We start from the raw sequence: 144,179 nt of genomic DNA, 5'->3' as shown, positions 1-144,179 counted from the left end.
TGCTTCATAAGATGTCGCCGCCGATCGGGAAGACGCTGAGCAGAGGGCACCGTCGCGTAAAACAACGTGAGACCGCGGACACGGCCGGACGGTGCTTCAGGCCGGATTTGAACCGGCGATGCCATTCTTAGAGTGCTATGTAGCACAGCGCTGCCTTTCCCATGTGTGCTACGGAGACGCTGATTAATGCAGTGCTCATTATACATTATTAGAGTCTCGTGACTGCCGGCTACTGCGTGCGTGCGTAGGTCAAAGTCCGCCGATCTTCCCCTATTTTGTAAAATTATTTTTTACTCCTCTGGGTGTTGCAATGGATATCAATGATTCATATGATTGCCCTCAGTAAAAAAACACAAGAAACAGGAATGCAATCAGTTACAAACACTCAGGTTCTCTGCTTCATAAGATGTCGCCGGCGATCGGGAAGACGCTGAGCAGAGGGCACCGTCGCGTAAAACAACGTGAGTCCGCGGAAACTGCCGGACGGTGCTTCAGGCCGGATTCGAACCGGCGATGCCATTCTTAAAGAGCTATGTAGCACAGCGCTGCCTTTCCCATATGTGCTACGGAGACACCGATTAATGCAGTGCTCATTATACATGATTAGAGTCTCGTGACTGCCGGCTACTGCTTGCGTGCGTGCGTGTGTAGGTCAAAGTCCGCCGATTGCAGCATTCCCCTATTTTGTAAAATTATTTTTTACTCTCCTGGGTGTTGCAATGGATATCAATGATTCATATGATTGCCCTCAGTAAAAAAACACAAGAAACAGGAATGCAATCAGTTACAAACACTCAGGTTCTCTGCTTCATAAGATGTCGCCGGCGATGGGGAAGACGCTGAGCAGAGGGCACCGTCGCGTAAAACAACGTGAGACCGCGGACACGGCCGGACGGTGCTTCAGGCCGGATTCGAACCGGCGATGCCATTCTTAGAGTGCTATGTAGCACAGCGCTGCCTTTCCCATGTGTGCTACGGAGACGCTGATTAATGCAGTGCGAATTATACATGATTAGAGTCTCGTGACTGCCGGCTACTGCGTGCGTGCGTGCGTAGGTCAAAGTCCGCTGATCGCGGCATTCCCCTATTTTGTAAAATTATTTTTTACTCTCCTGGGTGTTGCAATGGATATCAATGATTCATATGATTGCCCTCAGTAAAAAAACACAAGAAACAGGAATGCAATCAGTTACAAACACTCAGGTTCTCTGCTTCATAAGATGTCGCCGGCGATCGGGAAGACGCTGAGCAGAGGGCACCGTCGCGTAAAACAACGTGAGTCCGCGGAAACTGCCGGACGGTGCTTCAGGCCGGATTCGAACCGGCGATGCCATTCTTAAAGTGCTATGTAGCACAGCGCTGCCTTTCCCATGTGTGCTACGGAGACGCTGATTAATGCAGTGCTCATTATACATGATTAGAGTCTCGTGACTGCCGGCTACTGCGTGCGTGCGTGCGTAAGTCAAAGTCCGCTGATCGCGGCATTCCCCTATTTTGTAAAATAATTTTTTACTCCTCTGGGTGTTGCAATGGATATCAATGATTCATATGATTGCCCTCAGTAAAAAAGCACAAGAAACAGGACGCAAACAGTTACAAACTCTGCTTCATAAGATGTCGCGGGCGATCGGGGAGACGCTGAGCAGAGGGCGCCGTCGCGTAAAACAACGTGAGACCGCGGAAACGGCCAGACAGTGTTTCAGGCCGGATTAGAACCTGCGATGACATTCTTAAAGTGCTATGTAGCACAGCGCTGCCTTTCCCATGTGTGCTACGGAGATGCTGATTACTGCAGTGCTCATTATAGCCTTCATGATTAGAGTCTCGTGACTGCCGGCTACTGCGTGCGTGCGTAGGTCAAAGTCCGCCGATCGGGGCATTCCCCTATTTTGTAAAATTATTTTTTACTCCTCTGGGTGTTGCAATGGATATCAATGATTCATATGATTGCCCTCAGTAAAAAAACACAAGAAACAGGACGCAAACAGTTACAAACACTCAGGTTCTCTACTTCATAAGATGTCGCGGGTGATCGGGAAGACGCTGAGCAGAGGGCACCGTCGGTAAAACAACGTGAGTCCGCGGAAACTGCCGGACGGTGCTTCAGGCCGGATTCGAACCTGCGATGACATTCTTAAAGTGCTATGTAGCACAGCGCTGCCTTTCCCATGTGTGCTACGGAGACGCCGATTAATGCAGTGCTCATTATACATGATTAGAGTCTCGTGACTGCCGGCTACTGCTTGCGTGCGTGCGTGTGTAGGTCAAAGTCCGCCGATCGCAGCATTCCCCTATTTTGTAAAATTATTTTTTACTCTCCTGGGTGTTGCAATGGATATCAATGATTCATATGATTGCCCTCAGTAAAAAAACACAAGAAACAGGAATGCAATCAGTTACAAACACTCAGGTTCTCTGCTTCATAAGATGTCGCCGGCGATCGGGAAGACGCTGAGCAGAGGGCACCGTCGCGTAAAACAACGCGAGACCGCGGAAACTGCCAGACGGTGCTTCAGGCCGGATTCGAACCGGCGATGCCATTCTTAAAGTGCTATGTAGCACAGCGCTGCCTTTCCCATGTGTGCTACGGAGACGCTGATTAATGCAGTGCGAATTATACATGATTAGAGTCTCGTGACTGCCGGCTACTGCGTGCGTGCGTGCGTAGGTCAAAGTCCGCTGATCGCGGCATTCCCCTATTTTGTAAAATTATTTTTTACTCCTCTGGGTGTTGCAATGGATATCAATGATTCATATGATTGCCCTCAGTAAAAAAACACAAGAAACAGGAATGCAATCAGTTACAAACACTCAGGTTCTCTGCTTCATAAGATGTCGCCGGCGATCGGGAAGACGCTGAGCAGAGGGCACCGTCGCGTAAAACAACGCGAGACCGCGGAAATGGGCGGACGGTGCTTCAGGCCTTATTCGAACCTGCAATGCCATTCTTAAAGTGCTATGTAGCACAGCGCTGCCTTTCCCATGTGTGCTACGGGGACGCTGATTAACGCAGTGCTCATTATACATGATTAGAGTCTCGTGACTGCCGGCTACTGCGTGCGTGCGTGCGTAGGTCAAAGTCCGCTGATCGCGGCTTTCCCCTATTTTGTAAAATTATTTTTTACTCCTCTGGGTGTTGCAATGGATATCAATGATTCATATGATTGCCCTCAGTAAAAAAACACAAGAAACAGGACGCAAACAGTTACAAACTCTGCTTCATAAGATGTCGCGGGCGATCGGGAAGACGCTGAGCAGAGGGCACCGTCGCGTAAAACATCGTGAGACCGCGGAAACAGCCGGACTGTGCTTCAGGCCGGATTCGAACCGGCGATGCCATTCTTCAAGTGCTATGTAGCACAGCGCTGCCTTTCCCATGTGTGCTACGGAGACGCTGATTAATGCAGTGCGAATTATACATGATTAGAGTCTCGTGACTGCCGGCTACTGCGTGCGTGCGTGCGTAGGTCAAAGTCCGCTGATCGCGGCATTCCCCTATTTTGTAAAATTATTTTTTACTCCTCTGGGTGTTGCAATGGATATCAATGATTCATATGATTGCCCTCAGTAAAAAAACACAAGAAACAGGACGCAAACAGTTACAAACACTCAGGTTCTCTACTTCATAAGATGTCGCGGGTGATCGGGAAGACGCTGAGCAGAGGGCACCGTCGGTAAAACAACGTGAGTCCGCGGAAACTGCCGGACGGTGCTTCAGGCCGGATTCGAACCTGCGATGACATTCTTAAAGTGCTATGTAGCACAGCGCTGCCTTTCCCATGTGTGCTACGGAGACGCCGATTAATGCAGTGCTCATTATACATGATTAGAGTCTCGTGACTGCCGGCTACTGCTTGCGTGCGTGCGTGTGTAGGTCAAAGTCCGCCGATCGCAGCATTCCCCTATTTTGTAAAATTATTTTTTACTCTCCTGGGTGTTGCAATGGATATCAATGATTCATATGATTGCCCTCAGTAAAAAAACACAAGAAACAGGAATGCAATCAGTTACAAACACTCAGGTTCTCTGCTTCATAAGATGTCGCCGGCGATCGGGAAGACGCTGAGCAGAGGGCACGTCGCGTAAAACAACGCGAGACCGCGGAAATGGCCGGACGGTGCTTCAGGCCTTATTCGAACCTGCAATGCCATTCTTAAAGTGCTATGTAGCACAGCGCTGCCTTTCCCATATGTGCTACGGAGACACCGATTAATGCAGTGCTCATTATACATGATTAGAGTCTCGTGACTGCCGGCTACTGCTTGCGTGCGTGCGTGTGTAGGTCAAAGTCCGCCGATCGCAGCATTCCCCTATTTTGTAAAATTATTTTTTACTCTCCTGGGTGTTGCAATGGATATCAATGATTCATATGATTGCCCTCAGTAAAAAAACACAAGAAACAGGAATGCAATCAGTTACAAACACTCAGGTTCTCTGCTTCATAAGATGTCGCCGCCGATCGGGAAGACGCTGAGCAGAGGGCACCGTCGCGTAAAACAACGTGAGACCGCGGACACGGCCGGACGGTGCTTCAGGCCGGATTTGAACCGGCGATGCCATTCTTAGAGTGCTATGTAGCACAGCGCTGCCTTTCCCATGTGTGCTACGGAGACGCTGATTAATGCAGTGCTCATTATACATTATTAGAGTCTCGTGACTGCCGGCTACTGCGTGCGTGCGTAGGTCAAAGTCCGCCGATCTTCCCCTATTTTGTAAAATTATTTTTTACTCCTCTGGGTGTTGCAATGGATATCAATGATTCATATGATTGCCCTCAGTAAAAAAACACAAGAAACAGGAATGCAATCAGTTACAAACACTCAGGTTCTCTGCTTCATAAGATGTCGCCGGCGATCGGGAAGACGCTGAGCAGAGGGCACCGTCGCGTAAAACAACGTGAGTCCGCGGAAACTGCCGGACGGTGCTTCAGGCCGGATTTGAACCGGCGATGCCATTCTTAAAGAGCTATGTAGCACAGCGCTGCCTTTCCCATATGTGCTACGGAGACACCGATTAATGCAGTGCTCATTATACATGATTAGAGTCTCGTGACTGCCGGCTACTGCTTGCGTGCGTGCGTGTGTAGGTCAAAGTCCGCCGATCGCAGCATTCCCCTATTTTGTAAAATTATTTTTTACTCTCCTGGGTGTTGCAATGGATATCAATGATTCATATGATTGCCCTCAGTAAAAAAACACAAGAAACAGGAATGCAATCAGTTACAAACACTCAGGTTCTCTGCTTCATAAGATGTCGCCGGCGATGGGGAAGACGCTGAGCAGAGGGCACCGTCGCGTAAAACAACGTGAGACCGCGGACACGGCCGGACGGTGCTTCAGGCCGGATTCGAACCGGCGATGCCATTCTTAGAGTGCTATGTAGCACAGCGCTGCCTTTCCCATGTGTGCTACGGAGACGCTGATTAATGCAGTGCGAATTATACATGATTAGAGTCTCGTGACTGCCGGCTACTGCGTGCGTGCGTGCGTAGGTCAAAGTCCGCTGATCGCGGCATTCCCCTATTTTGTAAAATTATTTTTTACTCTCCTGGGTGTTGCAATGGATATCAATGATTCATATGATTGCCCTCAGTAAAAAAACACAAGAAACAGGAATGCAATCAGTTACAAACACTCAGGTTCTCTGCTTCATAAGATGTCGCCGGCGATTGGGAAGACGCTGAGCAGAGGGCACCGTCGCGTAAAACAACGTGAGTCCGCGGAAACTGCCGGACGGTGCTTCAGGCCGGATTCGAACCAGCGATGCCATTCTTAAAGTGCTATGTAGCACAGCGCTGCCTTTCCCATGTGTGCTACGGAGACGCTGATTAATGCAGTGCTCATTATACATGATTAGAGTCTCGTGACTGCCGGCTACTGCGTGCGTGCGTGCGTAAGTCAAAGTCCGCTGATCGCGGCATTCCCCTATTTTGTAAAATAATTTTTTACTCCTCTGGGTGTTGCAATGGATATCAATGATTCATATGATTGCCCTCAGTAAAAAAGCACAAGAAACAGGCCGCAAACAGTTACAAACTCTGCTTCATAAGATGTCGCGGGCGATCGGGGAGACGCTGAGCAGAGGGCGCCGTCGCGTAAAACAACGTGAGACCGCGGAAACGGCCAGACAGTGTTTCAGGCCGGATTAGAACCTGCGATGACATTCTTAAAGTGCTATGTAGCACAGCGCTGCCTTTCCCATGTGTGCTACGGAGATGCTGATTAGTGCAGTGCTCATTATAGCCTTCATGATTAGAGTCTCGTGACTGCCGGCTACTGCGTGCGTGCGTAGGTCAAAGTCTGCCGATCGGGGCATTCCCCTATTTTGTAAAATTATTTTTTACTCCTCTGGGTGTTGCAATGGATATCAATGATTCATATGATTGCCCTCAGTAAAAAAACACAAGAAACAGGACGCAATCAGTTACAAACACTCAGGTTCTCTGCTTCATAAGATGTCGCGGGCGATCGGGAAGACGCTGAGCAGAGGGCACCGTCGCGTAAAACAACGTGAGTCCGCGGAAACTGCCGGACGGTGCTTCAGGCCGGATTCGAACCTGCGATGACATTCTTAAAGTGCTATGTAGCACAGCGCTGCCTTTCCCATGTGTGCTACGCAGACACCGATTAATGCAGTGCTCATTATACATGATTAGAGTCTCGTGACTGCCGGCTACTGCTTGCGTGCGTGCGTGTGTAGGTCAAAGTCCGCCGATCGCAGCATTCCCCTATTTTGTAAAATTATTTTTTACTCTCCTGGGTGTTGCAATGGATATCAATGATTCATATGATTGCCCTCAGTAAAAAAACACAAGAAACAGGAATGCAATCAGTTACAAACACTCAGGTTCTCTGCTTCATAAGATGTCGCCGGCGATCGGGAAGACGCTGAGCAGAGGGCACCGTCGCGTAAAACAACGTGAGACCGCGGACACGGCCGGACGGTGCTTCAGGCCGGATTCGAACCGGCGATGCCATTCTTAGAGTGCTATGTAGCACAGCGCTGCCTTTCCCATGTGTGCTACGGAGACGCTGATTAATGCAGTGCGAATTATACATGATTAGAGTCTCGTGACTGCCGGCTACTGCGTGCGTGCGTGCGTAGGTCAAAGTCCGCTGATCGCGGCATTCCCCTATTTTGTAAAATTATTTTTTACTCTCCTGGGTGTTGCAATGGATATCAATGATTCATATGATTGCCCTCAGTAAAAAAACACAAGAAACAGGAATGCAATCAGTTACAAACACTCAGGTTCTCTGCTTCATAAGATGTCGCCGGCGATCGGGAAGACGCTGAGCAGAGGGCACCGTCGCGTAAAACAACGTGAGTCCGCGGAAACTGCCGGACGGTGCTTCAGGCCGGATTCGAACCGGCGATGCCATTCTTAAAGTGCTATGTAGCACAGCGCTGCCTTTCCCATGTGTGCTACGGAGACGCTGATTAATGCAGTGCTCATTATACATGATTAGAGTCTCGTGACTGCCGGCTACTGCGTGCGTGCGTGCGTAAGTCAAAGTCCGCTGATCGCGGCATTCCCCTATTTTGTAAAATTATTTTTTACTCCTCTGGGTGTTGCAATGGATATCAATGATTCATATGATTGCCCTCAGTAAAAAAGCACAAGAAACAGGACGCAAACAGTTACAAACTCTGCTTCATAAGATGTCGCGGGCGATCGGGGAGACGCTGAGCAGAGGGCGCCGTCGCGTAAAACAACGTGAGACCGCGGAAACGGCCAGACAGTGTTTCAGGCCGGATTAGAACCTGCGATGACATTCTTAAAGTGCTATGTAGCACAGCGCTGCCTTTCCCATGTGTGCTACGGAGATGCTGATTACTGCAGTGCTCATTATAGCCTTCATGATTAGAGTCTCGTGACTGCCGGCTACTGCGTGCGTGCGTAGGTCAAAGTCCGCCGATCGGGGCATTCCCCTATTTTGTAAAATTATTTTTTACTCCTCTGGGTGTTGCAATGGATATCAATGATTCATATGATTGCCCTCAGTAAAAAAACACAAGAAACAGGACGCAAACAGTTACAAACACTCAGGTTCTCTACTTCATAAGATGTCGCGGGTGATCGGGAAGACGCTGAGCAGAGGGCACCGTCGGTAAAACAACGTGAGTCCGCGGAAACTGCCGGACGGTGCTTCAGGCCGGATTCGAACCTGCGATGACATTCTTAAAGTGCTATGTAGCACAGCGCTGCCTTTCCCATGTGTGCTACGGAGACGCCGATTAATGCAGTGCTCATTATACACGATTAGAGTCTCGTGACTGCCGGCTACTGCTTGCGTGCGTGCGTGTGTAGGTCAAAGTCCGCCGATCGCAGCATTCCCCTATTTTGTAAAATTATTTTTTACTCTCCTGGGTGTTGCAATGGATATCAATGATTCATATGATTGCCCTCAGTAAAAAAACACAAGAAACAGGAATGCAATCAGTTACAAACACTCAGGTTCTCTGCTTCATAAGATGTCGCCGGCGATCGGGAAGACGCTGAGCAGAGGGCACCGTCGCGTAAAACAACGTGAGTCCGCGGAAACTGCCAGACGGTGCTTCAGGCCGGATTCGAACCGGCGATGCCATTCTTAAAGTGCTATGTAGCACAGCGCTGCCTTTCCCATGTGTGCTACGGAGACGCTGATTAATGCAGTGCGAATTATACATGATTAGAGTCTCGTGACTGCCGGCTACTGCGTGCGTGCGTGCGTAGGTCAAAGTCCGCTGATCGCGGCATTCCCCTATTTTGTAAAATTATTTTTTACTCCTCTGGGTGTTGCAATGGATATCAATGATTCATATGATTGCCCTCAGTAAAAAAACACAAGAAACAGGACGCAAACAGTTACAAACACTCAGGTTCTCTACTTCATAAGATGTCGCGGGCGATCAGGAAGACGCTGAGCAGAGGGCACCGTCGCGTAAAACAACGTGAGTCCGCGGAAACTGCCAGACGGTGCTTCAGGCCGGAGTCGAACCTGCGATGACATTCTTAAAGTGCTATGTAGCAAAGCGCTGCCTTTCCCATGTGTGCTACGGAGACACCGATTAATGCAGTGCTCATTATACATGATTAGAGTCTCGTGACTGCCGGCTACTGCGTGCGTGCGTGCGTAGGTCAAAGTCCGCTGATCGCGGCATTCCCCTATTTTGTAAAATTATTTTTTACTCCTCTGGGTGTTGCAATGGATATCAATGATTCATATGATTGCCCTCAGTAAAAAAGCACAAGAAACAGGACGCAAAGAGTTACAAACTCTGCTTCATAAGATGTCGCGGGCGATCGGGGAGACGCTGAGCAGAGGGCGCCGTCGCGTAAAACAACGTGAGACCGCGGAAACGGCCAGACAGTGTTTCAGGCCGGATTAGAACCTGCGATGACATTCTTAAAGTGCTATGTAGCACAGCGCTGCCTTTCCCATGTGTGCTACGGAGATGCTGATAAATGCAGTGCTCATTATACATGATTAGAGTCTCGTGACTGCCGGCTACTGCGTGCGTGCGTGCGTAGGTCAAAGTCCGCTGATCGCGGCATTCCCCTATTTTGTAAAATTATTTTTTACTCCTCTGGGTGTTGCAATGGATATCAATGATTCATATGATTGCCCTCAGTAAAAAAACACAAGAAACAGGACGCAAACAGTTACAAACACTCAGGTTCTCTACTTCATAAGATGTCGCGGGCGATCGGGAAGACGCTGAGCAGAGGGCACCGTCGCGTAAAACAACGTGAGTCCGCGGAAACTGCCGGACGGTGCTTCAGGCCGGATTCGAACCTGCGATGACATTCTTAAAGTGCTATGTAGCACAGCGCTGCCTTTCCCATGTGTGCTACGGAGACACCGATTAATGCAGTGCTCATTATACATGATTAGAGTCTCGTGACTGCCGGCTACTGCGTGCGTGCGTGCGTAGGTCAAAGTCCGCTGATCGCGGCATTCCCCTATTTTGTAAAATTATTTTTTACTCCTCTGGGTGTTGCAATGGATATCAATGATTCATATGATTGCCCTCAGTAAAAAAACACAAGAAACAGGACGCAAACAGTTACAAACACTCAGGTTCTCTACTTCATAAGATGTCGCGGGCGATCGGGAAGACGCTGAGCAGAGGGCACCGTCGCGTAAAACAACGTGAGTCCGCGGAAACTGCCGGACGGTGCTTCAGGCCGGATTTGAACCTGCGATGACATTCTTAAAGTGCTATGTAGCACAGCGCTGCCTTTCCCATGTGTGCTACGGAGACACCGATTAATGCAGTGCTCATTATACATGATTAGAGTCTCGTGACTGCCGGCTACTGCTTGCGTGCGTGCGTGTGTAGGTCAAAGTCCGCCGATCGCAGCATTCCCCTATTTTGTAAAATTATTTTTTACTCTCCTGGGTGTTGCAATGGATATCAATGATTCATATGATTGCCCTCAGTAAAAAAACACAAGAAACAGGAATGCAATCAGTTACAAACACTCAGGTTCTCTGCTTCATAAGATGTCGCCGGCGATCGGGAAGACGCTGAGCAGATGGCACCGTCGCGTAAAACAACGTGAGTCAGCGGAAACTGCCGGACGGTGCTTCAGGCCGGATTCGAACCGGCGATGCCATTCTTAAAGTGCTATGTAGCACAGCGCTGCCTTTCCCATGTGTGCTACGGAGACGCTGATTAATGCAGTGCGAATTATACATGATTAGAGTCTCGTGACTGCCGGCTACTGCGTGCGTGCGTGCGTAGGTCAAAGTCCGCTGATCGCGGCATTCCCCTATTTTGTAAAATTATTTTTTACTCCTCTGGGTGTTGCAATGGATATCAATGATTCATATGATTGCCCTCAGTAAAAAAACACAAGAAACAGGAATGCAATCAGTTACAAACACTCAGGTTCTCTGCTTCATAAGATGTCGCCGGCGATCGGGAAGACGCTGAGCAGAGGGCACCGTCGCGTAAAACAACGTGAGTCCGCGGAAACTGCCGGACGGTGCTTCAGGCCGGATTCGAACCGGCGATGCCATTCTTAAAGTGCTATGTAGCACAGCGCTGCCTTTCCCATGTGTGCTACGGAGACGCTGATTAATGCAGTGCGAATTATACATGATTAGAGTCTCGTGACTGCCGGCTACTGCGTGCGTGCGTGCGTAGGTCAAAGTCCGCTGATCGCGGCATTCCCCTATTTTGTAAAATTATTTTTTACTCCTCTGGGTGTTGCAATGGATATCAATGATTCATATGATTGCCCTCAGTAAAAAAACACAAGAAACAGGAATGCAATCAGTTACAAACACTCAGGTTCTCTGCTTCATAAGATGTCGCCGGCGATCGGGAAGACGCTGAGCAGAGGGCACCGTCGCGTAAAACAACGTGAGTCCGCGGAAACTGCCGGACGGTGCTTCAGGCCGGATTCGAACCGGCGATGCCATTCTTAAAGTGCTATGTAGCACAGCGCTGCCTTTCCCATGTGTGCTACGGAGACGCTGATTAATGCAGTGCGAATTATACATGATTAGAGTCTCGTGACTGCCGGCTACTGCGTGCGTGCGTGCGTAGGTCAAAGTCCGCTGATCGCGGCATTCCCCTATTTTGTAAAATTATTTTTTACTCCTCTGGGTGTTGCAATGGATATCAATGATTCATATGATTGCCCTCAGTAAAAAAGCACAAGAAACAGGACGCAAACAGTTACAAACTCTGCTTCATAAGATGTCGCGGGCGATCGGGAAGACGCTGAGCAGAGGGCACCGTCGTGTAAAACATCGTGAGACCGCGGAAACAGCCGGACTGTGCTTCAGGCTGGATTCGAACCTGCGATGACATTCTTAAAGTGCTATGTAGCACAGCGCTGCCTTTCCCATGTGTGCTACGGAGACACCATTAATGCAGTGCTCATTATACATGATTAGAGTCTCGTGACTGCCGGCTACTGCGTGCGTGCGTGCGTGTGTAGGTCAAAGTCCGCCGATCACAGCATTCCCCTATTTTGTAAAATTATTTTTTACTCTCCTGGGTGTTGCAATGGATATCAATGATTCATATGATTGCCCTCAGTAAAAAAACACAAGAAACAGGAATGCAATCAGTTACAAACACTCAGGTTCTCTGCTTCATAAGATTTCGCCGGCGATCGGGAAGACGCTGAGCAGAGGGCACCGTCGCGTAAAACAACGCGAGACCGCGGAAATGGCCGGACGGTGCTTCAGGCTGGATTCGAACCTGCGATGACATTCTTAAAGTGCTATGTAGCACAGCGCTGCCTTTCCCATGTGTGCTACGGAGACGCCGATTAATGCAGTGCTCATTATACATGATTAGAGTCTCGTGACTGCCGGCTACTGCTTGCGTGCGTGCGTGTGTAGGTCAAAGTCCGCCGATCGCAGCATTCCCCTATTTTGTAAAATTATTTTTTACTCTCCTGGGTGTTGCAATGGATATCAATGATTCATATGATTGCCCTCAGTAAAAAAACACAAGAAACAGGAATGCAATCAGTTACAAACACTCAGGTTCTCTGCTTCATAAGATGTCGCCGGCGATCGGGAAGACGCTGAGCAGAGGGCACCGTCGCGTAAAACAACGTGAGTCCGCGGAAACTGCCGGACGGTGCTTCAGGCCGGATTCGAACCGGCGATGCCATTCTTAAAGTGCTATGTAGCACAGCGCTGCCTTTCCCATGTGTGCTACGGAGACGCTGATTAATACAGTGCGAATTATACATGATTAGAGTCTCGTGACTGCCGGCTACTGCGTGCGTGCGTGCGTAGGTCAAAGTCCGCTGATCGCGGCATTCCCCTATTTTGTAAAATTATTTTTTACTCCTCTGGGTGTTGCAATGGATATCAATGATTCATATGATTGCCCTCAGTAAAAAAACACAAGAAACAGGAATGCAATCAGTTACAAACACTCAGGTTCTCTGCTTCATAAGATGTCGCCGGCGATCGGGAAGACGCTGAGCAGAGGGCACCGTCGCGTAAAACAACGTGAGTCCGCGGAAACTGCCGGACGGTGCTTCAGGCCGGATTCGAACCGGCGATGCCATTCTTAAAGTGCTATGTAGCACAGCGCTGCCTTTCCCATGTGTGCTACGGAGACGCTGATTAATGCAGTGCTCATTATACATGATTAGAGTCTCGTGACTGCCGGCTACTGCGTGCGTGCGTGCGTGCGTAGGTCAAAGTCCGCTGATCGCGGCATTCCCCTATTTTGTAAAATTATTTTTTACTCCTCTGGGTGTTGCAATGGATATCAATGATTCATATGATTGCCCTCAGTAAAAAAACACAAGAAACAGGACGCAAACAGTTACAAACACTCAGGTTCTCTACTTCATAAGATGTCGCGGGCGATCGGGAAGACGCTGAGCAGAGGGCACCGTCGCGTAAAACAACGTGAGTCCGCGGAAACTGCCGGACGGTGCTTCAGGCCGGATTCGAACCTGCGATGACATTCTTAAAGTGCTATGTAGCACAGCGCTGCCTTTCCCATGTGTGCTATGGAGACACCGATTAATGCAGTGCTCATTATACATGATTAGAGTCTCGTGACTGCCGGCTACTGCTTGCATGCGTGCATGTGTAGGTCAAAGTCCGCTGATCGCGGCATTCCCCTATTTTGTAAAATTATTTTTTACTCCTCTGGGTGTTGCAATGGATATCAATGATTCATATGATTGCCCTCAGTAAAAAAGCACAAGAAACAGGACGCAAACAGTTACAAACTCTGCTTCATAAGATGTCGCCGGCGATCGGGAAGACGCTGAGCAGAGGGCACCGTCGCGTAAAACAACGCGAGACCGCGGAAATGGCCGGACGGTGCTTCAGGCTGGATTCGAACCTGCGATGACATTCTTAAAGTGCTATGTAGCACAGCGCTGCCTTTCCCATATGTGCTACGGAGATGCTGATTAGTGCAGTGCTCATTATACATGATTAGAGTCTCGTGACTGCCGGCTACTGCGTGCGTGCGTGCGTAGGTCAAAGTCCGCTGATCGCGGCATTCCCCTATTTTGTAAAATTATTTTTTACTCCTCTGGGTGTTGCAATGGATATCAATGATTCATATGATTGCCCTCAGTAAAAAAACACAAGAAACAGGAATGCAATCAGTTACAAACACTCAGGTTCTCTGCTTCATAAGATGTCGCCGGCGATCGGGAAGACGCTGAGCAGAGGGCACCGTCGCGTAAAACAACGTGAGTCCGCGGAAACTGCCTGACGGTGCTTCAGGCCGGATTCGAACCGGCGATGCCATTCTTAAAGTGCTATGTAGCACAGCGCTGCCTTTCCCATGTGTGCTACGGAGACGCTGATTAATGCAGTGCTCATTATACATGATTAGAGTCTCGTGACTGCCGGCTACTGCGTGCGTGCGTGCGTAGGTCAAAGTCCGCTGATCGCGGCATTCCCCTATTTTGTAAAATTATTTTTTACTCCTCTGGGTGTTGCAATGGATATCAATGATTCATATGATTGCCCTCAGTAAAAAAACACAAGAAACAGGAATGCAATCAGTTACAAACACTCAGGTTCTCTGCTTCATAAGATGTCGCCGGAGATCGGGAAGACGCTGAGCAGAGGGCACGTCGCGTAAAACAACGCGAGACCGCGGAAATGGCCGGACGGTGCTTCAGGCCTTATTCGAACCTGCAATGCCATTCTTAAAGTGCTATGTAGCACAGCGCTGCCTTTCCCATATGTGCTACGGAGATGCTGATTAGTGCAGTGCTCATTATACATGATTAGAGTCTCGTGACTGCCGGCTACTGCGTGCGTGCGTGCGTAGGTCAAAGTCCGCTGATCGCGGCATTGCCCTATTTTGTAAAATTATTTTTTACTCCTCTGGGTGTTGCAATGGATATCAATGATTCATATGATTGCCCTCAGTAAAAAAACACAAGAAACAGGACGCAAACAGTTACAAACACTCAGGTTCTCTACTTCATAAGATGTCGCTGGCGATCGGGAAGACGCTGAGCAGAGGGCACCGTCGGTAAAACAACGTGAGTCCGCGGAAACTGCCGGACGGTGCTTCAGGCCGGATTCGAACCTGCGATGACATTCTTAAAGTGCTATGTAGCACAGCGCTGCCTTTCCCATGTGTGCTACGGAGACACCGATTAATGCAGTGCTCATTATACATGATTAGAGTCTCGTGACTGCCGGCTACTGCGTGCGTGCGTGCGTAGGTCAAAGTCCGCTGATCGCGGCATTCCCCTATTTTGTAAAATTATTTTTTACTCCTCTGGGTGTTGCAATGGATATCAATGATTCATATGATTGCCCTCAGTAAAAAAAAAACAAGAAACAGGACGCAAACAGTTACAAACACTCAGGTTCTCTACTTCATAAGATGTCGCGGGCGATCGGGAAGACGCTGAGCAGAGGGCACCGTCGCGTAAAACAACGTGAGTCCGCGGAAACTGCCGGACGGTGCTTCAGGCCGGATTCGAACCTGCGATGACATTCTTAAAGTGCTATGTAGCACAGCGCTGCCTTTCCCATGTGTGCTACGGAGACGCCGATTAATGCAGTGCTCATTATACATGATTAGAGTCTCGTGACTGCCGGCTACTGCTTGCGTGCGTGCGTGTGTAGGTCAAAGTCCGCCGATCGCAGCATTCCCCTATTTTGTAAAATTATTTTTTACTCTCCTGGGTGTTGCAATGGATATCAATGATTCATATGATTGCCCTCAGTAAAAAAACACAAGAAACAGGAATGCAATCAGTTACAAACACTCAGGTTCTCTGCTTCATAAGATGTCGCCGGCGATCGGGAAGACGCTGAGCAGAGGGCACCGTCGCGTAAAACAACGTGAGTCCGCGGAAACTGCCGGACGGTGCTTCAGGCCGGATTCGAACCGGCGATGCCATTCTTAAAGTGCTATGTAGCACAGCGCTGCCTTTCCCATGTGTGCTACGGAGACGCTGATTAATGCAGTGCGAATTATACATGATTAGAGTAGTCTCGTGACTGCCGGCTACTGCGTGCGTGCGTAGGTCAAAGTCCGCTGATCGCGGCATTCCCCTATTTTGTAAAATTATTTTTTACTCCTCTGGGTGTTGCAATGGATATCAATGATTCATATGATTGCCCTCAGTAAAAAAGCACAAGAAACAGGACGCAAACAGTTACAAACTCTGCTTCATAAGATGTCGCGGGCGATCGGGAAGACGCTGAGCAGAGGGCACCGTCGCGTAAAACATCGTGAGACCGCGGAAACAGCCGGACTGTGCTTCAGGCTGGATTCGAACCTGCGATGACATTCTTAAAGTGCTATGTAGCACAGCGCTGCCTTTCCCATGTGTGCTACGGAGACACCATTAATGCAGTGCTCATTATACATGATTAGAGTCTCGTGACTGCCGGCTACTGCGTGCGTGCGTGCGTGTGTAGGTCAAAGTCCGCCGATCGCAGCATTCCCCTATTTTGTAAAATTATTTTTTACTCTCCTGGGTGTTGCAATGGATATCAATGATTCATATGATTGCCCTCAGTAAAAAAACACAAGAAACAGGAATGCAATCAGTTACAAACACTCAGGTTCTCTGCTTCATAAGATGTCGCCGGCGATCGGGAAGACGCTGAGCAGAGGGCACCGTCGCGTAAAACAACGCGAGACCGCGGAAATGGCCGGACGGTGCTTCAGGCTGGATTCGAACCTGCGATGACATTCTTAAAGTGCTATGTAGCACAGCGCTGCCTTTCCCATGTGTGCTACGGAGACGCCGATTAATGCAGTGCTCATTATACATGATTAGAGTCTCGTGACTGCCGGCTACTGCTTGCGTGCGTGCGTGTGTAGGTCAAAGTCCGCCGATCGCAGCATTCCCCTATTTTGTAAAATTATTTTTTACTCTCCTGGGTGTTGCAATGGATATCAATGATTCATATGATTGCCCTCAGTAAAAAAACACAAGAAACAGGACGCAAACAGTTACAATCACTCAGGTTCTCTACTTCATAAGATGTCGCGGGCGATCGGGAAGACGCTGAGCAGAGGGCACCGTCGCGTAAAACAACGTGAGTCCGCGGAAACTGCCGGACTGTGCTTCAGGCCGGATTCGAACCTGCGATGACATTCTTAAAGTGCTATGTAGCACAGCGCTGCCTTTCCCATGTGTGCTACGGAGACGCCGATTAATGCAGTGCTCATTATACATGATTAGAGTCTCGTGACTGCCGGCTACTGCTTGCGTGCGTGCGTGTGTAGGTCAAAGTCCGCCGATCGCAGCATTCCCCTATTTTGTAAAATTATTTTTTACTCTCCTGGGTGTTGCAATGGATATCAATGATTCATATGATTGCCCTCAGTAAAAAAACACAAGAAACAGGAATGCAATCAGTTACAAACACTCAGGTTCTCTGCTTCATAAGATGTCGCCGGCGATCGGGAAGACGCTGAGCAGAGGGCACCGTCGCGTAAAACAACGTGAGTCCGCGGAAACTGCCGGACGGTGTTTCAGGCCGGATTCGAACCGGCGATGCCATTCTTAAAGTGCTATGTAGCACAGCGCTGCCTTTCCCATGTGTGCTACGGAGACGCTGATTAATGCAGTGCGAATTATACATGATTAGAGTCTCGTGACTGCCGGCTACTGCGTGCGTGCGTGCGTAGGTCAAAGTCCGCTGATCGCGGCATTCCCCTATTTTGTAAAATTATTTTTTACTCCTCTGGGTGTTGCAATGGATATCAATGATTCATATGATTGCCCTCAGTAAAAAAACACAAGAAACAGGAATGCAATCAGTTACAAACACTCAGGTTCTCTGCTTCATAAGATGTCGCCGGCGATCGGGAAGACGCTGAGCAGAGGGCACCGTCGCGTAAAACAACGTGAGTCCGCGGAAACTGCCGGACGGTGCTTCAGGCCGGATTCGAACCGGCGATGCCATTCTTAAAGTGCTATGTAGCACAGCGCTGCCTTTCCCATGTGTGCTACGGAGACGCTGATTAATGCAGTGCGAATTATACATGATTAGAGTCTCGTGACTGCCGGCTACTGCGTGCGTGCGTGCGTAGGTCAAAGTCCGCTGATCGCGGCATTCCCCTATTTTGTAAAATTATTTTTTACTCCTCTGGGTGTTGCAATGGATATCAATGATTCATATGATTGCCCTCAGTAAAAAAGCACAAGAAACAGGACGCAAACAGTTACAAACTCTGCTTCATAAGATGTCGCGGGCGATCGGGAAGACGCTGAGCAGAGGGCACCGTCGTGTAAAACATCGTGAGACCGCGGAAACAGCCGGACTGTGCTTCAGGCTGGATTCGAACCTGCGATGACATTCTTAAAGTGCTATGTAGCACAGCGCTGCCTTTCCCATGTGTGCTACGGAGACACCATTAATGCAGTGCTCATTATACATGATTAGAGTCTCGTGACTGCCGGCTACTGCGTGCGTGCGTGCGTGTGTAGGTCAAAGTCCGCCGATCGCAGCATTCCCCTATTTTGTAAAATTATTTTTTACTCTCCTGGGTGTTGCAATGGATATCAATGATTCATATGATTGCCCTCAGTAAAAAAACACAAGAAACAGGAATGCAATCAGTTACAAACACTCAGGTTCTCTGCTTCATAAGATGTCGCCGGCGATCGGGAAGACGCTGAGCAGAGGGCACCGTCGCGTAAAACAACATGAGTCCGCGGAAACTGCCGGACGGTGCTTCAGGCCGGATTCGAACCGGCGATGCCATTCTTAAAGTGCTATGTAGCACAGCGCTGCCTTTCCCATGTGTGCTACGGAGACGCTGATTAATGCAGTGCGAATTATACATGATTAGAGTCTCGTGACTGCCGGCTACTGCGTGCGTGCGTGCGTAGGTCAAAGTCCGCTGATCGCGGCATTCCCCTATTTTGTAAAATTATTTTTTACTCCTCTGGGTGTTGCAATGGATATCAATGATTCATATGATTGCCCTCAGTAAAAAAACACAAGAAACAGGAATGCAATCAGTTACAAACACTCAGGTTCTCTGCTTCATAAGATGTCGCCGGCGATCGGGAAGACGCTGAGCAGAGGGCACCGTCGCGTAAAACAACGTGAGTCCGCGGAAACTGCCGGACGGTGCTTCAGGCCGGATTCGAACCGGCGATGCCATTCTTAAAGTGCTATGTAGCACAGCGCTGCCTTTCCCATGTGTGCTACGGAGACGCTGATTAATGCAGTGCGAATTATACATGATTAGAGTCTCGTGACTGCCGGCTACTGCGTGCGTGCGTAGGTCAAAGTCCGCTGATCGCGGCATTCCCCTATTTTGTAAAATTATTTTTTACTCCTCTGGGTGTTGCAATGGATATCAATGATTCATATGATTGCCCTCAGTAAAAAAGCACAAGAAACAGGACGCAAACAGTTACAAACTCTGCTTCATAAGATGTCGCGGGCGATCGGGAAGACGCTGAGCAGAGGGCACCGTCGTGTAAAACATCGTGAGACCGCGGAAACAGCCGGACTGTGCTTCAGGCTGGATTCGAACCTGCGATGACATTCTTAAAGTGCTATGTAGCACAGCGCTGCCTTTCCCATGTGTGCTACGGAGACACCATTAATGCAGTGCTCATTATACATGATTAGAGTCTCGTGACTGCCGGCTACTGCGTGCGTGCGTGCGTGTGTAGGTCAAAGTCCGCCGATCACAGCATTCCCCTATTTTGTAAAATTATTTTTTACTCTCCTGGGTGTTGCAATGGATATCAATGATTCATATGATTGCCCTCAGTAAAAAAACACAAGAAACAGGAATGCAATCAGTTACAAACACTCAGGTTCTCTGCTTCATAAGATTTCGCCGGCGATCGGGAAGACGCTGAGCAGAGGGCACCGTCGCGTAAAACAACGCGAGACCGCGGAAATGGCCGGACGGTGCTTCAGGCTGGATTCGAACCTGCGATGACATTCTTAAAGTGCTATGTAGCACAGCGCTGCCTTTCCCATGTGTGCTACGGAGACGCCGATTAATGCAGTGCTCATTATACATGATTAGAGTCTCGTGACTGCCGGCTACTGCTTGCGTGCGTGCGTGTGTAGGTCAAAGTCCGCCCAGCATTCCCCTATTTTGTAAAATTATTTTTTACTCTCCTGGGTGTTGCAATGGATATCAATGATTCATATGATTGCCCTCAGTAAAAAAACACAAGAAACAGGAATGCAATCAGTTACAAACACTCAGGTTCTCTGCTTCATAAGATGTCGCCGGCGATCGGGAAGACGCTGAGCAGAGGGCACCGTCGCGTAAAACAACGTGAGTCCGCGGAAACTGCCGGACGGTGCTTCAGGCCGGATTCGAACCGGCGATGCCATTCTTAGAGTGCTATGTAGCACAGCGCTGCCTTTCCCATGTGTGCTACGGAGACGCTGATTAATCCAGTGCGAATTATACATGATTAGAGTCTCGTGACTGCCGGCTACTGCGTGCGTGCGTGCGTAGGTCAAAGTCCGCTGATCGCGGCATTCCCCTATTTTGTAAAATTATTTTTTACTCCTCTGGGTGTTGCAATGGATATCAATGATTCATATGATTGCCCTCAGTAAAAAAACACAAGAAACAGGACGCAAACAGTTACAAACACTCAGGTTCTCTACTTCATAAGATGTCGCGGGCGATCGGGAAGACGCTGAGCAGAGGGCACCGTCGCGTAAAACAACGTGAGTCCGCGGAAACTGCCGGACGGTGCTTCAGGCCGGATTCGAACCGGCGATGCCATTCTTAAAGTGCTATGTAGCACAGCGCTGCCTTTCCCATGTGTGCTACGGAGACGCTGATTAATGCAGTGCGAATTATACATGATTAGAGTCTCGTGACTGCCGGCTACTGCGTGCGTGCGTGCGTAGGTCAAAGTCCGCTGATCGCGGCATTCCCCTATTTTGTAAAATTATTTTTTACTCCTCTGGGTGTTGCAATGGATATCAATGATTCATATGATTGCCCTCAGTAAAAAAGCACAAGAAACAGGACGCAAACAGTTACAAACTCTGCTTCATAAGATGTCGCGGGCGATCGGGAAGACGCTGAGCAGAGGGCACCGTCGCGTAAAACATCGTGAGACCGCGGAAACAGCCGGACTGTGCTTCAGGCTGGATTCGAACCTGCGATGACATTCTTAAAGTGCTATGTAGCACAGCGCTGCCTTTCCCATGTGTGCTACGGAGACACCATTAATGCAGTGCTCATTATACATGATTAGAGTCTCGTGACTGCCGGCTACTGCGTGCGTGCGTGCGTGTGTAGGTCAAAGTCCGCCGATCGCAGCATTCCCCTATTTTGTAAAATTATTTTTTACTCTCCTGGGTGTTGCAATGGATATCAATGATTCATATGATTGCCCTCAGTAAAAAAACACAAGAAACAGGAATGCAATCAGTTACAAACACTCAGGTTCTCTGCTTCATAAGATGTCGCCGGCGATCGGGAAGACGCTGAGCAGAGGGCACCGTCGCGTAAAACAACGCGAGACCGCGGAAATGGCCGGACGGTGCTTCAGGCTGGATTCGAACCTGCGATGACATTCTTAAAGTGCTATGTAGCACAGCGCTGCCTTTCCCATGTGTGCTACGGAGACGCCGATTAATGCAGTGCTCATTATACATGATTAGAGTCTCGTGACTGCCGGCTACTGCTTGCGTGCGTGCGTGTGTAGGTCAAAGTCCGCCGATCGCAGCATTCCCCTATTTTGTAAAATTATTTTTTACTCTCCTGGGTGTTGCAATGGATATCAATGATTCATATGATTGCCCTCAGTAAAAAAACACAAGAAACAGGAATGCAATCAGTTACAAACACTCAGGTTCTCTGCTTCATAAGATGTCGCCGGCGATCGGGAAGACGCTGAGCAGAGGGCACCGTCGCGTAAAACAACGTGAGTCCGCGGAAACTGCCGGACGGTGCTTCAGGCCGGATTCGAACCGGCGATGCCATTCTTAAAGTGCTATGTAGCACAGCGCTGCCTTTCCCATGTGTGCTACGGAGACGCTGATTAATGCAGTGCTCATTATACATGATTAGAGTCTCGTGACTGCCGGCTACTGCGTGCGTGCGTGCGTAGGTCAAAGTCCGCTGATCGCGGCATTCCCCTATTTTGTAAAATTATTTTTTACTCCTCTGGGTGTTGCAATGGATATCAATGATTCATATGATTGCCCTCAGTAAAAAAACACAAGAAACAGGAATGCAATCAGTTACAAACACTCAGGTTCTCTGCTTCATAAGATGTCGCCGGCGATCGGGAAGACGCTGAGCAGAGGGCACCGTCGCGTAAAACAACGTGAGTCCGCGGAAACTGCCGGACGGTGCTTCAGGCCGGATTCGAACCGGCGATGCCATTCTTAAAGTGCTATGTAGCACAGCGCTGCCTTTCCCATGTGTGCTACGGAGACGCTGATTAATGCAGTGCGAATTATACATGATTAGAGTCTCGTGACTGCCGGCTACTGCGTGCGTGCGTGCGTAGGTCAAAGTCCGCTGATCGCGGCATTCCCCTATTTTGTAAAATTATTTTTTACTCCTCTGGGTGTTGCAATGGATATCAATGATTCATATGATTGCCCTCAGTAAAAAAGCACAAGAAACAGGACGCAAACAGTTACAAACTCTGCTTCATAAGATGTCGCGGGCGATCGGGAAGACGCTGAGCAGAGGGCACCGTCGCGTAAAACATCGTGAGACCGCGGAAACAGCCGGACTGTGCTTCAGGCTGGATTCGAACCTGCGATGACATTCTTAAAGTGCTATGTAGCACAGCGCTGCCTTTCCCATGTGTGCTACGGAGACACCATTAATGCAGTGCTCATTATACATGATTAGAGTCTCGTGACTGCCGGCTACTGCGTGCGTGCGTGCGTGTGTAGGTCAAAGTCCGCCGATCGCAGCATTCCCCTATTTTGTAAAATTATTTTTTACTCTCCTGGGTGTTGCAATGGATATCAATGATTCATATGATTGCCCTCAGTAAAAAAGCACAAGAAACAGGACGCAAACAGTTACAAACTCTGCTTCATAAGATGTCGCGGGCGATCGGGAAGACGCTGAGCAGAGGGCACCGTCGCGTAAAACATCGTGAGACCGCGGAAACAGCCGGACTGTGCTTCAGGCTGGATTCGAACCTGCGATGACATTCTTAAAGTGCTATGTAGCACAGCGCTGCCTTTCCCATGTGTGCTACGGAGACACCATTAATGCAGTGCTCATTATACATGATTAGAGTCTCGTGACTGCCGGCTACTGCGTGCGTGCGTGCGTGTGTAGGTCAAAGTCCGCCGATCGCAGCATTCCCCTATTTTGTAAAATTATTTTTTACTCTCCTGGGTGTTGCAATGGATATCAATGATTCATATGATTGCCCTCAGTAAAAAAACACAAGAAACAGGAATGCAATCAGTTACAAACACTCAGGTTCTCTGCTTCATAAGATGTCGCCGGCGATCGGGAAGACGCTGAGCAGAGGGCACCGTCGCGTAAAACAACGCGAGACCGCGGAAATGGCCGGACGGTGCTTCAGGCTCGATTCGAACCTGCGATGACATTCTTAAAGTGCTATGTAGCACAGCGCTGCCTTTCCCATGTGTGCTACGGAGACGCCGATTAATGCAGTGCTCATTATACATGATTAGAGTCTCGTGACTGCCGGCTACTGCTTGCGTGCGTGCGTGTGTAGGTCAAAGTCCGCCGATCGCAGCATTCCCCTATTTTGTAAAATTATTTTTTACTCTCCTGGGTGTTGCAATGGATATCAATGATTCATATGATTGCCCTCAGTAAAAAAACACAAGAAACAGGAATGCAATCAGTTACAAACACTCAGGTTCTCTGCTTCATAAGATGTCGCCGGCGATCGGGAAGACGCTGAGCAGAGGGCACCGTCGCGTAAAACAACGTGAGTCCGCGGAAACTGCCGGACGGTGCTTCAGGCCGGATTCGAACCGGCGATGCCATTCTTAAAGTGCTATGTAGCACAGCGCTGCCTTTCCCATGTGTGCTACGGAGACGCTGATTAATGCAGTGCTCATTATACATGATTAGAGTCTCGTGACTGCCGGCTACTGCGTGCGTGCGTGCGTAGGTCAAAGTCCGCTGATCGCGGCATTCCCCTATTTTGTAAAATTATTTTTTACTCCTCTGGGTGTTGCAATGGATATCAATGATTCATATGATTGCCCTCAGTAAAAAAACACAAGAAACAGGAATGCAATCAGTTACAAACACTCAGGTTCTCTGCTTCATAAGATGTCGCCGGCGATCGGGAAGACGCTGAGCAGAGGGCACCGTCGCGTAAAACAACGTGAGTCCGCGGAAACTGCCGGACGGTGCTTCAGGCCGGATTCGAACCGGCGATGCCATTCTTAAAGTGCTATGTAGCACAGCGCTGCCTTTCCCATGTGTGCTACGGAGACGCTGATTAATGCAGTGCGAATTATACATGATTAGAGTCTCGTGACTGCCGGCTACTGCGTGCGTGCGTGCGTAGGTCAAAGTCCGCTGATCGCGGCATTCCCCTATTTTGTAAAATTATTTTTTACTCCTCTGGGTGTTGCAATGGATATCAATGATTCATATGATTGCCCTCAGTAAAAAAGCACAAGAAACAGGACGCAAACAGTTACAAACTCTGCTTCATAAGATGTCGCGGGCGATCGGGAAGACGCTGAGCAGAGGGCACCGTCGTGTAAAACATCGTGAGACCGCGGAAACAGCCGGACTGTGCTTCAGGCTGGATTCGAACCTGCGATGACATTCTTAAAGTGCTATGTAGCACAGCGCTGCCTTTCCCATGTGTGCTACGGAGACACCATTAATGCAGTGCTCATTATACATGATTAGAGTCTCGTGACTGCCGGCTACTGCGTGCGTGCGTGCGTGTGTAGGTCAAAGTCCGCCGATCGCAGCATTCCCCTATTTTGTAAAATTATTTTTTACTCTCCTGGGTGTTGCAATGGATATCAATGATTCATATGATTGCCCTCAGTAAAAAAACACAAGAAACAGGAATGCAATCAGTTACAAACACTCAGGTTCTCTGCTTCATAAGATTTCGCCGGCGATCGGGAAGACGCTGAGCAGAGGGCACCGTCGCGTAAAACAACGCGAGACCGCGGAAATGGCCGGACGGTGCTTCAGGCTGGATTCGAACCTGCGATGACATTCTTAAAGTGCTATGTAGCACAGCGCTGCCTTTCCCATGTGTGCTACGGAGACGCCGATTAATGCAGTGCTCATTATACATGATTAGAGTCTCGTGACTGCCGGCTACTGCTTGCGTGCGTGCGTGTGTAGGTCAAAGTCCGCCGATCGCAGCATTCCCCTATTTTGTAAAATTATTTTTTACTCTCCTGGGTGTTGCAATGGATATCAATGATTCATATGATTGCCCTCAGTAAAAAAACACAAGAAACAGGAATGCAATCAGTTACAAACACTCAGGTTCTCTGCTTCATAAGATGTCGCCGGCGATCGGGAAGACGCTGAGCAGAGGGCACCGTCGCGTAAAACAACGTGAGTCCGCGGAAACTGCCGGACGGTGCTTCAGGCCGGATTCGAACCGGCGATGCCATTCTTAAAGTGCTATGTAGCACAGCGCGACCTTTCCCATGTGTGCTACGGAGACGCTGATTAATCCAGTGCGAATTATACATGATTAGAGTCTCGTGACTGCCGGCTACTGCGTGCGTGCGTGCGTAGGTCAAAGTCCGCTGATCGCGGCATTCCCCTATTTTGTAAAATTATTTTTTACTCCTCTGGGTGTTGCAATGGATATCAATGATTCATATGATTGCCCTCAGTAAAAAAACACAAGAAACAGGAATGCAATCAGTTACAAACACTCAGGTTCTCTGCTTCATAAGATGTCGCCGGCGATCGGGAAGACGCTGAGCAGAGGGCACCGTCGCGTAAAACAACGTGAGTCCGCGGAAACTGCCGGACGGTGCTTCAGGCCGGATTCGAACCGGCGATGCCATTCTTAAAGTGCTATGTAGCACAGCGCTGCCTTTCCCATGTGTGCTACGGAGACGCTGATTAATGCAGTGCGAATTATACATGATTAGAGTCTCGTGACTGCCGGCTACTGCGTGCGTGCGTGCGTAGGTCAAAGTCCGCTGATCGCGGCATTCCCCTATTTTGTAAAATTATTTTTTACTCCTCTGGGTGTTGCAATGGATATCAATGATTCATATGATTGCCCTCAGTAAAAAAGCACAAGAAACAGGACGCAAACAGTTACAAACTCTGCTTCATAAGATGTCGCGGGCGATCGGGAAGACGCTGAGCAGAGGGCACCGTCGTGTAAAACATCGTGAGACCGCGGAAACAGCCGGACTGTGCTTCAGGCTGGATTCGAACCTGCGATGACATTCTTAAAGTGCTATGTAGCACAGCGCTGCCTTTCCCATGTGTGCTACGGAGACACCATTAATGCAGTGCTCATTATACATGATTAGAGTCTCGTGACTGCCGGCTACTGCGTGCGTGCGTGCGTGTGTAGGTCAAAGTCCGCCGATCGCAGCATTCCCCTATTTTGTAAAATTATTTTTTACTCTCCTGGGTGTTGCAATGGATATCAATGATTCATATGATTGCCCTCAGTAAAAAAACACAAGAAACATGAATGCAATCAGTTACAAACACTCAGGTTCTCTGCTTCATAAGATTTCGCCGGCGATCGGGAAGACGCTGAGCAGAGGGCACCGTCGCGTAAAACAACGCGAGACCGCGGAAATGGCCGGACGGTGCTTCAGGCTGGATTCGAACCTGCGATGACATTCTTAAAGTGCTATGTAGCACAGCGCTGCCTTTCCCATGTGTGCTACGGAGACGCCGATTAATGCAGTGCTCATTATACATGATTAGAGTCTCGTGACTGCCGGCTACTGCTTGCGTGCGTGCGTGTGTAGGTCAAAGTCCGCCGATCGCAGCATTCCCCTATTTTGTAAAATTATTTTTTACTCTCCTGGGTGTTGCAATGGATATCAATGATTCATATGATTGCCCTCAGTAAAAAAACACAAGAAACAGGAATGCAATCAGTTACAAACACTCAGGTTCTCTGCTTCATAAGATGTCGCCGGCGATCGGGAAGACGCTGAGCAGAGGGCACCGTCGCGTAAAACAACATGAGTCCGCGGAAACTGCCGGACGGTGCTTCAGGCCGGATTCGAATCGGCGATGCCATTCTTAAAGTGCTATGTAGCACAGCGCTGCCTTTTCCATGTGTGCTACGGAGACGCTAATTAATGCAGTGCGAATTATACATGATTAGAGTCTCGTGACTGCCGGCTACTGCGTGCGTGCGTGCGTAGGTCAAAGTCCGCTGATCGCGGCATTCCCCTATTTTGTAAAATTATTTTTTACTCCTCTGGGTGTTGCAATGGATATCAATGATTCATATGATTGCCCTCAGTAAAAAAACACAAGAAACAGGAATGCAATCAGTTACAAACACTCAGGTTCTCTGCTTCATAAGATGTCGCCGGCGATCGGGAAGACGCTGAGCAGAGGGCACCGTCGCGTAAAACAACGTGAGTCCGCGGAAACTGCCGGACGGTGCTTCAGGCCGGATTCGAACCGGCGATGCCATTCTTAAAGTGCTATGTAGCACAGCGCTGCCTTTCCCATGTGTGCTACGGAGACGCTGATTAATGCAGTGCGAATTATACATGATTAGAGTCTCGTGACTGCCGGCTACTGCGTGCGTGCGTGCGTAGGTCAAAGTCCGCTGATCGCGGCATTCCCCTATTTTGTAAAATTATTTTTTACTCCTCTGGGTGTTGCAATGGATATCAATGATTCATATGATTGCCCTCAGTAAAAAAGCACAAGAAACAGGACGCAAACAGTTACAAACTCTGCTTCATAAGATGTCGCGGGCGATCGGGAAGACGCTGAGCAGAGGGCACCGTCGTGTAAAACATCGTGAGACCGCGGAAACAGCCGGACTGTGCTTCAGGCTGGATTCGAACCTGCGATGACATTCTTAAAGTGCTATGTAGCACAGCGCTGCCTTTCCCATGTGTGCTACGGAGACACCATTAATGCAGTGCTCATTATACATGATTAGAGTCTCGTGACTGCCGGCTACTGCGTGCGTGCGTGCGTGTGTAGGTCAAAGTCCGCCGATCGCAGCATTCCCCTATTTTGTAAAATTATTTTTTACTCTCCTGGGTGTTGCAATGGATATCAATGATTCATATGATTGCCCTCAGTAAAAAAACACAAGAAACAGGAATGCAATCAGTTACAAACACTCAGGTTCTCTGCTTCATAAGATTTCGCCGGCGATCGGGAAGACGCTGAGCAGAGGGCACCGTCGCGTAAAACAACGCGAGACCGCGGAAATGGCCGGACGGTGCTTCAGGCTGGATTCGAACCTGCGATGACATTCTTAAAGTGCTATGTAGCACAGCGCTGCCTTTCCCATGTGTGCTACGGAGACGCCGATTAATGCAGTGCTCATTATACATGATTAGAGTCTCGTGACTGCCGGCTACTGCTTGCGTGCGTGCGTGTGTAGGTCAAAGTCCGCCGATCGCAGCATTCCCCTATTTTGTAAAATTATTTTTTACTCTCCTGGGTGTTGCAATGGATATCAATGATTCATATGATTGCCCTCAGTAAAAAAACACAAGAAACAGGAATGCAATCAGTTACAAACACTCAGGTTCTCTGCTTCATAAGATGTCGCCGGCGATCGGGAAGACGCTGAGCAGAGGGCACCGTCGCGTAAAACAACGTGAGTCCGCGGAAACTGCCGGACGGTGCTTCAGGCCGGATTCGAGCCGGCGATGCCATTCTTAAAGTGCTATGTAGCACAGCGCTGCCTTTCCCATGTGTGCTACGGAGACGCTGATTAATCCAGTGCGAATTATACATGATTAGAGTCTCGTGACTGCCGGCTACTGCGTGCGTGCGTGCGTAGGTCAAAGTCCGCTGATCGCGGCATTCCCCTATTTTGTAAAATTATTTTTTACTCCTCTGGGTGTTGCAATGGATATCAATGATTCATATGATTGCCCTCAGTAAAAAAACACAAGAAACAGGAATGCAATCAGTTACAAACACTCAGGTTCTCTGCTTCATAAGATGTCGCCGGCGATCGGGAAGACGCTGAGCAGAGGGCACCGTCGCGTAAAACAACGTGAGTCCGCGGAAACTGCCGGACGGTGCTTCAGGCCGGATTCGAACCGGCGATGCCATTCTTAAAGTGCTATGTAGCACAGCGCTGCCTTTCCCATGTGTGCTACGGAGACGCTGATTAATGCAGTGCTCATTATACATGATTAGAGTCTCGTGACTGCCGGCTACTGCGTGCGTGCGTGCGTAGGTCAAAGTCCGCTGATCGCGGCATTCCCCTATTTTGTAAAATTATTTTTTACTCCTCTGGGTGTTGCAATGGATATCAATGATTCATATGATTGCCCTCAGTAAAAAAACACAAGAAACAGGACGCAAACAGTTACAAACACTCAGGTTCTCTACTTCATAAGATGTCGCGGGCGATCGGGAAGACGCTGAGCAGAGGGCACCATCGCGTAAAACAACGTGAGTCCGCGGAAACTGCCGGACGGTGCTTCAGGCCGGATTCGAACCTGCGATGACATTCTTAAAGTGCTATGTAGCACAGCGCTGCCTTTCCCATGTGTGCTACGGAGACACCGATTAATGCAGTGCTCATTATACATGATTAGAGTCTCGTGACTGCCGGCTACTGCTTGCGTGCGTGCGTGTGTAGGTCAAAGTCCGCCGATCGCAGCATTCCCCTATTTTGTAAAATTATTTTTTACTCTCCTGGGTGTTGCAATGGATATCAATGATTCATATGATTGCCCTCAGTAAAAAAACACAAGAAACAGGAATGCAATCAGTTACAAACACTCAGGTTCTCTGCTTCATAAGATGTCGCCGGCGATCGGGAAGACGCTGAGCAGAGGGCACCGTCGCGTAAAACAACGTGAGTCCGCGGAAACTGCCGGACGGTGCTTCAGGCCGGATTCGAACCGGCGATGCCATTCTTAAAGTGCTATGTAGCACAGCGCTGCCTTTCCCATGTGTGCTACGGAGACGCTGATTAATGCAGTGCGAATTATACATGATTAGAGTCTCGTGACTGCCGGCTACTGCGTGCGTGCGTGCGTAGGTCAAAGTCCGCTGATCGCGGCATTCCCCTATTTTGTAAAATTATTTTTTACTCCTCTGGGTGTTGCAATGGATATCAATGATTCATATGATTGCCCTCAGTAAAAAAGCACAAGAAACAGGACGCAAACAGTTACAAACTCTGCTTCATAAGATGTCGCGGGCGATCGGGAAGACGCTGAGCAGAGGGCACCGTCGCGTAAAACATCGTGAGACCGCGGAAACAGCCGGACTGTGCTTCAGGCTGGATTCGAACCTGCGATGACATTCTTAAAGTGCTATGTAGCACAGCGCTGCCTTTCCCATGTGTGCTACGGAGACACCATTAATGCAGTGCTCATTATACATGATTAGAGTCTCGTGACTGCCGGCTACTGCGTGCGTGCGTGCGTGTGTAGGTCAAAGTCCGCCGATCGCAGCATTCCCCTATTTTGTAAAATTATTTTTTACTCTCCTGGGTGTTGCAATGGATATCAATGATTCATATGATTGCCCTCAGTAAAAAAACACAAGAAACAGGAATGCAATCAGTTACAAACACTCAGGTTCTCTGCTTCATAAGATGTCGCCGGCGATCGGGAAGACGCTGAGCAGAGGGCACCGTCGCGTAAAACAACGCGAGACCGCGGAAATGGCCGGACGGTGCTTCAGGCTGGATTCGAACCTGCGATGACATTCTTAAAGTGCTATGTAGCACAGCGCTGCCTTTCCCATGTGTGCTACGGAGACGCCGATTAATGCAGTGCTCATTATACATGATTAGAGTCTCGTGACTGCCGGCTACTGCTTGCGTGCGTGCGTGTGTAGGTCAAAGTCCGCCGATCGCAGCATTCCCCTATTTTGTAAAATTATTTTTTACTCTCCTGGGTGTTGCAATGGATATCAATGATTCATATGATTGCCCTCAGTAAAAAAACACAAGAAACAGGAATGCAATCAGTTACAAACACTCAGGTTCTCTGCTTCATAAGATGTCGCCGGCGATCGGGAAGACGCTGAGCAGAGGGCACCGTCGCGTAAAACAACATGAGTCCGCGGAAACTGCCGGACGGTGCTTCAGGCCGGATTCGAACCGGCGATGCCATTCTTAAAGTGCTATGTAGCACAGCGCTGCCTTTTCCATGTGTGCTACGGAGACGCTGATTAATGCAGTGCGAATTATACATGATTAGAGTCTCGTGACTGCCGGCTACTGCGTGCGTGCGTGCGTAGGTCAAAGTCCGCTGATCGCGGCATTCCCCTATTTTGTAAAATTATTTTTTACTCCTCTGGGTGTTGCAATGGATATCAATGATTCATATGATTGCCCTCAGTAAAAAAACACAAGAAACAGGAATGCAATCAGTTACAAACACTCAGGTTCTCTGCTTCATAAGATGTCGCCGGCGATCGGGAAGACGCTGAGCAGAGGGCACCGTCGCGTAAAACAACGTGAGTCCGCGGAAACTGCCGGACGGTGCTTCAGGCCGGATTCGAACCGGAGATGCCATTCTTAAAGTGCTATGTAGCACAGCGCTGCCTTTCCCATGTGTGCTACGGAGACGCTGATTAATGCAGTGCGAATTATACATGATTAGAGTCTCGTGACTGCCGGCTACTGCGTGCGTGCGTGCGTAGGTCAAAGTCCGCTGATCGCGGCATTCCCCTATTTTGTAAAATTATTTTTTACTCCTCTGGGTGTTGCAATGGATATCAATGATTCATATGATTGCCCTCAGTAAAAAAGCACAAGAAACAGGACGCAAACAGTTACAAACTCTGCTTCATAAGATGTCGCGGGCGATCGGGAAGACGCTGAGCAGAGGGCACCGTCGCGTAAAACATCGTGAGACCGCGGAAACAGCCGGACTGTGCTTCAGGCTGGATTCGAACCTGCGATGACATTCTTAAAGTGCTATGTAGCACAGCGCTGCCTTTCCCATGTGTGCTACGGAGACACCATTAATGCAGTGCTCATTATACATGATTAGAGTCTCGTGACTGCCGGCTACTGCGTGCGTGCGTGCGTGTGTAGGTCAAAGTCCGCCGATCGCAGCATTCCCCTATTTTGTAAAATTATTTTTTACTCTCCTGGGTGTTGCAATGGATATCAATGATTCATATGATTGCCCTCAGTAAAAAAACACAAGAAACAGGAATGCAATCAGTTACAAACACTCAGGTTCTCTGCTTCATAAGATGTCGCCGGCGATCGGGAAGACGCTGAGCAGAGGGCACCGTCGCGTAAAACAACGCGAGACCGCGGAAATGGCCGGACGGTGCTTCAGGCTCGATTCGAACCTGCGATGACATTCTTAAAGTGCTATGTAGCACAGCGCTGCCTTTCCCATGTGTGCTACGGAGACGCCGATTAATGCAGTGCTCATTATACATGATTAGAGTCTCGTGACTGCCGGCTACTGCTTGCGTGCGTGCGTGTGTAGGTCAAAGTCCGCCGATCGCAGCATTCCCCTATTTTGTAAAATTATTTTTTACTCTCCTGGGTGTTGCAATGGATATCAATGATTCATATGATTGCCCTCAGTAAAAAAACACAAGAAACAGGAATGCAATCAGTTACAAACACTCAGGTTCTCTGCTTCATAAGATGTCGCCGGCGATCGGGAAGACGCTGAGCAGAGGGCACCGTCGCGTAAAACAACGTGAGTCCGCGGAAACTGCCGGACGGTGCTTCAGGCCGGATTCGAACCGGCGATGCCATTCTTAAAGTGCTATGTAGCACAGCGCTGCCTTTCCCATGTGTGCTACGGAGACGCTGATTAATGCAGTGCTCATTATACATGATTAGAGTCTCGTGACTGCCGGCTACTGCTTGCGTGCGTGCGTAGGTCAAAGTCCGCTGATCGCAGCATTCCCCTATTTTGTAAAATAATTTTTTACTCCTCTGGGTGTTGCAATGGATATCAATGATTCATATGATTGCCCTCAGTAAAAAAACACAAGAAACAGGAATGCAATCAGTTACAAACACTCAGGTTCTCTGCTTCATAAGATGTCGCCGGCGATCAGTCCGCGGAAACTGCCGGACGGTGCTTCAGGCCGGATTCGAACCGGCGATGACATTCTTAAAGTGCTATGTAGCACAGCGCTGCCTTTCCCATGTGTGCTACGGAGACGCTGATTAATGCAGTGCGAATTATACATGATTAGAGTCTCGTGACTGCCGGCTACTGCGTGCGTGCGTGCGTAGGTCAAAGTCCGCTGATCGCGGCATTCCCCTATTTTGTAAAATTATTTTTTACTCCTCTGGGTGTTGCAATGGATATCAATGATTCATATGATTGCCCTCAGTAAAAAAGCACAAGAAACAGGACGCAAACAGTTACAAACTCTGCTTCATAAGATGTCGCGGGCGATCGGGAAGACGCTGAGCAGAGGGCACCGTCGTGTAAAACATCGTGAGACCGCGGAAACAGCCGGACTGTGCTTCAGGCTGGATTCGAACCTGCGATGACATTCTTAAAGTGCTATGTAGCACAGCGCTGCCTTTCCCATGTGTGCTACGGAGACACCATTAATGCAGTGCTCATTATACATGATTAGAGTCTCGTGACTGCCGGCTACTGCGTGCGTGCGTGCGTGTGTAGGTCAAAGTCCGCCGATCGCAGCATTCCCCTATTTTGTAAAATTATTTTTTACTCTCCTGGGTGTTGCAATGGATATCAATGATTCATATGATTGCCCTCAGTAAAAAAACACAAGAAACAGGAATGCAATCAGTTACAAACACTCAGGTTCTCTGCTTCATAAGATTTCGCCGGCGATCGGGAAGACGCTGAGCAGAGGGCACCGTCGCGTAAAACAACGCGAGACCGCGGAAATGGCCGGACGGTGCTTCAGGCTGGATTCGAACCTGCGATGACATTCTTAAAGTGCTATGTAGCACAGCGCTGCCTTTCCCATGTGTGCTACGGAGACGCCGATTAATGCAGTGCTCATTATACATGATTAGAGTCTCGTGACTGCCGGCTACTGCTTGCGTGCGTGCGTGTGTAGGTCAAAGTCCGCCGATCGCAGCATTCCCCTATTTTGTAAAATTATTTTTTACTCTCCTGGGTGTTGCAATGGATATCAATGATTCATATGATTGCCCTCAGTAAAAAAACACAAGAAACAGGAATGCAATCAGTTACAAACACTCAGGTTCTCTGCTTCATAAGATGTCGCCGGCGATCGGGAAGACGCTGAGCAGAGGGCACCGTCGCGTAAAACAACGTGAGTCCGCGGAAACTGCCGGACGGTGCTTCAGGCCGGATTCGAACCGGCGATGCCATTCTTAAAGTGCTATGTAGCACAGCGCGACCTTTCCCATGTGTGCTACGGAGACGCTGATTAATCCAGTGCGAATTATACATGATTAGAGTCTCGTGACTGCCGGCTACTGCGTGCGTGCGTGCGTAGGTCAAAGTCCGCTGATCGCGGCATTCCCCTATTTTGTAAAATTATTTTTTACTCCTCTGGGTGTTGCAATGGATATCAATGATTCATATGATTGCCCTCAGTAAAAAAACACAAGAAACAGGAATGCAATCAGTTACAAACACTCAGGTTCTCTGCTTCATAAGATGTCGCCGGCGATCGGGAAGACGCTGAGCAGAGGGCACCGTCGCGTAAAACAACGTGAGTCCGCGGAAACTGCCGGACGGTGCTTCAGGCCGGATTCGAACCGGCGATGCCATTCTTAAAGTGCTATGTAGCACAGCGCTGCCTTTCCCATGTGTGCTACGGAGACGCTGATTAATGCAGTGCGAATTATACATGATTAGAGTCTCGTGACTGCCGGCTACTGCGTGCGTGCGTGCGTAGGTCAAAGTCCGCTGATCGCGGCATTCCCCTATTTTGTAAAATTATTTTTTACTCCTCTGGGTGTTGCAATGGATATCAATGATTCATATGATTGCCCTCAGTAAAAAAGCACAAGAAACAGGACGCAAACAGTTACAAACTCTGCTTCATAAGATGTCGCGGGCGATCGGGAAGACGCTGAGCAGAGGGCACCGTCGTGTAAAACATCGTGAGACCGCGGAAACAGCCGGACTGTGCTTCAGGCTGGATTCGAACCTGCGATGACATTCTTAAAGTGCTATGTAGCACAGCGCTGCCTTTCCCATGTGTGCTACGGAGACACCATTAATGCAGTGCTCATTATACATGATTAGAGTCTCGTGACTGCCGGCTACTGCGTGCGTGCGTGCGTGTGTAGGTCAAAGTCCGCCGATCGCAGCATTCCCCTATTTTGTAAAATTATTTTTTACTCTCCTGGGTGTTGCAATGGATATCAATGATTCATATGATTGCCCTCAGTAAAAAAACACAAGAAACATGAATGCAATCAGTTACAAACACTCAGGTTCTCTGCTTCATAAGATTTCGCCGGCGATCGGGAAGACGCTGAGCAGAGGGCACCGTCGCGTAAAACAACGCGAGACCGCGGAAATGGCCGGACGGTGCTTCAGGCTGGATTCGAACCTGCGATGACATTCTTAAAGTGCTATGTAGCACAGCGCTGCCTTTCCCATGTGTGCTACGGAGACGCCGATTAATGCAGTGCTCATTATACATGATTAGAGTCTCGTGACTGCCGGCTACTGCTTGCGTGCGTGCGTGTGTAGGTCAAAGTCCGCCGATCGCAGCATTCCCCTATTTTGTAAAATTATTTTTTACTCTCCTGGGTGTTGCAATGGATATCAATGATTCATATGATTGCCCTCAGTAAAAAAACACAAGAAACAGGAATGCAATCAGTTACAAACACTCAGGTTCTCTGCTTCATAAGATGTCGCCGGCGATCGGGAAGACGCTGAGCAGAGGGCACCGTCGCGTAAAACAACATGAGTCCGCGGAAACTGCCGGACGGTGCTTCAGGCCGGATTCGAATCGGCGATGCCATTCTTAAAGTGCTATGTAGCACAGCGCTGCCTTTTCCATGTGTGCTACGGAGACGCTAATTAATGCAGTGCGAATTATACATGATTAGAGTCTCGTGACTGCCGGCTACTGCGTGCGTGCGTGCGTAGGTCAAAGTCCGCTGATCGCGGCATTCCCCTATTTTGTAAAATTATTTTTTACTCCTCTGGGTGTTGCAATGGATATCAATGATTCATATGATTGCCCTCAGTAAAAAAACACAAGAAACAGGAATGCAATCAGTTACAAACACTCAGGTTCTCTGCTTCATAAGATGTCGCCGGCGATCGGGAAGACGCTGAGCAGAGGGCACCGTCGCGTAAAACAACGTGAGTCCGCGGAAACTGCCGGACGGTGCTTCAGGCCGGATTCGAACCGGCGATGCCATTCTTAAAGTGCTATGTAGCACAGCGCTGCCTTTCCCATGTGTGCTACGGAGACGCTGATTAATGCAGTGCGAATTATACATGATTAGAGTCTCGTGACTGCCGGCTACTGCGTGCGTGCGTGCGTAGGTCAAAGTCCGCTGATCGCGGCATTCCCCTATTTTGTAAAATTATTTTTTACTCCTCTGGGTGTTGCAATGGATATCAATGATTCATATGATTGCCCTCAGTAAAAAAGCACAAGAAACAGGACGCAAACAGTTACAAACTCTGCTTCATAAGATGTCGCGGGCGATCGGGAAGACGCTGAGCAGAGGGCACCGTCGTGTAAAACATCGTGAGACCGCGGAAACAGCCGGACTGTGCTTCAGGCTGGATTCGAACCTGCGATGACATTCTTAAAGTGCTATGTAGCACAGCGCTGCCTTTCCCATGTGTGCTACGGAGACACCATTAATGCAGTGCTCATTATACATGATTAGAGTCTCGTGACTGCCGGCTACTGCGTGCGTGCGTGCGTGTGTAGGTCAAAGTCCGCCGATCGCAGCATTCCCCTATTTTGTAAAATTATTTTTTACTCTCCTGGGTGTTGCAATGGATATCAATGATTCATATGATTGCCCTCAGTAAAAAAACACAAGAAACAGGAATGCAATCAGTTACAAACACTCAGGTTCTCTGCTTCATAAGATTTCGCCGGCGATCGGGAAGACGCTGAGCAGAGGGCACCGTCGCGTAAAACAACGCGAGACCGCGGAAATGGCCGGACGGTGCTTCAGGCTGGATTCGAACCTGCGATGACATTCTTAAAGTGCTATGTAGCACAGCGCTGCCTTTCCCATGTGTGCTACGGAGACGCCGATTAATGCAGTGCTCATTATACATGATTAGAGTCTCGTGACTGCCGGCTACTGCTTGCGTGCGTGCGTGTGTAGGTCAAAGTCCGCCGATCGCAGCATTCCCCTATTTTGTAAAATTATTTTTTACTCTCCTGGGTGTTGCAATGGATATCAATGATTCATATGATTGCCCTCAGTAAAAAAACACAAGAAACAGGAATGCAATCAGTTACAAACACTCAGGTTCTCTGCTTCATAAGATGTCGCCGGCGATCGGGAAGACGCTGAGCAGAGGGCACCGTCGCGTAAAACAACGTGAGTCCGCGGAAACTGCCGGACGGTGCTTCAGGCCGGATTCGAGCCGGCGATGCCATTCTTAAAGTGCTATGTAGCACAGCGCTGCCTTTCCCATGTGTGCTACGGAGACGCTGATTAATCCAGTGCGAATTATACATGATTAGAGTCTCGTGACTGCCGGCTACTGCGTGCGTGCGTGCGTAGGTCAAAGTCCGCTGATCGCGGCATTCCCCTATTTTGTAAAATTATTTTTTACTCCTCTGGGTGTTGCAATGGATATCAATGATTCATATGATTGCCCTCAGTAAAAAAACACAAGAAACAGGAATGCAATCAGTTACAAACACTCAGGTTCTCTGCTTCATAAGATGTCGCCGGCGATCGGGAAGACGCTGAGCAGAGGGCACCGTCGCGTAAAACAACGTGAGTCCGCGGAAACTGCCGGACGGTGCTTCAGGCCGGATTCGAACCGGCGATGCCATTCTTAAAGTGCTATGTAGCACAGCGCTGCCTTTCCCATGTGTGCTACGGAGACGCTGATTAATGCAGTGCTCATTATACATGATTAGAGTCTCGTGACTGCCGGCTACTGCGTGCGTGCGTGCGTAGGTCAAAGTCCGCTGATCGCGGCATTCCCCTATTTTGTAAAATTATTTTTTACTCCTCTGGGTGTTGCAATGGATATCAATGATTCATATGATTGCCCTCAGTAAAAAAACACAAGAAACAGGAATGCAATCAGTTACAAACACTCAGGTTCTCTGCTTCATAAGATGTCGCCGGCGATCGGGAAGACGCTGAGCAGAGGGCACCGTCGCGTAAAACAACGTGAGTCCGCGGAAACTGCCGGACGGTGCTTCAGGCCGGATTCGAACAGGCGATGCCATTCTTAAAGTGCTATGTAGCACAGCGCTGCCTTTCCCATGTGTGCTATGGAGACGCTGATTAATGCAGTGCTCATTATACATGATTAGAGTCTCGTGACTGCCGGCTACTGCGTGCGTGCGTGCGTAGGTCAAAGTCCGCTGATCGCGGCATTCCCCTATTTTGTAAAATTATTTTTTACTCCTCTGGGTGTTGCAATGGATATCATTGATTCATATGATTGCCCTCAGTAAAAAAACACAAGAAACAGGACGCAAACAGTTACAAACACTCAGGTTCTCTACTTCATAAGATGTCGCGGGCGATCGGGAAGACGCTGAGCAGAGGGCACCATCGCGTAAAACAACGTGAGTCCGCGGAAACTGCCGGACGGTGCTTCAGGCCGGATTCGAACCTGCGATGACATTCTTAAAGTGCTATGTAGCACAGCGCTGCCTTTCCCATGTGTGCTACGGAGACACCGATTAATGCAGTGCTCATTATACATGATTAGAGTCTCGTGACTGCCGGCTACTGCTTGCGTGCGTGCGTGTGTAGGTCAAAGTCCGCCGATCGCAGCATTCCCCTATTTTGTAAAATTATTTTTTACTCTCCTGGGTGTTGCAATGGATATCAATGATTCATATGATTGCCCTCAGTAAAAAAACACAAGAAACAGGAATGCAATCAGTTACAAACACTCAGGTTCTCTGCTTCATAAGATGTCGCCGGCGATCGGGAAGACGCTGAGCAGAGGGCACCGTCGCGTAAAACAACGTGAGTCCGCGGAAACTGCCGGACGGTGCTTCAGGCCGGATTCGAACCGGCGATGCCATTCTTAAAGTGCTATGTAGCACAGCGCTGCCTTTCCCATGTGTGCTACGGAGACGCTGATTAATGCAGTGCGAATTATACATGATTAGAGTCTCGTGACTGCCGGCTACTGCGTGCGTGCGTGCGTAGGTCAAAGTCCGCTGATCGCGGCATTCCCCTATTTTGTAAAATTATTTTTTACTCCTCTGGGTGTTGCAATGGATATCAATGATTCATATGATTGCCCTCAGTAAAAAAGCACAAGAAACAGGACGCAAACAGTTACAAACTCTGCTTCATAAGATGTCGCGGGCGATCGGGAAGACGCTGAGCAGAGGGCACCGTCGCGTAAAACATCGTGAGACCGCGGAAACAGCCGGACTGTGCTTCAGGCTGGATTCGAACCTGCGATGACATTCTTAAAGTGCTATGTAGCACAGCGCTGCCTTTCCCATGTGTGCTACGGAGACACCATTAATGCAGTGCTCATTATACATGATTAGAGTCTCGTGACTGCCGGCTACTGCGTGCGTGCGTGCGTGTGTAGGTCAAAGTCCGCCGATCGCAGCATTCCCCTATTTTGTAAAATTATTTTTTACTCTCCTGGGTGTTGCAATGGATATCAATGATTCATATGATTGCCCTCAGTAAAAAAACACAAGAAACAGGAATGCAATCAGTTACAAACACTCAGGTTCTCTGCTTCATAAGATGTCGCCGGCGATCGGGAAGACGCTGAGCAGAGGGCACCGTCGCGTAAAACAACGCGAGACCGCGGAAATGGCCGGACGGTGCTTCAGGCTGGATTCGAACCTGCGATGACATTCTTAAAGTGCTATGTAGCACAGCGCTGCCTTTCCCATGTGTGCTACGGAGACGCCGATTAATGCAGTGCTCATTATACATGATTAGAGTCTCGTGACTGCCGGCTACTGCTTGCGTGCGTGCGTGTGTAGGTCAAAGTCCGCCGATCGCAGCATTCCCCTATTTTGTAAAATTATTTTTTACTCTCCTGGGTGTTGCAATGGATATCAATGATTCATATGATTGCCCTCAGTAAAAAAACACAAGAAACAGGAATGCAATCAGTTACAAACACTCAGGTTCTCTGCTTCATAAGATGTCGCCGGCGATCGGGAAGACGCTGAGCAGAGGGCACCGTCGCGTAAAACAACATGAGTCCGCGGAAACTGCCGGACGGTGCTTCAGGCCGGATTCGAACCGGCGATGCCATTCTTAAAGTGCTATGTAGCACAGCGCTGCCTTTTCCATGTGTGCTACGGAGACGCTGATTAATGCAGTGCGAATTATACATGATTAGAGTCTCGTGACTGCCGGCTACTGCGTGCGTGCGTGCGTAGGTCAAAGTCCGCTGATCGCGGCATTCCCCTATTTTGTAAAATTATTTTTTACTCCTCTGGGTGTTGCAATGGATATCAATGATTCATATGATTGCCCTCAGTAAAAAAACACAAGAAACAGGAATGCAATCAGTTACAAACACTCAGGTTCTCTGCTTCATAAGATGTCGCCGGCGATCGGGAAGACGCTGAGCAGAGGGCACCGTCGCGTAAAACAACGTGAGTCCGCGGAAACTGCCGGACGGTGCTTCAGGCCGGATTCGAACCGGAGATGCCATTCTTAAAGTGCTATGTAGCACAGCGCTGCCTTTCCCATGTGTGCTACGGAGACGCTGATTAATGCAGTGCGAATTATACATGATTAGAGTCTCGTGACTGCCGGCTACTGCGTGCGTGCGTGCGTAGGTCAAAGTCCGCTGATCGCGGCATTCCCCTATTTTGTAAAATTATTTTTTACTCCTCTGGGTGTTGCAATGGATATCAATGATTCATATGATTGCCCTCAGTAAAAAAGCACAAGAAACAGGACGCAAACAGTTACAAACTCTGCTTCATAAGATGTCGCGGGCGATCGGGAAGACGCTGAGCAGAGGGCACCGTCGCGTAAAACATCGTGAGACCGCGGAAACAGCCGGACTGTGCTTCAGGCTGGATTCGAACCTGCGATGACATTCTTAAAGTGCTATGTAGCACAGCGCTGCCTTTCCCATGTGTGCTACGGAGACACCATTAATGCAGTGCTCATTATACATGATTAGAGTCTCGTGACTGCCGGCTACTGCGTGCGTGCGTGCGTGTGTAGGTCAAAGTCCGCCGATCGCAGCATTCCCCTATTTTGTAAAATTATTTTTTACTCTCCTGGGTGTTGCAATGGATATCAATGATTCATATGATTGCCCTCAGTAAAAAAACACAAGAAACAGGAATGCAATCAGTTACAAACACTCAGGTTCTCTGCTTCATAAGATGTCGCCGGCGATCGGGAAGACGCTGAGCAGAGGGCACCGTCGCGTAAAACAACGCGAGACCGCGGAAATGGCCGGACGGTGCTTCAGGCTGGATTCGAACCTGCGATGACATTCTTAAAGTGCTATGTAGCACGGCGCTGCCTTTCCCATGTGTGCTACGGAGACGCCGATTAATGCAGTGCGAATTATACATGATTAGAGTCTCGTGACTGCCGGCTACTGCGTGCGTGCGTGCGTAGGTCAAAGTCCGCTGATCGCGGCATTCCCCTATTTTGTAAAATTATTTTTTACTCCTCTGGGTGTTGCAATGGATATCAATGATTCATATGATTGCCCTCAGTAAAAAAACACAAGAAACAGGAATGCAATCAGTTACAAACACTCAGGTTCTCTGCTTCATAAGATGTCGCCGGCGATCGGGAAGACGCTGAGCAGAGGGCACCGTCGCGTAAAACAACGTGAGTCCGCGGAAACTGCCGGACGGTGCTTCAGGCCGGATTCGAACCGGCGATGCCATTCTTAAAGTGCTATGTAGCACAGCGCTGCCTTTCCCATGTGTGCTACGGAGACGCTGATTAATGCAGTGCGAATTATACATGATTAGAGTCTCGTGACTGCCGGCTACTGCGTGCGTGCGTGCGTAGGTCAAAGTCCGCTGATCGCGGCATTCCCCTATTTTGTAAAATTATTTTTTACTCCTCTGGGTGTTGCAATGGATATCAATGATTCATATGATTGCCCTCAGTAAAAAAGCACAAGAAACAGGACGCAAACAGTTACAAACTCTGCTTCATAAGATGTCGCGGGCGATCGGGAAGACGCTGAGCAGAGGGCACCGTCGTGTAAAACATCGTGAGACCGCGGAAACAGCCGGACTGTGCTTCAGGCTGGATTCGAACCTGCGATGACATTCTTAAAGTGCTATGTAGCACAGCGCTGCCTTTCCCATGTGTGCTACGGAGACACCATTAATGCAGTGCTCATTATACATGATTAGAGTCTCGTGACTGCCGGCTACTGCGTGCGTGCGTGCGTGTGTAGGTCAAAGTCCGCCGATCGCAGCATTCCCCTATTTTGTAAAATTATTTTTTACTCTCCTGGGTGTTGCAATGGATATCAATGATTCATATGATTGCCCTCAGTAAAAAAACACAAGAAACAGGAATGCAATCAGTTACAAACACTCAGGTTCTCTGCTTCATAAGATTTCGCCGGCGATCGGGAAGACGCTGAGCAGAGGGCACCGTCGCGTAAAACAACGCGAGACCGCGGAAATGGCCGGACGGTGCTTCAGGCTGGATTCGAACCTGCGATGACATTCTTAAAGTGCTATGTAGCACAGCGCTGCCTTTCCCATGTGTGCTACGGAGACGCCGATTAATGCAGTGCTCATTATACATGATTAGAGTCTCGTGACTGCCGGCTACTGCTTGCGTGCGTGCGTGTGTAGGTCAAAGTCCGCCGATCGCAGCATTCCCCTATTTTGTAAAATTATTTTTTACTCTCCTGGGTGTTGCAATGGATATCAATGATTCATATGATTGCCCTCAGTAAAAAAACACAAGAAACAGGAATGCAATCAGTTACAAACACTCAGGTTCTCTGCTTCATAAGATGTCGCCGGCGATCGGGAAGACGCTGAGCAGAGGGCACCGTCGCGTAAAACAACGTGAGTCCGCGGAAACTGCCGGACGGTGCTTCAGGCCGGATTCGAACCGGCGATGCCATTCTTAAAGTGCTATGTAGCACAGCGCGACCTTTCCCATGTGTGCTACGGAGACGCTGATTAATCCAGTGCGAATTATACATGATTAGAGTCTCGTGACTGCCGGCTACTGCGTGCGTGCGTGCGTAGGTCAAAGTCCGCTGATCGCGGCATTCCCCTATTTTGTAAAATTATTTTTTACTCCTCTGGGTGTTGCAATGGATATCAATGATTCATATGATTGCCCTCAGTAAAAAAACACAAGAAACAGGAATGCAATCAGTTACAAACACTCAGGTTCTCTGCTTCATAAGATGTCGCCGGCGATCGGGAAGACGCTGAGCAGAGGGCACCGTCGCGTAAAACAACGTGAGTCCGCGGAAACTGCCGGACGGTGCTTCAGGCCGGATTCGAACCGGCGATGCCATTCTTAAAGTGCTATGTAGCACAGCGCTGCCTTTCCCATGTGTGCTACGGAGACGCTGATTAATGCAGTGCGAATTATACATGATTAGAGTCTCGTGACTGCCGGCTACTGCGTGCGTGCGTGCGTAGGTCAAAGTCCGCTGATCGCGGCATTCCCCTATTTTGTAAAATTATTTTTTACTCCTCTGGGTGTTGCAATGGATATCAATGATTCATATGATTGCCCTCAGTAAAAAAGCACAAGAAACAGGACGCAAACAGTTACAAACTCTGCTTCATAAGATGTCGCGGGCGATCGGGAAGACGCTGAGCAGAGGGCACCGTCGTGTAAAACATCGTGAGACCGCGGAAACAGCCGGACTGTGCTTCAGGCTGGATTCGAACCTGCGATGACATTCTTAAAGTGCTATGTAGCACAGCGCTGCCTTTCCCATGTGTGCTACGGAGACACCATTAATGCAGTGCTCATTATACATGATTAGAGTCTCGTGACTGCCGGCTACTGCGTGCGTGCGTGCGTGTGTAGGTCAAAGTCCGCCGATCGCAGCATTCCCCTATTTTGTAAAATTATTTTTTACTCTCCTGGGTGTTGCAATGGATATCAATGATTCATATGATTGCCCTCAGTAAAAAAACACAAGAAACATGAATGCAATCAGTTACAAACACTCAGGTTCTCTGCTTCATAAGATTTCGCCGGCGATCGGGAAGACGCTGAGCAGAGGGCACCGTCGCGTAAAACAACGCGAGACCGCGGAAATGGCCGGACGGTGCTTCAGGCTGGATTCGAACCTGCGATGACATTCTTAAAGTGCTATGTAGCACAGCGCTGCCTTTCCCATGTGTGCTACGGAGACGCCGATTAATGCAGTGCTCATTATACATGATTAGAGTCTCGTGACTGCCGGCTACTGCTTGCGTGCGTGCGTGTGTAGGTCAAAGTCCGCCGATCGCAGCATTCCCCTATTTTGTAAAATTATTTTTTACTCTCCTGGGTGTTGCAATGGATATCAATGATTCATATGATTGCCCTCAGTAAAAAAACACAAGAAACAGGAATGCAATCAGTTACAAACACTCAGGTTCTCTGCTTCATAAGATGTCGCCGGCGATCGGGAAGACGCTGAGCAGAGGGCACCGTCGCGTAAAACAACATGAGTCCGCGGAAACTGCCGGACGGTGCTTCAGGCCGGATTCGAACCGGCGATGCCATTCTTAAAGTGCTATGTAGCACAGCGCTGCCTTTTCCATGTGTGCTACGGAGACGCTGATTAATGCAGTGCGAATTATACATGATTAGAGTCTCGTGACTGCCGGCTACTGCGTGCGTGCGTGCGTAGGTCAAAGTCCGCTGATCGCGGCATTCCCCTATTTTGTAAAATTATTTTTTACTCCTCTGGGTGTTGCAATGGATATCAATGATTCATATGATTGCCCTCAGTAAAAAAACACAAGAAACAGGAATGCAATCAGTTACAAACACTCAGGTTCTCTGCTTCATAAGATGTCGCCGGCGATCGGGAAGACGCTGAGCAGAGGGCACCGTCGCGTAAAACAACGTGAGTCCGCGGAAACTGCCGGACGGTGCTTCAGGCCGGATTCGAACCGGCGATGCCATTCTTAAAGTGCTATGTAGCACAGCGCTGCCTTTCCCATGTGTGCTACGGAGACGCTGATTAATGCAGTGCGAATTATACATGATTAGAGTCTCGTGACTGCCGGCTACTGCGTGCGTGCGTGCGTAGGTCAAAGTCCGCTGATCGCGGCATTCCCCTATTTTGTAAAATTATTTTTTACTCCTCTGGGTGTTGCAATGGATATCAATGATTCATATGATTGCCCTCAGTAAAAAAGCACAAGAAACAGGACGCAAACAGTTACAAACTCTGCTTCATAAGATGTCGCGGGCGATCGGGAAGACGCTGAGCAGAGGGCACCGTCGTGTAAAACATCGTGAGACCGCGGAAACAGCCGGACTGTGCTTCAGGCTGGATTCGAACCTGCGATGACATTCTTAAAGTGCTATGTAGCACAGCGCTGCCTTTCCCATGTGTGCTACGGAGACACCATTAATGCAGTGCTCATTATACATGATTAGAGTCTCGTGACTGCCGGCTACTGCGTGCGTGCGTGCGTGTGTAGGTCAAAGTCCGCCGATCGCAGCATTCCCCTATTTTGTAAAATTATTTTTTACTCTCCTGGGTGTTGCAATGGATATCAATGATTCATATGATTGCCCTCAGTAAAAAAACACAAGAAACAGGAATGCAATCAGTTACAAACACTCAGGTTCTCTGCTTCATAAGATTTCGCCGGCGATCGGGAAGACGCTGAGCAGAGGGCACCGTCGCGTAAAACAACGCGAGACCGCGGAAATGGCCGGACGGTGCTTCAGGCTGGATTCGAACCTGCGATGACATTTGAAAGTAATTGTAGGTGAATAATTACTTAATATTAATCTTAGACTGGCGAACTTCAGGAAAAACTCAGGAATCAGGTTTATTCTGTTACAAGCAGAGAGAGTACAAAAAAAGGTCTATGTAGGCCTAGCCCAGGCCAGGCCTAGGTTGGCCTGAAGCCAACTATTCTCTTCCGCTCTACATCCTTAGTCCAAGTCTAGAAAATCTGATCTCACAAACATTGCAGTTTAGTTACTTTTAAATGGTTTAAACAAAGAACAAAGTGGCGCCAAGAACAAGCCCACTTGATTGGTTCTACAGTTGGTATCAGACACACCTACTCACACCCACTTCACACCTATGAATTCTTGTCAGAATAGCATGAGGAGAGATATCTTATATATCAGAAATATCACTTATAGAATGTTCCAAACATTCTCACAATCACATCATTACAATCCTTGTAATGAGACTATCAAAATGATACCAGACATGAATACATTTACATTTCATGATACATGGATACATTATATCAAGGAAGCATCCTTTGTCTTGTGTAAGTGATAGGCCTTAAACCAGCACATTAGCATTCCATTGGGGGAGGGGATAGTGTCTTTGTTTAAAACCAAGATGGGTTACATGGCTAACTAAAAGTAGTCTTGAAGTTAAATTATTATCCATAAATTTTATTGCTATCAATTCCCCCTTTTCAAGTCTGAATGACTTGAAGTTTAAAATAAGATTCCATAACATGAGCCTTCTTGAACAATTTTACAAAATTTTTTTTTTTTTTTTTTTTTTTTATAAAGTCCATAATCAGTCCATAATCAATGTAAGTGTGTGCGTGAGCAAGGAAAGCAGCGTTCAGCATACATCCTTTCTTGCGTTTCTCTTCCGTTGAAGAAGGGTCCTCTTATGAAACTTGAATGTGTCTGCATTGTTTCAGTGTAAGTGTATGCGAGTGCAAAGGGTGTGCATGCAGGCCGCGTTCGGCGTGCACCCTTGTGTCAGTCCAAATATGTCCACATGAACAATGGGCCATGAGTGTCTTTGATGATGCGGAGTGCGATGCTGCTTTCGGCACCCCCTTTCGTTGCTTTCAGTCAGTCCAGTTTTGTTGCTTCCAGAGTCATGGCAGTTGCTTCTGCCACAGGTTCCGTTGGACCTGTGGTTCCTGAGTCTCGTCCAGTCTCGTCTCATGACTGGCCTGGCCCCCACCGCTGCTGCTGGCTGTACCTGAGCCCAGGGCAGAGTTGTCTGGTCCATCAAGCTCGTCCAGTGGCATGGCCTGGTCTCCACGGCTGCTGCTCTGGCGTGGTAGCTGAGCCTGGTTGGTGGAGCCATTCGCCATCTTGAAAGGATCTTCTGATATGTTTGCTTAGTGGTAGTCGAAGACAAAGGCATGTCACACCTCCCTTTGTCCCTTCTGGCATGAAAGAGATTCTGGAGAGTGGATTCACAACAACTTTGAGAGACATTAGCATGAGTGTAAACAGAGTCAAACAGTGTCTCGTGAATGCAGATTCACAAGTCAACAACAGTATGCTAATGTATTCAGTTTCTCAATTGGAGACAGTCACACCTACAGCATGGGTCTTCTAACATAGCAGGGCTATTTATCTCCAAACAGAGACTACACATTTGCATCTATTGGCAAAAGGCCAATATAAAGAAAATAAATAAACTTTGGTTAAGTTTAGATGTTTAAAAGAAAAATAATCCACAGACTCACGTGGGTAGGGTACCCCTGCATGTCTTTTAAAGAGATTTTGCATTAGAAGTGAGGGTCAGTAAAACAAAACAGTAGGCATTTAAAAAAATGACCATTTGAGCAATAAAACCAATAAACTTAGATGGTATTTCAAGTCAATACCATCTATCTCCCCCTTTTTATAGTTTCTTAACTATAACAAAAAAATACAAACTAAAAGGTAATTTCAAACAGAAAGAAACTCAAGTTGTGGGTATGAATCCATTCAATTGAACATTTGCCCACATCAAACAAGGCGTAAACATGTAGCAAACATTTCCCATTGGCATACAAGCAAAAATAAAAAATATGTCTTAACATGTTAACCCCAAAAGATGTCCCTCAAATGAAAGAAAGAAAATGGTTGAAATCAACAATGGTTTCCCATTATCACTCCTCTTAGGTTCATATCTCCCCAGTGAAGTTCCTTTTGTGTCCATGGGGGAGAAGCTGGGGGGTTGGTTATAGAATACAGTGCTGCTAGAACAAAGGCAGTGAGATAAGATAGCAAAAGGTGTGAAAACTTTTGACCCAAGAAAACAAAGAAGGACTTGAAACAAAAAAAATGGAAACAAACACATATAATGAAATAAACAAATTTCACACACACAGGGCCGGCCCACACGCGCATTCATTCATACTGGACACACAGACACACACAGCTCCATGGAGCTGGAGGACAACTTTAAACGGGCTGCAGGAAGAATTTCCTGCTTAAGAAAACAAAAGAAGTTTAGTCAAGCCTTTTCAGTTAGCTCATATTAGCTCACAAAGACATCTAGACGCCCCTAGCGGCAGCTAGTTAGCTCAGGCGTACTTAAAAGAGGCCTAACCATGCTCTCTTGAGCTTAGGCCTATGCTGTTTGAGCTTATGCTGTTTTCACACTTGAAAAAGATTACGACATGAAATCCTGGATTCAGATGTAAAACAAAACACCACATCTACTCAAAAACAAAACAAGACTAGTGTTAGCTTGGATTCTAGCCGCTCATACGCTCTTGGTGATAAAAACAAAAAGGGCAGCACCAAGTTCTGTCTAATATTCTGTTTTGGTAGTGAAGGAATAAAATGTTCTGTAAACACAAAGGGGCATAAGCTACGTAGCTTGTTAGGACATGATGTCCCTAAAACCCGCGAAAAATAGATTGCACACGAACCACCGTGTTTAATACTGAGCTGCCTAGCACACTCGCTAATCTATTTACTCCTTATATCCAATAAAGAGGCACCATTGGACTTCAATCCAACACATATATAGACGCTTTACAAAATATGGATTAATTCGTCTTGTGCGACGTTTTGCCAAAATCGGGGAAGCACAAATTTATGTCCACTATTAAATTACGGTTTTGCCAAAATATTGCCAAAATCGGGGAAGCACAATTTTGTGTCCACTATTAAGTTACGGTTTTGCCAAAATGTCTACTCACTCAGAATGCCTTTTCCGATATCTTACCGCCCATTCCAAACTGTGGTTAGTAGGAACCGCCCGGATTTACAGATCCACCTTCGTTCATCACCAAAGAAGAAATGCAGATAAAAAGCGTCCTTAACTTGGGAGCTGTCACCAGAGCGATGAGAAAAAGAAAAAAAAAAAAAAAACTGCGGCGTCTTAGAATCAGCGACAAAAGTATATTATCTCTGCGGTTGGAACCTCCATGAAAGTAATTGTAGGTGAATAATTACTTAATATTAATCTTAGACTGGCGAACTTCAGGAAAAACTCAGGAATCAGGTTTATTCTGTTACAAGCAGAGAGAGTACAAAAAAAGGTCTATGTAGGCCTAGCCCAGGCCAGGCCTAGGTTGGCCTGAAGCCAACTATTCTCTTCCGCTCTACATCCTTAGTCCAAGTCTAGAAAATCTGATCTCACAAACATTGCAGTTTAGTTACTTTTAAATGGTTTAAACAAAGAACAAAGTGGCGCCAAGAACAAGCCCACTTGATTGGTTCTACAGTTGGTATCAGACACACCTACTCACACCCACTTCACACCTATGAATTCTTGTCAGAATAGCATGAGGAGAGATATCTTATATATCAGAAATATCACTTATAGAATGTTCCAAACATTCTCACAATCACATCATTACAATCCTTGTAATGAGACTATCAAAATGATACCAGACATGAATACATTTACATTTCATGATACATGGATACATTATATCAAGGAAGCATCCTTTGTCTTGTGTAAGTGATAGGCCTTAAACCAGCACATTAGCATTCCATTGGGGGAGGGGATAGTGTCTTTGTTTAAAACCAAGATGGGTTACATGGCTAACTAAAAGTAGTGTTGAAGTTAAATTATTATCCATAAATTTTATTGCTATCACATTCTTAAAGTGCTATGTAGCACAGCGCTGCCTTTCCCATGTGTGCTACGGAGACGCCGATTAATGCAGTGCTCATTATACATGATTAGAGTCTCGTGACTGCCGGCTACTGCTTGCGTGCGTGCGTGTGTAGGTCAAAGTCCGCCGATCGCAGCATTCCCCTATTTTGTAAAATTATTTTTTACTCTCCTGGGTGTTGCAATGGATATCAATGATTCATATGATTGCCCTCAGTAAAAAAACACAAGAAACAGGAATGCAATCAGTTACAAACACTCAGGTTCTCTGCTTCATAAGATGTCGCCGGCGATCGGGAAGACGCTGAGCAGAGGGCACCGTCGCGTAAAACAACGTGAGTCCGCGGAAACTGCCGGACGGTGCTTCAGGCCGGATTCGAACCGGCGATGCCATTCTTAAAGTGCTATGTAGCACAGCGCTGCCTTTCCCATGTGTGCTACGGAGACGCTGATTAATCCAGTGCGAATTATACATGATTAGAGTCTCGTGACTGCCGGCTACTGCGTGCGTGCGTGCGTAGGTCAAAGTCCGCTGATCGCGGCATTCCCCTATTTTGTAAAATTATTTTTTACTCCTCTGGGTGTTGCAATGGATATCAATGATTCATATGATTGCCCTCAGTAAAAAAACACAAGAAACAGGAATGCAATCAGTTACAAACACTCAGGTTCTCTGCTTCATAAGATGTCGCCGGCGATCGGGAAGACGCTGAGCAGAGGGCACCGTCGCGTAAAACAACGTGAGTCCGCGGAAACTGCCGGACGGTGCTTCAGGCCGGATTCGAACCGGCGATGCCATTCTTAAAGTGCTATGTAGCACAGCGCTGCCTTTCCCATGTGTGCTACGGAGACGCTGATTAATGCAGTGCTCATTATACATGATTAGAGTCTCGTGACTGCCGGCTACTGCGTGCGTGCGTGCGTAGGTCAAAGTCCGCTGATCGCGGCATTCCCCTATTTTGTAAAATTATTTTTTACTCCTCTGGGTGTTGCAATGGATATCAATGATTCATATGATTGCCCTCAGTAAAAAAACACAAGAAACAGGAATGCAATCAGTTACAAACACTCAGGTTCTCTGCTTCATAAGATGTCGCCGGCGATCGGGAAGACGCTGAGCAGAGGGCACCGTCGCGTAAAACAACGTGAGTCCGCAGAAACTGCCGGACGGTGCTTCAGGCCGGATTCGAACCGGCGATGCCATTCTTAAAGTGCTATGTAGCACAGCGCTGCCTTTCCCATGTGTGCTACGGAGACGCTGATTAATGCAGTGCTCATTATACATGATTAGAGTCTCGTGACTGCCGGCTACTGCGTGCGTGCATGCGTAGGTCAAAGTCCGCTGATCGCGGCATTCCCCTATTTTGTAAAATTATTTTTTACTCCTCTGGGTGTTGCAATGGATATCAATGATTCATATGATTGCCCTCAGTAAAAAAACACAAGAAACAGGACGCAAACAGTTACAAACACTCAGGTTCTCTACTTCATAAGATGTCGCGGGCGATCGGGAAGACGCTGAGCAGAGGGCACCATCGCGTAAAACAACGTGAGTCCGCGGAAACTGCCGGACGGTGCTTCAGGCCGGATTCGAACCTGCGATGACATTCTTAAAGTGCTATGTAGCACAGCGCTGCCTTTCCCATGTGTGCTACGGAGACACCGATTAATGCAGTGCTCATTATACATGATTAGAGTCTCGTGACTGCCGGCTACTGCTTGCGTGCGTGCGTGTGTAGGTCAAAGTCCGCCGATCGCAGCATTCCCCTATTTTGTAAAATTATTTTTTACTCTCCTGGGTGTTGCAATGGATATCAATGATTCATATGATTGCCCTCAGTAAAAAAACACAAGAAACAGGAATGCAATCAGTTACAAACACTCAGGTTCTCTGCTTCATAAGATGTCGCCGGCGATCGGGAAGACGCTGAGCAGAGGGCACCGTCGCGTAAAACAACGTGAGTCCGCGGAAACTGCCGGACGGTGCTTCAGGCCGGATTCGAACCGGCGATGCCATTCTTAAAGTGCTATGTAGCACAGCGCTGCCTTTCCCATGTGTGCTACGGAGACGCTGATTAATGCAGTGCGAATTATACATGATTAGAGTCTCGTGACTGCCGGCTACTGCGTGCGTGCGTGCGTAGGTCAAAGTCCGCTGATCGCGGCATTCCCCTATTTTGTAAAATTATTTTTTACTCCTCTGGGTGTTGCAATGGATATCAATGATTCATATGATTGCCCTCAGTAAAAAAGCACAAGAAACAGGACGCAAACAGTTACAAACTCTGCTTCATAAGATGTCGCGGGCGATCGGGAAGACGCTGAGCAGAGGGCACCGTCGCGTAAAACATCGTGAGACCGCGGAAACAGCCGGACTGTGCTTCAGGCTGGATTCGAACCTGCGATGACATTCTTAAAGTGCTATGTAGCACAGCGCTGCCTTTCCCATGTGTGCTACGGAGACACCATTAATGCAGTGCTCATTATACATGATTAGAGTCTCGTGACTGCCGGCTACTGCGTGCGTGCGTGCGTGTGTAGGTCAAAGTCCGCCGATCGCAGCATTCCCCTATTTTGTAAAATTATTTTTTACTCTCCTGGGTGTTGCAATGGATATCAATGATTCATATGATTGCCCTCAGTAAAAAAACACAAGAAACAGGAATGCAATCAGTTACAAACACTCAGGTTCTCTGCTTCATAAGATGTCGCCGGCGATCGGGAAGACGCTGAGCAGAGGGCACCGTCGCGTAAAACAACGCGAGACCGCGGAAATGGCCGGACGGTGCTTCAGGCTGGATTCGAACCTGCGATGACATTCTTAAAGTGCTATGTAGCACAGCGCTGCCTTTCCCATGTGTGCTACGGAGACGCCGATTAATGCAGTGCTCATTATACATGATTAGAGTCTCGTGACTGCCGGCTACTGCTTGCGTGCGTGCGTGTGTAGGTCAAAGTCCGCCGATCGCAGCATTCCCCTATTTTGTAAAATTATTTTTTACTCTCCTGGGTGTTGCAATGGATATCAATGATTCATATGATTGCCCTCAGTAAAAAAACACAAGAAACAGGAATGCAATCAGTTACAAACACTCAGGTTCTCTGCTTCATAAGATGTCGCCGGCGATCGGGAAGACGCTGAGCAGAGGGCACCGTCGCGTAAAACAACGTGAGTCCGCGGAAACTGCCGGACGGTGCTTCAGGCCGGATTCGAACCGGCGATGCCATTCTTAAAGTGCTATGTAGCACAGCGCTGCCTTTCCCATGTGTGCTACGGAGACGCTGATTAATGCAGTGCGAATTATACATGATTAGAGTCTCGTGACTGCCGGCTACTGCGTGCGTGCGTGCGTAGGTCAAAGTCCGCTGATCGCGGCATTCCCCTATTTTGTAAAATTATTTTTTACTCCTCTGGGTGTTGCAATGGATATCAATGATTCATATGATTGCCCTCAGTAAAAAAACACAAGAAACAGGAATGCAATCAGTTACAAACACTCAGGTTCTCTGCTTCATAAGATGTCGCCGGCGATCGGGAAGACGCTGAGCAGAGGGCACCGTCGCGTAAAACAACGTGAGTCCGCGGAAACTGCCGGACGGTGCTTCAGGCCGGATTCGAACCGGCGATGCCATTCTTAAAGTGCTATGTAGCACAGCGCTGCCTTTCCCATGTGTGCTACGGAGACGCTGATTAATGCAGTGCGAATTATACATGATTAGAGTCTCATGACTGCCGGCTACTGCGTGCGTGCGTGCGTAGGTCAAAGTCCGCTGATCGCGGCATTCCCCTATTTTGTAAAATTATTTTTTACTCCTCTGGGTGTTGCAATGGATATCAATGATTCATATGATTGCCCTCAGTAAAAAAACACAAGAAACAGGACGCAAACAGTTACAAACACTCAGGTTCTCTACTTCATAAGATGTCGCGGGCGATTGGGAAGACGCTGAGCAGAGGGCACCGTCGCGTAAAACAACGTGAGTCCGCGGAAACTGCCGGACGGTGCTTCAGGCCGGAATCGAACCTGCGATGACATTCTTAAAGTGCTATGTAGCACAGCGCTGCCTTTCCCATGTGTGCTACGGAGACACCGATTAATGCAGTGCTCATTATACATGATTAGAGTCTCGTGACTGCCGGCTACTGCTTGCATGCGTGCGTGTGTAGGTCAAAGTCCGCTGATCGCGGCATTCCCCTATTTTGTAAAATTATTTTTTACTCCTCTGGGTGTTGCAATGGATATCAATGATTCATATGATTGCCCTCAGTAAAAAAGCACAAGAAACAGGACGCAAACAGTTACAAACTCTGCTTCATAAGATGTCGCGGGCGATCGGGAAGACGCTGAGCAGAGGGCACCGTCGCGTAAAACATCGTGAGACCGCGGAAACAGCCGGACTGTGCTTCAGGCTGGATTCGAACCTGCGATGACATTCTTAAAGTGCTATGTAGCACAGCGCTGCCTTTCCCATGTGTGCTACGGAGACACCATTAATGCAGTGCTCATTATACATGATTAGAGTCTCGTGACTGCCGGCTACTGCGTGCGTGCGTGCGTGTGTAGGTCAAAGTCCGCCGATCGCAGCATTCCCCTATTTTGTAAAATTATTTTTTACTCTCCTGGGTGTTGCAATGGATATCAATGATTCATATGATTGCCCTCAGTAAAAAAACACAAGAAACAGGAATGCAATCAGTTACAAACACTCAGGTTCTCTGCTTCATAAGATGTCGCCGGCGATCGGGAAGACGCTGAGCAGAGGGCACCGTCGCGTAAAACAACGCGAGACCGCGGAAATGGCCGGACGGTGCTTCAGGCTGGATTCGAACCTGCGATGACATTCTTAAAGTGCTATGTAGCACAGCGCTGCCTTTCCCATGTGTGCTACGGAGACGCCGATTAATGCAGTGCTCATTATACATGATTAGAGTCTCGTGACTGCCGGCTACTGCTTGCGTGCGTGCGTGTGTAGGTCAAAGTCCGCCGATCGCAGCATTCCCCTATTTTGTAAAATTATTTTTTACTCTCCTGGGTGTTGCAATGGATATCAATGATTCATATGATTGCCCTCAGTAAAAAAACACAAGAAACAGGAATGCAATCAGTTACAAACACTCAGGTTCTCTGCTTCATAAGATGTCGCCGGCGATCGGGAAGACGCTGAGCAGAGGGCACCGTCGCGTAAAACAACGTGAGTCCGCGGAAACTGCCGGACGGTGCTTCAGGCCGGATTCGAACCGGCGATGCCATTCTTAAAGTGCTATGTAGCACAGCGCTGCCTTTCCCATGTGTGCTACGGAGACGCTGATTAATGCAGTGCGAATTATACATGATTAGAGTCTCGTGACTGCCGGCTACTGCGTGCGTGCGTGCGTAGGTCAAAGTCCGCTGATCGCGGCATTCCCCTATTTTGTAAAATTATTTTTTACTCCTCTGGGTGTTGCAATGGATATCAATGATTCATATGATTGCCCTCAGTAAAAAAACACAAGAAACAGGAATGCAATCAGTTACAAACACTCAGGTTCTCTGCTTCATAAGATGTCGCCGGCGATCGGGAAGACGCTGAGCAGAGGGCACCGTCGCGTAAAACAACGTGAGTCCGCGGAAACTGCCGGACGGTGCTTCAGGCCGGATTCGAACCGGCGATGCCATTCTTAAAGTGCTATGTAGCACAGCGCTGCCTTTCCCATGTGTGCTACGGAGACGCTGATTAATGCAGTGCGAATTATACATGATTAGAGTCTCATGACTGCCGGCTACTGCGTGCGTGCGTGCGTAGGTCAAAGTCCGCTGATCGCGGCATTCCCCTATTTTGTAAAATTATTTTTTACTCCTCTGGGTGTTGCAATGGATATCAATGATTCATATGATTGCCCTCAGTAAAAAAACACAAGAAACAGGACGCAAACAGTTACAAACACTCAGGTTCTCTACTTCATAAGATGTCGCGGGCGATTGGGAAGACGCTGAGCAGAGGGCACCGTCGCGTAAAACAACGTGAGTCCGCGGAAACTGCCGGACGGTGCTTCAGGCCGGAATCGAACCTGCGATGACATTCTTAAAGTGCTATGTAGCACAGCGCTGCCTTTCCCATGTGTGCTACGGAGACACCGATTAATGCAGTGCTCATTATACATGATTAGAGTCTCGTGACTGCCGGCTACTGCGTGCGTGCGTGCGTAGGTCAAAGTCCGCTGATCGCGGCATTCCCCTATTTTGTAAAATTATTTTTTACTCCTCTGGGTGTTGCAATGGATATCAATGATTCATATGATTGCCCTCAGTAAAAAAACACAAGAAACAGGACGCAAACAGTTACAAACACTCAGGTTCTCTACTTCATAAGATGTCGCGGGCGATCGGGAAGACGCTGAGCAGAGGGCACCGTGGCGTAAAACAACGTGAGTCCGCGGAAACTGCCGGACGGTGCTTCAGGCCGGATTCGAACCTGCGATGACATTCTTAAAGTGCTATGTAGCACAGCGCTGCCTTTCCCATGTGTGCTACGGAGACACCGATTAATGCAGTGCTCATTATACATGATTAGAGTCTCGTGACTGCCGGCTACTGCTTGCGTGCGTGCGTGTGTAGGTCAAAGTCCGCCGATCGCAGCATTCCCCTATTTTGTAAAATTATTTTTTACTCTCCTGGGTGTTGCAATGGATATCAATGATTCATATGATTGCCCTCAGTAAAAAAACACAAGAAACAGGAATGCAATCAGTTACAAACACTCAGGTTCTCTGCTTCATAAGATGTCGCCGGAGATCGGGAAGACGCTGAGCAGAGGGCACGTCGCGTAAAACAACGCGAGACCGCGGAAATGGCCGGACGGTGCTTCAGGCCTTATTCGAACCTGCAATGCCATTCTTAAAGTGCTATGTAGCACAGCGCTGCCTTTCCCATATGTGCTACGGAGATGCTGATTAGTGCAGTGCTCATTATACATGATTAGAGTCTCGTGACTGCCGGCTACTGCGTGGGTGCGTGCGTAGGTGAAAGTCCGCCGATTGCAGCATTCCCCTATTTTGTAAAATTATTTTTTACTCCTCTGGGTGTTGCAATGGATATCAATGATTCATATGATTGCCCTCAGTAAAAAAGCACAAGAAACAGGACGCAAACAGTTACAAACTCTGCTTCATAAGATGTCGCGGGCGATCGGGAAGACGCTGAGCAGAGGGCACCGTCGCGTAAAACATCGTGAGACCGCGGAAACAGCCGGACTGTGCTTCAGGCTGGATTCGAACCTGCGATGACATTCTTAAAGTGCTATGTAGCACAGCGCTGCCTTTCCCATATGTGCTACGGAGACACCATTAATGCAGTGCTCATTATACATGATTAGAGTCTCGTGACTGCCGGCTACTGCGTGCGTGCGTGCGTGTGTAGGTCAAAGTCCGCCAATCGCAGCATTCCCCTATTTTGTAAAATTATTTTTTACTCTCCTGGGTGTTGCAATGGATATCAATGATTCATATGATTGCCCTCAGTAAAAAAACACAAGAAACAGGAATGCAATCAGTTACAAACACTCAGGTTCTCTGCTTCATAAGATGTCGCCGGCGATCGGGAAGACGCTGAGCAGAGGGCACCGTCGCGTAAAACAACGTGAGTCCGTGGAAACTGCCGGACGGTGCTTCAGGCCGGATTCGAACCGGCGATGCCATTCTTAAAGTGCTATGTAGCACAGCGCTGCCTTTCCCATGTGTGCTACGGAGACGCTGATTAATGCAGTGCGAATTATACATGATTAGAGTCTCGTGACTGCCGGCTACTGCGTGCGTGCGTGCGTGTGTAGGTCAAAGTCCGCCGATCGCAGCATTCCCCTATTTTGTAAAATTATTTTTTACTCCTCTGGGTGTTGCAATGGATATCAATGATTCATATGATTGCCCTCAGTAAAAAAACACAAGAAACAGGACGCAAACAGTTACAAACACTCAGGTTCTCTACTTCATAAGATGTCGCAGGCGATCGGGAAGACGCTGAGCAGAGGGCACCGTCGCGTAAAACAACGTGAGTCCGCGGAAACTGCCGGACGGTGCTTCAGGCCGGATTCGAACCTGCGATGACATTCTTAAAGTGCTATGTAGCACAGCGCTGCCTTTCCCATGTGTGCTATGGAGACACCGATTAATGCAGTGCTCATTATACATGATTAGAGTCTCGTGACTGCCGGCTACTGCTTGCATGCGTGCGTGTGTAGGTCAAAGTCCGCTGATCGCGGCATTCCCCTATTTTGTAAAATTATTTTTTACTCCTCTGGGTGTTGCAATGGATATCAATGATTCATATGATTGCCCTCAGTAAAAAAGCACAAGAAACAGGACGCAAACAGTTACAAACTCTGCTTCATAAGATGTCGCCGGCGATCGGGAAGACGCTGAGCAGAGGGCACCGTCGCGTAAAACAACACGAGACCGCGGAAATGGCCGGACGGTGCTTCAGGCTGGATTCGAACCTGCGATGACATTCTTAAAGTGCTATGTAGCACAGCGCTGCCTTTCCCATGTGTGCTACGGAGACGCCGATTAATGCAGTGCTCATTATACATGATTAGAGTCTCGTGACTGCCGGCTACTGCTTGCGTGCGTGCGTGTGTAGGTCAAAGTCCGCCGATCGCAGCATTCCCCTATTTTGTAAAATTATTTTTTACTCTCCTGGGTGTTGCAATGGATATCAATGATTCATATGATTGCCCTCAGTAAAAAAACACAAGAAACAGGAATGCAATCAGTTACAAACACTCAGGTTCTCTGCTTCATAAGATGTCGCGGGCGATCAGGAAGACGCTGAGCAGAGGGCACCGTCGCGTAAAACAACGTGAGTCCGCGGAAACTGCCGGACGGTGCTTCAGGCCGGATTCGAACCTGCGATGACATTCTTAAAGTGCTATGTAGCACAGCGCTGCCTTTCCCATGTGTGCTACGGAGACACCGATTAATGCAGTGCTCATTATACATGATTAGAGTCTCGTGACTGCCGGCTACTGCGTGCGTGCGTGCGTAGGTCAAAGTCCGCTGATCGCGGCATTCCCCTATTTTGTAAAATTATTTTTTACTCCTCTGGGTGTTGCAATGGATATCAATGATTCATATGATTGCCCTCAGTAAAAAAGCACAAGAAACAGGACGCAAACAGTTACAAACTCTGCTTCATAAGATGTCGCGGGCGATCGGGAAGACGCTGAGCAGAGGGCACCGTCGCGTAAAACATCGTGAGACCGCGGAAACAGCCGGACTGTGCTTCAGGCTGGATTCGAACCTGCGATGACATTCTTAAAGTGCTATGTAGCACAGCGCTGCCTTTCCCATATGTGCTACGGAGACACCATTAATGCAGTGCTCATTATACATGATTAGAGTCTCGTGACTGCCGGCTACTGCGTGAGCGTGCGTGTGTAGGTCAAAGTCCGCCGATCGCAGCATTCCCCTATTTTGTAAAATTATTTTTTACTCTCCTGGGTGTTGCAATGGATATCAATGATTCATATGATTGCCCTCAGTAAAAAAACACAAGAAACAGGAATGCAATCAGTTACAAACACTCAGGTTCTCTGCTTCATAAGATGTCGCCGGCGATCGGGAAGACGCTGAGCAGAGGGCACCGTCGCGTAAAACAACGTGAGTCCGTGGAAACTGCCGGACGGTGCTTCAGGCCGGATTCGAACCGGCGATGCCATTCTTAAAGTGCTATGTAGCACAGCGCTGCCTTTCCCATGTGTGCTACGGAGACGCTGATTAATGCAGTGCGAATTATACATGATTAGAGTCTCGTGACTGCCGGCTACTGCGTGCGTGCGTGCGTGTGTAGGTCAAAGTCCGCCGATCGCAGCATTCCCCTATTTTGTAAAATTATTTTTTACTCCTCTGGGTGTTGCAATGGATATCAATGATTCATATGATTGCCCTCAGTAAAAAAACACAAGAAACAGGACGCAAACAGTTACAAACACTCAGGTTCTCTACTTCATAAGATGTCGCGGGCGATCGGGAAGACGCTGAGCAGAGGGCACCGTCGCGTAAAACAACGTGAGTCCGCGGAAACTGCCGGACGGTGCTTCAGGCCGGATTCGAACCTGCGATGACATTCTTAAAGTGCTATGTAGCACAGCGCTGCCTTTCCCATGTGTGCTATGGAGACACCGATTAATGCAGTGCTCATTATACATGATTAGAGTCTCGTGACTGCCGGCTACTGCTTGCATGCGTGCGTGTGTAGGTCAAAGTCCGCTGATCGCGGCATTCCCCTATTTTGTAAAATTATTTTTTACTCCTCTGGGTGTTGCAATGGATATCAATGATTCATATGATTGCCCTCAGTAAAAAAGCACAAGAAACAGGACGCAAACAGTTACAAACTCTGCTTCATAAGATGTCGCCGGCGATCGGGAAGACGCTGAGCAGAGGGCACCGTCGCGTAAAACAACACGAGACCGCGGAAATGGCCGGACGGTGCTTCAGGCTGGATTCGAACCTGCGATGACATTCTTAAAGTGCTATGTAGCACAGCGCTGCCTTTCCCATGTGTGCTACGGAGACGCCGATTAATGCAGTGCTCATTATACATGATTAGAGTCTCGTGACTGCCGGCTACTGCTTGCGTGCGTGCGTGTGTAGGTCAAAGTCCGCCGATCGCAGCATTCCCCTATTTTGTAAAATTATTTTTTACTCTCCTGGGTGTTGCAATGGATATCAATGATTCATATGATTGCCCTCAGTAAAAAAACACAAGAAACAGGAATGCAATCAGTTACAAACACTCAGGTTCTCTGCTTCATAAGATGTCGCGGGCGATCAGGAAGACGCTGAGCAGAGGGCACCGTCGCGTAAAACAACGTGAGTCCGCGGAAACTGCCGGACGGTGCTTCAGGCCGGATTCGAACCTGCGATGACATTCTTAAAGTGCTATGTAGCACAGCGCTGCCTTTCCCATGTGTGCTACGGAGACACCGATTAATGCAGTGCTCATTATACATGATTAGAGTCTCGTGACTGCCGGCTACTGCGTGCGTGCGTGCGTAGGTCAAAGTCCGCTGATCGCGGCATTCCCCTATTTTGTAAAATTATTTTTTACTCCTCTGGGTGTTGCAATGGATATCAATGATTCATATGATTGCCCTCAGTAAAAAAACACAAGAAACAGGAATGCAATCAGTTACAAACACTCAGGTTCTCTGCTTCATAAGATGTCGCCGGCGATCGGGAAGACGCTGAGCAGAGGGCACCGTCGCGTAAAACAACGCGAGACCGCGGAAATGGCCGGAAGGTGCTTCAGGCTGGATTCGAACCTGCGATGACATTCTTAAAGTGCTATGTAGCACAGCGCTGCCTTTCCCATGTGTGCTACGGAGACACCATTAATGCAGTGCTCATTATACATGATTAGAGTCTCGTGACTGCCGGCTACTGCGTGCGTGCGTGCGTGTGTAGGTCAAAGTCCGCCGATCGCAGCATTCCCCTATTTTGTAAAATTATTTTTTACTCTCCTGGGTGTTGCAATGGATATCAATGATTCATATGATTGCCCTCAGTAAAAAAACACAAGAAACAGGAATGCAATCAGTTACAAACACTCAGGTTCTCTGCTTCATAAGATGTCGCCGGAGATCGGGAAGACGCTGAGCATAGGGCACGTCGCGTAAAACAACGTGAGACCGCGGAAATGGCCGGACGGTGCTTCAGGCCTTATTCGAACCGGCGATGCCATTCTTAAAGTGCTATGTAGCACAGCGCTGCCTTTCCCATATGTGCTACGGAGATGCTGATTAGTGCAGTGCTCATTATACATGATTAGAGTCTCGTGACTGCCGGCTACTGCGTGCGTGCGTAGGTCAAAGTCCGCTGATCGCGGCATTCCCCTATTTTGTAAAATTATTTTTTACTCCTCTGGGTGTTGCAATGGATATCAATGATTCATATGATTGCCCTCAGTAAAAAAACACAAGAAACAGGACGCAAACAGTTACAAACACTCAGGTTCTCTACTTCATAAGATGTCGCGGGCGATCAGGAAGACGCTGAGCAGAGGGCACCGTCGCGTAAAACAACTTGAGTCCGCGGAAACTGCCGGACGGTGCTTCAGGCCGGATTCGAACCTGCGATGACATTCTTAAAGTGCTATGTAGCACAGCGCTGCCTTTCCCATGTGTGCTACGGAGACACCGATTAATGCAGTGCTCATTATACATGATTAGAGTCTCGTGACTGCCGGCTACTGCGTGCGTGCGTGCGTAGGTCAAAGTCCGCTGATCGCGGCATTCCCCTATTTTGTAAAATTATTTTTTACTCCTCTGGGTGTTGCAATGGATATCAATGATTCATATGATTGCCCTCAGTAAAAAAACACAAGAAACAGGAATGCAATCAGTTACAAACACTCAGGTTCTCTGCTTCATAAGATGTCGCCGGCGATCGGGAAGACGCTGAGCAGAGGGCACCGTCGCGTAAAACAACGCGAGACCGCGGAAATGGCCGGAAGGTGCTTCAGGCTGGATTCGAACCTGCGATGACATTCTTAAAGTGCTATGTAGCACAGCGCTGCCTTTCCCATGTGTGCTACGGAGACACCATTAATGCAGTGCTCATTATACATGATTAGAGTCTCGTGACTGCCGGCTACTGCGTGCGTGCGTGCGTGTGTAGGTCAAAGTCCGCCGATCGCAGCATTCCCCTATTTTGTAAAATTATTTTTTACTCTCCTGGGTGTTGCAATGGATATCAATGATTCATATGATTGCCCTCAGTAAAAAAACACAAGAAACAGGAATGCAATCAGTTACAAACACTCAGGTTCTCTGCTTCATAAGATGTCGCCGGAGATCGGGAAGACGCTGAGCAGAGGGCACGTCGCGTAAAACAACGCGAGACCGCGGAAATGGCCGGACGGTGCTTCAGGCCTTATTCGAACCTGCAATGCCATTCTTAAAGTGCTATGTAGCACAGCGCTGCCTTTCCCATATGTGCTACGGAGATGCTGATTAGTGCAGTGCTCATTATACATGATTAGAGTCTCGTGACTGCCGGCTACTGCGTGCGTGCGTGCGTAGGTCAAAGTCCGCTGATCGCGGCATTGCCCTATTTTGTAAAATTATTTTTTACTCCTCTGGGTGTTGCAATGGATATCAATGATTCATATGATTGCCCTCAGTAAAAAAACACAAGAAACAGGACGCAAACAGTTACAAACACTCAGGTTCTCTACTTCATAAGATGTCGCGGGCGATCGGGAAGACGCTGAGCAGAGGGCACCGTCGGTAAAACAACGTGAGTCCGCGGAAACTGCCGGACGGTGCTTCAGGCCGGATTCGAACCTGCGATGACATTCTTAAAGTGCTATGTAGCACAGCGCTGCCTTTCCCATGTGTGCTACGGAGACACCGATTAATGCAGTGCTCATTATACATGATTAGAGTCTCGTGACTGCCGGCTACTGCGTGCGTGCGTGCGTAGGTCAAAGTCCGCTGATCGCGGCATTCCCCTATTTTGTAAAATTATTTTTTACTCCTCTGGGTGTTGCAATGGATATCAATGATTCATATGATTGCCCTCAGTAAAAAAACACAAGAAACAGGACGCAAACAGTTACAAACACTCAGGTTCTCTACTTCATAAGATGTCGCGGGCGATCGGGAAGACGCTGAGCAGAGGGCACCGTCGCGTAAAACAACGTGAGTCCGCGGAAACTGCCGGACTGTGCTTCAGGCCGGATTCGAACCTGCGATGACATTCTTAAAGTGCTATGTAGCACAGCGCTGCCTTTCCCATGTGTGCTACGGAGACGCCGATTAATGCAGTGCTCATTATACATGATTAGAGTCTCGTGACTGCCGGCTACTGCTTGCGTGCGTGCGTGTGTAGGTCAAAGTCCGCCGATCGCAGCATTCCCCTATTTTGTAAAATTATTTTTTACTCTCCTGGGTGTTGCAATGGATATCAATGATTCATATGATTGCCCTCAGTAAAAAAACACAAGAAACAGGAATGCAATCAGTTACAAACACTCAGGTTCTCTGCTTCATAAGATGTCGCCGGCGATCGGGAAGACGCTGAGCAGAGGGCACCGTCGCGTAAAACAACGTGAGTCCGCGGAAACTGCCGGACGGTGCTTCAGGCCGGATTCGAACCGGCGATGCCATTCTTAAAGTGCTATGTAGCACAGCGCTGCCTTTCCCATGTGTGCTACGGAGACGCTGATTAATGCAGTGCGAATTATACATGATTAGAGTCTCGTGACTGCCGGCTACTGCGTGCGTGCGTGCGTAGGTCAAAGTCCGCTGATCGCGGCATTCCCCTATTTTGTAAAATTATTTTTTACTCCTCTGGGTGTTGCAATGGATATCAATGATTCATATGATTGCCCTCAGTAAAAAAGCACAAGAAACAGGACGCAAACAGTTACAAACTCTGCTTCATAAGATGTCGCGGGCGATCGGGAAGACGCTGAGCAGAGGGCACCGTCGCGTAAAACATCGTGAGACCGCGGAAACAGCCGGACTGTGCTTCAGGCTGGATTCGAACCTGCGATGACATTCTTAAAGTGCTATGTAGCACAGCGCTGCCTTTCCCATGTGTGCTACGGAGACACCATTAATGCAGTGCTCATTATACATGATTAGAGTCTCGTGACTGCCGGCTACTGCGTGCGTGCGTGCGTGTGTAGGTCAAAGTCCGCCGATCGCAGCATTCCCCTATTTTGTAAAATTATTTTTTACTCTCCTGGGTGTTGCAATGGATATCAATGATTCATATGATTGCCCTCAGTAAAAAAACACAAGAAACAGGAATGCAATCAGTTACAAACACTCAGGTTCTCTGCTTCATAAGATGTCGCCGGCGATCGGGAAGACGCTGAGCAGAGGGCACCGTCGCGTAAAACAACGCGAGACCGCGGAAATGGCCGGACGGTGCTTCAGGCTGGATTCGAACCTGCGATGACATTCTTAAAGTGCTATGTAGCACAGCGCTGCCTTTCCCATGTGTGCTACGGAGACGCCGATTAATGCAGTGCTCATTATACATGATTAGAGTCTCGTGACTGCCGGCTACTGCTTCGTGCGTGCGTGTGTAGGTCAAAGTCCGCTGATCGCGGCATTCCCCTATTTTGTAAAATTATTTTTTACTCCTCTGGGTGTTGCAATGGATAGAACACAGAGCACTACATTAAACAGCGCTCCCGTAGCACAATGGACTAGACGTCGCTGAAGCATTGTGCCAGCGTCGCAGGTTGTAATCCTGCTTCATGACGTGACCACCGCGGTCTCCCGTTAATTTTACCGGTGTCCGGTAGCCTAGTCAATGCAATCGCGAATCGCGAGTGCAGGCGATCTCTTAAGAAGCCAATTGCGTGAATGTTTCTAATTGTTTGCTGTCTGTTTGTTGCCCTGTTTACTGAGGGCACTCGTATTAACCACTGATATCAATTGCAACAGCCAGAGAAATAAAAATCATTTTTTACTGAGAAGGAGGGCCTTTGGCCTGCACACGCTACAGCGTCACGAGACTGTCATAATGGATAGACAGCGTCGGCGTCAAGGGCGGGCCATAGGGGGCCAGGCCCGTCCAAACAGGCCAGTGTGCCCCCCCAACTGAGTTCTCTCCCTCACATAAAAAAATCTAAATATTATTATGCATGATTGAAATTAAATCCATATTGAACACTGATGTTGAACACTTACTACTCAAAATGAAACATGACATGTGTCAACTATGCTACTGTTGATTATGTGCGCAAACTGCGCGATGAAAAGGGATTCTGCACACTCGGACAACGTTGCAATGAGTGCCACCGATATATTTACCACGACTCCTGCAACGCCAAATGAGCATAAATCTCGATCAGTAGGGTTTTTAGACACTGCTGCATAAGAAATCCAGTAAAATGTCTCAAGATAGATCTGGGAATATAGGCCTAATGGAAAATACAAGGTTTTTCGTATGACCGCAGGATGACCCAAGCTGAATGCATGATCTGTTAATCTAAATTGCAGAAACCATAAAGGGCCAAACTGACATGTCGCATTTCCTATATTTTCCGATATTGTCCAGTGCTAATGATAAACTCGAGCAACGGAGATAGTGCTTTGGATCATGTAGGCTAGGACTACTTTAAGAATCGCCCTTTAGTGAGCGCAACACAGCACGGGTCTTAACCTGCTTTATCCAGAGGGAGACATTTTTGGAAGCAGTGACAAAAAGCCTATCATGGACCTGGCTGGGAAATGCGACAGTGGAGTCGGCATTCGTAGGCTATAGCCTGTCGCTGCAAGTACTTCTCCAAACTCAAAAACAGTAGACTTAAAAGTGGCAATAAAAGTGGACTGTCAGAGCAGCACAAAATACTAAGTCATGCCGAGTGTCCTGTTTCCTTTTAAACTTTCCATCACAGTTGGTGCATTTACCACTTCGTAAATGTGTTAGAATTTGTTCTGTAGGCTACTTTAAAGAACGTTTTGAGGGATCACATAGCCTATGTGCAATGTTGTGATATTATCAGTAGCCCTATGTGTAATTTGCTTTTGAGCAGGATCTTACAAGAACATTTCGAAATGAATGGAAAGACACAGTGAAGCCTATAGCCTAGGCTTGTTAGTGGTGAGTCTGTTATAGCCTATTTACTTGTATTGTAGCCTATGCAACGCTATTCTATTAAAATTCTATTATTCTAAACGTTGTGTGCTAGTTTATTCAACGGCTATGACCGCTATGTTCTTGCACTATTTCCCCCTTGATCATATTGATTCATGTATCCAAAAGGCTCGAAGGATGCTCTTTATTATATGGCAAAATAACGAATAAAAGTGAGGTGAGGTGCCCCCCCTGTCAGTGCTCATAGCCCCCCCACCAGTTGCTTTCTGGCGCCGACGCTGTGGATAGAACACCGAGCACTACATTAAACAGCGCTCCCGTAGCACAATGGACTAGACGTCGCTGAAGCATTGTGCCAGCGTCGCAGGTTGTAATCCTGCTTCATGACGTGACCACCGCGGTCTCCCGTTAATTTTACCGGTGTCCGGTAGCCTAGTCAATGCAATCGCGAATCGTGAGCGAGTGCAGGCCGGACAGGCGACCTCTTAAGAAGCCAATTGCGTGAATGTCTCTAATTGTTTGCTGTCTGTTTGTTGCCCTGTTTACTGAGGGCACTCATATTAACCACTGATATCAATTGCAACAGCCAGAGAAATAAAAATCATTTTTTACGAGAAGGAGGCCCTTTGGCCTACACACGCTACAGCGTCACAAGACTGTCATAATGGATAGAACACAGAGCACTACATTAAACAGCGCTCCCGTAGCACAATGGACTAGACGTCGCTGAAGCATTGTGCCAGCGTCGCAGGTTGTAATCCTGCTTCATGACGTGACCACCGCGGTCTCCCGTTAATTTTACCGGTGTCCGGTAGCCTAGTCAATGCAATCGCGAATCGCAAGCGAGTGCAGGCGATCTCTTAAGAAGCCAATTGCGTGAATGTTTCTAATTGTTTGCTGTCTGTTTGTTGCCCTGTTTACTGAGGGCACTCATATTAACCACTGATATCAATTGCAACAGCCAGAGAAATAAAAATCATTTTTTACTGAGAAGGAGGGCCTTTGGCCTGCACACGCTACAGCGTCACGAGACTGTCATAATGGATAGACAGCGTCGGCGTCAAGGGCGGGCCATAGGGGGCCAGGCCCGTCCAAACAGGCCAGTGTGCCCCCCCAACTGAGTTCTCTCCCTCACATAAAAAAATCTAAATATTATTATGCATGATTGAAATTAAATCCATATTGAACACTGATGTTGAACACTTACTACTCAAAATGAAACATGACATGTGTCAACTATGCTACTGTTGATTATGTGCGCAAACTGCGCGATGAAAAGGGATTCTGCACACTCGGACACCGTTGCAATGAGTGCCACCGATATATTTACCACGACTCCTGCAACGCCAAATGAGCATAAATCTCGATCAGTAGGGTTTTTAGACACTGCTGCATAAGAAATCCAGTAAAATGTCTCAAGATAGATCTGGGAATATAGGCCTAATGGAAAATACAAGGTTTTTCGTATGACCGCAGGATGACCCAAGCTGAATGCATGATCTGTTAATCTAAATTGCAGAAACCATAAAGGGCCAAACTGACATGTCGCATTTCCTATATTTTCCGATATTGTCCAGTGCTAATGATAAACTCGAGCAACGGAGATAGTGCTTTGGATCATGTAGGCTAGGACTACTTTAAGAATCGCCCTTTAGTGAGCGCAACACAGCACGGGTATTAAACTGCTTTATCAAGAGGGAGACATTTTTGGAAGCAGTGACAAAAAGCCTATCATGGACCTGGCTGGGAAATGCGACAGTGGAGTCGGCATTCTTAGAACACCGAGCACGACATTAAACAGCGCTCCCGTAGCACAATGGACTGGTCGTCGCTGTGCAAAGCACTTGAAGCATTGTGCCAGCGTAGCAGGTTTTAATCCTGCTTCATGACGTGACCACCGCTGTCACGCCGTCTCCCGTTAATTTTACCGGTGTCCGGTAGCCTAGTCAGTGCAATCGCGATCTCTTAAGAAGCCAATTGCGTGACTGTTTGCTGTCTGTAGTGCTGTTTACTGAGGGCACTCATATTAACCACTGATATCAATTGCAACAGCCGAAAAATAAAAATACTTTTTTTTATGAGAACGAGGGCCTTTGACCGACGCACGCTATGGGCACCGTCACGAGACTGTCATAATGGATAGAACACCGAGCACGACATTAAACAGCGCTCCCGTAGCACAATGGACTGGTCGTCGCTGTGCAAAGCATTTGAAGCATTGTGCCAGCGTAGCAGGTTTTAATCCTGCTTCATGACGTGACCACCGCTGTCACGCCGTCTCCCGTTAATTTTACCGGTGTCCGGTAGCCTAGTCAGTGCAATCGCGATCTCTTAAGAAGCCAATTGCGTGACTGTTTGCTCTGTCTGTAGTGCTGTTTACTGAGGGCACTCATATTAACCACTGATATCAATTGCAACAGCCGGAAAAAAAAAAAAAAAAAAAATTACGAGAACGAGGGCCTTTGACCGACGCACGCTACGGGCACCGTCACGAGACTGTCATAATGGATAGAACACCGAGCACGACATTAAACAGCGCTCCCGTAGCACAATGGACTGGTCGTCGATATGCAAAGCACTTGAAGCATTGTGCCAGCGTAGCAGGTTTTAATCCTGCTTCATGACGTGACCACCGCTGTCACGCCGTCTCCCGTTAATTTTACCGGTGTCCGGTAGCCTAGTCAGTGCAATCGCGATCTCTTAAGAAGCCAATTGCGTGACTGTTTGCTGTCTGTAGTGCTGTTTACTGAGGGCACTCATATTAACCACTGATATCAATTGCAACAGCCGAAAAATAAAAATACTTTTTTTACGAGAACGAGGGCCTTTGACCGACGCACGCTATGGGCACCGTCACGAGACTGTCATAATGGATAGAACACCGAGCACGACATTAAACAGCGCTCCCGTAGCACAATGGACTGGTCGTCGCTGTGCAAAGCATTTGAAGCATTGTGCCAGCGTAGCAGGTTTTAATCCTGCTTCATGACGTGACCACCGCTGTCACGCCGTCTCCCGTTAATTTTACCGGTGTCCGGTAGCCTAGTCAGTGCAATCGCGATCTCTTAAGAAGCCAATTGCGTGACTGTTTGCTCTGTCTGTAGTGCTGTTTACTGAGGGCACTCATATTAACCACTGATATCAATTGCAACAGCCGGAAAAAAAAAAAAAAAAATTTTTACGAGAACGAGGGCCTTTGACCGACGCACGCTACGGGCACCGTCACGAGACTGTCATAATGGATAGAACACCGAGCACGACATTAAACAGCGCTCCCGTAGCACAATGGACTGGTCGTCGATATGCAAAGCACTTGAAGCATTGTGCCAGCGTAGCAGGTTTTAATCCTGCTTCATGACGTGACCACCGCTGTCACGCCGTCTCCCGTTAATTTTACCGGTGTCCGGTAGCCTAGTCAGTGCAATCGCGATCGATCTCTTAAGAAGCCAATTGCGTGACTGTTTGCTGTCTGTCTGTAGTGCTGTTTACTGAGGGCACTCATATTAACCACTGATATCAATTGCAACAGCCGGAAAAATAAAAATCTTTTTTTTTACGAGAAGGAGGGCCTTTGACCGACGCACGCTACGGGCACCGTCACGAGACTGTCATAATGGATATAACACCGAGCACGGCATTAAACAGCGCTCCCGTAGCACAATGGACTGGTCGTCGCTGTGCAAAGCACTTGAAGCATTGTGCCAGCGTAGCAGGTTTTAATCCTGCTTCATGACGTGACCACCGCTGTCACGCCGTCTCCCGTTAATTTTACCGGTGTCCGGTAGCCTAGTCAGTGCAATCGCGATCTCTTAAGAAGCCAATTGCGTGACTGTTTGCTGTCTGTCTGTAGTGCTGTTTACTGAGGGGCACTCATATTAACCACTGATATCAATTGCAACAGCCGGAAAAATAAAAAACATTTTTTTTACGAGAACGAGGGCCTTTGACCGACGCACGCTACGGGCACCGTCACGAGACTGTCATAATGGATAGAACACCGAGCACGACATTAAACAGCGCTCCCGTAGCACAATGGACTGGTCGTCGCTGTGCAAAGCACTTGAAGCATTGTGCCAGCGTAGCAGGTTTTAATCCTGCTTCATGACGTGACCACCGCTGTCACGCCGTCTCCCGTTAATTTTACCGGTGTCCGGTAGCCTAGTCAGTGCAATCGCGATCTCTTAAGAAGCCAATTGCGTGACTGTTTGCTGTCTGTCTGTAGTGCTGTTTACTGAGGGCACTCATATTAACCACTGATATCAATTGCAACAGCCGGAAAAATAAAAAACATTTTTTTTTACGAGAACGAGGGCCTTTGACCGACGCACGCTACGGGCACCGTCACGAGACTGTCATAATGTATATAACACCGAGCACGGCATTAAACAGCGCTCCCGTAGCACAATGGACTGGTCGTCGCTGTGCAAAGCACTTGAAGCATTGTGCCAGCGTAGCAGGTTTTAATCCTGCTTCATGACGTGACCACCGCTGTCATGCCGTCTCCCGTTAATTTTACCGGTGTCCGGTAGCCTAGTCAGTGCAATCGCGATCTCTTAAGAAGCCAATTGCGTGACTGTTTGCTGTCTGTCTGTAGTGCTGTTTACTGAGGGGCACTCATATTAACCACTGATATCAATTGCAATAGCCAGAAAAATAAAAATCATTTTTTTTACGAGAACGAGGGCCTTTGACCGACGCACGCTACGGGCACCGTCACGGGACTGTCATAATGGATAGAACACCGAGCACGACATTAAACAGCGCTCCCGTAGCACAATGGACTGGTCGTCGCTGTGCAAAGCACTTGAAGCATTGTGCCAGCGTAGCAGGTTTTAATCCTGCTTCATGACGTGACCACCGCTGTCACGCCGTCTCCCGTTAATTTTACCGGTGTCCGGTAGCCTAGTCAGTGCAATCGCGATCTCTTAAGAAGCCAATTGCGTGACTGTTTGCTGTCTGTCTGTAGTGCTGTTTACTGAGGGGCACTCATATTAACCACTGATATCAATTGCAATAGCCAGAAAAATAAAAATCATTTTTTTTACGAGAACGAGGGCCTTTGACCGACGCACGCTACGGGCACCGTCACGGGACTGTCATAATGGATAGAACACCGAGCACGACATTAAACAGCGCTCCCGTAGCACAATGGACTGGTCGTCGCTGTGCAAAGCACTTGAAGCATTGTGCCAGCGTAGCAGGTTTTAATCCTGCTTCATGACGTGACCACCGCTGTCACGCCGTCTCCCGTTAATTTTACCGGTGTCCGGTAGCCTAGTCAGTGCAATCGCGATCTCTTAAGAAGCCAATTGCGTGACTGTTTGCTGTCTGTCTGTAGTGCTGTTTACTGAGGGCACTCATATTAACCACTGATATCAATTGCAACAGCCGGAAAAATAAAAAACATTTTTTTTTACGAGAACGAGGGCCTTTGACCGACGCACGCTACGGGCACCGTCACGAGACTGTCATAATGGATAGAACACCGAGCACGACATTAAACAGCGCTCCCGTAGCACAATGGACTGGTCGTCGCTGTGCAAAGCACTTGAAGCATTGTGCCAGCGTAGCAGGTTTTAATCCTGCTTCATGACGTGACCACCGCTGTCACACGAGGCTGAACTTGGCACCACTTTCGTTTCCGCGGGGGAAGACCACTTTCAGATCGCGGGGGAGTTAAGTTTCTGTTCCACCTTAAATAATGCAATTTTCTACCTCGTCCACAAGGGGCCAGTGTTGACCGCAAATCCGCGATAACACAGGCATGTGCCTGTTGCAGATGAACAGGCATTGTTCACAGACATTCAAAAGCCTGTATATCTTTTTTCTGTTGACTCCACTGCCGAATGTTTTGAGAAATGTTGCCTTTTGTGTTCTATTAAATAATTTGGTAATTTAGAGGGGGGGGGGGGGGGGGGTTATGTAGAGGGTGGCAGATTATGTAGTTTTTTTTTTTTTTCCTGTGCTGGATCTTTTGATACATGTTGTGTTATGTTTTTTTCTATTCAATAATTTTGTTCATTTTACACTGGGGGGGGGGGGGGGGGGGCAATTCTATGGTGGAAAATGCCCTTTTTTTCCCCTCTGAAAATATAATATGTATTTGTGAAATTGCAGAATTTCAACACTTGAACAGGGACAGATATCCCATGTAGGATTTTGCAAGGGATCTTTCACCACATTCTGAAACTACACTTCCTCCCCTTTCCAATGACACCCCACTTGTGAAATTCTATGGTGGAAAATTGGATATTTAGCCCCTCTAAAAACAGTATATATTTTGTGAAATTGCAGAATTTCAACACTTGAACAGGGACAGATAGCCCATGAAGGATTTTGCAAGGGATCTTTCACCACATTCTGAAACTACACTTCCTCCCCTTTCCAATGACACCCCACTTGTGAAATTCTATGGTGGAAAATGCCCTTTTTTGCCCCTCTGAAAATATAATATGTATTTGTGAAATTGCAGAATTTCAACACTTGAACAGGGACAAATATCCCATGAAGGATTTTGCAAGGGATCTTTCACCACATTCTGAAACTACACTTCCTCCCCTTTCCAATGACACCCCACTTGTGAAATTCTATAGTGGAAAATGCCCTTTTTTGCCCCTCTGAAAACGTTTCATTTTCGCTATCATTGCGAGAATAGGCTACAATATGGAAAATGTTCCCTTTCAGTCTGATCGCTCCAAACATGTATGGGATTTCCTTACCTTTCCAAGAAGTTTTGTGAAAATTGTTCCGGTAGCTTTTGCGATATTGTTGACAGCCCTACCTCACCGCAGTAGGGTGCAGTAAATGGAAGCTTTTGATAGCGCACGCCACTAACGAAAAACGGAAAATCACCAGGACAAACCACTCAGGGGTGTAGGCTACTCTGGAACCATAGGTCACTAATTTGTGCGTTATTTACGTTTGATTACATTTCAGATACGTGTTGGTTTCCTGTAGGCCTAGTATAGCGCTTTATTCTTTCTGTATTTTTCTATGTCCGAATATTGGGGGGGACATTTTGGTCATATTTGAATATTGGGGGGGGGACACGTCCCCCTCAATGTCTATGGTGACTACGGCCCTGTGTCATACTATGTTTGAGTAGATAAACTTGCAGTAGCTTGTAACACTAGCGAGTAGCCATAGTTTTTATTTTCCTCATACTGTCTTTCTGTGGTATGTGCTGTAGTGGCAGGGGAACAGAGAGGCGCTAGAGTCCAGTGGGGAGAGAGCACTAGAGGCCCTCAGGAAGGGAACCACCATTGCAGCTAATGAAGGTCCCTCAGGCCCTGATGTTGCCAACAGATGTTTCCAACAGTTGGCTCATTCCTATGATGAAGACTATGAAGGATTTAGAGAAGCACCTAAGTTCCCTTCACCAGGTAACCAAGTTATTAAAAATAGCTACATTATATCAGCATGTTTTATTTGTTCAGTCCCAGATAGTGACAATTTGAAGGAAACTGAGCAGACGTTTGACTGCAGGCACTGATGGCACATGAATTCTCCTACTTCACAGTGAATCTGATGTTCCTGATGTCATTCTGGGCGGAGAACCGCACTACCTCTGAGGGCGTGGAGGCCTTGGAGATGGCCTTGCACACTCTTCGTATGATGGCACTCGGGGGCGTCCATGACCACGTGGCACAGGTAATCAAAACATCACATGGATCACAACATGTACAGTTCACTAATCTGAAATGTAAGGTGAAGTATTACAACAACTACAAAAAAGACAGCAAATTTAAACTCAGGGCAGACGTACCATCAGACACTCATACATACAGTCAAAGCATAAAAGTCCATTTTAAAATGAGAAGGGTGTGACATTTTTGCCTTTTCATACTTAATGAGTTTACCCACAGTTTGATTATTTGTCATTTTTGTCAATTTAGGAAACCAAAACTAACTTGCCAGCAGATGGGGCAAGAGTAGCACTTGCAAAATCTAAAAAGCACCCACCAAGTGATAGAAGAGAGAACCAGCACAAGTATGGTATTGCAATGATTTAGGCAATGACATAATGCGTAAGTCTTATTGGACTGGATCATCTTTATTTGTTTCAAGATTATGCCCCACTCTTCTGCTCTCCACTCTCCACCTTTTTAAAAGGCATCCTTTATATCTTACACGTTTGTCACCATAATATGATCTGTGGTACTAGTGGATAAAATGAAAACTATGTGCAGTCTTAATCTTCTAGATACTGTTTCATAATGAACACAACACAATTTTTTTGAGCCACACTACTGAGATTTGCTGAGATGATGCTATGCATATTACCTCACCTTATGCTACTGTTCAAATGTTTGGGGTCACTTTATAATCTCCTTGTTTTGAAGAAAAAGCCACATTTTCTGGCCATTAAAATAGCACCTGATCAATCAGTAGTATGGTGTAGACATGAATGTTGCAAGTGACCATTGTAACAGGAATGGTTGATTCTTAATGCAATATATGTACAGTAGGTGTAAGTGTACAGAGGCCTTTTATTAGCTACCATCCATCCTATGTTCCAAAGGCGCACTCTGTCTGCTAATACAAAGCCTCACTCAGAAAAGAAAAGAGAAAAAAATCATCATTTTTTTGCGTTCTCACACGCTCCCCCGTAATGATAAAGTAACAGGTCTCAGGTGACAGTTGTCACACGAAGGCATTTAACGGGTTCACGTCTCTGCAATCTTTCAAGAGTAAACATGCAAGGTCAGGTGTATTATCTTTGCTACAAACTATTCTAGCTATTATTGCCAAGGGTAGACCGTTCAGAAAGGATACCACTAATGGTAGGGTCTGAGGTTGATAAATGACCACTTACAGTTAGCATTCCATTGACCCCATTCATTTGGACGTCACTTTGACATCTAATAATTTTACATCTAACGCGTTTTAAGCCTTTATGTGACCACAGTTTATTTCCAAAGAAATAAAACATCGTACGACTGATACCTTACCTTGTATCTCACTCTATGACCCCGTAATAAATGGTTTTCTAAATTGTATTTATTACGGGCTTTTTCATTTAAAGCTATAGAGAATTAGAAAGTATTCGGAAAAAAAAAAAATATTAAGTGATGTTTTGTTGGATTAGCACTATGTTGGAACAAATTACCTTCCAAAAGCTGCACTTTAACTCAAAGCACGTTCTTAATATTCTGGGTGTGGGCTAGATGAGTGACTGTGTGACAGTCTGTTGTTCAATGTCACGTCTATGTCACCAAACTGAGCTTGTGATATAAACGATGCCCAGGAAACTGGTTCAAATAGGCTTCACTTCTCTCCATTGAAGTTGTATGACTGCGAGATTTAATCTTTGCTATGTATCTCCAATCTTTGCTAGCTACTGTATTTCTTAACCAGTGGCAGTTACTAGTGTGCTTATGAACTGACCAAGCAGCAGAGCTGCACAAGCATCCTTTTAACCCTTTCCCTTATAATAATAGTAATAATAATGCATTTTATATACAGTATAAAGTGCCTTTCAAGACACCTAAGATTGCTTATGCTGTGATTGAAGCACTGTGGCTCTACTGTAAGCTCTAATTTTAAAGATGTATTCAAGAGTGTTTTAAACTAAGTAGCATCTGCTAGATATTGTGAACAATGCAAGCTAACAAAAGCACAGTTTAGCAACTAACATTAATTTGCAACCAAGAAACATGCCACGAACATTGCCTGAAGCAAGGCTGAATGTCTCAAAAAAATGTCTCATATTAGTATAGCGGGTAAATCCCCCCCCCCCCCCCCTTGCCCTTCTCAAACCCGCTTACCAATTGGCTTGTTTTCACACAGAAGAAAAGTGTGTATCGCACTACATTGCAGGTGCAGTGTTTGCTGATTCAACTTTAGCGTTTATCTTGTGTGTAAATGGGGCTCAAGTTTAGAATTTTAAAAGGCTAACTAACTGTTCATTAGATAAGCCTTTTGTAATTATGTTTGCACAGCTGAAACTGTTGCCCTCATTAAAGAAGCAATACGACTGTCCTTCTTTAGATGAATTGAGTATCTGGAGCATAATTTGTTGTGGGTTCGATTAAAAGCACAAAATGGCCAGAAACAAAGAACTTTCTTCTTTCTTCTGAAACTTTCTTTTTGCTCTGAGAAATGAAGGACGTTCCATGTGAGAAAGAGCCTAGAAACGGAACATCTCATACATCGCTGTGTGCTACTCCCTCCACAGAAAAGCATAAACTGGAAAGGATTTGGGAGGCCCCAGTGAACAAATGCTTGACATTAGTCTGTCCAGTGAAAAACAGACATATCACAGGTCCTCAACTGGCAGCTTTGGTAAATAGTACCAAAACACCAGTGTTAACAGAAGAGGTGACTTCAGGATGCCAATCTTCTAGACAGAGAAAAAAAACCCTATATCTCAGACTAGCCAAAAAGAGAAAAGTAAAGAAAAGATGAAGATTGGTAAAAGAAGACAGGAACATTTTTTTATACACGGACAAAGCTCTGCTGTTCTGATCACAAAGAAGAACATTAGTGACCAACCAGATGCTGGAGAAGTGTCAAGCATGGTGGAGGGAATGGTCTGGTTGTGCTATGGTGGCAGTAAAATGGAAACTATACTGAGTAAAAGGAATCTTGAAGAAAGAAGGCTTTCACTCTGATTTGCAGTGCCATGCCTCACCCTGTGGACGTGTTTGATTGGAGACAATTTCATCCAAAAAGTGGTCAAAACATAGCTCAAAACTATGCAGGAAACATGTAGGGAAGAAGCAGTCAGCTGCTATTCTGTCTATAGTAGAGTGGTATAGACATTTTTAAGTGACCCCAAACTTTTGAACGGCAGTACAATTTGATGTTCTAGTAGTCACTTAGCTGGAGCTCCTATTCATGTTTTGCGGATGCACTTGGGCACATCTTCAGTGATGCTCATTGGGTGTCTCGGGTCCTGCAACATCATACCCAGTCAGGGACCATCACTCTCCAAATTGCATTACAGTAGCAGTGATCCACAGATCAATCCTCTTGATCCAGAAGCAACTGGACCCTCTCTTTGCGGCCTCAGAGGTGGATGTGATGACTCCTCTTTTTTCTATCTCTGTGATGCCAAGCAGTACAAATGCTCTGCAGAGCGAGCGACTCACAAAGACTCTGCAACCCACTCATACAGGCTTGCAGCTAGCTCGCCATCCCTGTCTCCACCATTGGCCCAGAAGATTCTGCTACTTTGTATGCTTTCTCTTGAATGCTTCCTCCATGTGGTCCTCTCAGGTTCTGTCAGTTTCCTGTCAGTTTCACCATAACCAGTTGTTTTGAAGCATTGCTCTCAGAGGATGAGATGTTGTCGGGGCTAGGAATATGGATAGAGCTAGCAATGCACCAATACCACTATTTTTAGACCGAGTATGAGTAATACTTACTGTACATATGGGTACTTTGCGATATGAGTTATCAATAAGGCAGTATTTCTATCATATATGAGTATGAGTATATTCACACCGATACAATATTCGATACCAGTATTGGTGCAACCCTAGATAGGGCTTTTCTACCACTCTGCTGCTGGGATCATGCTGGGATCATGATAGCAACCCTCTCCCTGGGCTTTCAGGCAGCTCCTCTGCAGTGCTGGTGAATGGAAGCTTCAGAATGTTGCTGCATTGTTACTGCATTGTTAAGACTCTACGACAAGCTGAGCCACCTGCGAAGGTAGATGGTGATTTTTCTTTCCAAGGTCTTTCACTGCTCTAATATCTGTACTTGATACAGCATCATGATACAGAGACCAGAGAATGTGAGGCTGTATGCCATGTTGCTAAATCCAGGATTTGAATCTTTCAGGCAGGTTTGACTTATTCACCTGAACAAGCCAAGCTTTGAGCTCCTTGGTTGATGTCGGAATGAATCTCAGAGGCTGCAGTTGAAGACTGTACTCAGCATCTTCACTGGCTTCCTAGATCTAGGTGGGATTTAAGGGCCATCCAGGGTGAAGTGAGCTTTAAAGGTTGTATCAGCGATGGCGGGGTAACGTCACTTCTGTTGACGTTCAAACAAACAAAAAAAGCTCGCTACTCCCTCCCCCTCCCTCCCGTGCAATTGAAACTCTCCTGAACACGCATCTCGTTGGTTATTGGTTGGAACACTTTATTTTGGCAACACTTGTTGTTAGCAATTGTTTTTGTGTGCAGATCTCAGAGCCTAGGCTGCCTACAGAGACACATTTTTTTAACGGCCTGCTTATGGGGCAGGCAGCTAGCGGATCGTTAGGAAAGATTAGATGAATGTGATCATTTATGTTTGGTCCTTTTTTGGGCCTGCAATCACTGATACAACCTTTAAAGATGGCTAGAGAACTTATGACTTATGATTGCATAGAAGTGTGGAGTGTGTGGATAGTACTATTTTTTAAGTAAACACAGATGAGAACAAGGAACATATTTTTAATGGCTTTGATGATTGTTTTTCAGGCTCATAAGTATTATGCATTAAATAGCTTGAAGACAATTACACTTGAATTGTTTGAACTGTGATGAGATCTTATCAATTTAACATATTTAATCATTTCACAATGATAGAATGTGAAATATTGTCCTTGTTACCCCCAATGCAAGGGTATTATATTATAGTATTACAGTACTATACACCATCTATAAAAGTTCTAGATTTTTTAAACTTTGACTGATGTTTTCTCCTATTTTACTTTCATTTTGTACTTTCAATAAGACTCTCCCTCCATCTCTTGTGCTTTCTCTCTCCCTCCCCTTCCTTCTCTGTTTTCTCAGGGTTTTCACCGTTACTCCACAGATTCCTCTTGGCATGTGCCCCACTTTGAGAAGATGTTGTACGACCAGGCCCAGCTGGCGGTGGCCTACATCACAGCTTACCAGGTGTGTTTGTTTATGTGCATCTGTATGTGTCTTCATTCTGGATAGTCATAGATCACAACCTAGACTAACACACTTATTCAGCATAAAGCTTGAAGGTTCATTTTATTGGGTGGGAAGGGAATGCCCCAGTTTGTTTGTTTTCCAAGCATTCATTCTCCGCTATACACTTTTTAAAAATAATGTATTGTATTCTTTGGTAAGAAGTAGGGTTTTCTAAGGGCATATCATATTAGCTTATAACATTTGACTTGAAAGGTGAAAGTAATTGTGGTGAATAATTACTTAATATTAATCTTAGACTGGCAAACTTCAGGAAATACTCAGGAATCAGGTTTATTCTGTTTACAAGCTGAGAGGGTACAAAAAAAAGGTCTATGGTCTATGTAGGCCTAGCCCAGGCCTGAAAGGCCTAGGTTGGCCTGTAGCCAACTCCTCCTCTCTTCCGCTACATCCTTAGTCTGACAATCCAAAATCTAAAATCTGACAAACCTTGCAGTTTAGTTACTTTTTAAATGCTTTAAACAAAGAAGAAAATGGCGCCAAAAACAATCCCACATGATTGGTTCTCCAGTTGGCATCAGACACACCTACTCACACCCACTTCACACCTATCAATTCTTATCAGAATAGCATGAGGAGAGATATCATATATATCAGAAATATCACTTATAGAATGTTCCAAACATTCTCACAATCAAATCATTACAATCCTTGTAAGGAGACTATCAGAATGATACCAAACATGAATACATTTACATTTCATGACACATGGATACATTATATCAAGGTAATATCCTTTGTCCTGTGTAAGTAACCAGCACATTAGCATTCCATTGGGGGAGGGGATGGTGTCTTTGTTTAAAACCATGAAGGGTTACATGGCTAACTAAAAGTAGTCTTGAAGTTAAATTATTATCCATTTTAACCATACATTTATTGCTATCAAAGGCTACATTAAGACATATGTCTCTTTGGTTGGGTTGGCCACAGGTGTCCAAGGAACAGTGTTTTGCAGATGTGGCTCGTGACGTGCTGCTCTATGTCTCTCGGGATCTGAGTGACAAGGTGAGCCATCTTCCCCCTCATTAGTGCAGGCGTCTGTTAGCCCCTGCTGACTCGGCACCGTACCACTGGCGACAGATTGCTGAACATCTCCCACATAGCCAAAGCCCCTCGTTTTGAGGTCAACTCATTTCTGTACTGTAGAAGGAACACAATGGCCAAACCATAGTGTGGTGATGAATTGGCCTACCCTTACACGTAGAGGTCACAATTAGACTAACTATATTGGTTATGATTATGTTTTCCATGATTTATAGAGTAATTCTACATTAAGAAAACATGGTAATATAAGGCACATTCACCAGTGATGGTCATTTTTGTTCACTGGAATAATTAATGTCTTATTTTTTATATAGTATAATTGTCATACCAGGTAATCCAGTGGGGAAGGATTATGATTAGAGGCAAGTGTTCTTTTGCTTTTTACGACATAATATGGAAGGACGATAGGAGATTGTCTCTGGTTTTTATTTAGTTCTGAATATTTTTTTGTACTGAAGTAAAGATATTCTTTTATAGAGTATATTCTCTATTTACAAAGTGGATTAATACTGTAACATAAGCAATTTAGCACAAAGTAGGTACAGTATTAATGTACTGTAATATAAACAGTGATATGTTAGATATTGTAATGATAAAAAATAAGAGGGTTCCAGGAGCTCCACATATTTGGCCCATGATTTTGCACTTAAGAGAGGCAGTGGGGAGCTGATGGCTTAATATTGCAGATAATATGTATATGAATATTCCTAAAATTAGAGTAGCTTGCTCACTGCCACCCCCAAAGACATGCCTGTGATGATGAATATTGCTCCTTTTTAAATTTCTTAGTTTCTCTTATTAATCTTCTGGTGTCATCTTGGCAACTACAACATGGAAACCATCAAAGATGCCACATTTAGATCAGTATTTTACAAAGCTTTTTGAATAAGGTTGCCATATGCCATTTAAGATGTTTTACTCATTGTCTCTGTAGTTTTGTTCAGTTCTGATCATCTGCCAGTGGAAAAAGCAGACATTTCGCCAAACTGCTTCAAAACCTCAGTGAGAAACATATTAACATAAAAATAACACTTCTAGTATATCATTGTATATGATTAGCTGATTACATCATTTTCAGTTTGGATCAACATTCATTTACTGTGTCTAAGTCCAATTTGAATTCACTGGAATGGTTCCTGACCACAGTGAACACAAGGAATGTGTATTGGTAGAACAAGGCTGATGTGTTGTATGCAGACATTATTCGTTCTAATCTTTGAGTTTGAGCTTTTATCCCTTTGGGTCTTTGCTAGTATTCATATACCTGGTTGTGAACACACCGCACCACTACATTATCACAGTCATTCTATGGTCTAGGACAAACTGTCAAACCCTGCAGTACAGTATACTATAGGGCAGCCGAACTGTCTCTGCATGCATGTATGCTCAGGTCAAATGCATACAGTGTATGTGTGTACTCTTGATTCCACATGACCTATCACACGTATAATCCGGGCGACAAAATCAATAAAATTGATGTCAAAAAGACTATATTTGATTTCATAATGGGCAGAGTGGGCCTAATAGGTCTGCCTGCATGTGAACACACATGTTCCAGAACACGGCCACGTGTCTGCTCTAGTACTTGTTAGTCCACTGCCTGTTGCCCTCCACTTGCTCCCTGTGGCTGCTCACATCCACATTCTATATAGTCTGGCGTACAAGATGAAAAGCATGTTCTTACCATGACCATAACATGACAGAAAATGTCAACTCCATAATTGAACCGACATATTGATACAAATAACAAGAAAATCCCTTGGCAGTTATATTTTAATGATATGGCATCACACTATAGGCCTACTGGTCTAGGGATGAAATCCCCTTGAAAAAGTCAAACATCTTTTCCACTACATTGTCCCCAAATATTCTTCCAAATTTCATCAGTCAGCTGTTTTATGGTTGATATGTGTATGGCAAGTGTGCTGTAGTTATTAGCTCACTAGTTTAGTCAAAAGCATCCATAAATGGCGTTTTACAAACGGAAGTTCGGGAGGAGCGTGACGGAATTTGCCACGCCTCCTTCTTCAATCGGTCAGGTTATTTATTCGCAGTCTACCCGCGGGGGCCAGCCGTGAATAGGTGTAACGGAGAAACAGCCAATCAAATCGAAGCCTTAATCTGACGTGCGCATATCATTATCGTGTCAATTTTCCACCGAAATCGCGGGTTCGAATCGCGACAGAAGCATTCAAAATATATGACGAATATGTAAAAACGAGTAAAAACGAGTATGTAGAAATGTAGAAATGAGTGTAAATGTTGTAAAAACTCTTGAAATACCTTTTAAAATGTGAACAATTCTAAAAGACCTGATTGCTGAGTGTTTGTATTGAGACTGTCTTCTCTCTACCCCTCCCTTTCTCTCCATTTGTCTTACAGATGCAGGGTAAACAAATTGGTCCCCTCTCCATACTGGAAGAGCTTTCCTCCAATATTTTAATGTCCTGTATTTTTTATTTCCCTTAACATGAACTTTGTATTATATTATAAAATAAAGTCTTATAATGTAAAATAAAGTCTTATAATGTATAGTCATATAATGTATATTATAATGTCATCCTTCCTTTATCCATGATTGAGACAGTGTTTAATAGTATATTTTATCTTGTTGATAGGTACTGATGGTGAGATCATTTCAATGTAAAAGTCACAGGCAGAATTTTCATGAAATAAACTTTATTTATGAATAATCATGTACATTAGTTATGGGGTGCTGGTAGCACTCCACCACAGATGGTAACAAGTACAAACAATTCAAGTGAGAATAAAGCAATACTGCTATGAAACTATTTTGGCCCACCACCACCCCCCCTCTATGGAGGACAACTTTATTAGTTTAAACTTACAATTTCACATAAGTGCTTGAATGATTAATGTGGATCATAACAGTAGGCCATTCAAACATTGTATTGCAAGAAAAATCCTGTTATCACTGAAAATGTGTACATAACATTCTAAATAAAAGTGTTTTAAAGTCAATATAAGGTGTTAGAAAAAGGTGCAAGGGCATGCGTGTGTGTGTGTGTGTGTGTGTCTAGTGTAATGTGTGGATGATTCAGTGGATTTAGGGAGATCTGATGGATAAAGTGTGTGTATGTTTCAAGGTGTGTCTGACTGTGTGTGGCTTTGTTGTTGCAGTGTATAGGGAGATCTGAATGAATGTCTGAGTTGATGGATGATGAAGTGTGTGTGTGTTTGAGGAGTGAGTGATGAATACCTATGACCATCAGAATGTGTGAGGAAGTCTGGTGCATGTACAGTAAGTGTGTAGTGTGGAGGATGCAGTGAGAATGTGAAATACAGGGTTTCTATGGCATAGTAACACTGCAAAAAAAGACTGTAAAACAAAACAATTAAAAGGTGTGTGTGAGAGTGAGAGTTCAAGGCGTGTTTGATTCAGTGTGTACAGAGCAGTAGTGGTGTGGTATGAGAGTGGATGGGTGTGTGTGTGTGTGTGTGTGTGTGTGTGTGTGTGTGTTTGTGTATGCCGTAGTGTGTTCGAGGAGTTAGCTGGGTAGCTAGTATCATGAGTAAAAGATGACAAAAAACAACCAAACAAAATCAAAAGGTGTGTGTGTGAGAGAGGGAGAGTAGAGTGCTGATGTGTTTGTGTGCGCATTGTGTAGCCGTGGCAGCGCGTGTGTGTGCTGTCCCTGGGTCCGCTGTTGCTGGGCGATACATTGACACTGCTGCTGGCCCTGGGTCTGCTTCTGCTGGACGATACAGCGCCATTGCTGCTGGGCCCTGGGTCTGCTTCTGCTGGACGATACACTGTCGATGCTGCTGGGCCCTGGGTCGGCTGCTGTCAGACGATACACCGCCACTGCAGAACCGGCCGCTGCTGTCAGACGCTACACCGCCACTGCTGCTGGGCTGTGGGTCCACTGCTGCTGGACGATACGTTGCCGATGCTGCTGGGTTCTGGGTCGACCCTGCTGAGCCCGTCTGCATTGCCTGGTCAAGGTGCCACCACAGTCCTTTCTGTCTCCCTCTGTGTTCTCACGGACCTGTACAAATAATTAAATGTCACCATTTATGTACAGTCCTTAAAGCGGGTAACTGAATATGACCACAGCGTTGTGCTAAAACATTTGTTCCTTTTAAGAAGTCTCCTCAGATTTTTTATGAAGGGAAGGCAGCTGGTGGACTCCTCCTGAGGAACCAGGCACTCCTGGGTGGTGGTGGGGGCTGTCCGCTTTGTGCAGCTGAACCTCCACCTGAACTTTCCCTAGGTGGGCTTGGAGGGCTCCTGGATGCTTCCCAGGGAAATAAAGGTCTCAGGTGCAGTGGGGGTGCCAGGTGTGTCGGGGGCCTCAAAATGTAATGACAGTGTCTCCTCATGCACTGTCTGGTCTTATTGTAAATAACAGGGACTGAGCAGCTAAAACATTTGACCTACCATTGAGAGAGTATCCTTTGATTTAGCTCACACAGCTGTATCAGCGCCCGACCCATCATCCTACGCACATCACGCTCTGGGGTCACCTCCTTTCAGTGCCACTGTGTCCCTTGCCTCCATGTACACCCTGTCCACCCTCTTGATCTTCTAGGTAGTGGTCCCCTTCTGGCGGTACTCAAGGGCCAGTTCTGCTGCAGCGGAGGGCCACGGGGTCAGTTGGGAGGACGAGGGCTCAAACCTAAAGGGGGGCAGGGCACAGATGCAACTTTCTACGAGGAAAAGACAAACAATTTAAATCACACCATACAGAATCCATTTTGAAGACACACACAGATCCCTGGAGTTGTAATAATAGCCCATCACTATTAGTTTGATAGTGGTGTACTCATTAACACACGTTAAAAAATCAGGTGTTCTGTTTACATATCTAAAGCATACTTAGACCTCGAATTTGGACTCCACACTGTAGTAAATACATCTAGAGGGTCTAAACATGCTAGCCAGATGATCTGATGAGGGCTTAAATACATTTACAGAGACCCTCAGCCCTCGTAAAAGTAGTAAACAAAAATAGTTCATTCATCACTCTGTTTTTAGCATGGAATTCCCGGTTGACATGTTTACACTTCTAAAGCATATCTACACCTCAAATTCCAACTCCAAACTGTTGTAACACCATCTCTATGCTCTTAAGAAGTGAGCTAGGGTGTCTGGTCACGTTTTTAAAGTATTTCCAGTGATCGTCAGGTCATTACAGTGGCGATTGGTAGCTCATTCATTTTCAATGCATTTAGCATTCTAATCGCGGTTGATATTCTAACGCATCTAAAACATATTTAACCTTTACATTTCGAGTCCACACAGTAGTAGTACATTCCCCAAGGTCTCAATGTGTAAAATCAATAGTCTGATCGCATTTTAAACGCATTTCAGAGAGATCGAACCTAGCTATTTTAATGTAAACAAGCGGTGCTAGCCTAGCCAATTCGTCGCAGAAAATTTGTGTCAGTACGGCGCTAACAAGATATTATCACGTAAAATCATGAATATCAGACAAATGATCCAAAAATATATCGAGTTTCATTCATTGGATAGCGCATAATTAGACCAAACTTACCTGAGAGTAAAAAGTAAGTCCGATATCTGTCATCGGTAACGCCCATAGATATATACACTAGATGTCGCCTTCTGCTTCTCAGCATGCGTCAACACCGCCGCCATCTTTGTACAGGGATCTGAATCGCTAAACTAGTTCTCCTGTATTGTCAGCGTTACCTATTTAGCGACGTTTGGCCATCCCCAGCGATAGAAAACCTTTTTAGCGATTAGCGACAAATTTGGGAACTTCTCACAATGATGGCAGATCGGCTTCTTTGTTGTTGAAACGTAAGAAAATCACCTTTCTCATGGCTTTGTCATTTATGAATTCAGCTACATCTCGTTTGCCCATGGCACTGACCCATGATTATAAAAGTAACGACTGGCGTAGCCTATGTAGTAGCAGAGGTAAATGTTCTACAGATCTACAGCAACTTCTGGTGAGATTACAACTTACATGAGTAAACGAGACGAGGGGTATGTGGCCTCAACCAGAGCCTGTCTACGAAGAGCCTGTTTACTTTCATTGTATCGAACCTGGTTGCAGTTTACTCATTGTTCCTCTAGGGGCCGCCGCTAGCTAGTGCAGAATGAATGGGAGTCTATGGGGCTAGACGGGTAAAATGTATCTTTATTATCGTCTTAAGCTTAGTTTTCTGTAGACTCAACCATAAATACATGCCTGTCAGTTGGAACAACCCAAAAAATTAGATAATTGCTTGAGATTTTGACGATTTATGGTGATTTTATTTTCGCTAGATCTTTGCCCAGATTGACGCTAATGCATTATAGAGGAGTGGATCACTGAAGCAAGATGGCGTCTCGATTGACGCATTCGTTCCAATGAACAGCAGTAGTCAAGGCGACATCTAGTGTATATATCTATGGGTAACGCCCATAGATATATACACTAGATGTCGCCTTCTGCTTCTCAGCATGCGTCAACACCGCCGCCATCTTTGTACAGGGATCTGAAGCGCTAAACTAGTTCTCCTGTATTGTCAGCGTTACCTATTTAGCGACGTTTGGCCATCCCCAGCGATAGAAAACCTTTTTAGCGATTAGCGACACATTTGGGAACTTCTCACAATGATGGCAGATCGGCTTCTTTGTTGTTGAAACGTAAGAAAATCACCTTTCTCATGGCTTTGTCATTTATGAATTCAGCTACATCTCGTTTGCCCATGGCACTGACCCATGATTATAAAAGTAACGACTGGCGTAGCCTATGTAGTAGCAGAGGTAAATGTTCTACAGATCTACAGCAACTTCTGGTGAGATTACAACTTACATGAGTAAACGAGACGAGGGGTATGTGGCCTCAACCAGAGCAGAGCCTGTTTACTTTCATTGTATCGAACCTGGTTGCAGTTTACTCATTGTTCCTCTAGGGGCCGCCGCTAGCTAGTGCAGAATGAATAGGAGTCTATGGGGCTAGACGGGTAAAATGTATCTTTATTATCGTCTTAAGCTTAGTTTTCTCTAGACTCAACCATAAAAACATGCCTGTCAGTTGGAACAACCCAAAAAACTAGATAATTGCTTGAGATTTCGACGATTTATAGTGATTTTATTTTCGCTAGATCTTTGCCCAGATTGACGCTAATGCATTATAGAGGAGTGGATCACTGAAGCAAGATGGCGTCTCGATTGACGCATTCGTTCCAATGAACAGCAGTAGTCAAGGCGACATCTAGTGTATATATCTATGGGTAACGCCGACCACAACAAATGAATCAAAGATGGCCGCCAATCCGTAGTGATTTTAGGAGACCGGAAATGGCCTAAAAAAACCCGCAAAACAGCGCCAAAAAGGAAGTGGCGGCCAAAATAATATTACATCCGTAGTGGTTTAGGACTACCATTGGAAATGCATGGGAAACGGTTTAGGGCCGTTTAGCTAAAGAATCCCCGCCGCCGGCGCGGGGAGTTGCACCATCGGTTTTACTCCGCTCGCAGTGGCTACCGGTTTGCTCGCTTGTGTCAAGCAGAACTTGCTGCCCATTATCTGTTACAGACGATCATGGTCTAGGTTGCATGGGAAACTACTGGAGGGAGGTAGTTCTTATCTTGTTGCTTTGTATTAGAGCTGGTTGTAAAGCCCACTCGTTCCTGCTGAATGTTGAGATACATGTCACAAACATGTATAGCCTACTAGATGAAGACACTTGTTTTGCTATTTGCCTGTTTTTAGCTAACAACTTTTCGGTCACATTGGCTGTGTTAATAGTTACAGGCTCATGGAGTAGCCACTAGGCTACTGCTTGTCTGGAGGCATAGGGTGAACTGAAGTCAGTGTAGGCTAAATATCCCGTGAATCACACTTGAGCATTGCAAGCGGCCATGTTATATAGACGTGACATTTCTGATAAATCAGGCTTCCAGTCCTTCGTGGTTCTTTGGTAAAGTTTGCTTGGAATTGTGTTAACCAACGTGTTGTCTATCCTAAGTTGTTTGTCACTCAAATTTGCTTCAGTAGCCAATGTGCCTGTATTCCGTGATTTGCGTGGGTCCCAGCTTGTAACTTCTAACACGTTAACGTTACATACATCTCTTGCCACTTTGTTTGTTTTAGCAAGCAACTAGCTTTCCCTCATTGCAGATGGCTAATGGTTAGCCTACACATGAAGTTGGTACTAGGCTACAAACTGCTGCCGTTTGCCAAGGGTAATTGTATAACGTTAGCTAAAATTACCTAGCCTACTGTTTTGATTTTAGTAGGCTATTGACTATAGCCTACTCCTGCTAGTCAGTGTGTGTGTCACCGTGGGCTATGCAGTGGGTTCTAGCTTAGCTTGTAGGCCATTTCCTGCTACATGATTTTAATAATAACTTTACGAGTTTCTATCTCATTAAAGATAAGTAGTAGACCTACATAACAAACAGCTAACCAACTCAGCTGCGTTCTACAGCTAACGCATCTACATGTTGCTGACTGCTTACCACTTTGCCTGTTTGAAGAATATCGGCGTTTGATTTGTGATGAGAACAGTTTAATATGCATTGCGCTGCGGTGTTCATGATGCTAACCTTTAATGTACACCAAGCTGAACTGTCATTCGGCCAGATTCTGTGCCGCAACAATCTGGTATCATTCTGATCCAGACATGCACAAATATGGAGTCCCAGTGTGTGTGAGATGCGGAGTTGAGGTCAGTTACCCCCACCTCAATGCCGGCTTTGGCTGTAAGGCAGCTGATGCACAGGAGCTGTTGCTCTGTCGCTCATTGCTAAGAGGGCAAGGAAGGAATTTTTTCTCCTTTAAAGTGTTTGGGAGTTTTTTTTTTTTCCGCCTTCCTCTGTGTTGAGTGCCAGCATATTAAAGCCTTCCCTAGCTGACCATGGGAGCACAGGTAGGGGAGAGTGGGGTGATTGGTGCCAGTGGGGAAGTTGTGCCACCCCCTATTTCTAGGAAACTATAGAAAAAATTGGGTCATGTGACCACACATTTTTGAAGACACAGCCATTTCACTCATCCTGCAAAGAAGAGAGCCTCATTGCATGACAGGTAAGCACATTTAAGTTGAAAAAACTGTTTTTTGCCTTTCAAAGTAAAATTTCTATGATCATGTTTTTTTGATTGTTGTGTCAAAACAGTTATAGACAAGTTTGAAAAGATTTCACACATGTTTTAGTGCTTTGGTAAGCTACATTATGAGTCTATACAGCTAGCATGATGTTAGCTCAAATCTGATGGATGATGCATTTTTTCCAAAATGGTGGGGTTGGGGTGATTTGTGCCAAAGGGCCTGGGTTAAGTTGTGCCAGTGACACAACTCACCCCCACTTATAAATGTTTTAAACATTATTTTATTGTAATTGTGCATTTTATCCTTACATTTTATCACTAAAACTATGTGACAGTCTTAATTTTAGACCAAAAATAGAAATATACCATCATGCTACAGAGTTATAAGAAGACAGGCAGGGCATACTGTTTGGAGAAGGAGCTGGCAGAACATATTAAGGCACTAGCAGTAATGTTTCACGGTCTAAGTCCCATGAAATGCTGTGAACTTGCTCTTGAGTACGCAAAAAGAAATGACATCGATATCCCTGCCAGCTGGATCAGAGAGGAAAAAGCAGGTTTGGTTATGTGCATTTATTAATAAAAAGGGAAAGAAGTAAAAGGGAAGTTTATCAATTATTTCCCAGGAATGCTCATGCAGATAAGAGAAGCAAAATTGGGTACTTATTTAGAGCGTATAGCTTCAACTTATCTAAACACAAGGGACTCAAGGGCTCAATAAGGGACAATTTAAGAGATATGCTAATAATACTAATAAACTTTTAATATTTTCTAGGATGTGATTGGTTTGGAGCCTTTAAAGCACGCCGTCATTTGTCATGCCGCACTTCTGAAGCAACCTCTGTTGGTAGAGCTACTGCCATTAATAGGCACAACGTGGGGGAGTTATTTGATAACCTAAAGTGATGGACAGGTAATCATATGGCTTTGACATGTCAGCCCCAGAAAGACACTCCTGTGTACAGGACTCTCTCTCTCTCTCTCACACACACATGCTCTCTCTCTCTCTCTCACACACACATGCTCTCTCTCCCTCTCTCTCTCACACACACACACTGACCAGGAAGCCTGGGAAGGAGAGGGGGAACATCATCTCTAGGTAGTAGCAGAGTTGACATCTACACAACCACATCCAACCACCTAAATCTGCTGTAAACTTCTCTGATCAACAAAACTTTAATCTCATTTCAGGTATGACTTCCCTCCACACAAGATCTACAACATGGATGAAATGGTGTGGCAACGGAAAATGACCTTTGATGTGCTCATGTGGCGCAATAGGCTTGTAGAAAACTGGCCTTTGATGTTGTAAAATAACTTTAAATAAGTAATTTTGTATTGAATTTGTCTAGCTTTTATAAAGCATTACTGTGTCTGAGATCAAAATATACTGTTTTACTTCAATAATCTATGGCACAATTTACCCCAATGGATTCTCTTCAAAGGCACAACTTACCCCGCACCGGGGGCAAGTTGTGCCACAAGACCACTTTTTTTCAGAAAGCTATATCTCTTAAATACTATATTTCAGATCGAAAGTGATTGTTCCCAGAGATGCACCACATCCTGAAATATATGTTCATATTGTAGTTGGAAGCATTGCTATCATGGCCTCCCTTTAGTCACTTTAAGTCACTTTAAGTAAAAACTGGCACAACTCACCCCACTCTCCCCTACACCAGCGTGTAGCGTGAACCGCGTTCGTGCCCGTGTCTCTTCCCCAGCCAGGGACCGCGTCCTGGTTCTCCCTCACCCCTCTTTCCCTGGATTGGTGCCACCACCCATGGGGTCACCCAGTGTTTCCCATACATTGACTTATTTGTAGCGGCCTACCACAATATCAACATTGACCACCACACAATGATTTTCCAGGTTGTATTAAATTGCAAACCAACCACCACAATTGGAATTCAATTCTGTGGGAAACACTGGTCACCGCATCCTTCTAACAATGTTTTCCAGATCACACCCAGGTCAATCTTCTCTTTCCGCTCTTCATGTTTTGCTCTTTACAAACCCGTTTGCGTCATTTTTTAAGGTGTCTTAGTTGCCCTCATCTTTGGGCTGTATACACGGATCCTGCTGACTCCTGCCTGCACAGTGTCTCCTGCACGATCCCCCCCCAGAGTAATTTGGCTGAGCATCACAGTCCCGCCCACAGGAGTTTCTGGAAGTAAGAATTCAATGCAATTTCTCCATTGACAATTCGGGTATAAGCCATAAAAACTTAACTGCACATGGTAGACTCAAAACCAGCTACGGCTGTACTAAGCGATTGTGTATGCTCATATAGACTCCAAAAGTTCACGGGGCACTAACCTTGTTTTGAGATAAATGTCTTTTATTCAGGATGTCTTGGATAAGTACTTCATTACCCACAATCCCACAGTGATGCCTCTGATTGGTGGAAAGGCCGTTAAGGTCATAGTTTGAAACTTTATCAGCGAAAATTATTGACAAAGATGGCGGAGTCTTTTACTGCCTATGGCGAAATTCTTAATGTGATTAAAAACTTTCTTGACGAATATTGGTACTTGTATCAACAAGGATTGTGGTTTATATATAACACGAACTTAGTCAGGGCCAATACACCATCAAATAGAACACTGGAAATGCTAGTTTGAACACTTAACTTTTCAGTTAGCCGACAGGCTAATAATTAGCCTTTTAGACATTAGAATGTCATTATAATGCTGCTAACATTAGCCTACATGCTGCAACACAGGTATGAAATATATTATGTTTTAGTGACCTTGTTGTTTCTATGAATATGAATTGTTGTTTATATGAAACATCAACTTAGTCGAGGCTTGAAAAGCCCGGTATATCCCCATTAAGTACTTAAACCTTTGAACTAGCTAGCTAGCTGATAGCACAGGCTGGATGCTACGACACTGCAGTAAAATGGTTAGAACTAGCAAACCGTCCATGCCCCCGTGAATCTTTCACTGTTTCAAGGACGACATCAAGAGTGTCCAAAGGGGTGAAAACCACTTTAAATCGGGTCACATTATTGACTGTTGTGTGTCGAGGGTCAGCTTGTGGGTTTTGTAAGGGCCAGCATGAGGGACAAGACCTATCAAACCTACGAAGTTGTGTGGTGAGTTTTGCAGGGAGGTTGGTAATGCTAGTTAACATTAGCTAGGCTACTGTAGCCTTCATACTGTACGAGCCATATCATCAATCATTAACCTAGAAATACTTCTTCGTACATTTAATGAACATTTTGTGTAATAATTCACAGCAAGTTAATAAACTGAATATGGTGGTCCAAGAGCAGACCATGCACCGGTCCATGCATCAGGATGGCAGTCAGATATGAAGCACTGCACAATGTTGCTAACGTTAACGTTAACCGGTTTCACACACACGATATAAAATACACGATGGTAAATATAACATTCAATACCAAAACACTATTATTTACACGATTACTCCTGAAATAACTGCTATTAACTATATAAAAAACATTGTTTGGAGGAAAGGGTTCGCGTGTTGTCCCCGGTTGGAAACATGGTTGGAAATGATTTCGCGCTGGTCCAGTGTTGCCAACTCTTGCGAGACAAATAAGCAACTCTCACCTCAAAAAGAAGCCCAAAAGAAGCCCAATGCCGCTTTAACCTGCCACAGCCTTAACAGCGCCTATTTGTATAATGAGTGAAACAATTACTTTCCAAAGCCAAAACTATCATTTATTTTACTTTGTATTTAAACATTTGCCCCCCAAAAATTAGGCTAAATTAAACTCATTGCAAATGTAACAACATAGGCTACACATTCGCACACGTGTGTGTGAGAGAGAGGTGTGTAGGCCTATTCCTTCCTGTGTGGTTTATTACGAATATGAATCAAACCGTAACAATAAAAAAAAAATCAACAATAAAAAAAGTGGACCAATAGGCCTAGCCCACATGGCAATTATTACCCTGGCCTTTATTTGTTCGAATAAACAATGCCCCTGGCTATTATCAGAGGCCCGGCTATAGAGAATATAATCTCGGCCATAATTTGAGGATTTACTGTATGGCCATAGGATCTGAGTATTCAGGGTATAACCTACATTGAAGACAGGTATTTTCTACTCCTGCATTTGTGAAAATAATTCCGTTCACACCTGATGATGAAAACAGCCATAGACCTGAACTCATTGATCAGACAGGTGACCAAATTCCAAACCAACAAGGGAACAGCGTCAAGCAATGCAAAACGCCGCAAAAGCCTTGGACAGCTGTAGCGATAGTCTGGAAAAAGAATCCCCATCCCTAAGCCCAGTCCCCTATGTCAGTTGGTCTCAGATTTAACTAACCCAATAACCCCTAACCCACAAATTGTCCAGACCAGTACTGCTTCCCAACCACCAATCAGAATCAACCAAATTAACAAGAACAACAAGAATTCTTATTTGGAACACTGGAAGAAAGAAACAAAATTATAACACAAACTAGAATGTTACATTGGCATACGAAAAGACTATCAATTGGCAGAGTATCTCCACACTGTCAGAGATACGAAGCAGACAGATCCTCACCAAGTACAGGCTGAGTGACCACAGTCTAGCCATAGAGAAAGGCAGGCACAAGAAGTCATGGCTGTCCAAAGAGCAAAGGACATGTGGTCACTGTATGACAGGGGAGGTAGAGTCAGAGGTGCACTTTCTGCTACACTGTGACAAATATCGGTCCCAAAGAGACAAATATTTCACCATTTTGAACAACATCATTCCCAACTTCACAAAACTGGAGGAACAGAAAAAACTTGCTGTAGTTTTGGGTGTGGACACCAGCACATGCATACTGGCAGCCAGTTATGTGTCCTCACTCCATAACCTGAGAGAAGGCATTACTTAAGATAATCACCCCACTACCTCCACCCTTCAACATAACACTGCTCCCCAGCCCCAGTCTATTACACCATGTCTCCTGTTTGTTTTGTTTTGTCCTGTCTTGGTTTTCCTATGGACGTGTACAGACAATGGTCTTGTATGGTTGTGACGTGCTGTGTGTGTGTGTGTGTGTGTGTGTGTGTGTGTGTGACGGAAGTGTAACAATGTTTGTAATGTTTGTACATGTTTATATCATTTTGTATTTGTATTTTCTTTAATTATTATTATTACTGTGAACGCTTTGGCAATGCATCATATGGTGTGTCGTGCCAATAAAGCATATTTGAATTTATGTAGGTCAAGAGTGGCGTCACTGACTCACTCACTCTACTCTACTCTACTCTACCTCTCTACTCTACTCTACTCTACCTCTCTACTCTACTCTACCTCTCTACTCTACCTCACTCACTCTCTCACTCTACTCTACTCTACCTCTCTACTCTACCTCTCTACTCTACCTCTCTACTCTACTCTACCTCTCTACTCTACCTCTCTCACTCACTCACTCACTCACTCTACTCTACCTCTCTACTCTACTCTACCTCTCTCACTCACTCACTCTACTCTACTCTACTCTACCTCTCTACTCTACCACTCTACTCTACTCTACCTCTCTACTCTACCTCTCTACTCTACCTCTCTACTCTACCTCTCTACTCTACTCTACCTCTCTACTCTACCTCTCTACTCTACCTCTCTACTCTAACTTTTCTAATTTCACTCTCTCTGCCTCTCTCATTGTCATTCTGCCGGGGCCCCATTGGATGGCTTGGGAGACTCGGTCCTGGTGGGTCGCTGTGTGGGTTTGGCATTGGTTGGGTCCTGTGGGTTATCCATTGGCCCTGGGCCCCCGTTGTGCACCCCCCTCATATGCTCATGCACATGCCTTGTCCTGGAAGCACACAGCACGCTTAATCTCTTTTAATTGCACTACATATTAGGTGACATTCATAAAACACAAACAAAACTACAAAACAGGCTAGGGTAAGGGTGGGGTGCAGGTAGATACCTCATCAGGTGTCTATCTGCATGCCTCACTTATTTTAATGCACACATTACAGAGGAGGCATACATCTTACACAGGGTAAGTGTGGTGTGCATGGGGAAATCCTGACATATATTCACCATGCATGCCCACTTCTTTTAATGCTACACACTAGATAGAGCTCTCAACCTAGCCATTCACATACATATTTAGGTCAAGAGTGGCGTCACTCACTCACTCACTCACTCACTCACTCTACTCTACTCTACTCTACTCTACTCTACTCTACCTCTCTACTCTACTCTACCTCTCTACTCTACTCTACCTCTCTACTCTACCTCTCTACTCTACTCTACTCTACCTCTCTACTCTACCTCACTCACTCTACTCTACTCTACCTCTCTACTCTACTCTACCTCTCTACTCTACCTCACTCACTCTACTCTACTCTACCTCTCTACTCTACTCTACCTCTCTACTCTACCTCTCTCACTCACTCACTCACTCTACTCTACCTCTCTACTCTACTCTACCTCTCTACTCTACCTCACTCACTCACTCACTCAAATTCAAATATGCTTTATTGGCACGACAAACCATATGATGCATTGCCAAAGCGTTCACAGGAATAATAATAATTAAAGAAAATACAAATACAAAATGATATAAACATGTACAAACATTACAAACATTGTTACACTTCCGTCACACACACACACACACACACATACACACACACACAGCACGTCACAACCATACAAGACCATTGTCTGTACACGTGCATAGGAAAACCAAGACAGGACAAAACAAAAACAAACAGGAGACATGGTGTAACAGACTGGGGCTGGGGAGCAGTGTTATGTTGAAGGGTGGAGGTAGTGGGGTGGTTATCTTAAGTAATGCCTTCTCTCAGGTTATGGAGTGAGGACACATAACTGGCTGCCAGTATGCATGTGCTGGTGTCCTCACCCAAAACTACAGCAAGTCTTTTCTGTTCCTCCAGTTTTGTAAAGTTGGGAATGATGTTGTTCAAAATGGTGAAATATTTGTCTCTTTGGGATCGATATTTGTCACAGTGTAGCAGAAAGTGCACCTCTGACTCTACCTCCCCTGACAGTGACCACATGTCCTTTGCTCTTTGGGCAGCCATGACTTCTTGTGCCTGCCTTTCTCTATGGCTAGACTGTGGTCACTCAGCCTGTACTTGGTGAGGATCTGTCTCTGCTTCGTATCTCTGACAGTGTGGAGATACTCTGCCAATTGATAGTCTTTTCGTATGCCAATGTAACATTCTAGTTTGTGTTGTAATTTTGTTTCTTTCTTCCAGTGTTCCAAATAAGAATTCTTGTTGTTCTTGTTAATTTGGTTGATTCTGATTGGTTGTTGGGAAGCAGTGCTGGTCTGGACAATTTGTGGGTTATTGGGTTAGTTAAATCCGAGACCAACTGACATAGGGGACTGGGCTTAGGGCTGAGCTCTTGGGATTTAAGTGCTTACAGCACGCTTACTCTCTTTTAATTGCACTACATATTAGGTGACATTCATAAAACACAAACAAAACTACAAAACAGGCTAGGGTAAGGGTGGAGTGCAGGTAGATACCTCATCAGGTGTCTATCTGCATGCCTCACTTATTTTAATGCACACATTACAGAGGAGGCATACATCTTACACAGGGTAAGTGTGGTGTGCATGGGGAAATCCTGACAGATATTCACCATGCATGCCCACTTCTTTGAATGCTACACACTAGATAGAGCTCTCAACCTAGCCATTCACATACATATTTAGTGAATGCACTAAAAGAAAAAGCACGACGAGCATTTTATGCAATAAAAAGAAATTTTCATCAAATAGATATACCAATTAAAATCTGGTCCAAAATATTTGACAGTCATTTTGCCAATTGCACTTTATGGAAGTGAAATATGGGGTCCACTCAGTAAGCACGACTACTCAAGATGGGACAAACACCCAATCGAAGCCCTGCATGCTGAATTCTGTAGAAATTTGTTACATATCCAAAGAAAAGTACCCACAAATGCTAGCAGGGCAGAATTAGGCCGATTTCCACTATTGATTAATATCCAAAAACGATCACTAAAATTCTGGATTCATCTAAAATTAAGCCCTCAAAATTCACTACATTTTAAAGCACTTAAATCCCAAGAGCTCATCCCTACTGTGACAAATATCGGTCCCAAAGAGACAAATATTTCACCATTTTGAACAACATCATTCCCAACTTCACAAAACTGGAGGAACAGAAAAAACTTGCTGTAGTTTTGGGTGAGGACACCAGCACATGCATACTGGCAGCCAGTTATGTGTCCTCACTCCATAACCTGAGAGAAGGCATTACTTAAGATAATCACCCCACTACCTCCACCCTTCAACATAACACTGCTCCCCAGCCCCAGTCTATTACACCATGTCTCCTGTTTGTTTTGTTTTGTCCTGTCTTGGTTTTCCTGTGGACGTGTACAGACAATGGTCTTGTATGGTTGTGACGTGCTGTGTGTGTGTGTGTGTGTGTGTGTGTGTGTGTGTGTGTGTGTGTGTGTGTGTGTGTGTGTGTGTGTGTGTGTGTGTGTGTGTGTGTGTGTGTGTGTGTGACGGAAGTGTAACAATGTTTGTAATGTTTGTACATGTTTATATCATTTTGTATTTGTATTTTCTTTAATTATTATTATTACTGTGAACGCTTTGGCAATGCATCATATGGTGTGTCGTGCCAATAAAGCATATTTGAATTTATGTAGGTCAAGAGTGGCGTCACTGACTCACTCACTCTACTCTACTCTACTCTACCTCTCTACTCTACTCTACCTCTCTACTCTACCTCACTCACTCTCTCACTCTACTCTACTCTACTCTAAAAAATATCCGTTTAGTGATAGCTTGATTTCAATTTATTTTATATTAATAAGCTACATTATTATTGCAAATATCGTATTATTAATAATGATATATTGAGTTATTGTTAATGATTATAATGTTGATTGTAGGCCTTTACATAGCCATATACACAACGCCTATGCATATTACATAGGTTGATTAACTATTGAACTATAAATGATGTTCTATTGATTAACAGTTAGTTAGAAAACAATTACAATATTTGTTTTTCAGATGGCTATGATAAAGTTGGGTCGTAGTCTTTTATTTGGTAGTAAATCATTTGTAAACTATCTAAAAATGTACTTTTTATAATTAATTGATGATAAATGATTGCATCAAACCTTTTTTTTAATGGCTATTATGAAGTTGCATCTTAGTCTTTTATATGTTAATAAACAATTTGTAAATTATCTAAAAATGTCAATCTTATAATCAATTGATGGAAAATGACTGCATGAAACAAAATTTTGGGTGGCTATTATGAAGTTACATCTTAGTCTTATATTTTAATGAACAATTTGTAAATGATCCAAAAATGCTGTATTTCAAACTGATGGGATATACCTGGAGCAAACAATGTATAAACACATTGAAGTTGTAACTGGTGTTCATAGTTCTGTACTTAACTTATGACTTTGCCGATTAAAGTCAAATATTGTTAAATGACAATAGTGATAATGAAAACAATAACACTTTACATACACTGCAATTACAGATGCTTAACACATTGTAAAGCATTGTCACACATCACAATTGGCTTTAATATCAAGAGATATTTATTGAAATCAAAACTTCTGATCCATCAGAGGAGGGCAATAAGCAAATAAAAATTAAACAAAAAACATAATAGCTTAAAAGGCTATCAATCCTTCATTGCAACACCACAGCATAAACAAAACAGGGTGGTGGGGCGAGGGGCACTTACTTCTGCTGCCTCTTCAGACAATCAGACAGTAAACATGAACACAACATGAATGAACACTGCTTAAACATAAGAGGGTTGTTGGCGGGGGGCTTACTTCGGCTCCCTCTTAATGTAGGGTATGAGATTGCCCTCATGTTTGAGTTTTGCTATCTCAGCTCTGACCTGTGTATCATTCTCAATAAGGTCTTCACATTTACTTAGAAAATCAGAAATTTTTCCTCTTTTGTTGTAGCCTGCCAAAAGCTCCTCAAATTTTTCTGGTGAAGCTATAGCCAACTCTGGGATAGCTGCTTTTGATCGAACGGTCACCTCTGTAACACCAGCAATGGTACACGCTTCCCCAAGTTTTTTTCCACGGTTGTAAGCCCGCAGAACCTTCTTGTACCTTGCAACGATGTCTTTTGGACTGGAAGCTGCATCAGTAAGAAATAAAACAAATAGAGATTAACTGGACTGTGAGATGAGACAAAATATTGTTGACATTAACATGCATCACCCATAACTTGACCATGCCTAAGCTGGTTAAGAGTATTTTGGGTATTGGATATTTCAAAGTGGTAATATGGTGGCAGCATGGAGGGGAGTGTCTCCAGGACGCTGGTTTCACTGTTAAGCCTTCATGAGGTGTCGTGGGCCTAACTTAACGAAACATCGGTGAATGAGGGTGCCCACTTGATAACCCCAATGACATGCCACATACTATATACTGCTGTTGGATGGGCCATTTGTCTTGTGTTTGTGACCATTTGTTGGTGGATTTGTGGGTAGCGTGCTTTTTAAAGTTAATTTTGAGTAGGGGCTTCTGAATGTGTTTTTACCTTGGATTTTGGCACAAGGGATTTTAACTTTAATCCTGTGTATTAATGTAATTGTTTTTGTAAACAGGAGCCCTCCCTTATGACTCACCTCTTTGTCCACATTCAGGTTTTGCGGACTTCTGTTCCTTCTTGTGCTTTTTGCGATGCCTTGCTTTTGCCGACTTCTTTTCCTTCCGATGCCTTTTGTCTTTCCTTGTATGCTTTTTTTTGTAACGCCTTTTCTTATGACTTTCATCGTCTGATGACAATGAAGAATTGGAGGAAGAAGAGGAAGATGAATTACTGGTGGAAGAGGACTCAGATGATGACTCAGATGAAGTGGTGTGGTCAGAAGTTGTGGTATGGCATATCTTGTCTGAAAAGAAACAATAAGGAAAGGGGACGGGAAAGTTTAATCAAGTGAAGTTTAAGTGAGAAGCTTCAGTACTCACATACTGTACATTTTGTCAGGTACAAAGGTGTATCCCAGCTAACACAGTTACGTCGCCGTTACGTGGCGGTTACGTAACTTTATTACCAAACATACGTTGCCGCCACGTAAGTTCTAACGTTGCCGACACGTGCGGGTGAAAGACGCGATTACGTTGACGCAACATATTTTGGCAACGTTTCTCGCACGTAACCTCCACGTAACCGCCACGTCGCGGCAATCAAAAGACATACTGGCGACATTGTAGCAACCTTCCTGAGAAAGGTTGCCATAATGTCGCCAGCACGTTAGGGCGGATCTGCATGTGCAGTCCTCATTTGCCCTTTATAGAATCCACAAAATCTAGTTGTCTGAAAATAGACAAGCCACATTCATATACCTGCATTTGGCTATAGTGGCTGTTGCTAATGTTGACTCCAAGCCTATTCAAGACAACTGTACTAACAAATATCAATTTATTATGACTGCCACGCAGCGAAGCAGGTGCGGTCAGAGTTATGAGAGTTCTCATTTGCCTTTAATAGAACCCACAAAATCTAGTTGAGAGCCTAGACAAGCCACATTCATGTTTTACCTGCATTTTGACTGATGGCTGTTGCTAATGTTGAGCCTATTCAAAAGAAAAGACAGCTGTACACTAACAAATATCAATTTATTATATTTTATTTAAAAAAATCAATTTTGCGGATGGTCTTCCACCTGCCGTTCCATCCGACCCTGTGAAGAACAAATAAAAGAGAACAACAGGTAAGTGCATTTATATTAATTTTACATTCAGTCAAAAGTCATTTTACATTTAGTCAAAACTTAAATAGGATATGCCAATAGCTGGTTATGCTAGACTTTTTGCTGCTGCTGGGTCATTACTTCGCCCTTGCGCTTGTAGCCTACACTGAAAAAAATGGAAATAGGGGGTCTTTGATTTGACACAAATTAATTTGATATATGCAACATGATTGTTTTATATTCCGCTTGCAAACGTGTTTTAATTAAGTAGATTTCAAGAGATAATTTTGAATGCTGGATGTAGACATTTTTCTTGTGTTGATCGAAAGTGAAAATGTTAAGTTCAGACATACTCCAGAGCAGCAGGTGGCTGTAATGTGTCATTAAAAAAAATACATAGTAGTAGAAGAAGAAGTTTTTGAAGCATGGTTTGACCGTTAAAGTTTGGATATCTATCATCAGTGACTGAAGTGGAAGAGAGAATGGCAAATCGAATTAGCCTACTGAAGGGTAAGTTTATCAACCTTATGATCATGTTATATTAGACGATAAATCTCCTAGCTGTTTTCTTACAGTATTACAGCGTTGCAAAGTTGACCCTTGATGTCTTTGTATTATTTTTTGGTCCGTTTCTTTCTACCAAGTTAACGTTAGCCTAACCAACCAGTTAGCTGCATCTGTTGGGCGGTTGGAAAAATACATAAATCATAGTAAAGCTAAATTGGGGTTGGTTTGGTACAGTCCATTAATTTGATCACGTTTGAAGCATAATAAGTTGTATGTGAGTGAAAAGCCTGTTAGCCTGTGTGCGCCAAGTGTGTTGCCAGCAAATGGCTGCCTAAAAGCAAGCTAGCATAGCCATGTGGACAAAAAGCCATTTGCAAAGTTACATTATAGCATCCAAAAACGTTTAGCCCTAGGAAGTTGTCTCCCCATATGATGAAAATATGAAATATAAATATTTTGATTTGTTTGTGCAGGCAAAAAAACAGGCAGTACAGTGTACGCATACAACTTTTTTGTTACTGAGTCTAAGATGTAGTGATGTTACTGTTTGAAGTCACTGAAGTTTGATCTTTTATTTATTTATGAATTTACTGTTGATAAAATGAATGTCTTATACACCAATAAATGCCTGTTATGCCAGATGTGTGGTGCAGTATGCGTATGTTTTGTCTGGCACTGTCGTATGAAACTAATTTTCTTCCTGCTAATCTTATTTCAGATCAACACGGAATTTCAAAAGAATCACAATTGTCCCACTTCAATCCAAGTTCCTGTCTCCAAGCAATGATTAAGCAAATTACTGATGTGAGTAATGCAGAGTTTTAATCATGCAAACCTTACAGAGGCTAATATTTTTGATCATGTTGATATTGATACTTCTTCACATATTGTTCTATTATTATTCTATTATTCATCACATCCTAAAATTTGTGATGATCTCGGGAAGAATAAAGTATCTATCTATTGTATTCGTCTAACTTTTTGTTTCTTTTTATCATATGGTCGTTTACAACAGTGGCTGACTTAAATGAAACTTGGATTAACGTGCTAATCAATAATGTTTTTATTTCAGTGTGATATAGATGCTGGCCGAGTGTCTCCTGAAGGGACTCTGTATCTACACGGGGGAAGATCCTGAAAACTTTGTGCAGGAATATGTGGTATGTACATGAACATGTCTATTTTTCACATTCATTTCTCAATAGGGCTTTGTTAGAGGGTCTCATTTTCTTACTGTTATGTGCATTTGTCTGCCTAATTCAGGTCATGGATGAAGTTGAAGACAACTGTTGAGGTTTATGTCCTGAGAGAACATGAGGACATTGGGGTCGTACTCCAAGGAATAAAGTTTTTGACAGATCTACATGGCCGTTAGCTGTCACTGATGATGTCGGAGTTGATAACCTCATGTACCTGCCCGTGCTTAGATACACCTTTGAGGCATTGTAAAAAATCTTCATGGAGCTGGATGAAGGCAAACTCCAAAGGTTGGTTAAAGAACAACCTGTTTCAGTGAATGACTTTCCATTTTTATTTTTTGAAAAAGAAATACTGTTTTTACTATGTTGAAACCTGAAAGGACTATCAATGGCTGAGTGACCACGGGTCATGAAATCTTTTTGTGGATGTTTTTTATTATTATTAATTATTAATTATCTTTATTTTAGGAACTAGAAATGTCACCTTTTGGTCAGTCATCTTTGAATCTGGTCCATCAGTCTTCAGGCCTGATCTCTCACTTTCTTTCTCTTCTCTCCCTCTCTCTCTTCCCCCTTCTCTCTCCCTCTCTCCCCTTCTCCCTCTCTCACTTCTCTCTCTCCTCTTCCTCTCTCACTCCTCTATCTTTCTCCTTTCCCTGTGATGTTTGCTGCACTTTTTTCCATTTGTCAATTGCTGGATAAAAAACAATACTGTGTATTTCATGTTGCTTTCAATAAAAATTGACTACTAAACTGACTTGACTCTTTTCAGTAAAAAGATATATAACAGATGTCTGCAATTCTAGAAAGAAAGAAAAAACAGTTAAAACACACTGTTCTGTTACTATAGGGACATAAAACTTTAAGAGTTTATTTTTTTAGCATTAATAAATGAAGTTAGAAGTACCTTTTACAATCTATTACTATTGACATGATAAAATTACTTTTGCATTACACAATACATTGGTATTACATAAATATGAAGGTATTATCTTCATTCAACATGATTTTTTTATGTAATACGATGTGATTTCAATGTGTAGGTTTTACAAGAAACGATTAACTAGAACAAAAGTGTAAAAATTGTGTCAGCTGGACACATTCTGATTATGTGGGACCGATGTACACATTAAAATCATGTAAATTCAAGGAACTTTTTTTTTCAGTGTAGATCAGAGTGTGAGGATGCGCCGACGGCTATCAAGTCGCGGAAATAGTAGGCGAGATGCGGATGGTGTTTCTGTCTTAAATATTATAATTTTGTGTGTTCAGATAGCCCACCCGTAAGTATTGATACTGCTCCTTTGTAAAGTTTAGTTCGTTATCAGTCTGTGTTTTTTTTAGAAGCATTATTGAGGATTGTAAATGCGTTGATAGAACGCGAGAGTGAAAAATGGTCGCGGTATGATCCAGTAGCCTATGCACATTTAATAGGCTATATGACGTCTCACAGTTAGCCTACTTTATTAACATGGAGATATCATCTTGTGTTGATCCACCAGCATGTTGCTGCTAAAACTGTAGGCCTACAGTATATTGCTGCTATAGCTGTAATGCTAGTGAAACATGATTTGTTTTTGGCTAGGCTATCAGCTTCATTGTTGCGAGTGTTGTAGCTTGTTGCACAAAGATGTCTCGCTTAGAAGGTTAGCCTTGTTTGGCTTGAAGACGAAGACGAGTAACTGCACGTCTTGTGAACAAGCTTAAAAAGTAGGGCATGGATCCGCATATCATTTTGAGGTGGTGTACAAAAATATGATAATGGACTTGCACAAAAGGCTCAGTGCATTCGTTTGTTTCAGGTGGAGCGTAACTGTCTTGTAACGGCATCTTACACTCCTACACTGAATATCTTGTTTGCCCATTAATATAAATTTGAACACACGCATAAATCCTTAATCGTAACATGCTGATTTACTAGGTGCAACACCCAACCGGGTCCGTAGACGCTAATTGCATTAACAATAGCGGCAGGTTCAAACACACCTGGCTCCACCGGAAAAGAAACGTAGGCTATTAGAGCAATTTCGTGCAAGTATAGCCAGTTCCCTAATAGTCGGCATGTTCTTTTAATTGATTTGGAGGGATATTTATGCCTCTCTCGTTTCAACTCACCTTTAAACTTTTGGAGTGGGCTGCAGGGGCATGTTTTAGGACCTCCGCTATCAGCAGCTCCACGTCCTTCTCTCCCAGCCCTGGCTTCCATTTCATGATCGCCTCTGTAATAAGATTGGATTCGTGATGACATTTCAGACAAATTAGTCACTTTATTTTTCTGAAAGCATATTACTCCATGAACCACAGCACAGGCCAAAAAATGGGCGTGTCACCAACACTCGGGTAGCAAATTCTCACTACACCCCACCCAAGCTATTTATCTCTGGAGTATATTTTTGTGTGATAGTAAGTTGGAACTTGTTGCTTTGTGATTTCAACAGCCTCTCAAGTAGCCTTCTCATTAAAAATGAAAGGGATTGTATGGATTCAGATAAAGTGCACAGCTAACACATTTTGGTTTGTAGAAAGAAAACTGAATAAACTCACCAAAACTGTGTTTCCTGAAAGCATACCCTCTAGATGTAAGTCAAACCCCCTACATTGTTGCCAAAATGCAAAAGCCGTCGGCCATAGTAAACAAACTGTTAAATGACATCTAGAGGGTATATGCTTTAAGAAAATATATAGTGGTTTTATCAGTTTTTCTTTAATGATATAAACCAAAACATATGTATATTAGTTATCTTTCATCTGAATCCAGACAATTTAATATAGTATGAATGAGAGTGGTAATGGTTGGTAATCCACGGTGTTGTTCTGCTGTAGCCACAAGGACTTAAAAATCTGTTAAAATCACATAGCTATAAGATCGAATTTGTTATCATACAAAAATATACTCCAGAAAAACATAGCCTTTAGCTATACATGAGATACATGTGTACAGATGTGTGATGTCAACATGTCTTGCACTAGGCTATTTAATTCCCTATCAGGTCTAATTCAAATTCAGTGTTGTTGCATTTCAGCAAAAGCACAAGAGTGAAAGTCTTTGGTCCCCTTCAACTCCTGAGCAGCAACAACGGCAGGTAATAAATTCAAAATATAGTAAAGATAAAGTGCCTCTGTTAAAGAGAGCAGTCAATATATTAGTAAATAGATGTGATGCATTGAAAGCATTCCATAACAAACATCCTCCAATACAAAGACAAAAAAGCAGCCAGGGACACTGAAAGAGATTTGTTTGCACATATTTGAACTTACGTTTAATGGTACTGCCCACTGCTGTGCCAAGCAGTGGCATCTTCCCCTTTTTCCCCCTAAGGCTGTAGCTGCTCCACACATAGTTGGAGGCCACAGAGCACAACACCCTCCTCACACACTCCCCAGGATTGGACCCACCAACGAGGCTCAGATGGGAAATCTAAGGAAAGGACACAACCATGGTTAAGGCAAGTATTTGCGTTGTATTTTACACATGGTGGTGGTGGTTTTTTTTGGGGGGGTGGTAACCAAATTAATAGGTCTTTGAAAATGGACTGCTCATCTCTCTAACAACTTAACTACTAGCGTGACCCACTAACAGGGAACTCATGAAAAAAAGTTTATGTGTACACTATAGCCTAACGTCACTTCACTATTATTTGTACATTTACCATTTTTTTTGTGAAATCCCTATTTTTAAGGTGCTCTTCGAGTTTATTAAGTTCGGCCTGAGTTTGGGCTTGCTCTAACTCCACAGTAGCTTCCCCAGGGTCCCCATGTTGTTTTGCCTGAAGCAAACGTAGAGCCTCTCTTTGGTTCTGCTCCATAGTTTCCACTTTGCGAAGCAGAACCTCCAATGTCGCTGTAAAAAAATATAAGTTGAGAAGAGAGGAGTGTATTTAGTAGAAGTTGTTGTCATTTGCATACACTGTGTTTCTACAAGACGTCACAATTTTTAACTACATAATGTATTACCGTTTATATTCTTTGCCCAGATGGGCATGGTTTCTCTTCGGTCACCTGAGTAGTGTGTAAAAAGCAGTGTTAGTATAGACAGATAACTGATATAACCTGTGGATAAGAGTTACTAGTTTGCTTTTGACCACCCTCTCCACCCGCCACTTTACCGTCACCAGTGTAGATTGGCGATGGTGGTTTGATTGAAGAGGGAATTGAATCATCTACAGAAAGTACAAAACAATAATTCAATGTTATGTTTTTTTGTTACAAACTCTTTGTTGTCTTGGCTCATAGAATTACTGTTAAATGTCATCATTCATCATCATTACCATACATAACTTTACCATCATTGTCTGTATAATGTCTCGCCGGTGAAGATGGAAGCGAGTCATCTACAGAAAGTACAAGATAAGAATTTAGGTTATTTGTTTTTGTTTCGAACCTTAGTCTTCTTGACTTCTATACAATTATTGGTATTTGTTTTTCACCATCACTCCCTTGCATAACTTTACCGTCATCAGTCGCAGGTCGTGAAGCGTATTGTTGAGGGGGGTGCTGTGGGCTAGGCTGTGGACTTAGATATGAACTACTAGGCCGTGGAGTGGATAGTCCTGTCTGGGGTGCTGGAGGAAGGGAAGTCTTTGAATGTTGGACTTGTTTCTTCTCTTTTTTTTTCTGTGTTTTTTTTTCAACTGAACAGAATCATATTAGAATGTAAATAACAGTGTTACATGTTTACAAATTGTTTAGAATTGCTGCATGCACTTTTAACACTAAAGGCACACAAAGACTGGGTCACTAATTAATAGACTTGTCAGTGTCACAAGGTCAAGACTAGGAAAAGACAATCTTAAAACTGGTCAGATAGCCACAACTGCTACCTTACACTGTACAACCGCTACCTTACACTGTACAACTGCAAAAAGGCTGAAACATGCAGTGACTCCAGTAAGACTCCCAAGATTTCAGTATGACTATATATGGAAATTAGTGTCAGACTGCGAAAGTAATATAGTGTATGGAGGCCCTAAGTTACTCCAGGTCACAAGGATGTGTAGATATACCGTTGTGAGTAAACTTTTTGGGTTTAACAATGATGCGCTTTCCTTTGTCCTCCTTTCCTGTCTCTACACAGGACTTTGTCTCCGCCCTCTTGTTCCTCCTGACGGCCTGATCCCAGTCATCTGAACAAAGTAAGGTTGACCAAAACAATTTGTGCAAATTATCAGCTAGAAATTGCACTCTTTTAAATTTGTTGCTTTTGTGTACGTCACCATGTTTTTGCCGCCCATTAACACACCTGACGAGGAAAATATTCGCACTGGCCTTTTAAGCCATGTCTTGGGGTCATGTAGGACTCTTTCCTTTGCCCTCTGTGTGGGGTTATTTAGTGGCCAGTAGCTGTATGTCTTCTGAAATGGAAAAAACAAAACAAAAAATCTCACAACAGCATTGGTGTTTTGCAGAACTTGCATAGAATTTGTGACATGATTGACATAAAGGTTTTTAGAATGTACTTACATCTCCCTCTTTTCTAATCCAGTTACTGGCCACAATGCCAACTGTCTTTTCCCCCAAAAACTCCACAATGCTATACATTCTGTAATAAAGAACAGAGAAGTTAATTTGATACAGTAAAGAATTATTGTGTCTGTATAAAAGAATTGCAATGATAATACACTGATGAGAGCACAAATGACAACATACTGCAATGTCATGAAGAATGGCCATGAAGATTATTTTTTCCCTAACAGGAATCTTGATTGCACTTTGTTTTAGGTTGTCTTCTGGGATCCACCTCAAAACAGTGTCATTGATCTTGAATTTCAGTGCTCCAATTAATGTCGAGTCACAAGGGACACTGAAAAGTGGTTCTGGGTGCTGGAATACACGGCACAGCTTGCTTCCATCCCTCTCCTCTATGACCTCACAACATTCGCGGCGATTCAATATAAAAGAAGAATTGGACCTCTGCCTACCATACTCCATTGGCTGTCCAGCACATTCCTCAAGCCTTTTCACCACTTGTGACAGGGGGCATCTTCCACTCCTTACCATCCTCTTTATGTTCTTCAGACAATTCTCAAATTTAAAAGCGCTACAATTGTCCAATCCTGCAAAAGTCACGGCATCCTCCGCAATGTGCAACATTGAGTGCACGTTGTAGACAAGAAACTGGTTGCCATAAAGTTCTCGGCCTCTCTCAACAAAAAATCTGAGGAGATCAGCAGCATATCTCCAGTGTTGCTCGACCAATGCTGGACTTACGAGAATGTTCATAGCCACACTGAATGTCATGAAGTGGCTGAAAAAATCATCTTTAAGGACCCCCTTCAGCACAATCTTTCCTGTATACAACATAAACTGCCTATATTCCGTTGCCTTCCATCTCTCCAGCTCTTTAAGATCTCTCGGTCTGCGAGCGAAGCTGGAAGGGATGTGTGGACGGAGGTTGGTGAGCCTGCTGCTGACTTCCTCTATTTGGGTTGCTGACATCTTGAGGCCCTTCACTCCTCTGCACCACATGAAGAGAAGCCTCTTCATTACACCCAAGCATGCCTGGTGCATGTAATCAATGGGAAATGCTCTGATCATGTTTATGGGCAAATCCAAAAGCGGGGTGCTCCCGTGATGATGCTCGCCCTGTGTCTGTTGGCGGAAGGAGTCATCGCTACGAGCCACCACCTCTGTGTCTTGGTAAGTTACTTTATTATACCACTCACCCCTCTGAACACACTGGTCACACCCATAATAGCCTGTGCAAAGCTTAACATTCTTCACAAAGGCCTTCGCAGGAGCATCGCACACAAAACATAGAATGTTGAATTTAATTGTTTTGTTCCTGTGTTGCAGGCCACTGGACAGGAGGTTGTTGACATCCATCACCATGTCTTCCAGGAATTCTAGATTCTTTGGCTTCGCACCTCCACAAGTCAGGGTGATGGGGAAGACTGACACTGGCTTTAAATGGACAGCACAAAGGATGGGCCACATTGTTCTTCCTGAGCTCTTAAACAGAGGTAGCCCATCTACGTTGAAGGAAAGATCAACACAGTCAGGGACCTGGTCTGCTGGGTATCTCAATAGAGTCTGGTGCAATTTGTCCTTGATGGGAAAATGGACATACTCCATACCAGACTTTGATGTGATCCTGACCTCCCTGGGTGTCTTCAGGAGTGTCCTGGTGGTGGATGGCAGGTCAGTGTGTCCGTGACCTCTCAAAACTTTCAAAAGGTCATCAACAGCATTGTGTTTCACCTGAAACTGGCAAGCCCAGCTAGCGAGGTCAGCCGCTAGGGATGCCGGACACTGGTCGGATGCCTCCAGGTCATCCTCTAAAGCCTCTTCCTCCTCATCATCAGAGGGATCAACATCCATCCAGTCATCCTCAGAAGCAGAATTATCCTGAAATGACTCATCCAAGTCCAAGGAGTTGCCAACAGGCGCAAGAACACTGGATGGACTGCTGGCCAAGCTGACATCAGCCACATGGTGTTCTGTGACACAATCACTGGCAGTGCGATCAGCTATCTTACTCATAACTTGTTTAGCTGATCTCCATGAACGGAGGTACTGCCTTGCCCTTAACTGTTTTTCCTCACTCATCCTGTGGAATAAAATGTTTCGAATTGTCATGTGCGATTGAGGTTTCAATACCGTCTAACCAATCTAAGATTCAGACCAAAGATTCACGATGAAAATGGAACACTGATTCCAAAATTCAGCAGGGTTCACACACCCATGCAACCTCTATCAACAGCACCACTGTTTCCATAACAATAATCTTTGTTCTGAATTGGCTTTAAGGCTGACACTGAATACATACCTGACAAAAATGAGGTCAACAGGGACTGAAGGGAATGATCTATAATGCAAAAAGAAATGTATAGGGAATGAATGTAATTGTGTTCATTAAGCTTTTAAACAGTACAGTTCATGATGCATACAGTTTGTGAAACAGTACAGGACTAGGCCTAGGTTTTGTGCAGGTAAAGAAGAATGTGGGAATGTGTAAATTCATCTTAAATCAAAACTGAAAGGTGATTTAATTTGCTCAAAGGTAATACATTCAAACTGGGAAGAGTCTTAAGATATGAAAATATGGCTGTTTATTTCATCTTTTGAGGGGTATGTTGCCTGGTAAGCCAAACTCATTCATGAGTGAATAGTCTGGTTACTCATGATTGGGAAAATTGGCTATAAATGCTGTGCTTTCATTATACATTGATGTTCCTTGGGGTCAGTTTGACCCCAGCTGTATGAAACTTTACATGAATATTTGACACATTATGGATATTATTATTCTAAAAGCATGAGACCATATTGTTATTATCATTACATACACAAGTACATATTACATATAAGTGGGGCTGTCAAAATAACTGATTAATAAAAAAAATTGCGCAGATTAATCGAATCCACATGACCTTTGACCCCGAGCCATTCTAGTCAGTAACCATTAGACTGTAAAATGAAGGAAAGAGAAGAAGAATGTGCTGCCTAGATCGTTGATTGGAACATTTACTTTTTAAAAACAGCGTGATGGTGTTGATAAAAAATAGTGTTGATTAAAATAAAGTCCTCTGCAATGTCTGCAGCAAGGAATTTGCATATAACCGGAGTTCGTCAACTCTAAAGTCGCACATCAATGCAAAGAAATAGTGTTGACATTGAGGGGAGTATTCATTTATTTTCATTGTGTCCTCTAGGTTATATCTGTGGCCTGAAATGCCTTGTATGTGAAAAAAAAACTCCTTCCCGAAGCAGTTTTGAATTTATTTCCTCAGCATATTAGGTCATATCATAGATTATTATGCCCATTATTTGAACAGTGAAAATAATAATGAAAGAGTTTTTTTAACTTTAATGTCACTAATGCTGATTATTCAATGATTAATTTGAATTTAAATATTTAAAATCCTTTTACAAAAAAAAATTATATATGCAATCAATTTAGATTAATTAATCACAGAGTATGTAATTAATTCAATGACATTTTTGACAGCCGATTGACAGCCCTTATAAGTCATTTTGGCAGGACTGTATAAGTCAAAAGGGCTTTGGGCTGCTGACATTGGATGGGCAATATTGCCGGCCAGGGTTCCAAGGTTCATAAAAGGGGGGTAACTCTTGTTAAGTACCTGTCACAAAAAAAACTGGGTAACAATATGAATTCTAATCATTTTCTGAGGGTTTATTTAGCTGGGGTCAAGGAGGATAAAGCATGTCGGTAAGATTTGAGGGTAACACAAGCGTTAACAGACGTTTGGGGCAATGATTTCAATGGGAATACATGTGATTGGTAGTTTTTTTAAATGACGTCACATAAACGTCAATTGAGTACATCGTTCGGATATCCTCTCATTCCCGCGAAAGCTTCATGGCGGATAGCAGACCTACTGAGCCGTGGTCGATTTTGCTGGAAATCCTCAACAATGTAAGTTTAAACTACCGTTGATGGCATAACGTTATAGTCTGTAGACAGAGGAACACATAACTAACCAAATGCTTTTAAATTCTTGCAGTTTGGTAGAACCGACAGAGTCCAAGAAGATATGGTGAGGAACTGAAGCTAAGGTATGTGCAAAGCTAACGTTATTCACTGCTAATGTAGCATTACGTTCGATAGCATGGACCGACATGTCCTGTGACCAAGTCCGATAGCCAATTGGTCACTTGATCGCCGTTACTATGCTAGCTCTGAAATTATCATAGGGCTAGGCTACTGCTAGCTGCTTTACAGGGTCTCGGCAACTTTTATTTTATTTTACTGTGTCCATTGTTGGTGTTATCAGAGCCCGTCTTATTAGACATTCTCTGGTGTTATTAATGTTAGGTTAGCATTATTGTTTTTCGCGCCACCACTTTAACCTCGTATAAGTTAACGTTAGCAGCTAGGTTCCAAGCACATGCGACAACCTTAGAAAGAGTGACAGAGACAGGATCTTCGTTTAAGTTGCCAGTTTAACAGTAATTTGAAATGCCAAAGCTTAGTCAATTGTTCAATGTAATGTCAGGATAGCCAATTGCTATAGTCTATGTGACTTTACAGGGTCTCGGGAACTTTTATTTATTGGCGTTATTAATGTTAAATTGGCATCATTGTTTTGCGTTGGGCACTGCGTAGTCAAAGTTTTTCGCGCCACCACTTTAACCTCATGTAAGTTAACGTTAGCACTAGGTTCCAAGCACATGCGACAACGTTAGAAAGAGTGTGACAGAGACGGGATCTTCGGTTTAAGTTGCCAGTTTAACAGTAATTTGAAATGCCAAAGCTTAGTCAATTGTTCAATGTTATTTCACCATTAATGTCAGGATAGCCAATTGCTATAGTCTATCTATGTGACTTTACAGGGTCTCGGCAACTTTTATTTATTGGTGTTATTAACTTAATGTTAAATTGGCATTATTGTTTTGCGTTGGGCACTGCGTTGGTCACCGTTTTTCGCGCCACCACTTAAGCTCGTGTACCATTAGCACTAGATCCCAGTCAAGAGCATGCGACAAGACCGTTAGAAAGTGTGCATGCGACAGAAACTGGAACCTTCATTTTGCAAGTTGTTTAACGGTCATTTGACATGTCGAAGCTTACTCAGTTTTTAACGTTAGCTGCTAGATGTTATTCACCATCACCATGTGACTTACAGGGTATCCGCAACTTTTACTTTATTTTTAATCTGTCTTATTGGTTGGAGATTCCTAAAGAAACACAAGCACCCACCCCTTAAGTGTATCTAAAATAGCCTTCGTGCCGTTTGAAAGGGTGGATATAGGCGCCCAGCACTAAACTCCGAGCTTGGTAAACAAAATCGGATATTTCAGGCAGTAAAAGCCCCTGTAAGAACCAAAGCAGATTTGGTTCAAATATAAACACCTATGGCTACTGGAAAATGTAAGGTTAATTTATCAAATGTTATTTTGAAGTATTAAAAACATCGTTGTTTTAGAATTTTCGAACGAAAGGGGCGGTAGTTGGAGGCGTTACGATAACGTTAGCTACCCGTGCCGAGTGAGTGGTCAGGGCACCCAGCTGCCCGGCACCAAACTCAGAGATAAACAAAATCAGATAGCTCTATTTCAGGCAGTAAAAGCCCCTGTAAGAACCAAAGGTTCAAATCTACACACCTGTGGCTACTGGAAATGTCAAGGTTCATTTATCAAATGTTATTTTGAAGTATTAAAAAAACATCGTTGTTTTAGAATTTTCGAACGAAAGGGGCGGTAGTTGGAGGCGTTACGATAACGTTAGCTAGTTCTACCCGTGCCGAGTGAGTGGTCAGGGCACCCAGCTGCCCGGCACCAAACTCAGAGCTTGATAAACAAAATCGGATGTTTCAGGCAGTAAAAGCCCCTGTAAGAATCAAAGGTTCAAATCTACACACCTGTGGCTACTGGAAATGTCAAGGTTCATTTATCAAATGTTATTTTGAAGTATTAAAAAAACATCGTTTTATAATTTTCAAGAAAGGGGCTAGCATAGCGGCTAACGTTAACGTTAATTTAAGAATTTGCGAACATTGTCCTTATCTTACAGAACTACAACTTATAAACGCTAACATTGAAACTAAATAGCTCAACTTAACTTACCTTAGATGACGATGTCAATATAAACACAAAATAAACGAATTACAATATATATACACTAAAAATATTACAAAATGAAACTTAACTATTAAACTAATAATACACTAATAATAATAATAATCTAATAATAATAAACTTAATATCTAATGCTAATACTAATAATAACTCTATCTATCACGCTTCTTCTCTGTCTCTAATAATAATACACTAATAATAATACACTAATAATAATAATAATCTAATAATAATAAACTTAATATCTAATGCTAATACCAGAGCCCGTCTACGGAGAGCCTTGTCACTCCGTATTAAGTCCCATTGTACCGAATTTTGGTTGCAGTTCCACCATATTTCCACTGGGGGCGATCGCCATGAGTGCAGAATGAATGGGAGTCAATGGAGCTAGACGGCTAAATTTGTCTCTTTCACCTGATTGTCGTTGACAAATCTCAGATTTGATTGTAGTTTGTATAACTTCAACATGGGTTATAGGTCAAAAGTTGAATGAACGAGTACTTATGTCCTTTTGATTTCTTACAGTTTGGGTCGTTGTTGCCCATAACACGCTAGCATTGTGCTAATGAGTGACGTCATTGACACGTTTGAAAGGCTTTTTAGAACAATTAAGTGACTTTAAAAAATATAATACTCCACCAAGTGTATTTTCTTTGCCTCCCCTTTCGAATACAATATTCAAATTACTTGAAAAAAAATTATATCCCGAGAAAAGTGGATTTTGAGGGGTACAGCTCCATAGACCTCCATGCATTCTGCACTCGTGGACGAGCGCCCTCATGTGGAACCACAGAAGGAACTGCAACCAGTTCAGAAACCGGAAGTTTTCCGAGAGTGGCAGTTCTCCCCTTATTAGACATTCTCTGCTAATACTAATAATAACTCTATCTATCACGCTTCTTCTCTGTCTCTCGTCTCTGTCTCTTCTCCTGTCTCAAAACCCACAAAGGCAACTTCGGTAGTACTGGGTATTTAAACGGGCTATATTGCGCGAGACATGCAATGCCTGGTTCTATACACGAATCCGACGAGCGTTCTGTGTAGGCTGCCATCTTATGGCGACGCCATCACTGAGATGTTAACTTACTGGTATGTAAACAAACCTCCGTGATAACGCACCCTCGATGACAGCTACAGCCAGACAGTATGGCTTGTTCCCGCGGTCTTCCTGTTTTAGTGTTTTCCGTAATTATCGCGTATTTTAATACTGTCTTAGCCTAGTTCATGGGCATGCACTGAGTGATTATTTGATTAGCCAACAACGTGTATATTTTAATATGTAACGTTTAGGGGTGGCACTGTTAATGAAAATAAATCTGAACCGTTCGGTTCGCTTGTCTCTGTTAGGGGCATGTGTGCATCGTACGCTTTTGACGGTTCATGACGTAATGTAGCCTCATGCCCATATGTGACCCCAGACAGTTTTTTTTCCCTTTCGCGTGAAAGCGGAGGTGTGGAGTGCTGCGGGTCACGTGAAAAATGGCAAGTGGGAGAGATAATGAAAGGCAGCACGGAGTTGGAGGATGCACCAGCGTCGCATTAGTCTGGTGTATGAACATTTTGGATTTGATTTTACCTATGATGACAGCGGAAAGAAAACTCTAGATAGAACTGCGACTGTGTGCAAGCATTGTGCAACATTCAGTAGCCTACCTATGCTATACAGGCCCAGTGTGGCTAATCGGGAGGGTGGGCAGGTCTGAATATCGTGAGCAAATATTGTTTCTGAAGTTCATTTGCGGTGCCCTCACGGCTTAAACACACGTGGGAAAACTGAACAATCCAACCAGCAGACTGATAAGAGAGCCAACTATGCTGCTTAATTTTCAATATTTACCATATTTACCAGACAGTGTTACAAATGTATTTTAATGCAAAATTAGTATGAAATGCTGTTCAACTGAAGTCAGGGTAATGTCATGTTTCCAACTTGAAGTTCATTTTTCCTCTTGGTGGGGTATAGCTCAGGTTGTTGGTTGGTCTGAGATACAAATTGTTCAACAAAGGGATGGGCATGTCCTCCTTTAGTGTTGTCCATGGGGCCAGGAAGTGAAAATAGAGACAGGGTTGTGTGTTGTCCTTTTTGACAGCTGTAGTAGTACTGAACGATTCAATTGGTCTGGGGAGGATGTGGTCTATGCTGGAGTGGTTGATATCTGTCTCTTGTGAGGGATTTTTTTTTTACATGTGTTTATAATGGGGTCATAAATTATAACAAAAGAATTACAACAAAACAATAAACAAATACAATAAAACAAACTGGAAATGGAGCCATCGACTTTGTAAGTGCATGCACATAAATGCGCAAAATAATATTTAGGTAAGCATAGACAATCGTTTCTTAATCTAATGTTACATCGAAAAGGCAAGCTTGCATTAACAATGTTTGCACAGGCTACAGAGGGCAGCATGGAGGTTACTTAGTCACTCCTCACATCTGGTGCAGCTGTGAGCTACAGGCATAAAAACAAGACCTATTTGTCAAACCCAGCTAGCTAGACACAATTGTTCTTGTATAGCTTTTTTGTTTCGCTTGATATTTTACTCAACTGTTTCTCAGCATATGGTATGTGTGTGTTAACAGAAAGTATTAAGACATTCTTACCTTTTTTTTTTTTGTCCTTTTCCAGAGACTGAACTGAAAATGCTGGGATCCACCATTTTGGAGATGACTGGAGGCCAAAGGACATCTTGACAACCCTGACTCAGCTGCAACTGCAAAACCAGCCCCCCTGCGGCTTCACGACAACTTCAGCTTGATAGAAAACTGGGGGGCAGTTACCTTTTGGGTCTATTAGTGTTTCCCTGTCCCTTATGCCTTGTGAATCACCGTTTTAAATGGGAGATACCGACCACCGTCTTTGTTTGTCGTTTCAGATAATATTTTAAAATAGCCCCTTACATAGTTCTGTTAATTGGGCAAACTGTCCAGCGTGAGGGTGTGATTAGTAAATTATATACCCATGGCTGTATTTCATTTGTGCTGCTCCTCAAGCTTTGTCCATACGGCCACCAGCTTGTTCAATACATCTCTTGTCAGGACATTGTCTGTTTTGTGTGCGATGCTCCTGCGAAGGCCTTTGTGAAGAATGTAAGGCTTTGCACAGGCTATTATGGGTGTGACTGAAGAGAATTGTCTTAAGAACATAAATGCCCCCTGTCAATGGTAGCACCCCGCTTTTGGATTTGCCCATAAACATAATCAGAGTATTTCCCATCGTTTACATGCACGTAGCAGTGTGGCTATGAACATTCTTGTAAGTCCAGCATTGGTCGAGCAACACTGGATATATGCTGCTGATCTCCTCAGATTTTTTGTTGAGAGAGGCCGAGAACTTTATGGTAACCAGTTTCTTGTCTACAGCGTCCACTCAATGTGGCACATTACGGAGGATGCCGTGAATCTTGTGTGTAGGATTGGACAATTGTAGCGCTTTCAAATTTGAGAATTGTCTTAAGAACATAAATGCCCCCTGTCAGTGCCAGTTTCAGGTGAAACACAATGCTGTTGATGACCTTTTGAAAGTTTTGAGAGGTCAAAGGGAAGCGGATCATAGTTAAACCCAAAAAGTTTACTCACAACGGTATATATTTCAGAAGACATGCAGCTACTGGCCACTAAATAACCCCACACATAGGGCAAATGAAAGAGTCCTACATGACCCAAAGGCCCGTCCGAATATTTTCCTCGTCAGGTGTGTTAATGGGCGGCAAAAACATAGTGATGTACACAAAAGCAACAAATTTAAAAGAGCGCAATTTGCACAAATTGTTTTGGTCAACCTTACTTTGTTCAGATGACTGGGAAAGGAGGACAAAGGGAAGCGCATCATAGTTAAACCCAAAAAGTTTACTCACAACGGTATATCTACACATCCTTGTGACCTGCAGTAACTTAGGCCTCCATACAGTATATATCCATATAGTAGGCTACTTTTGCAGTCTGACACTAATTTCCATATATAGTCATACTGAAGTCTTACTGGAGTCACTGCATGTTTCAGCCTTTTTGCAGTTGTACAGTGTAAGGTAGCAGTTGTGGCTATCTGACCAGTTTTAAGATTGTCTTTTCCTAGTCTTGACCTTGTGACACTGACAAGTCTATTAATTAGTGACCCAGTCTTTGTGTGCCTTTAGTGTTAAAAGTGCATGCAGCAATTCTAAACAATTTGTAAACATGTAACACTGTTATTTACATTCTAATATGATTCTGTTCAGTTGAAAAAAAAACACAGAAAAAAAAAGAGAAGAAACAAGTCCAACATTCAAAGACTTCCCTTCCTCCAGCACCCCAGACAGGACTATCCACTCCACGGCCTAGTAGTTCATATCTAAGTCCACAGCCTAGCCCACAGCACCCCCCTCAACAATACGCTTCACGACCTGCAACTGATGACGGTAAAGTTATGCAAGGGAGTGATGGTGAAAAACAAATACCAATAATTGTATAGAAGTCAAGAAGACTAAGGTTCGAAACAAAAACAAATAACCTAAATTCTTATCTTGTACTTTCTGTAGATGACTCGCTTCCATCTTCACCTTGTGACTTGGAGTAACTTAGGGCCTCCATACACTATATTACTTTCGCAGTCTGACACTAATTTCCATATATAGTCATACTGAAATCTTGGGAGTCTTACTGGAGTCACCGCATGTTTCAGCCTTTTTGCAGTTGTACAGTGTAAGGTAGCGGTTGTACAGTTGTGGCTATCTGACCAGTTTTAAGATTGTCTCGACCTTGTGACACACATCCCTTCCAGCTTCGCTCTCAGACCGAGAGATCTTAAAGAGCTGGAGAGATGGAAGGCAACGGAATATAGGCAGTTTATGTTGTATACAGGAAAGATTGTGCTGAAGGGGGTCCTTAAAGATGATTTTTTCAGCCACTTCATGACATTCAGTGTGGCGATGAACGTTCTCGTAAGCCCAGCATTGGTAGAGCAACACTGGAGATATATACTGATTTTTTGTTTAGAGAGGCCGAGAACTTAATGGTAACCAGTACTGAAATTCAAGATCAATGACACTGTTTTGAAGTGGATCCCAGAAGACAACCTAAAACAAAGTGCAATCAAGATTCCTGTTAGGGAAAAAATAATCTCCATGGCCATTCTTCATGGCATTGCAGTATGTTGTCATTTGTGCTCTCATCAGAGTATTATCATTGCAATTGTATTATCTAATGCAGACACAAACATTTATCAAATGTATCAAATTAACGTCTATGTTTTTGTAGGTATATGTATACTATTGTGGAGTTTTTGGGAGAAAAGACTTGGTATTGTTGCCAGTAATTTGATAACAAGAGGGAGATCTAAGTCAAATTGCGCTAGACAGCATTAACATTAGTTTGGACTGGATTCTGATTAGCAGTCACTGTTTTAGTACTCTCCACCTCAGCCTCTCCAAGGCCTTAATGCTCTGTACTGGTTGACCAATGCCTACCCTGCAATGTGGTTTGTTAGTACACATCACGTGAATCTGAAACGCATGAAATGTACTTCAAATGTTTTAATAGAAAGAATTTGGTCGTTTCGGATAATATTTTGAAATAGCCCCTTACGTAGTTCTGTTAATTGGGCAAAATGTCCTGCGTGAGAGTGATTAGTAAATGATATACCCATGGCTGTGTTTAATTTGTGCTGCACCTCAAGCCTTGTCCATACAGCCACCAGCTTGTTCAACGCATTTCTTGTAAGGCTATTATTCCTAGTCTACCTGTTCAAGTGGAGGCATTTGATGGGTTAACTTACTTTCTATGCAGTGCTACTCTGTGCTACTGTGTGTTTTGTTGGAGGTTCTGTGGAAAATTGTGTAAAAGGCTTAGCTTGACCTATGTAGGTCAGCAGGCTATCGCCTTGGACCATGGAGAGTTTTAGGGTGTGCAAGTATGTTTATGCTGTGTAGTCATCTTTTTTTGGTGGTCTTGGTCCTTTGTAAAATAGAAACTTTTTTTATTTTGCCCTCTGTGTGGGCTTGTTGAATGACCAGTAGCTGTCCTCTGAAATGACCAAAACAAAACAAAAAAACCTCACAACAGCATTGGTGTTTTGCAGAACTTACATAGAATTTGTGACATGATTGACATAAAGGTTTTTTAGCATGTATTCAACATTAGTCGGAGTACTAAAATTCAAGATCATTGCACTTTGTTTCAGCCACCTCAAGACAGTCAATCAAGATAGGGAAAATAATCTTCATGGCCATTCTTCATGACATTGCAGTATGTTGTCATTTGTGCTCTCATCAGTGTATTATTGCAATTCTTTTATACAGACACAATAATTTTTTACTGTATCAAATTAACTTGCAACATTGTAACATAACGGTAACCCTGGGGAAGCTACTGTGGAGTTACAGCAAGCACAAACTCAGGCCGAACTGAAACAACTTAAAGAGTGCCTTAAAAACAGGCAAAAAAAAAAAGGTAAATGTGCAAATAATAGTGAAGTAACGTTAGGATTGAGGAATGCGCTGGACAGCCAATGGAGTATGGTAGGCAGAAGTCAAATTGTTCTAATTTTGAATCGCTGCGAATGCTGTGAGGTCTTAATGACATTGCAGTATGTTGTCATTTGTGCCAGGGTTCCTACGCAGTATGGAAAACCTGGAAAAGTATGGAATTTGATTTTAGTAATTTCCAGGTCAGGATAAGTATGGAAAAAAGAAACAAGGGTTTGGAGAAATATTTGTGTTTCCAGACTATTACATTTGCAGTACTAATCACTTCACTCAGGTCATAATGAACCATTCCTACTGTTGTGTAGCTTAACTGTCAGTCCCCATCGTTAAGATACTATGATACAACTAAAAATGACCAAGCTAAATGAACGAATATTAAGTGTCATTTTTTAATTCACTTCAGTTGTCCATACCTTTGTTTTCACCGAGTTATCCCAAACCAGAAGTGGCCGCAATGTCGAGAATATGGTCAGAAAAATCTAACGAGAAGTTTGGACATTTGAGTATGGAAAAAGTATGGTATTTTGAAATGGAAAATGTGTAGGAACCCTGTTTGTGCTTTCAACAGAGTATTATCATTGCAATTCTAATAGACAAAATAATTCTTCACTGTATCAAATTAACTTCTATATTTTTGATTACAAAATGTATAGTATTTGTATAGTTTTTGGCAGTCACTGTTTTAGCTACTCTCCACCTCATGCTCTGTACTGGTTGACCAATGCCTACCCTGCAATAGTTTGACACATCACTAGTGTATGCATGTGAAATGCATGAATTTTACTTCAAATGTTTTAATAGAAAGAATTGTCATTGTGATTTATTTATGTGGTCCCTGTATATGCATTTAAAATAAATGCTTCATCAATTCAGTATCTAAATGTGTCATTGCTATTTTTTTCAACTGGGTCAGTTTGTGGAACTGAATTGTTATGTAGTTTTGGATTAATCCTACAGTAGTTGAGCACAAATATTTTCTGTGGGAATTGAGTCATCCCTAGGTAGTGAATAAACAACACTGTGGGTAATTATTTTTGGCTGGAAGATAGTTTGACTTAAAAATCTGTTTATAGCATGTTAACCTGGTTTTCCTGAGCTGTCTGAAGGTGGGCCCTTTATTGTCACTATGGAAATATAAATTCTACACTAGAAATTGTCATACATGTCCTGAATAGCATTCAAACCTAATATTTGTGCTGGACACGGAAACAGCCTTTCTTACTTGTATGGTGTAATTCTGAAGTTTGACGTATCGCGGTAAGTAAATGACCACAACCTGTCGCAATGTGTCAGTGGAAGTGGCAATGTTAGCAAATTACCAAGCCACTACGTTGCGCAACGTAATTTGTTTACTTAATGGCAACTTCCTGTAGGCAACCTCACTTACACTACCAAGAGGCAACGTTATCAAAATTACCAAGCCACTACGTTGCGGCAACGTAATTTGTTTACTTAATGGCAACTTCCTGTAGGCAACGTTGTGGCAACGTCACTCACACTACCAAGAGGCAACGTTATCAAAATTACCAAGCCACTACGTTGCGGCAACGTAATTTGTTTACTTAATGGCAACTTCCTGTAGGCAACGTTGTGGCAACGTCACTTACACTACCAAGAGGCAACGTTATCAAAATTACCAAGCCACTACGTTGCGGCAACGTAATTTGTTTACTTAATGGCAACTTCCTGTAGGCAACGTTGTGGCAACGTCACTTACACTACCAAGAGGCAACGTTATCAAAATTACCAAGCCACTACGTTGCGGCAACGTAATTTGTTTACTTAATGGCAACTTCCTGTAGGCAACGTTGTGGCAACGTCACTTACACTACCAAGAGGCAACGTTATCAAAATTACCAAGCCACTTCGTTGCGGCAACGTAATTTGTTTACTTAATGGCAACTTCCTGCAGGCAACGTTGTGGCAATGTTGCCACAACGTTGCCAGAAAGTAATGTCGCCATGACCAAATGGCAACTTATAGGCAACGTTGCCATTTGGTCGTGTGTTAGCTGGGATGTGTGTCCATCCTCAAGACCAACATGGTGACAACATGAAAAAAAAGTTATACTTGATATTTGATATTATCGATGGAGTCTTCAAAGGGCTCTACTGTGTAAGGGTTAATGTATAGAATGCCAGCCATTATCAAAAAAATAAGCCCCGACAGAGCGACCCGGACCCCACTTATTATACGGCTACCTACCAACATAAGAGAAGACACTTCACCTGATGGGTCTTTAAATGTATTTTTTACTGTTTTCATTGGCAAATGATGAGAAACAAACTTCACCAAACTCACTGAACTTGAATACAACATTCTTTAGAACGCAGCTGAACAACTGTCTGTAGTGAATCAGTGGCAAAAAGGCCACTATCCTTGACAGCGGTCAATTATGCTTAGCATAAAGAATTGACAGCCGAACGTGAATGGAGCGTTCTACTTACACTGTGAAGAGCCCTATATTAAAATGTTTTAATCCAAGTGGTGTTTGTTGTTAAGTGTCATATTGAGATAAAGTATTGACTTACCAGCCCCTTGTTTGTGAAGAGTGCAATTCCTTTTTCAGCTTCTTGTTCTTCCTTATCAGGACACCCTCTCTCTCCTTAGCTTTAAGGAGGAGCTCTGATACTGTTGGAGACATAGAGTTTCCTGAAAGACAGAAAGCAAGGAAGAAAAAAATAAATAAATAATAGGTAGAGCATGCTATGTTTCTGTTTTAAAAGCACATCAATACTACATTCATGGTTTGCTCTACATTTGTTCACCATGCAGTATGCTGTTTTTCACCAAAATACAGGCAGTATAACCACAATTAATGACAATAATAAACATAATAGGCTATTTGAAGATTTTGAGAGACTACACATAATACAATTAGTAGTCAGTTCTGCCCTTTGATGGCATATAGGCTTCAACAACTGTGAATGTTTACAGTGTAGGCTACATATGCTAAAAAGCATTTCTTAAATGTTTGCCTCTCGAAAACTATCTGCATCCCTCGGAGTGCTGCTCTCAAAATGTGTTAACGACCTGTGTGTAGCTGCTAAGCTGCTCCAAGACATCCTACAAGCTTTCACGCTAGCTACACCAGATGTGATAAGATAGCCATGCACATTTGACAAGTTGTTATAAACTTTAGGGGAAAAAAGCTAACGCTAGAAACTACTGTTAAGACAGTAAGTTGGATGCATTAATAACAGGCTAATAAGAATGAAAGTTAAGAAACTTACCGGCGGTTTGAGTTGAGTTTAGCACTATCTGGTACTCCCTTCGTGTCCATCAACGCCATCGTCATCGTCGATTAGGGTTACAGGCGATTTCTTTTCACCATCTAGTTTCCTGATCTTCCCTGACCTTGTAAAAGGTCTAATTTTTCTTTTTGCCATTTCGTGTCTAAGATAAATGGCAATGAAATGTAAAGCTATGCTTATTTTCTTCTTTTAATTCCACGTTACTTCGAGATCTTGTCACTAGCCACTTGGTAACATAACGAAAAAATAAAGATTAGCTACCCTCAGCCGGAGTTTCCTGAATTCATTGACTTCAGAATAAGAGTTTAAAATCCCTCTCTTTGGGTTTGAAATTGCCATGTTGATTTATAATTTGTAAATTGTATACTTTATAGCATGCTATTGAAAACCAACAATGGTAAATGAAGGCTGATAACATTGTGGCAAAACAGTATCATCAGTCAATGCTTATATTTGTATAATGACGTTTCCCCCCACCCTATTGCTGCTGGCTTCACAGCTACCAATGCACTTCTGGCGCGTATTTTTTGGCGCAAACTGGAACACAGTAGCATATTTCCTTATGGAATCAAGATGCCTGGTTTAGCAAGGGAGCCGCGGCAACTAATTGAAGGAAGAAGAAGTAAAAACTAGATGTACCGCATAGCGGTACAAAATATGACCGCCGCTCAGTCCTGTACATCCGTTCCGCGAAAATAAAGCACACTTCAATTTGTCTCCATATTTTACTCCATCCCCCACTCTTGAAACTTTTGTGTATGCTTGTTTGGCATGCCTGAGTGTGTGTGTGCGGCTGCACAGAAAGTAGCCTACTGGTGCTGAAAAGGTGAATAGATTGTAGAATAGCCAAAGAAGATGTAGCATTGTTATAAAACCTTTAAAATCTCTAAACAATCACAAGTAGGGCAGTTCATCACAGTTCATCCATTGCAACTGGATTGATGAAAGGTCACTTACACCTGTAGGCTACATTGTATTTGGGAAAAGCAAAAGGTATCAGCATAATGTTATTTATTTATTTATTTATTTATTTACTTACAAAAACATATCTCTCAGTTCCATGCCGTTTTCAACAGCTATCAAAAACAAAGGTCATTTTTGGATGGATGGATTTTTTTGTGAATGTTTCTTCTTCTACATAAGATTTTAGTCATCTTTCATCGTTCATGTAATACTTTATTGTCAATGCACAAATTAAGTAACAGTAGTCTGAAACGTTATTGTTAATGCACAAATTAAGTAACAGTAGTCTGAAACGAAATGCTGTTTTACTAGTGGTGCAAATAACTGACATGTCCAAATGGGCCTTGATGAAATGCGTCGCTAGACTGTTCATACACATTTTAACGGGCCAAAGTTGAAGAGCTGTTGTCCGTTATTGTTCGTGCAAATATAGGCTGATTCATGTTCCCTTGCATTGTGTAACTGAGGTCCATGGCTAGTCTGGCTTTCACCAGACCAAGCTCAATCTTTTAAGAAATCAAAAAATAAATAGCGGGCAGATCAGGCTGGGTTCACCAAGCGAGCCTAGTCCATAGGCACCCGATATTGTTCACGCTCTTGCTATTCTAAATGCAAAAATGCATCAGGGAGTTATGACAAAACTGTAACTAACAAACTAGATCCTAATAGAAAGCTGTTAGCTTCCTTAAGCTACAGGTAGGCTTATAAGGTAGGCCTATTTACAACATAAATTGTCAATAAGCTATGCTGGCGACACAAATAAAATCTCCTTTGGAAACCAATGGCTTACGCCTTACAGTATCAAGCGGACTTAAATTGCCATATCGTGGCGAAAAGTTGTAATAAAATTCACGCAGCTCCATGAGTCAAGGAAAGCGCGAATGAAGTAGCCACCTCTAAATGGGACCCACTACACAGTAGCTTATGGTGTGTTGCTAAAGCAGCCATAATGAAATGAAGGTGTCATTGTTTGGATACTTCACACACACGTGCTTTTTAATTTCACAGACTACAACTACCAAGCTGGAATCAAAGCACATCGATTCCCCTCTCACACCCTGCACGCACTTCAAACAAAATAAACAGGCGTCTCAGTCTCACGCATGTATAGGCAAAACTGTATCAGACCGGTGTAACGTTGGTAAATCTTCCATTGCACAGAATGATTTTTGTAGCACGTGCAACAAATGACAGTCGAAAGATACAATTACAGTGCTGCTATCAATTTGCTTGGTATAACCGCATTTATAGTTTTCTACAAATGCAATCAATCAAATTGGCCTCCATCACTCAACCAACGCTAACGGTACCATTGCCTAGGTCCTTATTGATATTATAAGATTAACGTACCTGCAGTAAAAACCAAGCATGTCCGATAAACATCCTCAGATTTATTTCGGCTTCAAGAAGAAATGGGAATTACATTTCATGTGAACATCATCCTATCCTTATTAGACGTTCTCTGCGGTAAACTATAGTCCTTGTAGGAAGCGGCCATTGTTATTCCAACCCACGTTTAACTTCCAACAAAATTACGTCTCACTGCAACGATGCGCCATCTAGTGGACAAACGACTACTTATCGCCAATACTGGAAATGCAGCCATGATGATGATGATGATGAATATTTATTTTGGCTTTCTTTTAATCCTACTGAATTTGTAATTATGTATCGGCCGTTCTAATACCGATAGTATGTGGGTGCCTGTGTGTGTGTGCATGTGTATATGTGTGCACCGCCATCTACAGGCCAATGAGTGTACAGTCACTAAATGTACACATAATCTATTTTTTTAAAGACCCCCCCATGGATGAAATTCTACGAAACTTGGCATACCCCCAGAGAATGCCAGGTCAATCATACACATAAAATTTGGTGCAGTTCTGAACATCTTAACTGAAGATAGGGACGATTAAAGCAGAATAATATTGCATTTTCATTTTTTACCGGGGGGGTGCAAATCACAAATGAGTGATTATGGGCCAGATTGATGTGGGCCCTTGAGACCAACATACCATAAAAGATTCTTCATCCTCGGTGCCACGGTTCAGGTAGTTATTTAGGAAAAACGGCTTTTTTTGCGGTTCGGGGGGCCCAGCACGGGGGGGGAGTGGACCCCGGGGACGAAACGAAATTTTTCCGTAAAAGTCTAGTGGGGCTACATACCCACCAAATTTCATGTGCCCCGGTGGTTCGGTGCCCCGGGTATCGTTGACCAAAAATTCAGGAAGTAGATGACGGGAAAAAAAAAAAAAAAAAAAAAAAAAAAAAAAAAAAAAAAAAAAAAAACTTTGACAATCCCTATATGACCGCTTCGCTAGCTTCGCTAGCGGCGGTCATAATAATTTAAAGAAGCTTATAAAATGGTTGTAGAGGAGAAGACTGATAAAAAAAAAGATCAAATGCAACTTTTGCCACCATACAATGAAAATTGAACAGAAGTGTCATGGTGTGGATAAATGTGAATGGTAAGTTGTCTTTTTATCCATAGGTTATATTTATCACAGATAGATAGGCCTACATCTTGAATGAAAACCACTTATATTTTCTATATACTTAGGCTACTGGCATTTTTGTTTCTCATTTTATATTTTGTAGGCTACCAGGCTATGTAGGCATATCGGCCTAGGCTAGAAGACTCATTTCTAATTATCTGAAAAGCCTATACGATTTATATTTATGGGGGAAACATGTATAAGCCTAGGATACTATGAATTGAGATCAAACGAATAACTTTAAGTTTGATTTCATTGCTTGTGTTTTTTGTCCACAGGGTATGTCGACGTCGGGGCAAGCACAAAGGCATAGTCAGGAAATCCATCCGACACCAGACAATCTTCAGCAAATCCAAGATGTGCCTTTTCAGCTGGATGAGGTTCTTATACAGGTATGGACATAGACTACTACAGTAACAGTAGGTATATGTAGGCCAATTAGTTTTTAATGTTGCTTAAACAGGGCCTATACCCATAACAAGGCTTAAATATCAGATAGTCTTTTGGTATAACCTTTGGATGGACAATTAGGCACTTTTAAGTTCATCTTGAACATTCTGATCACAATAGGCCTTTCTCACAAAACGACCGATGGCCCAAAAAGTCTTCAGAGCAGGGACTGGCTCTTCCGGTTCCTGCACCTATAGGCGCTACACACCAACCCGATATCGACTGACGGATGCCGGCGGTGGTAGCTTTTCTGCCGATTACACATGTTGAATCGGCACAAAAGCTATCGCCGTCGGCACCTGGCAGCTAACTTTGGGTTGGTGTGTAGCGCCCTTAAACATTGGAAGCTCGAGTACACTGCTCTGAAGACTTTTTGGGCCATCGGTCGTTTTGTGAGAAAGGCCTATAGACAAGTAGGCTAAATTATAAATTCAGGTGTAAAAAGTTACCATGAATCATTATGTTTAATCATTCAGAGCGTACCATTTGCCAAGGTGAAGTGAAATGTGATCACATATCTAAAAAAAAAATAAAGTAGGCTATTCTAAGATTTTTCCTGTGGGAAAATAACATGGGGATTTTAAATTATCGCATCTTTTAAACTCTCGCGGGGATGAAAAAGTCTGAAATGCAGACGTTTTCCTGAACACACTTTTGTCCTCTGCCTTCGAGTGGATACTGTGATCTCCGGTACGTGAAGGCGGCACACTTAGATTATTGCTACCCCAGAGCTAACTTGCAATGCAACTTGCCATAGGTAGTTAGCTTCAATTAACAACCGGATCTCCTTATATGGGCAAAGATGGCCGTTTTGGTTCTTTTTTGTAGGCAAACTTCAGAGGTCTATTGAGTCTGCCAGTCTGTCTCTATCAATAATCTATCTGTACTAGATATTTCCATCTAGTTACCTGCACTCTCTTCCATATCTACCCGACTATCATCTATCCATGTACCTATGTCTATTCATCCACCCACATCTATCTATGTCTTCACTTTCTCCCCTTTTCACTCTTTCTGTTTGTCTTACTTCTCTCTCATTCTACCTTCCTCTTTCTCTCCTTGATGCATATTTCATGTGTCCTAATTAGGTGTCTGCTCACTGTTTATTATGCAAATTTTCACCATTACTATAATATTGTGTATTATCAGGTTTGCACAAGGCCTACGGTTAAGACAAGTTGACATGATAACCGATGACATTGCCGCAAGTTCAGCAACACTGACAAGAATGGCCAAACTTTTGAGAAATGTCTGTGTTGAGGCTGTGGAACGAATGCGAAGGAAGAGAGGACAGAGGCTGGGAGGTCGAAGAGAGTTTGTGGCGATAGATGAAAGCCACTTCAGGCACAAAAGAAAAGTAAATGCAAACACAATACACATAATGTATTTTTCTTCTTTTTGTTATTCCTCATCATCTTCCTCTTTCTCCTATTTTTATTACCAAAGAGTAAAATAATGCTTAAACATAATTTGTAATATCCATGTGTGCTTTTTTGACAGTATGGACGTGGCCGGATAACAGGTGGCTGGAAAAGAAAAAAGTGGGTGTTTGGGATGCTCGGTGTGAAGCACTCAAGACGTCGACCTATTCTACGTTTAGTGCCAAAAAGGACAAGACAAGAGCTGGTACCTCTCATCGTCCACCATATTAGAAGAGGGACTTCAGTTTTAAGTGACGAATGGCGAGCCTACCGCCAGGTACTGCCTGCACTGGGGTATGATCATTACACAGTGAACCACAGTCAAGCATTCGTCAATGCAGATACAGGTTGCCACACTCAGCACATCGAGAGGGCTTGGCGGAGTTATAAGGAGATCATCTCAAGATGCAGGGGGAATCGGACAGAGGACTTGTTAACAGATCACCTTACACTAATTGAGTGGAATGAATGGCTAGCCAAAAAACATCGCAATGGCTCACTGGGTCGCCTACTCCATGACATTGCCAAGAAATATAAATAGAAGTTGTTTTGATGTGATGTTTTCCATAATCAAATTTGTTTTGTCAACTTTCATAACTTACCGTTTTGGTGAAACTTCAAATAAACATTATGTTCATAGATGGTTTGCACTCCAGTTATTACAGTGCATGAAAATGCACTGTACTGTTATTCCAAGGCATTTTATTATTATTACAGTGCATGAAAATGCACTGTACTGTTATTCCAAGGCATTTTATTATTACAGTGCATGAAAATGCACTGTACTGTTATTCCAAGGCATTTTATTATTGCATGGTTAACATAGTTAGCATGTTAGCATGCTAGCATGTTAGCATGTTAGTTAGCATTTTTAGCAAAACTGCTAAAAATGATTAGCTAAGTTAGCTAAGTCACATGGTTAGCATAGTTAGCATGCTAACATGTTAGCATGCTAGTTAGCATTTTTTATAAAACTGCTAAAAATGATTAGCTAAGTTAGCTAAGTCACATGGTTAGCATAGTTAGCATGCTAACATGTTAGCATGCTAGTTAGCATTTTTTATAAAACTGCTAAAAATGATTAGCTAAGTTAGCTAAGTCACATGGTTAACATAGTTAGCATGTTAGCATGTTAGCATGCTAGTTAGCATTTTTTGCAAAACTGCTAAAAATGATTAGCGAAGTTAGCTAAGTCACATGGTTAATATAATTAACATGTTAGCATGCTAATTAACATAGTTATCATAACTAATAAAAATGATTAGCTAGGTTAGCTAAGTCATATGGTTAGCATAGTTAACATTTTAACATTGTTAACATGCTAGTTAGCATAGTAACTTGGTTAACATTATTATCTTTATTAACATAGTTAGCATAACTACTAGCAAACATTGGAGCCATTCTAACTGTTAGTTATCGTCAACTATCTGCCTAAATAATTTAACCATTTCAATTATTAACCTATTTAACTGTTCAGTCATTCCAACTATATTAAACCTTATCTACCAAGCAAATAATTACAGTGCATGAAAATGCACTGTACTGTTCTTCCTAGGCTTCTTCTTATTCTTATTCTTCTTCTAACGCGTTTAATGCAGCTTCAACCGTTTAACGTAGAAACTTCATTCAAACTATGTTACGTAGGTCTTACTTATGACATGGGTGCTATGTATTTTTCATTTTTGTAACTTTTATACTTTTTAAACTATTAATTAAAAACTATCAAAATTTCCCCATTGACTTAACATTGCCCTTTATGACATCACAGCAATTAGAATCCTATGGCAGGTGTTCGGGCCACCTGGACCAACTGCCATTCTCAGGCTTTAAGCATACAAACTGGCCCTATTAAGACTACACATCCTGTTCAACTGCTTCCTCTGCCAAAAACTGTTTCAAAATAAAAGTCCTCACTACAATATTTCACTGTTAAACAATTTAACCCTTTAAACTACTGAACTTTTTAACTGTTCAGCCATTGTAACTGTTACTTGTCATCAACTATGACTCCTACCCACTGTAGCTAGTTAGCTAAGATAGCTAAGTAACTTGGTTAGCATAGTTAGCATGCTAGCATGTTAGCATGCTAGTTAGCATTTTTTGCAAAACTGCTAAAAATGATTAGCTAAGTTAGCTAAGTCACATGGTTAGCATAGTTAGCATGCTAACATGTTAGCATGCTAGTTAGCATTTTTTGCAAAACTGCTAAAAATGATTAGCTAAGTTAGCTAAGTCACATGGTTAGCATAGTTAGCATGCTAGCATGTTATCATGCTAGTTAGCATTTTTTAGCAAAACTGCTAAAAATGATTAGCTAAGTTAGCTAAGTCACATGGTTAGCATGTTAGCATGCTAGCATGTTAGCATGCTAGTTAGCATTACTGTTAAAAATGATAAGCGAAGTTAGCTAAGTCACATGGTTAACATAATTAGCATGTTAGCATGTTAATTAGCATAGTTATCATAACTAATAAAAATTATTAGCTAGGTTAGCTAAGTCATATGGTTAGCATAGTTAACATTTTAATATTGTTAGCATGCTAGTTAGCATAGTTACTTGGTTACCATTATTATCTTTAACATAGTTAGCATAACTACTAGCAAACATTGGAGCCATTCCAACTGTTAGTTATCGTCAACTATCTGCCTAAATAATTTAATCATTTCAATTATCAACCTATTTAACTGTTCAGTCATTCCAACTATAGTAAACCTTATCTACCAAGCAAATAATTTAACCATATGAACTCATCATATTTTTGCATTTTCATGCACTGTATTTCCTTCAGGAAATGCTTTTCTAGTTTAACCATATGAACTCATCATATTTTTGCATTTTCATGCACTGTATTTCCTTCAGGAAATGCTTTTCTAGTTCTTATTCTTCTTCTAACGCACTTAATGCAGCTTCAACCGTTTAACGTAGAAACTTCATTCAAACTATGTTACGTAGGTCTTACTTAGGACATGCCTGCTATGTATTTTTCAGCTTTGTAACTTTTATACTTTTTAAACTATTAATTAAAAACTGTTCAAAATTTCCCCATAGACTTAACACGGGCTGATGACATCACAATAGAGCCGTTAAGCAATTAGAATCCTATGGCAGGTGTTCGGGCCAGCTGCATCAACTGCCAGTCTCAGGCTTTAAGCATACAAACTGGCCCTATTAAGACTACACATCCTGTTCAACTGCTTCCTCTGCCAAAAACTGTTTCAAAATAAAAGTCCTCACTACAATATTTCACTGTTAAACAATTTAACCCTTTAAACTACTGAACTTTTTAACTGTTCAGCCATTGTAACTGTTACTTGTCATCAACTATGACTCCTACCCACTGTAGTTAGTTAGCATGGTTAGCATAGTTAGCATGTTAGCATGCTAGCATGCTAGCATGTTAACATGCTAGTTAGCATTTTTTGCAAAACTCCTAAAAATGATTAGCTAAGTTAGCTAAGTCACATGGTTAGCATAGTTAGCATGCTAGCATGTTAGCATGCTAGTTAGCATTTTTAGCAAAACTCCTAAAAATGATTAGCTAAGTTAGCTAAGTCACATGGTTAGCATAGTTAGCATGCTAACATGTTAGCATACTAGTTAGCATTTTTTGCAAAACTGCTAAAAATGATTAGATAAGTTAGCTAAGTCACATGGTTAGCATAGTTAACATGCTAGCATGTTAGCATGCTAGTTAGCATTTTTTGCAAAACTACTAAAAATGATTAGCTAAGTTAGCTAAGTCACATGGTTAGCATAGTTAGCATGCTAGCATGTTAGCATGCTAGTTAGCATTTTTTGCAAAACTGCTAAAAATGATTAGCTAGGTAAGCTAAGTCTCATGGTTAACATTGTTAGCATTTTAACATTATTAGCATGCTATTTTTGCATTTTCATGCACTATATTTCCTTCAGGAAATGCTTTTCTAGTTCTTATTCTTCTTCTAACGCACTTAATGCAGCTTCAACCGTTTAACGTAGAAACTTCATTCAAACTATGTTACGTAGGTCTTACTTAGGACATGCCTGCTATGTATTTTTCAGCTTTGTAACTTTTATACTTTTTAAACTATTAATTAAAAACTGTTCAAAATTTCCCCATAGACTTAACATGGGCTGATGACATCACAATAGAGCCGTTAAGCAATTAGAATCCTTTGGCAGGTGTTCGGGCCAGCTCCATCAACTGCCAGTCTCAGGCTTTAAGCATACAAACTGGACCTATTAAGACTACACATCCTGTTCAACTGCTTCCTCTGCCAAAAACTGTTTCAAAATAAAAGTCCTCACTACAATATTTCACTGTTAAACAATTTAACCCTTTAAACTACTGAACTTTTTAACTGTTCAGCCATTGTAACTGTTACTTGTCATCAACTATGACTCCTACCCACTGTAGCTAGTTAGCTAAGTTAGCTAAGTAACTTGGTTAGCATAGTTAGCATGCTAGCATGTTAGCATGCTAGTTAGCATTTTTAGCAAAACTGCTAAAAACGATTAGCTAAGTTAGCTAAGTCACATGGTTAGCATAGTTAGCATGCTAGCATGTTAGCATGCTAGTTAGCATTTTTAGCAAAACTGCTAAAAATGATTAGCTAAGTTAGCTAAGTCACATGGTTAGCATAGTTAGCATGCTAACATGTTAGCATGCTAGTTAGCATTTTTAGCAAAACTGCTAAAAATGATTAGCTAAGTTAGCTAAGTCACATGGTTAGCATAGTTAGCATGCTAGCATGTTAGCATGCTAGTTAGCATTTTTTACAAAACGGCTAAAAATGATTAGCTCAGTTAGCTAAGTCACATGGTTAGCATAGTTAGCATGCTAGCATGTTAGCATGCTAGTTAGCATTTTTTACAAAACTGCTAAAAATGATTAGCTAAGTTAGCTAAGTCACATGGTTAGCATAGTTAGCATGCTAGCATTGCTAACATGCTAGTTAGCATAACTACTAAAAATGAAAACATTAGCTAAGTTAACTAAGTTAAGTATTATCCACCTATTTAACCGTTCAATCATTCCAACTATATTAAACCTTATCTACCAAGCAAATCATTTAACTGTATAAACTATCCACCTATTTAACTGTTCAGTCATTCCAACTATATTAAACCTCATCTACCTAGCAACCAATATAGTTTATATAGTATATATTTTTTGCATTTTCATGCACTGTATTTCCTTCAGGAAATGCTTTTCTAGTTCTTATTATTCCTCTTCTTCTAACGCAGTTAATGCAGCTTCAACCGTTTAACGTAGAAACTTCATTCAAACATTGACGCGTAGGTCTTAATTAGGACATGTGGGCTTTGTATTTTTCAACTTTGTAACTTTTATACTTTTTAAACTATTAATTAAAAACAATCAAAATTTCCCCATTGACTTAACATTGCCCTCTATGACATCACAGCAATTAGAATGTTCTGCCAGGTGGCCAGGCCACCTGTTCAACTGTCAGTTTCTCAGGCTTTAAGCATACAGTATCATTCTATTAAGACTACACATTCTGTTCAACTGTTTCCTCTGTCCACAACTGTTTCAAAATAAAAGTCCTCACTACAATAATTCCCTATTAAATCATTTAACCATATAAACTATCCACCTATTTAACTGCCCAGTCATTCCAACTATATTAAACCTCATCTACCTAGCAACCAATATAGCAACCACCTTAAGTACCCTAGCAACAGCCTTGCAACCACTTCCACAGTTACAACCTAGCAACTAAAATAGCAACCAATGAGTTTAACCTAGCAACCATCATAGCAACCACCACAACTAACCTAGCTACAGCCTAGCAACCACATCATGTACCCTAGCAACAACATAGCAACCATGTCAAATACCCTAGCAACAGCCTAGCAACCACTTCCACAGTTACAACCTAGCAACCAACATAGCAATGAATGAGTTTAACCTAGCAACCAGCATAGCAACCACCACAACTAACCTAGCAACAGCCTAGCAACCACTTAAAGAACACTACCAACAGCCTAGCAACCATGTCAAATACCCAGGCAACAGCCTAGCAACCACTTCCACAGTTACAACCTAGCAATCAACATAGCAACCAATTAGTTTAACCTAGCAACCAGCATAGCAACCACCACAACTAACCTAGCAACAGCCTAGCAACCACTTAAAGAACCCTAGCAACAGCCTAGCAACCATGTCAAATACCCTAGCAACAGCCTAGCAACCACTTCCACAGTTACAACCTAGCAACCAACATAGCAACGAATGAGTTTAACCTAGCAACCAGCATAGCAACCACCACAACTAACCTAGCAACAGCCTAGCAACCACTTAAAGAACACTACCAACAGCCTAGCAACCATGTCAAATACCCAGGCAACAGCCTAGCAACCACTTCCACAGTTACAACCTAGCAATCAACATAGCAACCAATGAGTTTAACCTAGCAACCAGCATAGCAACCACCACAACTAACCTAGCAACAGCCTAGCAACCACTTAAAGAACTCTAGCAACAGCCTAGCAACCATGTCAAATACCCTAGCAACAGCCTAGCAACCACTTCCACAGTTACAACCTAGCAACCAACATAGCAACCAATGAGTTTAACCTAGCAAACAGCATAGCAACCACCACAACTAACCTAGCAACAGCCTAGCAACCACCTCATGTACCCTAGCAACAGCATGTCAAATACCCTAGCAACAGTTTAGCAACCACTTCCACAGTTATAACCTAGCAACCAATGAGATTTACCTAGCAACCATCATACTAACCACCAAAACTACCCTAGCAACAGCCTAGCAACCATGTCAAATATCCTAGCAACAGCCTAGCAACCACTTATACAGTTACAACCTAGCAACCAATTAGATTAACCTTGCAACCAGCATAGCAACCACCATAACTTACAACAGCCTATAAACCATGTCAAATACCCTAGCAACAGCCAATCAACCACTTCCACAGTTACTACCTAGCAACCAATGAGATTAACCTGGCAACCAGCATAGCAACCACCATAAGTGCCCTAGCAACAACCTAGCAACCACCTAAAGTACCGTAGCAAAAGCCTAGGAACCATTTTCACAATGACAACCTAGCAACCAATATAACAACTAACATGATTAAGCCTTGTTAGAATTAGTGTCAACTTTAACATGAGGCTAAAGCTATTTCACTAACCCGAGTTAGCCACATCTACTTCTTGTTGACTTAAACCAGACTTAAATCAGATGGAATATCTGCTCATGTACAACGCTATAGCTAAATAGGTGATTTAGGAATACCTGGTTTACTGTCGTAAAATTAAGGTAAAATTAAAAGAATTTCAAGAAAGAAACTTCAATTTATACACACCATCTGCAGGATTTTGAGTGAAATATAAAGGGGGAAAAAGAAATTGTAGGACTGGTAATGTAGAAATGGTAGAAGATAGTCGTTTGAAATAACATGCTGAATCATAATTTGATATTTTCCTATTTCATTTTTGTCTACTGCTTGTTGGAACATAGTGTCAATAGGCGCATTCAAGATGAACTCTGACTGAGTCCATCTGGCGGCTGTAGACGGCTTGATGAAGTCAGATAATGTCGTATAATCTACCCCTACAACTCTTAAACAACACTTTCATAAGTAAGCCTATAACAATATTCAAAATACAATATTCTCTGATAATGTTCCTCGTTTATTTTAACTGCCCAGCCTTCAATTTGATATGATTGTAGGCCTATATTGGCCTAGTTTAGGCCAATACACTAGGGCTATATTATTTTCTTTTTGTCTATTTAAACTATCATTTTGATTGCTGACAATTGTTTTATTTTATTTTACTTTATTTTCATCTGATTAATATTGATATCATCATTGTTGTTGTTTTTTTTTTTTTTTACTATTTTCTTTATTTTAAAGCACTTTGGATCAACTCTGTTGTGCATTAAGTGACCTGACTTGACCAAACCAGATTCTCTGACCAAACCTACCCATGCTCTTCAGTCAATGACGTCGCTCAGTCTCGCGCTTGACAGCTTGCCTCGGAATCCCTCGTCTACTCCAGCACCAGCTTCATTCTTGTCGTAGCTGCTACTGCTATCTGAGCTGACTGAGTGTCTCGTCGCCTCTATCAAGATTGGAGCCTTCAAAAACTTCGCCCTGAACTTACTGTGACTTTTCACATTATCACAAACGTAAGTTTTATTCTCTTAACGTTAACAAATACACAGGTATTTTAGTAAAGTTAACAGCGTTCTTTGTATCCATAGTTTAAATGAGCCTGGTACGCTGGACTAGCTAACGTTAACTTTCGAGCTAGCACTAACGTTACCGTTAACTTTAACGACCACGTTTATTACTCTAATCATATCACTTTTATTCGACGTATATGTTGTCAAAAACAATGTTTAGGAATTGTTTCCGACAATTGGTAGGGTAGTAACGTTAACGTTACCATAGCGTTAGCTGACTCAACGTCTGTCATTTGGAAATTATCGAAACGTAGTTAGGACCAAAGATTCTAGAGCGCTACGCGCAAGATGGATTACTGGCTGGAAAATACGTTGGATATGTTGAAGTACGTTCTATGACTCTACGGGCGCCATTTTAATAAGCTCAGGTGTCGTCACAGACGCTGGCTACCGTGGGAATCCTATGGCGCTGATCCTAAAATGTTATCAATATTTGTTATTTAAAGCTGTATGTTGAAATTACGAGAAACCCAATAGACCACACCATGTCTAGACCAGTTAAATATATTGTATAAAGACAATGTCGAATTATTTCAGAGGGTAAATTAGGCTAGGGCACTGACATCTGTCCATCATCCACCAAAACTAAACTTAGGCTATACTTGTTCAATAGGCCTATGTTTGGGATATAGCGTCGTTAATGTAATGTCGTTACTTTATTGGGAAACGAAGTAGGCCTAGTCTAAAGGTAAATTTAAATTTCATTAATTCGTTACAGTTACTGAATAACTGTAACGTCCATTCCTGCATTTGGCTACTCACAATATCTGTATAGCCTATTAACTTATTGTCTCCATGATTGCTTATTTAAAATATGGATTAGCCTTGATAGCCTAGGCTACTATTTCATAGAGATGTGCGCTGTGTAGGCTACAGCACACATTCTCTCTTCGCGCCTCTCTCCCTCAAACGGGTTCAACCTGCATCTCCCCTAAGCAAATCAAAACGGTGGCTTGTGCAATAACTGTTCATGCAGACTTCAACTGGCGCGATAGCCTACACAACTTTGCAAAGTCAACTTGATTGTATCTATTTTGAACAAAGTTAGTATTATAGCCTATTTATCACAACGTTGTCTGTCGTGTTGTCAATCGCAAACGCAAATTTATTCAAACGGCTAAGGAATTAACTAAATTTGTGGAGGTCGAAGAGAAAGCATCTGTTTGACATATAGGCCTACGCGTAGCCACGGACGGGCCTAGGCCCGTCTACTTGTCAGTCTTGCCCGTCCGATTAGAGGGCCGTCCTTCGTTTACGCTCACCATCTAATTAAAAAGACGCGCAACAGCCACAGCTCCGCTTAATTGTCAGGTGTGATGAAATGCGTTCATATTCCACTTCTTATGTCATAAACGTTAGATGCCTATGGAAAGGTTTTGTGGTCAGTGTTGCTTCAATTTGTGTTTTAATGTATGCGACGCACCGATGCTGGGTTCATCAGTTTTGCGCAAGTTTAAAACGTTTAGCCGACTGCCTAATTTGTCATTTTCGTTCTATAAGTTCCATTTTTCATGTCATGAATGTAACATGTCTATGATAAGGCTTTGCAGTTGTACAATATGGTCAACCTATTGTCTCAATTGTGATTCATGTGACGTGCGCACCGATGCTGGGTTCATGCACTTGGTCAGCCTAGAACAGGAACATTTTGGAGAGGGAATGAGAGAATGAACGCACGCAAGAAACACTTTTTAATTAGGCCTAAACGTAGGCCTAATTTACAAAGACATCGTAAAACACTGAAAGTTAATATTTACACCACGGGTCTCACGTCGCTAAGCTCAGTTGCGTGCTGCCCTCTTTTGAGCTTGCCAGAGGCTTAAGATGCACAATTGCGCAGCCTATAATACAAAGTAAATAGGCCTAAAGCTTAATTAAATAAAGGCATGTGCTTACGCGGCCTATAAGTAAAGAAAATACCCTTGCCATAATTTGAGGGTTTACAGTAGGCCTAAATAATAGGACTACAGCTATTTTATAAATCAAGCAAATTGTTTTCAATATTGCACAAATTAAGTTCAACGGTTACATTTATCTGGACGTGTTTTAAGTTGGCTGCAGCCTGTAAATAGGCTAATGATTTTTGAAAACGAACTTCTGTGGTCATATACATTTTACAGGCAAGCAGGACAATTTAGGAGTTTTTGACTGCATGGAAACGATAGTGTCAAGCACGGTTGTGTTTAGCCTAGGCCTACCATTTGCATTTATTTAAGTTATGAACATCAGACGCTTGAGTAAAATCTCGACCTTATTAGTGATTGATAGCCTATCTTATGCGCTGTGTTTAAGCAGGCCGTGAACAAAGGGTTAACTTATAGCCTACAGGTAGAAAAAAAAAAAATGGTGATAATATAACGTTAACTAAGTTAGTTTGCCTGCTAGCTAGCTTATCAGTAGGCTATACAGTCTCTCAATGGGAATGTATGTGATCTATTTACCAGTGCAATAGCTACTTCTGTCTGAATAATAGGCTATTTACCTCTCCTTATTCAGTGTAATCTTGGAAAAAGATCAATCGGGCCTTTCACACTGTCAGTTCTTGCAGTTCATTACCGAGAAAGAAAAAAAAAAACGCTGGCAAAGTTTAAAACAGCCGTTCAGGTGGGCTCATAGTATTGGAACTGTATATGAAATTTTGCGCTGAGCTTATTAAAATGGCGCCCTGTCAGGCTCAGAGCGTACTTCATGCCTATGACGTAACTGATCTATCTTGCTCCGCTCTAGAATCTTTGGTTAGGACTTCTATAAGTTACATTGCTCGCTATCTGAGGTAAAGTTTGGCTGCTAACGTGGCTAGCTAACGTTATGCCTAGCTATTATTTACTTTAAATAGACATGTACTTTGTGTGACATTCATTATTACATAAACAACGTCTATGAATTATGTCCGACAATTGGTCGGGTAACGTTAGTAGCTGCTAGCTAACGTTATAGTTGACTGGTGAAGTCTGCCATTCGGAAATTATGGAAACGTAGACTAGCTAACTGTAGCCTACATTGCTCGCTAACGTTACGTTGTCTTGGAATGAAGTTTGGCAGCTAACGTGCCAACTACAACAACGTCTATGAACTATGCCCCACAGTTGGTCAGGTAGTAGTATAGTTGACTCGTGAAGTCTTGACATTTGGAAACTATCAATAGTTTATGCTATAACACTGCGGCAACACAGAAAGGTCAGGGCCACAACGCAAAACCGCGACCGAAATGAAAGGGTTAACGTTAACGCACGGAAGCGTTTGACAGTATGCCTTGAACTAGCTAGGACGTTAACGTTACCTAAGGCCGGCTAGATTTGGCCAACATGCCCGTAATATGAACCTCCATAGGCATATGGGCAATGGACAACAGGATGATAAAACACAAAAATCTACCCTAATCCAATGCTATCACATATTTTCTAACTTTATGGTGGCGGAAAAATAAGACATCTAGAAATTCATAGCCTATCAACATACTGGCCCAATTCTTTTCTGATTAGAATGTTACAGACTTATTTCTAAGTGTGCCCCTAATATTTGTGTCGAGTACATTTTATGCTATTTAACCTAAAGGTACTACTTGGTCACACAGATGAGAGGTTGTACTGCATTTTGTTAATTTAACATAATTGTGTTGCATTGTAATGTTATAGCAGTGGTTACGGTTTCACACAATTGTCTTTATTCAAAACAGAAAGCAATTGTCTTTTTAAAGACTTCCTCCATCTCCACCTTCCCTTGTGCTGCGGCAGTCTTTGCCACAAAAACACTGCATCTCAAGACTCCCATCTCCCATCCTGTCTTCCCTTGCTGTGCTGCAGACTTTTAAGGTATGTCTTTTTATTATTTTTTACTGCTAGACCAGCTATGCTGCTTGCTTACACTTTTTTTTTTGCTTACACAAACATGTAAATTGTGTTTTACTTGATGGGGAAGAAAAATAGCTACTTCACTGATTTGGTGTAGGCCTATTGTAACCTATGGAGGCAATTTGAATGACAGAACTAGCAAGCTAGTTAAACTAGTTGATTTGCAGGTTGCTTGTCTTGATGTCAGAACGCTCAGTCCTCCATATTCTTAAGTGCCTACCATATCGGCATCGACAACTACAAATGTGTCCAAACTTTTTCTTTAACAATTAACCATCACATACAGTAAATCTAAGGGTGACTACAGACAATCTAATGTGCAGCTGCCTACAAAGTCTGGTCCTGAACAGTATAATATACAGCTGAATTTTGTATTAGTTTTCTTTGCTCCCTTCGCTTAATTCATCCTACGTCATTAAAACCAACCTATCATTAAAATTTATAGAACCAAGAAAGCAGCAATGTTGCCATGTGTGTTGCTGCTTATTTTTGGAAGTGTGTAACGTGTGTTTTTTTTTTCTTTTTTGTTTGCCTTTTAGGCTTGTTCCAGACCAGCCCTGTCAAAGTGGTGTCTGCGTGTCACTTGTGACGCTGCCGGTCATCGTCTGCAGCACCCTGCACTGCACTGCACGGCACTCATATCCCACTAACTCCTACCTGCAAACATATCTACGACAAGAACCTAACACTTCCTGAGAACATATCTGACTGCACATAATATACTCTTGACTCCTTTGAATCCTTTGACTCCTTTGAATCCTTTGACTCCTTTGAACTCTTTTGAGATTGAAACGCACTTTGAATCATATCATATTGAGACTCTGAATCCCACTCATACACATACCTGCAAACATATTACCGACAAGAATTGACCACTTTCTGATCATACATACCTGGCTACACACACTGAATACTGCTCTGAATCATATTGAGACTCTGAACCAACAGAACATAACTGTTGTGAATTGTGAACTATTCACATACAGAACTATTACTGTGAATTATACATACCTGTGAAACGTTTATATATTTCAATAATACCTGTCAAAGTTGTTTTTGCTGTTATACCTACTTTTAGACCTGGCCTGTGCTGCAAGACTGAACCTGGGCTGTGTGAGGACTTTTTGAGATTCCATCCTAGTTCTGCATAAAACTGATCATCTCAAGAGCTTCCTCTCATTCTTCATCAGTGTCATCAAGTGTTACCTCTACCTATCAGTTCCAGTGCCATATTCAGAATTGCCATTGATAAACAAAATACGCATTAAGATAAAATTGAGGATAGTTTCATAATTTAATAATTAAACTGAGGTAAATATTGTGTGTGAAGGTGAAAATTGTAATTTTGTACTTTTGACAGCCAGCTTGTTATTTATTGGGTGTCAAGCATATTCTAATCAATTCGTTTTAATTCTTTGCTTAGCAACATTTCATTTTTGGGCCCACTAATTATTGTAATAAACCACTGAAATAAATACTAGTGTTTGTATATTGAGTTTATTAACATTTGATCTCATCTAACTGTTTTATATACTCAGATTAAGTAACCTGTGAGTAGAACAGTAAGTTTTATTGTATAATCTGATAAGCAATAATTTGTACAACCAATATTAGACTTAACTTGACCAGTAGACTATATTAAGCAAAGATTATAGCATTTTGAAACATGCCAAGGAAAGGCCGTCGTTCAGAGGCTCAAAAGAGACGTTGGCGTAAGTTGGACCTCTCTGAAGTTGAACCACATCAGTCTTCATTAGACCAGAGTGACTTCAATGAGAGAGAACAGGTAAATGAGGTTACTAGTGTTTTCCGCATGAACATGGAGCAGAGAGCCATCACATGTGTTCAAGCAACTCATAGCCAACGTGATGTAAGGTATGGGAACAACAGTAACAAGCAGTGCACCTGCAATTCCCTGGTATTTCTGGCAACTCTCCATTACAGAACTGAGCTCAACAGTGATGATCTTGACTATGTTTTGCAAAAAGGTAACTTGATGTACAGTGAAGCACTAGTAAGGTTGAGCGTGAGAGGCAATGAAGCACCCGACCACTTGGCTCTTGATGAATTACCTGATAGTGTTGAGATCTATGGACAGATGTATCATATTGAGAAGTGCCCGTCACGGTATGGTTATTTTAGGCAAGATGGACCTGATGGTGTGGACTTTCTACAGCTTTCTGAAAGACTGCATTGTTTGTCAAATGATGTAAAGTTTGCGCTGCTAACTGTAGGTAGCACAACAATAGCTTTGTTTAGAGATGATGATAAATATGGAGTTTTTGATCCACACTCAAGAACACCTCACGGATTTCTAGCAAACAATGGCACTGCTGTGATGTTGACCTTTGTCAGCTTGAGTGACGTGATTGATCATCTGCTTGCATTCTGGACATTACTTGAAGCACCTGA

The 144,179-nt window shown here is 44.0% G+C and overlaps 1 protein-coding gene and 7 long non-coding RNA genes across 14 annotated transcripts; 6 read left to right on the top strand and 2 right to left on the bottom strand.

The window, feature by feature from the left end:
• The first annotated feature begins 72,886 nt into the window (after positions 1 to 72,886).
• On the top strand, positions 72,887 to 83,511 carry LOC143109036 (spermatogenesis-associated protein 20-like). Of its 2 annotated transcripts, none has more exons than XR_012983792.1 (5): positions 72,887 to 74,159; positions 74,297 to 74,427; positions 79,509 to 79,868; positions 80,562 to 80,678; positions 83,100 to 83,511. XR_012983792.1 is itself a non-coding variant. In XM_076271618.1 (5 exons), exons 2-5 carry the CDS (start codon positions 74,305 to 74,307, stop codon positions 83,184 to 83,186), a joined length of 390 nt encoding a protein of 129 aa, XP_076127733.1. In that variant the 5' UTR covers positions 72,887 to 74,159; positions 74,297 to 74,304; the 3' UTR covers positions 83,187 to 83,511. The 2 variants fall into 2 exon arrangements, 1 of the variants encoding a protein (XP_076127733.1); XM_076271618.1 differs by having other exon boundaries at positions 79,509 to 79,613; positions 80,604 to 80,678.
• A 4,591-nt stretch (positions 83,512 to 88,102) lies between these two features.
• Positions 88,103 to 92,273, top strand: LOC143109040 (uncharacterized). Its single transcript, XR_012983797.1, has 3 exons — positions 88,103 to 89,725; positions 90,522 to 90,659; positions 90,938 to 92,273. It is a non-coding gene; the product is annotated as an uncharacterized LOC143109040 (long non-coding RNA).
• A 6,994-nt stretch (positions 92,274 to 99,267) lies between these two features.
• On the bottom strand, positions 99,268 to 100,681 carry LOC143109042 (uncharacterized). Its single transcript, XR_012983800.1, has 2 exons — positions 100,346 to 100,681; positions 99,268 to 99,852 (listed from the first exon to the last, which is right to left on the bottom strand). It is a non-coding gene; the product is annotated as an uncharacterized LOC143109042 (long non-coding RNA).
• Positions 100,682 to 101,582: 901 nt separating this feature from the next.
• Positions 101,583 to 103,872, top strand: LOC143109038 (uncharacterized). Of its 2 annotated transcripts, XR_012983794.1 has the most exons (5): positions 101,583 to 101,923; positions 102,639 to 102,724; positions 102,993 to 103,080; positions 103,184 to 103,407; positions 103,588 to 103,872. It is a non-coding gene; the product is annotated as an uncharacterized LOC143109038 (long non-coding RNA). The 2 variants fall into 2 exon arrangements; XR_012983793.1 differs by having other exon boundaries at positions 101,589 to 101,923; positions 103,184 to 103,872.
• A 453-nt stretch (positions 103,873 to 104,325) lies between these two features.
• LOC143109045 (uncharacterized) lies at positions 104,326 to 106,472 on the top strand. 2 transcript variants are annotated; one of them, XR_012983803.1, is made up of 3 exons: positions 104,326 to 104,402; positions 106,143 to 106,202; positions 106,412 to 106,472. It is a non-coding gene; the product is annotated as an uncharacterized LOC143109045 (long non-coding RNA). The 2 variants fall into 2 exon arrangements; XR_012983804.1 differs by having other exon boundaries at positions 106,409 to 106,450.
• An 893-nt stretch (positions 106,473 to 107,365) lies between these two features.
• Positions 107,366 to 108,658, bottom strand: LOC143109043 (uncharacterized). Of its 2 annotated transcripts, XR_012983802.1 has the most exons (4): positions 108,580 to 108,658; positions 108,359 to 108,470; positions 108,123 to 108,242; positions 107,366 to 107,750 (listed from the first exon to the last, which is right to left on the bottom strand). It is a non-coding gene; the product is annotated as an uncharacterized LOC143109043 (long non-coding RNA). The 2 variants fall into 2 exon arrangements; XR_012983801.1 differs by having other exon boundaries at positions 107,366 to 108,242.
• Positions 108,659 to 127,687: 19,029 nt separating this feature from the next.
• LOC143109041 (uncharacterized) lies at positions 127,688 to 130,341 on the top strand. 2 transcript variants are annotated; one of them, XR_012983799.1, is made up of 4 exons: positions 127,688 to 127,804; positions 128,110 to 128,223; positions 129,431 to 129,638; positions 129,782 to 130,341. It is a non-coding gene; the product is annotated as an uncharacterized LOC143109041 (long non-coding RNA). The 2 variants fall into 2 exon arrangements; XR_012983798.1 differs by lacking the exon at positions 127,688 to 127,804 and having other exon boundaries at positions 127,974 to 128,223.
• Positions 130,342 to 137,069: 6,728 nt separating this feature from the next.
• Positions 137,070 to 142,389, top strand: LOC143109039 (uncharacterized). Of its 2 annotated transcripts, XR_012983796.1 has the most exons (4): positions 137,070 to 137,308; positions 137,585 to 137,859; positions 141,593 to 141,728; positions 142,307 to 142,389. It is a non-coding gene; the product is annotated as an uncharacterized LOC143109039 (long non-coding RNA). The 2 variants fall into 2 exon arrangements; XR_012983795.1 differs by lacking the exon at positions 137,070 to 137,308 and having other exon boundaries at positions 137,387 to 137,859.
• The last annotated feature ends 1,790 nt before the right edge of the window (positions 142,390 to 144,179 follow it).

This window comes from Alosa pseudoharengus, unplaced genomic scaffold (assembly GCF_046254945.1).
Source record: "Alosa pseudoharengus isolate Yale_2024_CS ecotype anadromous, Long Island Sound unplaced genomic scaffold, YU_APseudo_1.1 YU_APseudo_1.1_scf_66, whole genome shotgun sequence".
In the NCBI taxonomy this organism is placed as follows: Eukaryota; Metazoa; Chordata; class Actinopteri; order Clupeiformes; family Clupeidae; genus Alosa; species Alosa pseudoharengus.
Note: the sequence above shows the minus strand (reverse complement) of the source record. Positions and strands in the feature narration are given on the sequence as shown.

What these genes read in the sequence shown, in the direction of transcription:
- LOC143109036 (XM_076271618.1), top strand. Translation starts at nt 74,305, where the DNA reads ATGTTCCTGATGTCATTCTGGGCGGAGAACCGCACTACCTCTGAGGGC. An exon ending in TCCATGACCACGTGGCACAG is followed by an intron (nt 74,428 to 79,508) that starts GTAATCAAAACA and finishes CTGTTTTCTCAG; the next exon opens with GGTTTTCACCGTTACTCCAC. An exon ending in CTCGGGATCTGAGTGACAAG is followed by an intron (nt 80,679 to 83,099) that starts GTGAGCCATCTT and finishes TTTGTCTTACAG; the next exon opens with ATGCAGGGTAAACAAATTGG.